The sequence below is a fragment of the Diadema antillarum genome, unplaced genomic scaffold, assembly GCF_040938485.1.
Source record: "Diadema antillarum isolate AM-2024a unplaced genomic scaffold, OU_Dant_1.0 seq00001811_RagTag, whole genome shotgun sequence".
Lineage (NCBI taxonomy): Eukaryota > Metazoa > Echinodermata > Echinoidea > Diadematoida > Diadematidae > Diadema > Diadema antillarum.
This window is the reverse complement of record NW_027272486.1, coordinates 435,620-579,798: the sequence shown is the minus strand read 5'-3', so window position 1 is coordinate 579,798 and position 144,179 is coordinate 435,620. Positions and strand designations below refer to the sequence as shown.

General features: G+C 39.0%; 5 protein-coding genes across 5 annotated transcripts; 3 read left to right on the top strand and 2 right to left on the bottom strand.

The window, feature by feature from the left end:
* Positions 1-33,707: 33,707 nt before the first annotated feature.
* LOC139712486 (sugar transporter SWEET1-like) lies at positions 33,708-40,673 on the bottom strand. Its single transcript, XM_071624302.1, has 6 exons — positions 40,546-40,673; positions 38,695-38,772; positions 36,994-37,117; positions 35,616-35,777; positions 34,914-35,033; positions 33,708-34,246 (listed from the first exon to the last, which is right to left on the bottom strand). Exons 1-6 carry the CDS (start codon positions 40,611-40,613, stop codon positions 34,145-34,147), a joined length of 654 nt encoding a protein of 217 aa, XP_071480403.1. The 5' UTR covers positions 40,614-40,673; the 3' UTR covers positions 33,708-34,144.
* A 4,283-nt stretch (positions 40,674-44,956) lies between these two features.
* On the top strand, positions 44,957-53,096 carry LOC139712479 (uncharacterized). Its single transcript, XM_071624295.1, has 7 exons — positions 44,957-45,086; positions 46,633-47,661; positions 49,670-49,808; positions 50,446-50,613; positions 51,313-51,461; positions 52,119-52,210; positions 52,875-53,096. The coding sequence occupies exons 1-7, from the start codon at positions 44,957-44,959 to the stop codon at positions 53,094-53,096; spliced, it is 1,929 nt and encodes a 642-aa protein (XP_071480396.1).
* Positions 53,097-64,519: 11,423 nt separating this feature from the next.
* Positions 64,520-97,910, top strand: LOC139712488 (uncharacterized). The gene is made up of 32 exons (XM_071624304.1): positions 64,520-64,612; positions 66,164-66,329; positions 66,915-67,042; positions 68,085-68,286; positions 68,971-69,237; positions 69,752-69,957; positions 70,766-70,897; positions 71,466-71,558; positions 72,366-72,476; positions 73,388-73,612; positions 74,048-74,274; positions 75,070-75,229; positions 77,498-77,713; positions 78,810-78,991; positions 79,921-80,075; positions 80,854-81,122; positions 83,135-83,359; positions 84,329-84,433; positions 85,164-85,301; positions 86,032-86,214; positions 87,404-87,544; positions 88,362-88,493; positions 89,694-89,867; positions 91,441-91,539; positions 91,973-92,107; positions 92,918-93,081; positions 93,691-93,778; positions 94,456-94,594; positions 94,994-95,154; positions 95,653-95,855; positions 96,376-96,454; positions 97,821-97,910. The coding sequence occupies exons 2-32, from the start codon at positions 66,227-66,229 to the stop codon at positions 97,869-97,871; spliced, it is 4,893 nt and encodes a 1,630-aa protein (XP_071480405.1). The 5' UTR covers positions 64,520-64,612; positions 66,164-66,226; the 3' UTR covers positions 97,872-97,910.
* Positions 97,911-101,435: 3,525 nt separating this feature from the next.
* Positions 101,436-112,391, bottom strand: LOC139712474 (uncharacterized). The gene is made up of 7 exons (XM_071624289.1): positions 110,381-112,391; positions 109,635-109,773; positions 108,941-109,014; positions 108,232-108,324; positions 107,135-107,262; positions 103,573-103,765; positions 101,436-103,116 (listed from the first exon to the last, which is right to left on the bottom strand). The coding sequence occupies exons 2-7, from the start codon at positions 109,696-109,698 to the stop codon at positions 101,482-101,484; spliced, it is 2,187 nt and encodes a 728-aa protein (XP_071480390.1). The 5' UTR covers positions 109,699-109,773; positions 110,381-112,391; the 3' UTR covers positions 101,436-101,481.
* A 13,784-nt stretch (positions 112,392-126,175) lies between these two features.
* Positions 126,176-140,561, top strand: LOC139712473 (uncharacterized). Its single transcript, XM_071624288.1, has 4 exons — positions 126,176-126,719; positions 129,718-129,856; positions 135,378-135,516; positions 140,241-140,561. The coding sequence occupies exons 1-4, from the start codon at positions 126,223-126,225 to the stop codon at positions 140,360-140,362; spliced, it is 897 nt and encodes a 298-aa protein (XP_071480389.1). The 5' UTR covers positions 126,176-126,222; the 3' UTR covers positions 140,363-140,561.
* The last annotated feature ends 3,618 nt before the right edge of the window (positions 140,562-144,179 follow it).

Below are 144,179 nucleotides of genomic sequence, written 5' to 3'. Positions count from 1 at the left end.
GGTACAAGTTATTACGTTTCTTACACAAGTAAGGTTTTGTAACTACATACCATCTAACATCACAACAATTTATGAAGGAGGTTAGGGAGGAATGGCCAACGCTTAAACAAGTTCAATCACTAGCCCCCGAGGTAAATAGCAGTACATCCCCTGCATGCCAAACGACAGCCACCTAATCTCAAAAGTTTGCTAACACGATCACAAGTCCATACAATAAATCAGACCTACTGGAAACCAAAAATGTGGTAACAACCGATGTCAGATATGTGATCATCTAATCACAGATACAGAAAACAAAACTTGGATCCGACCACACCCTCCGTCCGACGTCAGGGGACTGCAACAGCAAGAACGTAGTGTACAGCCTAGAACCTAAAACTTCAGACAACGATTCAACAAGCACAAAAGTACCATAATAAGAAATCAAACACAACATCCAGTCGCACGACATTTCAACACAACAAACCACACACTAACTTATCTGCAATGTTGCATTCTATATTCAAGGACATGAAAGCCTTTGGAAGCCGGGCACATGAAAGAACTAAAGATAAACATCAGTACAAGGAGGTTCCAGGGACAGGGCATGAACTAGATCTGTCATGGCTCTTTTTATGGCTTTTTACAAAAATGATGCGTCGCTCACTGTTGTATGTTCCTCCGTATATCCCGCTGCAATGAGTACCAATCACTATAATCATAATAGAGTAATAGAACGCTGAATACTAAAACACGCTCTCTTTTTATTTTGTACTAGTGTTAGTATTTTTTTCACTCCGAGGCGCATTGTGACGTCTGTGTTTAATTTAAAAAAAAATCGAATGTTCACATTATACATAATCATGCTAATCTCAGATTATTTAAAGAGTTTCTATATATCAGAATGGAAGTTAATTGTGCCGAAATAAACTGTTGGTGAATACAGCATGAACTTTGTTTCAGTTTTGCTTTTGATGATATTATCACGCCAACACGGACAACTTACTCAGTATACATATGTTCAGAGACAGCAATGCCTCTGAACAAGAGTTGCAATGAAAACATCTCGACGGAAGAATTTCATGAATTTGTATATTTGTAAGTTCATGAAAATCCATGCAAAAGACCCGGGTTCGATTCCCGGCGGAGACCAATTTCTCAACTCTTGCGCTTTTCCGAAAAGGAGAAACAGTAAGAGGAATAATGAAGTCAACGCTACGCACCGATTTCTCTTTCCTTTGTCATATCTCACATATGTAAAATTATTCAGGAGAAGCCAAAAAGCTGTTGTAGCGGTGACTTCTTTCCCAAAGCATTATCCCAGTTCACCGCTACGTGAATCTCATTAGAAGATCCAGCTGAGGCACGCGGCTAGTTGTTATTCATAACTCTCTGCCCCAAAAAGGAACATGCGCATAAAGAGTTGAAAGGTTGGTCCGTCGGGTATTCGACCTTGGGTCTGCCTGAACCGCTATGAAGTCTCCGTGGCCGAGCGATTAAGGCGTTGGCGTTCCATGCCAAAGACCCGGGTTCAATTCCAGGCGGAGACCAATAATATTTTTCAACTCTTGCGCTTTTCCGAAAAGGAGGAACAGTACTAAGAGGAATAATGATGTCAAAGCTACTCACCATTTTCTCCTTCCTTTCTCATATCTCATGTATATATATATATATATATATATATATATATATATATATATATATATATATTGTAGTGGGGGTGTGTGTCCTCTTGGGGGATTATTGGGGGTGTGGGTGTGTGTGTGTGTGTTGAACTGGATGATGGACTAGATGTGTGAGGGGGTACTAGGTGTGTGGTTACGCCCTACTGGTTCACTGTTGCGGGGTTCTTATGGCGATCCAGTGGGTAGGGGGCGAACACGAGGCACCATGAAAGATGACCGAGTGGGAGACGGATCTGCCTGCATAAAGTAATGGGAGAGGTCTTTATTAATACGATTGTGCATGTTATGATAATATCATTACAAACAAACATCTTTGTCCAACACCAATACATGCCTTGAAATGCACTTGAAACACTAACTCTCGAAACACTGTAGTGTACGATATCATTAAGTCCGTATGTTTAACACCAAAAACAACTTAGTCATAGTAACAACAGTAACAGTAACACACAGATACCAAGTGAGTTATCATCCCTTAAGCCATGTAAATCCACAGTGGGGCATCAATAATAGTATCGTAACTAATGAAAGCATCTACCATCATCAGCTGTATGTGTCATAAATCTCTCTCTCTCTCCCTGTTGTTCCACTAATCATGACTTTTCAAAACCATTTTATATACATTAAACAGACTGTAAATGGCTGGGTACAAATGTTGTGGAACCATTTGGTACAATGTAAATGCGTGACCACACCAATCCTTAGATATATACAATACATATCTTATTCATTATATTTTTGAGATGAATAATACCTGTTTTGTTTTAGAATCCAACAGAGATTTGACTCAAACTATGCTATTTTGTTTGAATGATGATAAAAGCAAATGAGACAGCAGTTCTCTCTTCACTGATTTGAATTGCTGAACAGTTTTGCCCAAACCTAAATGCATCCCTATTAACACTTTCACATAACCTTTCTTAAATCACATTAACTCTTTAATAAAAGTCACGCGATATCATATGGATAAATCCTCTCTTCCACCAGCCATTCCAAACACATAAAGGACACTTCGTCACTGTCAAATCAGCTATTACTCAAAACAATTACAATCACACATCTGATCCATATAGGTCCCACTCCATCAAATCTAGAATGTCAGCAAGGTAGGACGGGGGTATAATAATGCTGAAAAATTACATTATACCAAACTACTGCGGACCTTAAGATTCTACATCACAGGTTACTGTACACCCACTATGAAAAACAAATGCAAACCTACACAATGTCTCAGCATGACAAACCTTTAATGATGGTAGTGCAATACACCTGTATTCTTAAATCCTCCATTGTGTGTGTCAAAACTGTTGTGATCGATCTACTCGGGTAGCTTCCTAAATCTCTTGCTAGACAACACGCTTACAAAATACCCTAGTCCCTCCTATCAATACAGAATCTTACTCTATTAGGGGAAGCAAAAGGAATAATATTCCCTCTTACAACTTCAGTGGTATTACATTATTAACCCACAACATTGTAGGGCCTAACTGTTACCTGTACCGTACATCTCTGACTTCATCTCTAGACTCTTCCACCAAAATCATATTACATAGTTGCACTAATTAAGCAACGATAGTCAATGAAAACCATCCATTCTTCCTATCACTCTAAGCATTCTTTCTTTACTCATAGCACACTGACTACGCTTATCCAACGCGTCCTGAATTGACCGTGTACTCCAACCCACTTAGGCCTACAGTCTTTGCATACTGCAGTATATCAATTATCATACGTATAGCCTACGACCGCAGTGACTCAATGCGCCTATACACAACACACATATCCGCAGGCTATAAATTCACACACAACATATTACGACTGTGGCATTGACGTGCGTACTATACATACTAGGTGTTGCATCAAGCCAAGTGTAAACCGTACTCCTAACACCAAATGATCCATCTTTAAAATAACATTATACAATCTAACAACAACACTTCCAAACCTGAAATATGTATGTACAATATGACATGATAGATACTGCATGACATTGTGCCATAGACTGGTATTTCATGAAAAATAACGGAGTTATTGAAATCTGCTACATATCTGGCCCTAGTGAGACCCATACTCGTCCGTCTGGGACCCTACAACTAAACACTCCATTAACTCTCTCGAGAGAATCCAACGGCAGGCAGCCAGATTCTGCACGAACACCTATACCAGGGAAGAGGGATCTGTTACAAGGGCTGGGAATCGCTCCAGACAAGGAGAAAGCATCAGAGGCTTTGCATGTTGTACAAAATGAAAAACGGTCTAGTCAACGTCCCCCTGTATAATTACGTTCAACGCAACGCACGTGACACCAGAGGTAATAATCAAAAATTCATTCAACAACGACACAGAGCTACAGTTTTCCGGGATCCCTTCTTCATAACGACCGTTAAAGACTGGAACCAACTCCCCAACGCAGTGGTTCAATGTCCATCATTGTCCCTGTTCAAGCAAAATTTGATGCAATTTCAATAGTCGCGCTCTATTCACACGTAGTGCTCCTCTACAAGTTAGCGTGGATGTGTCTTCCTGGACATTCTGCTGACTAAACCATACAGATACAGATACAGAGTTCCACATAACGGGCGCACTCACCTGCATAAAGTAATGGGAGAGGTGCCCCAACAAAATTGACAGAGGCCCTCTATAGTTCAATGACAGCATATTGTGATCCATCACATTATGTTGATTAGGTTTTCCACGTGTTGGCAAGATAGAGACGACGTGCATAGAGAGGACGTGCCGGAGGACGGACTTGCTGGAGCGACGTGCTGGAGCGGAGCTCCATCTTATGCTCTGCTTTCATTCAGCACCTCTTCATCTCATCAGAAGAACTTTTTTATAGGCTATGCCTAGATTGCATTCATCGCGCTGATTCCGCTGATGTCTGGCAGCCAACGGCCATGGTGTAAGAGACCATGTCGGACTCAACGACTCTTCAGGGCGCGCCACTCCATATTCAGTGGACAGCGGTCGAAGGTCACAGCTATAATTCATATATCAGGGGAGGTAGGCCTCTTCAGCCCAGTTAAGCAACCTGCATACGAGAAGGACACTCCGATGTAAAACCTACGACCCAAGGATCTCGCTGCTACGTCCTAGCTTGCTTGGCTACAGCACACAAACCTTGGGTGTAAAGAGTGGGGTCACTAAGTACTGCGCACACTTAGCACACTCCACTTAAAAGCTCCTTTGCGCAGGCCCGAGGACATGTCCACGTCCTCCTCCCCCTTAAAGTCCTGCAGCGATGGGAAAGGGGCGAAAACAGCAGGTGAAAGATGTCACTGGCAGCCGCAGTTCCAATCCTACATGCAGGCGGTTCAGGATACTGGTCGCTTAAAGTGAAAACTAAGTTTCGGTAAGTGCTTGAGAACCCGTCTAGCACCATTTCATTTTTTCTTGCAATATATCGAAAGAGTCCACTAAGAAACTTACCTGGCTGACGCGGTTTGCCGGAATGATGAGTCGGTTTGGAGTATTGGCTTGATGCCGGGCAAAGTCCTTGCTTGGATTAGATCTTTTTTACTTGGCAGACGCCAAAGGGTCGTGGTCAGTGGTCAGAAATCAGGTTGGTCAGCTGTCTCAAGTGGAGTACCACAAGGGAGTGTACTTGGCCCGATTCTGTTTGTAGTGTACATAAATGACCTCCCAACATGTGTTCGGTCTAGCTCAAAACTCTTTGCAGATGACACAAAGTTGTATGTGCGCTCAGATAAGCCAGGAGCTACTGAGCAGCTGCAAGAGGACTTATCAGTAGAGGCACTTGAGTCATGGGCAGATAGATGGCAGCTTCGTTTCCACCCTGACAAATGTGTTGTAATGAAAATTGGTCGGTCATGTTCAGGCTCCCAATATGTCATGAAGAAAGGGTCTGACACAATTGTCTTGGCTCAAACAAAAGCTGAGAAGGATTTGGGTGTTTTAGTGGACTCACAATTGACATTCAAGGACCATATTTCCCAAGCTGTTGCAAAGTCAAATAAGCTGTTAGCAATTATTAGGAGATCCTTTGTATATTTGGATGAGGATACTGTTAGGCTCTTGTTTAAAGGCATTGTGAGACCCATCTTGGAATATGGTCAAGCTGTGTGGTCACCTTTCAAGCTAGGTGAACAAAGAAGACTTGAAAGTGTTCAGACAAGGGCGACTAAAATGATTCCGGGGATTAGGCAATTTGCCCTACTCTAAACGTCTACGTCACCTTTCACTGCCATCTCTCAGTTACAGGCGAAAAAGAGGGGACATGATTGATGTGTACAAGTATCTACATGGACACTATCACACAAAGTTTGACATGTTCTCTCATAATAGTAATGGACGAACACGTGGTCATTCCATGAAACTGGGAAAACGGTTAGATGTCAGAAAGTATTTCTTTGCTAACAGAGTTGTTGGTATACACTGATGTGGAACTCTCTCCCAGAAGAAGTGGTCTCTGCTTGTTCCATAAATGCCTTTAAGAATAGGCTAGACAAGCACTGGAAAGATGTTGTGTTTGATTATGACTGATTATAGTCGTTACATGTATGTGTATTGATACATAATACATGCTCTTGGTCTCCAGTAGCTGTCAACTCCTGCCATAGACCATTTTTGGTAATAACGCAGATACGCAATAGAAGTTGAGCTGTTAATTGTATTAGAAGGGTAACAGCGCTGGACAATTGCTTGATTGGAAAGAGAGCATCAAGAAATAACTCTACCTGATCGATGAACAGGCTCTGTCCTACACCATCGTTCCGGAAAAGTAAAGTAAAGTAAAGTAAAATATTTTGAGAAAAATAATAATAGTAGGAAAACCGACTTTCATTCCAGAAGGCTCCAGACTAACTCGGTCTCGGGAAAAATTCGACCCTACTTCAGACAATTCACACGCAGTTCGTGATCGCCACATTCTACTGGCCACTGCATAATACCAAATGAGGCCTAACTGAATGGACAGGAAAGTGCGTGCTAACGTAATCCTGTACAAACAGAACAAAAATGACAGCGCGCGGTCCTCAGTTGCTGAGACGCGCGGTCTTTGGAGTTTTTGTTGTTGTTTATCAAGCGCTTTTGATTGTTTGAGGTGCTTAGGCGCACACTAATTTTGCATGCGCGCAAAAGAGGTTTTTGATGCGCGCGTTGTAACAACTAGGACCATTACTGCGAGTAGCCAGAACACGAAGCGCTAGTTTATACAGGCCGCTCCCATAGGACAACACTGTACAATCAGAGGGACAACCATTACAACTCATCCCGCCGTCAAAGCGAAGCCGAGTTATCCCCGAGTCCGAGTTTAGCCTGACCCCGTTCGGGTAAGTACTGAGACTGAACCTTTTTGGTTAATATTTCGCATTTTCGTCGTTACCCATCGAATATCTTGTTATAACATCGTTATCCTGCACATTTCCTAAGCATACGTTCACATTTGGGAGCGAAATTTGACAACTTTTGCAGGCGTACCAGAACTTTGTTTTGGCTTTACCGAAATAATGCTGACCTGGAGACGACAGCATCATTCGGCAGCACCTTGAACGACCAAGCAGCCCTTTTTAGGGAGAGCACTGCTTGCTCCGCATGTACATGGGCCTAGAAAAGGTGGCCTAACCAAAGCTCGTCTCCTCTGACCTAGTTGGCTAACCGCGGCCAAGGGGCATCTTCGAAGCGGTCGAACAAAATAGAACAAAAGGGTCACGCCTCCTTCAAAAGGTGTACACAACTTGAAGTTAGCAAGTTGGAACGTCAGAACAATGCTGGACACGGATGGCCAAAGACCCGAACGGCGGTCCGCCCTCATCGCTCATGAGCTCTCCAGACTTGACATAGACATAGCTGCTCTCAGCGAGGTCCGCCTTGCAGATGAGGGTAATCTCAAAGAGCATGACGCGGGCTACACACTCTATTGATCTGGCAAGCCTCGGTGTGAACGACGTCTATCAGCAGTTGGTTTTATGGTCAAGAATTCCATCGCCTCCAGGCTCTAAAACCTTCCAACAGGCCACTCTTACCGGATTATGTCCATGCGTCTCTCCCTTCGCAATGGTCAATATATCACTCTGTTCAGAGTCTATGCCCCAACCATTCAGGCGGAACCAGCCGAAAAGGATAAGTTCTACACTGATCTGCGCATCTTCTCCCAACAAGTTCGGGAAGACGACAAGGTTATCATCCTTGGTGACTTCAACACCCGCGTTGGGAAAGACTCAGAAACCTGGTAAGGAATCCTTGGTAAACATGACGTCGGAAAGTGCAACGACAACGGACGCCTCCTGCTGGAGTTCTGCACAGAACAACAACTAGTCATCACAAACTCCCTTTTCCAGCAGAGGGACAGTCTAAAGACTACCTGGATGCACCCCGGTCCAAGCACTGGCATCTATACTGGACTACATTCTGGTTCGCAGGAGAGACCAACGTGACGTGCTTCACACCAGAGTTAAGCCCAGTGCTGAATGCCACACTTATCATCGGCTTGTTCGCCGCAAGTTAAACCTTCATTTCAAGCCCAGGCTGAAATACAGAGGGGCCCATCAGAAGAAATTCAATGTTAGTTACCTGCAGTCAGCTGAAGTGACATGTAATTTTCAGACGAATCTCCAAACAAGGCTTGAAGATGAAAACCAATTCAAGGACATTTCTCCTGAAGTCTGTTGGGCTAGGATGAAATCAGCCATACAACAATCCATCAAAGAGGTACTGGGACTCTCCTCCAGGAAGAACAAGGATTGGTTTGACGAAAGCAATCAGGAAATAAAAAAGCTACTGAAGAAGCGATCTACCCACCAGGCTCATCTTACGAATCCATCCTGCCCAGTGAAAAAAAAAGTGCCTTCCATCTTGCATGCAGTCACCTTCAGCGCAAACTTCGAGAGATCAAGAATGAGTGGTGGACAAACCTTGCCAAACAAACTCAACTCTGTACCGACACTGGCGACCTGAAGGGTTTTTATGAGGCACTGAAGAATGTCTATGGTCCCTCACGCCAAGTTCAAAGTCTTCTTCGTAGCGCAGACGGCGAAGTTCTAAATGACAAGACCTCCATCCTCACCCGATGGTCAGAGCACTTTCAGTCTCTCTTCAGTGCCAACCGCATAGTACAGGAATCTGCCCTGCTCCAGATTCCCCGGCCAACAGCTCTTTAAACCTGAGCTGGATGAGTTCCCTACCTTCGAGGAGACACTTAAAGCCATTGAACAAATGAAAATCGGCAAAGCAGGTGTGGATGGAATCCCCCCAGAGATATGGAAGGCTGGTGGAAAAGCCCTACACACCAAGCTTCACGAGTTCTTCACGTTCAATTATCATCACCCTGTACAAAAACAGAGGAGAGAAATCAGAGTGCACCAACTGCAGAGGAATCACGCTGTTTTCCATCGCGGGCAAAATCCTTGCTCGAATTCTTCTCAATAGACTAACGCCTAGTGTCGCAGAAAGTGTTCTCCCAGAATCTCAGTGTGGTTTTCGCGCAAACAGAGGAACTGTTGACATGGTCTTTGCCCTAAGACAGCTCCAGGAAAAGTGCAAGGAACAAAACAAGGGACTTTGAATTACTCAGTCAGCCTAAAATACGGCTCTATGTCCACGAAAACAATGGCAGAGGAAGTAGGACAATTGTCCGTGACGCCACTGTTGTAGTAATGGTAGTACTTACCACTACTGGTAAGTTGCAAACTGTAACTTGTCTTGTAGCTCAGTCAGTATGTCTTTCAATCAGGTTCCAGGTCACAACTGAGGGATGCGCGCACGGGCAATCCCTTTTATACCTCCCCTATAATAGACAGGGGAGTTAGGGTGAAACCGCTAGGGGGCGCTTCTACTACAGCATCTTAAGCAGCTCTGGCTTAAGGGAAATCATTATTTACTTTGCGGAAACATGAAGGCAAGCGTAGTGCTACATGTAGTCATATAATGTGTAGTGTACGTTAATTTGGATTTTTTATACAAACTTTTGCAATTTATTGCATCACTTCACAGCTTTGGACAGGATAACAATCCGAATGCGTCCAGAAGGGTAACGCTTCTAGGCTTGGAAGATCACAAGTCTGTAAGTCTGGTATAGGGTTTTTACATGGATTGCAGCCTCTAAACTATTTTTTCTTGTTGACATTGCAACAGAAAATTGATATTGCAACAGTGTACAAAGTGCATCAACATTGCTATAGTGTAATGGCGGATGGATAATGACATTACAAAGCTGCTATTTCATGATGTGTAGTGAATACATGCATGGATACAAAATGTGTATGTATAATGATGCAGTACAAGACAGTGTACTATTGTTTGCTCAGAAGAAGCAAACCTTTGTGTGTGTTAATGGAGAATTATATACATATACATTCAACCTATATTGTGATCCAAGAAATGTATGTTTGATATATTCATACAGTGTATCATTCATTGTTTCACTTACAGTTTTACCGTTTCACATACATGCGCACACGCACTTGGGTTTGCGCATATTATAGACAGCAAGGAGGAGAATTGATTAAAGACAAGAGTGCAACGTTCGACTCGACTGTCTGCGATTTTATTCTTGTTGTGCATGTGTATACGGTTAGCTGACTGGATAGGATCTAGTGCTACCGGTACCTAGAAATCTGAGGCCAGCATAATGAGAATGGATGCTAAAGAAATAGATATTAAAGAACCTACCTAAATCAAGCTTTTCGAGCGTAGGTTCTGGGATGAGGAGCACGGGTACAACATTATGATCGAAACATAGAGGAAAACAAAAGAAAATAAAACAAGTACAAATATATTTGTTTGTGCTTCTTAATATGTAATACAAAATGGATATGCCTTAAGGCTTAAGGCTGTTAATATTCGAGTCATATATCTCTGAGCTCGCCATCTCGCACAGGCCTCCCTAGTACGATCAATGGTGATCGATCAACCCGTTCGTATCGATTCCAGACCTTGATGTTTCTGCATTCCCAAGAAGGGGCTCGAGATGTGCGTATCAGGACAACTCCCCCGGAGGACTACTCCCCCGGGGACTACTCCCACCTGACAACTCCCCGGAGGACCACTCCACCGGAGGACGTCTCCCCCGGAGGACTACTCCCCCGGAGGATGTCTCCCCCGGGGGACAACTCCCCCGGGGGACAACTTCCCCGGGGGACTACTCCCCCGGGGGGACTACTCCCCCGGGGGACTACTCCCCCGAGGACTACTCCCCCGGGGGACTACTCACCCGGGGGACTACTCCCCCGAGGACTACTCCCCCGGGGGACTACTCTCCCGGAGGACTACTCCCCCGAGGACTACTCCCCCGGAGGACTACTCCCCCGGACGACTACTCCCCCGGAGGACTACTCCCCCGGAGGACCACTCCCCCGGAGGACCACTCCCCCGGAGAACCACTCCCCCGGAGAACCACTCCCCCGGAGGACCACTTCCCCGGACGACAACTTCCAGGTTGACTAATCCCCTGGGTGACCACCCCCACCACTTTTTTTTTTTTAATGAAAGAATTCGATTTAAATTCCTGTGGACGCTGATCTTTCAAGAGTGACAGAGTTAACTTTAAGTTTGTATGAACGTAACCTAGTTCCTCTATTCTTTGTTTATTCCTTCATTTTTATAATGATAATTGAGCTTCGGCTAAGTACACGGAATTTTATTTCAGAAATAACGCAAAAATAGATGTTCGACATCATTATTCTGTAAAACTAAGGGGTCACCTTGTCCCTTAATTCCCAAATTCCCATCTACTGTCTATCTAATTAATGCGCTTTTTGGCAATCATATCTTATTTCTTATTATTTACAGACTGGAAAAAATTCATATAAATCCCATTAACAAAAACTGTCAACGTGAAAAAATATACCACACAATATAGGAACGTCACTGTAATGTTATATTTTTGAAATAAGTTTCTTCCTTCCTTTTACATCTAGAGGAAGGTTCCACAAACCATGCGTTCTTTTGAAGACTTTTACAATGTAGGTTTGAATGTGATCGCATATGTTTTTTCTGTGTTTTTGAGACACCTTGGGTCCTTAGTAATGGGTAAACTTTCCTTCTATTTATTATGATATTACGTTATGAAAAACTGATGGCCGGTAAGGAACCAAAGTCAACAAAATAAGAGTCATTGTGGGAGCGACGGAGCGAGCGTGTTTGAAAATTTTTGCATTTTTGCAGTCCAAACTTGCTCGTTGTCGCTTTATTATATCCGAGTTTATCTGTTTACTGCTCGCTTATTATTCCTTTCAAATTGGTGTAGAAAGAAAACAAGAGCTCGGGGGAAGGGGGGGGGGGGGGGGGGTGTGCTAGACGCCCACCCGAGTACCCAGTACACAGTCACCACATCTGACGCACATACCCAATAAAACTGTATTATAGCGATCTAAGGGACGTAACAGGTGTGTGTGTGTGGGGGGGGGGGGGTGGGGGCAAGACCAACATTTTTCCGGTCAGTGGCATGTACAGATTTTTTTTTCTTTTTTTGTGGGGGGGGGGGGGTGGAAGAAGTGATTTTCCCTGATTCTTAAGCATTGGTTGCTTTACAAAACACATTCCTTCAGCGTAAAACTTGTAGGTCGGGTGCAGAGTCTCCCTGCTGGGGGTCCGGGAGACGGAGCCTCTGGAAGCTCTCGAGATTTAGCCACTTTAAATTGAACATGTCAACTATGTTTTTTTTTTTTATGTGACGCGCGTATGTTTTTATTTACACAACACAATCAAGATGTATGTACATAGGGTGCAGGCTTCAGAGCCCCTTGCCCCTGTCGTGGCTCGGGGACCGAGCCCCCGGAAGCTCCCGAGATTTTAGACATTGTAAGCCTTGGAATTTGGCCCTGTTTCAATCGAAATTAAGCATGGGTGGCTTTACAGAACACATTGCTTCAGCGTAAAACTTAATGTGAGTGGGGTGCAGGGACAGAGCCCCGGGGGGGGGGGGGGGGGGGAGAGCGGAGCCACTTGAAATTCTCGAGATATATACATTATTTTAAACCATGAAGAAGGCTGCTATTTTGAATAAAAATGTGAAATGCCTATATGCTTTACAAAATAAATTGCGCCAGTTCTATGCGGGTAGGCTCCAGGGGCCCACCTTAGGATCCCTGGTGGGGTGCACCGTGCAGGGCAGAGCCCCTGCCGGGGATCTGGGGGAGCTCTAGAGATTTAGACATTTAAACCTTGAAGTTGGCAGCTATTAAAAAAAATAGCATGGCTGGCTTTACAAAACACATCGCTTCACCGTAAAACTTAGAGCCCATCCCGGGGGTCCGGGAGTGAAGCCCCCTCCCCCCGCCCCACCCCCCGAAGCTTTCGATATTGAAGCACTGTAAGGCTGTAAGATTTTTAATTAACAGTGACATGCCCATATACTTTACAAAAGATCATACGCACAGTTTTTCCTGCATGGAGGGGCACAATTCTCCTTAATGGTGCGAGGGTGCGAAGCGCCCGAGTTCGAAATTTTTGCATTTTCAGTACTGAAATTGAGTGATTAGATGCACATTTTGGGGGAATTTCGGGGGCGATTGCCCCCCCCCCCCGCCCTTGCTGCTCGTTAAGCAAACACTTTCGACAATATAAAACTTCTGTCTTTCTTCACTTTTAAAAGGTGTTTACAGTTCTGGTTGAGATGAGGATTTAGCTTTTAACGTTTTGCGAGATATTCAGAAACCACTCTATGAGATGTCAAAGAGCATGCAATTCTAAGGGATATCAAAAGTTTATTTGATGAAAATTGGTTTTGAAATGGCTGAGATATCCACAAATAAGGTGAAACAAAGAGATCCTAATATAAGGCGTGGCCTGCCGTGAGTGGTCCCCCGGGGGAGTAGTCCTCTGGGGGAGTGGTCCCGGGGGGAGTGGTCCCGGGGGGAGTGGTCCCCCGGGGGAGTAGTCCTTCCGGCCAGACGTCCGCCTCCGGGGGAGACGTCCTCCGGGGGAGACGTCCTCCGGGGAGTTGTCAGGTGGGAGTAGTCCCCGGGGGAGTTGTCCTCCGGGGGAGAAGTCCTAGAACCGGTAGTAGAGGTCTAAGTATAACCGTGAGAACAAGTTCTCCTTTGTTCACCAGAGGAGGTCAGAGTGGCGATCGATATGGTTTAACCGGAATTATACAGAGTGGCCCAGAAAGAACTATTGTTTTTACGGACTGCACGCTTATTCAGTCGACCGTTGCTCTGCTTTAATAGTAGGTCTACTGATTATGTAACAATAGGTACTATGCACATACTATGATCCTATATTCTCACTGTCTGTGAATACATGTCTTGAGATGATACGCTGACTTAACAAACAAAAAGTAATGCCACGACGATCTAGGGTTTCGTAAGGTTTAAAGTAGACGAGATCATAATAATGCGGTAACTAAAGAAGTTAATGGATCTGGAACATGTCGTGTGCACGGAAAACTTTCAGAAACAACTGTTCACTAAGGGGACTACAGTGGACAAGGAGTTAAATAATTAAAAGTTTGTTTTTTTTACTCTTCCTCACTGAAAGCAACTTGCGGAGGAGAATTTGCTTCATCAAGACACGCTCACCAAACACAACGTAAGTGGACTCTCTATACTTTATCGTTTATGACATTTTTGTCCATAATGTCTTAAACTTCCTTTATGACTATTTCCCCTTTGCCTTGCCAGCTCTTATCACTCTTGCTTCTATCATAATGCACGTTTATGTACATATTTCACCCTGATGTATAAACTTACTGTGGACGTATACTAATGTGATATCAACAACAATAGATCAAAATCATTGTTTATATATATCATTTATTTTTCTTTTACATAAAAGTTATCTGTCGTTACCATGAATCAGAAGGTAACGATGTCATAACCACACAAATCAATTAAATTGATAAGATAAATAAAAAAAAAAAATAGAACTCACGAGACTCCCACCTGTCTGTATGCGGTCCTCTCCGAAATTCCCTCCTCTGTTTTCAAATGGAATAAGTTCAATCAAGGAGATTCAAGAGAGGGGGCTCGAACTTGCTATAATTTTTCAAACAGTTGTCAGATTTCTATTTATACATATACGAATTCTACAGTTCCATTTGTGCCTTTGATAATTGGGGTTCGATTCTGCCATGTTTCTGAGCCATCCGTAGATTCACTCTTAATGCTAACGTGACATCGGGTGTATTTGTTTGTTTTAAGTATTGAATCAAATGAAACTTCGCCTGATGATGAAGCATTCAAAAAAAATGTCGATTCCATACACATGTGCAAAAATAAAAATCTGAGCTGTATGTTGTAAAAGCTGGGGGGGGGGGGGGGGGGTAGGGTGTGTGGCCGTGACATCCCGGGACGTGGCCAAGATAGGGATGTTCTTGATAGTGTTCTCTTTTGCTTTTATGTGCTCGAAGTTAGAGCAAATCCTGTTTTTTTTTCTACGTTATTTTGGATATACTTTCCTTCTCGAATGTGTTATGATTTTTAGTTACTTTTCAATGCATTTCCGGTACAACAATTAATAATTACCATAATCTTTATGTGTTAAGTGCTCTAAACAGTTCGATACAGTTTGATAGCAAATTATTGTTCATATATAGACCGGCTTTTGGAATACGCAAACTGAATCCTGTTTCTGAAAGAAGCCGCCTCAAGTCTCTATCAACTCATATAATGTCCAGAGTAGTCAATGTATAGCTCCGTGTGTCGAAACATTGATAATGACGCATCTCGCGCTTAGATTTGTTAAAATGCTTTTATGGTCGCTATTTCGTCATGACACAGATTGCCCACAGTGCCGTTTGCTTCATGGATTTTTCCAATACCTACAGCTCATCCTTTGATATTGTGTACTTGTTACTTGTACATAGTTCAGCAAGTTACATTGCATTCTTACCACTATCACATTTTCCTTCTTCATCCCATGCGAATGTTATTAGTTTTGGTACTGTTCACCGGCGGAATGTTATTTCCGAGAATAGCTTCCAGTTCCAAGTGACATATATATATAACAACCAAAGTCATGAGCATGCATTCCTAGTAAACAAGTCATTATGTTACCTGTGTTTGTCTATTTCTAAAAACGGCTAAACAAATTAACGTAAATTTTCTTCCCGTAATGATCAACGGAGTATGTGATTACCAGCCAACTGCGTTCAATTTTTCTTTCAAATTTTCTGACTGTGAAGAAGGTGACAGCACCGACTTTATTATATCCTTGAATACAGAAACCCAAGAATTAAAGCTTGATTTTAGATTCTAACGATGTTTCTGCCCAAAATTCATCCTATGATTATCATTTGGAAAAATATATCAACTCCTTACTTCATTCAAATCCTAAAGATCTTTTTGTTTCACATTTTAATATTGGAAGTCTAAACAAAAAAATTGACCAACTACTTTTATTTGTTAATGAGTTGCAATTCAAACACACTATTATTGACCTCAGTGAAACGTGGTTGTAAAAAGAATTGAATTAAAAGGAGTTAAATTTCTTACCAACAACAGGATTAGGAAAAGGGGTTGTGGAGTAGGTTTCTATATCACACGAACTTTAAATTGTCAGTTGTTACATAAATACTGCATTATTTCAGAATTTTTCGAGAGTATTTTCATTGAGGTTATAACTCCATACAAAGGTAACATTATTTTGGGGTAAATTAATAGACCACCTCATTCCAACCCTTTATTTATTGAGTTAGATCATGGACTTCTCTCTGACATACACTCAGCAAAAAAAGAAAGTAAACACTTTTTCGAATTCATAGTTTTCACAGAAGATTTTGATGAAAATCAATGTATTATATACCATATTAAAGGTAATCTAAATGGCTATCAACCTAGTAGGTCAATATTAAACGAAAATTTACACATAAGCGAACACATTTGTTTTTGTCCTCCAAAGCACAAAAGTAAAAATTGCAAAAATTGACATTTGTCTTTCATTTGCAAACGCCCTTTAAGATAACAATGATAACAAAAGACCAGTTTAATACAATGAGAGACATGAATGAAATAGCAAAAAATTAGTTTTCGTTCTCTTTATCTCTTTATATCCTCAAACAAAATCAAAGTGGGAAACTTAAAAGCGAAAATAAGAATTTTCTGTCAACTCAAACTTCAAATGATATAGGGAGTATAACGGCACAAAGATGATAAAATGAACAGATAATCTTTATTTCTTTCATTCAATTTAGCAGTTTAAGAATTTATGAGACAAATTCAAGAACGAAATATAATTTACAATTTTCCTAATGTGAGAAATTAATTCAAAGTGTTAATATTGCTTCTTCTCTCATTTCATTTGAATTTGGATTTGACAGAAAATTTTTCATTTTCCTCTATTATTTTCAACTTTTATTTGATTTTTTCGGCATCAAAGATATTATTAAGATCATAGATATATTTTCGCGACTGAATTTATGGTTTTTATTGTGCAAAATTTGTCTTTCGTTCTTATTGTAACATGGAGGAACATTTATGCATGACTGACAACTTGTTCATTTTTGCAATTTTTACTTTTGTGTCTTGGAAGAGGAAAACAAAGGTGTTCACTCACCTCAAAGCTTGTCCATGAGAGAACTCTTAGATTTCTTGTTAACTGTAATATTCTTTCGAATTTCCAGTTGGGATTCAGAAAACAACATAGCACTAATACCCACGCTTTATTGACTTTTATTGATAAAGTAGCACATGCTCTTGACGATGCTTCACACACCATCGGTGTCTTTATTAATTTTTCGAAGGCTTTTCACACGATAAGACTATGATATTCTCTTTTATAGTTTAAGCCATTACGGCATTCGCGGGACGGCTTTAGGTATTATGGTATAATGGTTTAGGGATTATCTAACCGATAGAAAGCAGTATGTTTATCTAAATGGGCCATGACGCGAGAAAAGGGCCCTTAGCACCGCTGGGCGCAAACGCCAGAAAACTGCGCGGAAGTTTGACAAAGAAATACGCGCAAAAAAGATCAACTGGCTATAACTACGCGCACACGCATAGACGTATTAAAAAGTGACAGGATTTGGGCAAAACATGCTTTTTTGAATGTCGTAATGGGGTCATTTAGGATTGGAATTTCAGAAAAAGGTTTGCATATCTAAATGCGTCAGAGTTTCTTCTACAATGTGGAGGTGAAACCTCATTTTCGGTATTTAATGCCCTAGGGGCCCTTTTCTCGCGTCACGGCCCAAATGGTCATGAGTCTTCCATGAAATCAGTTTCATGTGGTGTTCCCCTGGGTTCCCTACTCGGCCCGCTATTATTCATATTGTACATAAATGACCTCCAAAATGCTGATCGTCAGAGATCCTTTCTTTTATATGCTTTGCAGATGACACAAATTTATTTCTCTCACATCGTATAATTCTGATACGCTTATTTATATGTTAAACAATGAAATGAAACTTGTTCAGTCCTGGAGTCATGCCAGCAAGTTATCAATAAACATTGATAAAACATATTATACTCTGTTCAGTAACTCCTTGCAATCTATTCATGGTCATGTCCATATTAATGGCATTAACTTAAAGGTGCATGGTCCCCGTGTTTTAGTCAAATGCGTACGCGGGTGCACGGCGCAAGTTTCCTATAGAGACCTACGCTATCGACTTCTTTTGGCGCTTACGCTTTGGCCCACTTTCCCGAGTCCGAAGAAGTCCGATTCACTGTAGTCAGTGGTCCGATCACAGTTCGGCTCATGATTCGGCTGAGAGGGATGACAGATTTAGCAAACTTCTTTTGTGATGTCATAATAACAAGCACATATGCACGCACCCTGGCATTACTACAGACTGCGCGATGCGCAGAGAAGACAACAAAGGCAACGTTACTTAGCAACACCTACGCACTTTACTCTTGATGACAGCTCTACTTCGGTAATCTTCGGCAGTATCATCAACAGCGCCATCTACACTACCGGGACTATGCCCCTTTAACAAAGGTTGACAGTATTAGACTTTTAGGACTGCATATTGATAGCGATTTCTCTTGGAAATCTTACATCAACTTTCCAACCAAAATTTTATCTAGGAATACAGGATTTCTAAACAAACTTGAAGATTATTTCCCCACCAATATGACATTGCAAATTATATAGTCAAGTACATGTATGATTTGCCCTTACCTAAACTATGGAATTCTGGCATGGGGTAACACGTCCCAATCTTGCTTGACTCGCTTTTCCTTGTTCAAAAGCGCGCTATTAGAATAGTTAATAAGGCTGGGTATTTATCTCATACAGATGAATTTTTTCATGGGAACAAAATTTTGAAATTGTCAGATTTGTTTCATTACAATTTAGGGACATTCATATACAAATTGTCCAAAAATGATCTTCCTGATATATATATATATATATATATATATATATATATTGTAGTTGTTCCGCGTATTGGCAGTACTAGAAATAGCAATAATCATTGTGAATATTCGCACTGTTATCCCTGAAGACGAGGAAGGTTCCTCGAAAATTCGGATTATTCATTAAATCAAGATTGGCTATTAATGCATTCCCTGCATTCCTCTGTTGTGACTCTATTATTGCTATATATATATATATATATATATATATATATATATATATATTTGCATATGTTTAAAAGAGATTACTCTATCCATAATTATCCCACCCGCCGACGTGATGCTTATCACCTTCCACGTACCCGAACCATTTTTGCGAAAAAAAAATATGTATACAGGGCAGAAATACTGAAACGATCTCTTTGTAGAACTCTCAGGTTGTTTGTCGTTGTCGAATCATCCTCTGCATGAATTTATTTATTTAATCCCTTACCGTGAAACTGGCCATGCACAAAACTGACAAAGAAAAATGGATTACTATTCATAATCGATTATCATTCTTTTTTAAATCAATAAATTGATAACGTCATATTAACATTACAAGTGTACCTGTGCTTATTTGGACTTATTCCAAATTTGGTTTCGAGCATGAATCACTTGTCATTAAAGTTTACTTTTGTTGTCAAACCAATCACTAAAGCAGCATATCAAATATTTTTCCAAGCTTCGACAACCATCGTTGTTTGCAGTTTTAAAGGTGACTCTATATGCTATTTGAGTAGGGTAATACATAAATATTCAACCTCCCCCCCCAAAAAAAAAAAATGGGAAAGAATTAATTTCTTAATTTCATCTTTTCGGGTTACAATTATTGAGCCGTAAAGTCAATGGACAAAAGGGCGCATTGTATGAACGAATTATCTTGTATTACATCAGATAAATACATTTATAGATAGATAGACAGATAGATGAAGGGTAGAGAGGGGGTACGAAATAAGAAATATTGAATAATCTAAACATTGTCATGATAAGTAGAATAAGAACAACTTTGAATCACAAGTTGTATATATCTTATCCTTTCGGAGGAAATATATTTCCTTTAATCGAAGTGACAATATGCAAACAAGGTAATTTTAACTAATTGAAGTGATGCCATAGGATTTTGTGTGTGTATGTGTGTGAGAGCGGGGGGGGGTGGGGGTGGGGTGTTTGTATTGTAAGTCATTGGTCACAATTTCTATCAACTCATGTATAGTATTTGACCTGTAGTTTCACTGAAATTTTGATTTCAGGAATATACTCAAGCTGCGGTCTCCACAGCGCAGCAAAGGTTGCTTTGCTTGGAATCGCCACGACATTTTCACCACCGTTGCAACAGATCTCACAGTAAGAGACGTGTCAAAGTGTAGCCATGTTTTCTGCGACCAAGGAAAATGCGATATCTTTTCCCTCAAAACGGACACTAAGTGCCGTGTTTTCTGTGCTCCTCTTGGCCGTTATCCTGATTTCATCAAGCTTGGGTACGTGTTGTCTCTAAAGTCCTCTCTTTAACCATCGTGGCATTCATTTGCATTGTAGACAGTGTGCTACGCAAACATGTGACATTTGATAGATTGTACGCTTTCTTGTAAATCCACCAAAAATGTTTTACGTACCATCTTGTCGTAGCATCACAACGTCGAAAAAATAATATGTCGTAGAAGTTCAGTTGTATTTATGGTATTTGTTACATCATTTCAAAATTGCAGATTTTGATTTGTATCACGTGGGAATGTTTATGTTAAACGTTGAATTTTGACAATCCTTCCAGTATATTTACTTCAATGTTTGTTGAAAAGAGTGACATCTATACTAAGCCTATCAATTATACAAGACAAATTAAGTGGATGCCATTATTCATCCTCGTCTGTATACAGTTCTAGCTCGCAAGGTAATTACTTGCGATTGCTGTTATCAGCCCTCCATTCTGGCTTGAGTTAGATTATGTTTGTATGCAATTAAATTTCTAAGTTCTTTTGAGCAATATGTCAAAGCCAATATTGTGAAATCCTACCTTTGATTCTTCTACCGTGATCACTTAAAATATCTTTATGTGTTCACAATGAGCCTCACTCGGGTGACTACATTTTGTTTGACTATATATTGTGACTTTCTTTAGCATCGGCAACTTCAGTCCAATTATGAACATACGACAATTTTTCGTGTATCACATAAATTACGTCTTTATTTATCATTGGTATAAAGGTAAGTTTAACTGGGGTCATCCCACGAGACGGACACCCATGAATCATAAGGTCCATGAGACTGACACAAAAAATAGGTCCATGAGTCATAATCCAACGAGCAATATGGTTCACGAGTCATATGAGCCCATTAGCTCGACACTACGCAGAAAAGGCTCACGAGACCGACACTAAGATCGACACTAGGCAAAGAAAGCCCACGAGACCGACACTACCCAAAGAAGACTCACGAGACCGACACTAGGCAAAGAAGGCTCACTAGACCGACACTACGCAGAGAAGGCTCACGAGACCGGCAGGTGAACAGCGGCATCTACATGCCAATTACAAATATACCTGTACAGGGTGTTCCATGAAGGGGAAAATAATATACTGGCGGATGCAATTTCGTCACGCTATCGAGCAAAGATATCGTAACTAATTGAACAGCACCATCTACATATCAACGACATTTATGTATTTCTACACGTTTGGCTTTTAGGGGACAGGTCTGTCACGCTACGGGATGCGACATTGTTACCGATTGTTTTCTAAAGTAAAATTTTACTCTCCATTGAACCCCCCCCCCCCAAGAAAAAGACAACGAATAAATTAAAGAGGTCTCGTGAGCCTTTGTGCGTAGTGTCGAACTCATGCGCTATATAACTCGTGGGCTTATTTTACTTGATGTCGAACCCATGGGCTTTGCTTATTCAGTGCCGAACTAGTGGGCTGGGGCTGCATAACTAGTTGGCTAATGACTTGTGACCTGTATGACTTGTGGGCTGTATAAGTCTTGGGCTGTGTGACTCGTGGGTGTCGGTCTCGTGACGTGCACCCATTCAACTGTGATGTTTTGTGTATTACTTAAATCCCTACTTTATTTTGCATTGGTAAGTTAAGTTTAATTATGAACATTGTATCATATGTATGCATTACATAATTTCATCTATATTCTCGACATCATGTGTTATCGCAAGTTTCGTCATATTTCGTCATTGACACAGTGTACAAAATGTAACATTATTACTATGAGGTGTGCGTTCTACAAGTCTAAGCTTTTAGTACAGTCCTCATATTACACGTTTTTTAAATATATTTCCTTGATTTTTTTTTTCATTTGACCGTCTTGTGTTAGATTTATCCTCGAGACAAAATGGAGTGTAAAATTTTACGAAAATATGAATATAGGACAAAAATGCAAAAAAAGTGAACGCATATATCTCCCTATCTCTCTCTATTTTCAGTTTATTAGCGAATCACGAGACAGCAACTCACTGTAACATCTCATAAAGGAACGTGGTCTATCAAATCTAGGAAAATGAAGCTGAAAAGTTAGTTGGCGATCATTCCTTAAAATATTCAACGATTTCAAAATGAGTCTCAGTCAAAATGTATTTAGTCGTGATTTTTTTTTTCATGACTATCAATCGCGGCGATGATAATGATGGTAAATATTGATATGTATCTCAATGCTGATAAACAACGTAATTGATGCTGATGACTATTAAAGAAGAAAAGAGAACGGAGGTAGAGACACCAGTTGTAATGCTGAATCTTGAACCTTTTGCAGATTCCTGGTATCACAAACACGATCATTGGACGAGGGGTCTTGCGATCGCGCAAAAATCCAGTCGACCGCAGGTTAGTAATCAAAAAACGGAATCACTTGAGGTGCTTCTACGCCGACACTTAAACTATCGGCCCAATTCGCACTCCTAATAATTAATTGATATTTTGTTATCGTAAGCAAAAAAGGCGTTGAATTTTACCTTCATTAATAGAATGCACACAAACAAAATAGAACAGCAGAGAGATGGACAAAAAACCATAATTTTTCTACATTTGGAAAAGTTTTCACGAAATTATAGCGCCTGTCTCAGAATGATGATTATTTTCTATCAAATCTAATTATGTTTCCACACACATAAATTATAGCACAAGTTTTCACGAAATTATACCGCCTGTCTCAGAATGATACTTTCTATAAAATCTAATTATGTTTCCACACACATAAGTTATAACACAATACAGACTTTTTTTTTTCAATGTACCAGAGAGCACGTATAATACATCCCTTGAAAATCATTATTTGTAAACCATAGCAAATTTTCTAGAATTTGCAGGAGTAGATGCGATTGCAGTTGTAATTATTACTAGATATGATGGATCCAAATAACTTACAAAATGTAATGAGTAATATGAAGTAGGCTTATCTCAAAACCGCTTTTTTATCGGTCATCAATCTTTTTTTTTTACTTTTAAAGATAAAGAGTACCCGGGATTACCACTATGTCATTACGAACTACAGATATTACTCGTTCACCTAATGTTGTGCATGTTGCATGAATTGACACTAAAAATTGATATGACAGTACATAGAATATCTATGTCTCACCTGCAGTCAAACTTATACAAGAGTGTTCCCATCTAATAATGGATTTCTGTTCAATTGAACTAGCAATGATGTCTGCCCTCATAGTACTACGGAGAAGAAAAATATCTTAAATAATAGTATTGTATTTAATGAATCGCTCAATATCATTTGTATTACATCTTTAACACCGATCTGGAAGCTGTGATTGAATGATAATCATCAGTTCTTCTAATTTGTTTGTGAGCAAAATCAAAATTTTATGAAAACATTATGTGACACCTAAAAATACAAATCGATTTTTTAATGTTTATGAATTTGATGAAAACCCTACGATATATATTTTCTTCGAATTGTGTTTTGTCATTTAAAGTTATTTTGAGCATAAAATGATGCGGTAAGTTCAGCTTCTCTCTCTCTCTCTCTCTCCCTCTCTCTCATCAGCCTATGCCAGAGACGAAAGAAGGAACCATTACAGAACCGACTGATCTTCAGGCGAAAAGACGAGATCATTTGAGGAAGGCCTGTTCTCGTCTTGGATTCAATTCTCCAAAAAACTACACCACGATCAGCAACACACTACATCACCCCAAACAAATGTTAGTATTTCCTAAGTACAAGTTAATGTACTGTGTTGTTCCAAAGGCAAGCTGCACAAGCTGGAAGCGACTCTTTGCTGTTCTCCATGGGGTTGTTGATGACGTCGACGAACTCAAGCATCCACACACATTTTTCCGCAAACATTTCACATGGATGAGCCAGCTGTCACTTGCAAAGAGGAAAAAAGTATTAAGGACGTACACAAAGTTTCTTTTCGTTCGGAATCCCTACTCTAGGATTCTTTCAGCTTACAGAGACAAATTTACCGATTCAGTAAAGAAGCCCTCTTGGACTTTGACTGCTAGACAGTGGCTCAGGGAGAACACATCAGATCCTCCGCTAAATGGGTCCAAGGTGTCCTTCCCTCAGTTTGTCACATACTACCTGCAGGCTTTGCCAAAGAACATTCACTGGGAGGATATGAACAAGCTCTGCGATCCGTGTACCGTTGACTACGATTTCATCGGTTACTATGAAACTCTTAAACCTGATTCAGATTACATACTGAATTTGACAAGAGCGCCGAAGGGTACGAGCTTTCCGGATCCTCAAAAGGTGCCAACGCATAGTTCCAGTGACGACATTCTGGGGAGATTCTACTCACAGCTTTCCGATGAACAGCTCAAGTGGTTATCAGAGAGCGAAGGATTAGTAACTGACCTAGAACTATTCAATTATTTCATGCCGGAAGCAATAAAGAGGGAAATATAGAGCAAAGCATTAAATTTATCAGTAATTTAAAGGCCGTGTCACACCATAACGCGAGCTTGTGGCGAGGAGGTAGTTTCCAGCACGTAGAAGATTTTCAGCGGGCGAACAAGAATGTTTGCAATTTTCATTCATGCCTTGTCATACCGTACGGGGGAACTTCTGCGGCTTGACTTGCGGGGAAACAATTTACTCCAAGGAGCTCTCCGCAGTTGGTCCGCACCTGACAGTATCTAGCGCGTAGATGCCCGGAGGTGCTCACGCAAGTCCGATTTAACCGCAGCCAAGTTTTGAGCATGACCAAAACTTTTTCCGGGTGAGTCGCGGGAATGCCCGTAGAGGTCCACGCAGAACGCCAGTAGGAAACCCTTAGCGGCAGTACTTCCCAGGCAATTCCCACGCAGGTACTTCGCAGTCCCGTATGCAGCCAAGATAATGAAATTCTGTGAGATTTCAGCCATTCCATTAGAGGAATTCCTTCACTAAGTTGTCAGCCCCCACGCGACTGGTACAAAGGTCACACAGTATACTCGCAAGTATAACGCGTCCAGCAAGTAAGACACATGCGCTGACTCGCACAAATCCTTTTCCGCCCTCAGGAATGTCCGGTATGCTAGAAAATCTCTACACGTAACAAGCCCGAGTAGCTTGCCCGGAAAGGTGTGACAGGGCCTAAACACGGTTGCGGGTAAAAAAATATGCGTGCGCACCTCCGGGCGACTACTTTTGAGATACGTGCTAGGTACTGTCATGTACGGATATCTACTGGGACCTCCGGGTAGTCAAAAATTTTCTTTGCAAGTCGCACGCAAGGCTTGTGTGACACGGCCTTTAATAACATGTAGGCATGCAGTATGTCCCCTCCCCCCCCCCCCAAAAAAAAAAAAAACAATCAGGTTTTCGCATTGATAACTCCTTACATTATTAAACTGTCTAAATGCTACTTCACGGTCTTAAAATATAACATTTTAGCTCTATCTTGCTGAAAATCCCATTCGATTTGGTTAAGCGGTCACAAAGAAATGTGGATTGTTGTAAAGCGTATCATGAGTCTGATTCTTCCGAGTTTTGTGTGAATACAATAGTCAGAACTTGGAGGGAAGAGATTGCCGACATCCTTTACAAAATTCCTCATTTCTCTGACCACTGAAGCAAATCGATTGGGGTTTTCTGGAGGATGTGGGCAATGAGTTGTAGTTTCATTTCACACTCTGAATTTGTATTTAGATTGATTCAATATTTTTAAAGATATTATGGCGGAGGGTCCCGTCGTATTCTCTTTTCTTTTTTTTCTTTTTTGGACATACGGTATATGTTATCTTAGTACTGATCCAGGAAGGCGAAGTTGCTGGAGGATACTCTGCATCTCGGCAGCGTTACTTAGTCGCTTCGTCACACTGATTGTGTGTGTGTGTGTGTGTGTGTGTGTGTGTGTGTGTGTGTGTGTGTAATATATTATGGGCAGTACTTGTAAATAATGGGTGTTTTGTGAATGGATAGTTAGGCTATCTGTTTGTGTTGTTTTCGCTCGATCAGTTCCAAGAGAAAATAGTCGTAAAATGTGTACATAACTTGGCTGTGAAGATAAAAGTCTATTCACATTCTCAACACATGGTGCTTCTGCCCACTCTCTTCCCTAGCTGTCTTCCATTCGTTCTCCTGTCTGCATCATAAATCCGTGTACCAGTCGTATTCTCCCTCATGGAACAGTCTTAGTGTTGCCACATATTAAAGGACACTGTGATTCACAGTGTAAAACACAGTGTATTCTGTCACACTATGGTTACCTGTGAAATTGGGACATGGGTAATGCTGTGTTGTTATCATACTGTGGAAATCACAGGGTGGATACTGTGGTAGGTAGGTTGACACAGTATGTCAAACTGAGGCATCCCATACTGTGTTATCTACCACAGTCGCTTACACTGTGTTATCTACCACAGTCGCTCACACTGTGTTATCTACCACAGTCGCTTACACTGTGCTATCTACCACAGTCGCTCACACTGTGTTATCTACCACAGTTTTTCGCTCTGTGTTATCAACCACAGTCGGAAAAAAAAAATCTGGGACAATCAGCTCCCTTGAAGGAAACCAAAACTCAAAGAGCAATGTGAAATGAGTGAAAGCAGCAACATTCGCAGAACACATCAGTGAAAGTGTGAGGAAAATTGGACAATTGATGCAAAAGTTATGAATTTTTCAAATTTTGGTTTTGGAACCTCTGGATGAGGAGACTACTAGAGGTTATGACGCCATGTGTGGACAACAATATAAAGAAAACATAAAGGGAATTCCACAAAAATTAATTTTTTCATGAAAATTACACATTCCGTCAACTTGATACAGACATACGTTTTGTGTAGTAATTATTCCCCCTGCTTTCTGAAAGCGATTAGTCAAGTGCTCTTTCATTATGGTAGAAAAGTGAAAGACTCACTCAATCCACATTTCTCTTTTGGTTTTGGATTCCTTTAAGCATGCTAAGTATATCATGAACATGAATCTAAACATTTCACAAAAGTTTGTTGTTCAAAGAAACACCGAGGAATTTAGTGGAAGTATCTTTTGTAATGGGAATATCATTCAATATATATAGGATGGAACTTTAGAACACAACCTTGAAGAGAAACCTTGAAAAAAAAATGTGTCGTCGTTTTTAAGATGACATTTTGTAACGCTGTACTCGTATCACACGAGATCATTTTGCATGCCATTATCAGCCAATTTTCAATTCAATTTTATCTAAGTCAACGGCTTGTTATATAAAGAGGCTGTATGAACGACGACTATAAGTTTACATTTCAAGAGTACAGTCTGGAATAGTTCATGATAGAGAGCGTATACCATAATTAGAGCACATTAATGTAAGATACGACTTCTCTGTGATGATAAATTTCACATTGTGCTTAATCAATCAAAAAGTAGCAATCGGATATTAAAGTACTAATATTCTCTGTCTCATTCCTTCAGAATGTAGTGAGACCTGTTCGTAATAATCTGCGCACTAAACTTGATTGCTTTAAATCGTCTTATGTCTCGTTTACACCAGATATACAAGAAATGAGGTTTTTTTTAAAAGTATGATTTAATTCCATCACCGACATCATTTTGTTCTATCATGTATACTTATAATATATGCGTAATATAATGCACGATAGCGTACATACATATACATTCAACATGACTTCAATGTAACTTTTACATAACAAAAGCAACACTTATTATGTGAATAGACATCATTGCAACTAAGTATAATCATGTGCATAATGTATGTGTCTAGGTATATACGAGTTGATCTGGCAAGACTAATATCGGGAGGTTTTTATCATCTCCTCCCCTTCACTTCTTCTCTCTCTCTCTAACCCTTATTCCATGAGCATCATGTTGGACCCTCTTGTTTTTCTGCATTGTAATGTTATTCGTTAACGGTTGCCAAAAGGTCAAGCTCTGTGCTTATTCTTGGCAATCGTTATGTATGCAAATTAAGATGTAACTCATGTAATTATATTATAGATGTATTGTATAATTGACAAAAATGATGATAATTGCTGAAAGTATTTACACTTCTGTTCTTTTGAACTATGTTAATGAAATAGCAGAAAATTGATGCATCTGAAAAAAAAAATGGTACACAAAGAATAAATCAAATCAAACAAATCAAATCGAATAATGTATATACAGTACAGTACATACATATTATATGCGTATATAAACTTTTATAAAGTTTGGAAATCTGACTTCAGTTGTAAATTTCTCCAGTTTGTAAGCACTATTCAATACATGCTTGATATCAATGGAAAAATGATTAAATACTCTTTGAAATGATATCCTACTCATTATGATTATGCTATCAAGTAAAGGGCTGTACTCAAAAGTGTCTGATAAGGTCTGCATTGAAAAGCTGCAAAATGAACAAGAACGGTCTTTATGAATGAGAATGGTCGTGAAGAGTGAATAGAGAACATGTTCGTTTGTGTTATGTCTTTTGTTCGCAACTGGTCAGCCACGAAGGCAAATTTCAATAGACATCTTAACTTCACATTCAAGTTTTCAGTGGTGCAATGCCAGGCAATTTTGATAGCTCATCAAGTTTTATGGTTGTACATCATGCCACGTGTAAGCAATGTTCAAAAAGCCCGCGCCATAGGGCAAATTGAAGCTGAGATGCTTCAAAAAGATGACAACGCAAGACCACATAGAACAAGACTTGTGCGCAACTTTCTCGAGAGAGAGGGCATCACTAGAATGGACTGGCCTGCATGCAGCCCCGACCTCAACCCCATAGAACATCTTTGGGATCAACTTGACCGAGCTGTGGGGAAGAGGGTCACAAATGCAACGACATTGGCAGGACTCCTGCAGATACTTGTTGACGAGTGGAACGCCATTCCTCAGCAGCGGAATCACGAAGCTAATCAACAGCAGCATGAGGACACGGTGCCAGGCGGTGGTGCAAGCACTTGGGTCGTCCACCAGATACTGAGTAAACATAAAGTATAGACAAAATAACGCAAAATGGAAAAAAAATAGAGATGAAAGTCCAATAAAACCAAGACCATGCCATTTCACTTCTTTATGTCTTTGTTGTGGTTAATGTGGTGAGGTTTTGTGAGATGGTTTAAGTCATGATCGTTTGTATTTGTGTGTGTGTGTGTATGTTTGCTTATCTGTTTGGTTGAACGCATACATGTTTCACTCCATAAAAATGCTGATGTTACAGCAAATGAACACCAAAGAAACAATGGGGAATTCACTCATAACGAGGAAACTCCATTAGGGACGTCAAAAATTGGGCCAATTTGCAGCTTTTAAATTCTGACTTTACCTCATATTTGTAAGCACTGCACCTCCATGTATGCGATAATCATAACAAGTATGGTATCATTTTAAAGAGAATTAAACAATCTTTGTGTGGTACTAAGCACAAATAAATCATTTCTAAGGAAAGATGAGAAATGATTAATCAAACTCAGATTTTTAAACTTTTTTGAGAGGTTTATATACAACCATGTATATTATATTATATCATATCGAGAGAGAGAGAGAGAGAGAGAGAGAGAGAGAGAGGTATAGACTAGTTTTATAGGTAGGTAGATGGAACAGTTTGCCAGAAGAAAATAAAGTCATTGACATAAACAAGAAGGAAATCCCTGAGAGCATCCAACTAGTAGAGCAAAAGGGTTGTAAGTAAAACCAGAAAAATATTTGCAGTCACGATACTGCAATGCGCTGGCGTGATGGAAATGGAACTATCATGTACCATGATGTGTCATTTTTGCTTGTGTTTCTTTGTTCGGCATCAAACGACGAAAAGAGACAAGAGCTTATAACCGCCAACGCTTTGATGTCGTAGCAAGCATAATTGATGTAATACATAGCGATAGGACACAAATACCAACGTATTTTTGTGCACAACATTGATGATATTGATTAGGAAGCAAAAGACGAAGAATCAGTGTGAAATCCCATACCGACTGAATGAGGATACATACAGGATGCCGAAAGGAGGATTATACTATCGTCGGAGAAGATTCCTCTCACATTCTCCCCTTACGTGCTGTAATTCTTCAGCAACAAAAAGGCAACCTAAAAAAGAACAGAATTAGAATAGATGAAGAACAAAAATGTTGAGTGTTCCAGAGAATGTATACCTAGATGTCATTACAAGTGGCAGCCTTAAGAGTTTGACCCCTTTCAGCAAATTGAATGCTCTTTCTCCCCTGCAATGCTGTGTATATTCATCCCTTAGCTTTCCGTTGTCTAATTTTCTGTTCTCCATTTGCCGACTTCTGATGTCTTCATTCCCCTGTGACACAAGAGATTATGGTACGCAGAAGCTGTCTTGGCTCTACTGACCCTCTCTCAAAAGGGGGCTTGCTATTAAATCCCCATGACTGCGGGATACAATTTACTCTGACAACTAATGTTGCTTTTCAGCGGATATTCACTCATTCTTTCTGTTCTGTTTGTCTGTTTGTCTGTTTTACACACACACACACACACACACACACACACACACACACACACACACACACACATACACTCTCACATACACAGAAACACACACACTCCTCCTTTCTTTCCTTGTCGCATGATGTTGATGTGATTTTCTGCACGTAAATAGAGCGTCTTAACCTTCTTGAGACCACCATTATATCAATATTCAACTGGGTTTGCGCTTGAGAAGTCTTACACCTCATGGCTATATCTACAAAAGGTCAAAGGTATTTCTCCCCTCCCCCCCCCCCCCCCCTCTCTCTCTCTCTCTCTTTATGGAGTAATCAGGAATTAGTCTATCTAGTCGTTACTTATACTTCAGAAGTTCCTCAATCGATTTTTTTGAGTTAACATACTTTCAAAATTTCGCTGCCATGTATACATATTAACTACATAAAAGAAACTCCATCTAAACGATACACTGTCGTTTGTTTCTTTTTGGGGGGTTTTTCGTAGAAAGGACAATATTTTGTTGGTCTAACTCCACACCAATGATAGTAAAGTTAAGTAACAGTTCAAAATGTTTTTAACGTCAATTTCGCTCTGGAAGCTCCTTCCGCTTTTCTTCCTATAACGTAAACGTAGATAGGAAGAAAGCTGCCTATAGGCTCTATTATTCCATAATCTCTCCGACCAGGAGCAGACGTATACCCTTGTGTGTATGTCTGCTTCAGAAACGGATTTTAATCTAACATCCTGGTCGCTGATGAAGAATGCGATGACTAACCTGTTTGGTGTCTGTTTCTAAATCATGCGCTTTCCTCGCCAGGATAAAGCGTTTTTAGATCTATTGCCATTTTAGGTTTTTATCACACACACACACACACATATATATATATATATATATATATATGTATATAATATATATATATATATACATATATATATGTGTATATATATATATAATATATACATATATGTATGTATATATATATATATATATATATATATATATATATGTATATATATATGCCTTGTCGCTGCTAATGTAAAGAATTCAACAAGCAGATGTGAGTTACACATACACAATGACAAACCGAATACAAACGAAAGAAAAGCATTTTCCCGTGCTTTCCCCCATATGAAATACAGCATGAACACAACAGTATATGAACACAGTGTGAACAAAGTGTGAAATCTTTTCACGCTGTAAAATACGAGCGTCTCAACGTTGTGAATACATTGTGGATAATCAATTCCAAGTGTGAAACAGAGCATCAATATGTAAACTCTCTGTGTAAAACCACAACACAGTCTAAAACCATCTTCACAATGTTAAAGTTTATTTATTTCCCAATACCTCGTCCAGATCCTATCGGTGTTGCTTAGAACAACGTACTATATCCGTCACCTAGAGTGGGCAGAATATCATTGAATACATCACTTCAATATAATAGAGAAATCTTTTTGAGCACAGTTATGTCATATACCGCTCAATTTGTAAAACCAACGCCGTTTTAAAAATGTCCGATGTAGCAATTTATTTGGAAAAGATTGGCACTTTGAGAATGGCATCACTTGTGGCCATGACAGAGTTAAATGTGTGGGATATTTTGATTAAATTGGAAAGCATCTTTGAATGTCTGGTTTACATAATTCCAGACAGTTTCTTTGCAAAACTACTGCATCTGAACTGTAATATTACGACGGGGTGTTTAAAAAATGATAAGAAGAGGAAAGTGTTGTTACAGCTAATCCCAATGTGCACGTCAAACTTTGTATAAAACAATTCTATCATACAAAAACACACATACATTATATATACATACGCCTCAAAGTCGCCCCTCAGGAGATTATAGTCACCCACTCCTACACGACTATAGACCAATTTCTGAGAATCGCTCTGCACCTTTCTTCATCAGACTGCATATTGTTCGTTTTCCATTTGTCCTAATTCAACGTATGTTTTCATTAATTTCTTGCCCATTTCATACATCATTTTCCTTTACCCCCCACCCTTCTCCATCACATGGCACACGATGTAAGTACGGTGCGATGAAAGGCGTATATATACCAGATGATCACCTTTCCGTCCAGCCTTACGCCCGTGCGAACAGCGTGCCGGCAACACGTATACGATGAAACCAGATCATTTGTCTACCAATGGCATTGAACTATTTGCCAAGGACGCTTAATGACATTGCATGTAAAGTCAACGAGCAGAAGATCGTTGTATCTGGTGCCTGTAAACATAGATATACTCATACGTATACACCGTACACATTATTAGTCGCTGAAGTTGCAAAACCTTTTATCTCATATGTTGGTGAAAAATCTCTTATTTTTTACTATCGTTATTACAATTGTCAGATAATTAGTTAAAGTAATATCCTGTCCAAATCCTAGTCCTCCTACCCACAAAATGAAGTCACTATGGCATGTACAAGGAAAGGTGATCCCACCCCCCCCCCCCAGTACTTTGGCTGCCATGTTGTTGTTTCCTTTTTTTTTCGCTCTCTCCTTTAGACATTTGCCATTTTTTCGATACGAGGTTTTGTCGCCCTGACAGCTGTAACAACATGAATATAAGGCTAGATTTGGGATTACCAACTGTAATCACCTGATTCTATCGCACATTATGCTTGCATATACAGTGTATGTTGAATGTATAACCCTTTACAAATTTATTTATTTATCTATTTATGTATGTATGTATGTATGTATGTATGTATGTATTTATTTATTTATTTATTTATTTATTTATTTATTTATCTATTTATTTATTTATTTATTTATTTATTCATTTATATAAGTGTTGCTGACAATGCAACAAATAGAAAGTGTAGAAAGCTACGTCTGTATCGTTGGAATACTATTTCACACGCCTATATAATCATATGATATATGTACACTATCGCATAATATTCCTCTCCATATCATCACACGCACACACCCACACATACACACACATACGCACACATCATATAAACACCCACACACAAACACACATCAACAAACATACATAAAAAAATCCATGAAAGCCAAACACACGGATAAAACAAGTGGACAATAAGTAATAATTCCAGCGAGACTGCGGTAGATCTACAACTCGACTTGTATTTTGACTTCAGAAACTGCAATACTGCCAGTCGAAGGTGGCGCTGTATAATGGTAGCAGACGGTCATGATTGCTGAACGTTTTCAAAAGAAATGAAATCGATTTCCAACTAAATTTTACAGCTGCTGAAGTTGATTATCCTCCTTCTGTTATCGGGCTGGTACCTTCCATCACGTTGCATCATCACAATAAATCATCATCATTGTTTCAATTAAGTACGGCGGTGTCAGAAAATATCACAAAGAATGTACGGGTTCCAGTTTTAGTGCCATTATGGAGCACTGTGAGCGCGAACCGACAAATTCTATCCATATCTCTCAGTCTGATTTGGCGCGTTTTCCCGGCGTACCGCTGGATGGGAAAGTCCAGAGAAGGGCCAACTGTGTGATGCCAGACACCATCCCCGGCACACTTGGTATCTTGGAAGTAGAGCGACGGAGAAAAATGAAATAGAGGGATATTATCATAATAATGTAGTATTATCTATAGTTGTGACGGAGGAATGACTGCAGCCTGCTCGCAGACGTTGCAGTATGTTCACTTTGCCTTTAATTCTCCCGAGCTTTCGACCGAGTTACAGGTCTTTTTCAAGGACTTGGGACGTAAACAAAAAAAGGAACCAATTTGCAAACATTTTAACAAAAATGTGAAAAATGTGGAAAAAATGTTGAAAAACATGTGACATATTTGGAGGGCTACACATTATATGAAGTGCAGGTTTATGCCAATGAAAAAAGCTTTTAACCAGAACGGTGAAGCCTAGCTTAAACGACAAAGAAATTAGAATAAAGTGTAGGCTTTTGAGCGTCATGACAATTGATTACTAACAAAATGAATACAAATGACGTAAGTATGTGCCATTATGTTTACCCATGACAAACAAAGAAAGAAAGGATAAAACAGAAGAAGCAGCGATCAAAAATACATTTGACGTTTAGGTTAACAGTTATCCTGGAGACATCCATTAACTCTTCAATTTGTTTACTTTCATTAACTCTATATTCTTTTCACCATATGAAGTCAGTACAAGGTATCATTGGGTGTCATAAGTAATCACTAGTAAAGAGCATTCTTTGGTCACTATACCTGTACGTAAATATCTTCGATGAGCGCTCCGTATAAAGTCCAGGCAAGTGACGTCACAAACATGGCGACGGCCATGAGAGCCGAGAAAGATTCACTGCTGCGTTCTCTGATAGCCGAGCCCTGTGATGGAAAGATTGTAAAATTGTACGCAGACGATCTCAATGCTGCAGTAAAGTTGTGTGTTGATTTTGAGAAGTGGACGTTTTTAAAGTACACACTTATAAAGCAAACTGGACTACCGTTATAAGTATGATAAGAGAACTCCTCACCATTGTCATGTTAATGGGATGAAATCACTTGGTAGTGCTGAGAGTAACCAGAACTTACGGAAAAACTGATATCATAGTCGTCTTAACTCTTACTTCCCGGAAGATGGTTTAGATTTTTGTTTTAATGTACAGATGGTTTGCCTCATTGTTCCATAGAATATTGTTGAGCTTTAAGTCAGTCGCATCAGCACATCACTGTTAATAGACAGATTCACTTAGCCAAATCTAAATAAATGAAAGTGAATCATACATAAGATGTATAATTTGTACCAACCATTGCATGGAACGTGCGTTTCATTTCGGCGATACCCGATCTGTGTTCTACAATCTTTTTAAACGTCGAAGACCAATATCGTGTTAAAGCACAAAATAGAACAAAATCATATAATATCACTGGTTAAGTCGAGTTTGAATCCCTAGGAGGAGAACTAACCAGTTCGGCAAGCGGGGAGACGTTGGTGGCTAGCACCATGATACAAGTGGTCAGTCCCAGCTGGTTCTCCACCAAGGCTTCGTCTTTGATCACGTGGTTGAAGTAGACGTAGAGACCCAATAGGAATGTGATGCCGTAAACGGCTTGTTGTCTAGCTCCAGCCTATATGATACACAATGAAAAAAAAAATAAAAAAATAGAGAGCAGAACCTATGCAGATATCTCATCTACGTAGTTCCTGCTCTGTAGAGGTCATGGTAAGCATAAACAGTAGTGACAATTATAGTAAATGTGTGTTTTCAGCCTGAATTTAAATGATTTGATAGTTGGGTATTTCCTAATTTCTAAAAGTATGCTATTCCATAGTTTTGGGGCCTCACATGCAATATAATTCCGTCTCCTCATGCTATTGCTGTTTTGCATGTTGGAATCTGTAGAAGAGAAGGGGATGCATTATTGATTACAAATTATTGAAAGACAATTTAGTTGGTAAAAGAGTAAAAAAACAACAACCTGCAATGAAATGCAGTTATAAACCAAGAGCAACGAATATCTTCTTGCCACAAGATCTCGCCACAAGTAAAGTTCGTCTAGATTATTAGTTACATCTCGTATCCTGTGGTATTCAGATTCCTTTTTGGATTTACGAAATTACACTGGAAAAAGAATTATCAAAATGTTAATACAAAAAAGTAAAATACTAAAAAGCTCTATACGATACAGATAATGAGATCTTTGTAATCCTTGTACCTGTTTTGTTTATTCGGATATTTCTGGCATTAATTTCTGAAAATCTGATGATGTAAACTTTAAAGCCCCTTGCTAACATTCGAAATTTTGCAGATGAGGAAAAAAAAGAAGCTTTAGTGCTTCAAAATAGTTTAAAATATGAGTTAGGGATAAAAATAACCAATCTGAAAATTTCAATCAACATAATAAATGTTAAATATCATACCAAAAACAATTTCTACAATAAACCGTCCTCGTGACCGTTTACTGAGAAAATTAGTGATATCTCCCTAAATATCATTCCCGCTTTCTTTTGCGAATTATTTGTACTTTAAGGAGTTTTGTGACACAACTGATAATTTGAACATTATTTACTCACTGTTCCCAATGTTGAATAGTGGCTTTTAAGCCCTACAGTTCTTGATTAAGACATTTCAAGCTGATCTTATACAGTCCATTGTTTGTGGTATATCTTTTAATGTTGTTCATTGATCCAAGAAACATTCCTGTTCAATACCTGTTGAATATGTTCATTTCCGATTAATAAGTGTATAGAGACTATTACAACTGAAGATTGAACGATGTTACGCAAATGGAGATACCAAGCTAAGGCTAGGACCTTTATTCCATCAATGTGTATTCTACTTACCTTGTCTTTGGCACATAGAAGATATGCCAGGACGTAGAATACGTGGAGTACAGATCCCACAACGTTGACAACTATCATTGTAAAATCATCTTTGAGGATACCATACCACAGGCAAGCGATGGCACTTTTAACGAGAGGTAAATGAAATGGTATAGAAGTCTCGTTACACTCTGTCATAATCTCAACGTCACTACTCCCCATCCCCCCCCCCCCATTGCTCTCTTTCTGCCCTAATGATTGATAGCAGCACGGAGAATGATTTCAAACGGTTATGTCCCTTCTTGCGACAGTACTTAGAGAATTTATTTAAAAGTCTTCAAACTCTATCAAACTTAATGCGTGTAATCATATCGACTGCAAATATTTCGACTCGTCACCGAAAGTGTAACTCGATCGCACTGTCAATAACATCGTTACCGTTTCTTTTATCTCATAGCCACATCTCCCCTCCCCTCCGACGGTCAGTTAGGCCCTACCCATTGCTTACAGAATACTCGATGACACTTACATTGGGGTCGTCCCACGAGACCGACGCCCATCAGTCATAGGGCCTACAGGCCACAACTTCGACATTGAAAAAAGGTCCATGAATTATTCATCCCACGAGTCATGCAGCCCATGAGTTCGACACTATAGGTAAAAACAGCCCACGAGGTCGACATTATACAGCACGGGGTTTAATGTGTCGGTCTCGTGGGCCTTGTTTGCAGGGGGTATCTCAGCGGGCTTGAAACTAGTTCGCGACTAGTTTGCTACTCCAGATTTTGCTAGTTGCAGAGACGTCTCCGCGACGTCTCCGAGACGTCTCCTGAAAATTACAGAGTCTCCGAGGAGTCGCAAGAAATTTAAACATGTTCGATTTTTCGCGAAGTCTCCACGACGTCTCCGAGACGTCTCCATCAGTTGCGGAGACGTCGCGGAGACTAATAATATCCGCGACTGTTGAGACGTCTCCGCGATGTCTCCGCGATGTCTCCGAGACATCTCCGAGACGTCGACGAGACATGCTGGAGACCAGAAAAACTGGTGAGAGGTTGGTGAAATACAGCCTTAGTGTCGAAGTCATCGGTTTCGATGGCCCATGGGCAGTCTACTCGTGGACTTTCAAATATTGAACATATTGCTGCACCCTATAAAGAATATTCATGCGTCCAGCCATGAATTCAGTTGAGATCTACTGGATTCCTTTACATTTATTACCAGGAAGTGATCAACCTGAAAGAGGTGGTTGACATCTTCATTACCCAAAATGCAAGAGAGATGATGCTGAACTTGGTATAGATAGTGGGATAGGACAATTCAGTTTGTATAGGCACGAAGAAGATCAGGGACTTTTTATTCATGGATGATGTTTGTGTCAAACCAACAATCGTTATTGTATCAGCGGTGGAAGATACATTGCTGTTTAAGTTCAAATAAATGTACCCCTCCGAGACCTTTCCACCCTCGGTTGCTTCATTCCCTAAGAAAGGTCCGCTCTTTCCAACTTTGACTTCCCCCATGCCCCCATAAACATGGGTAGGCCTATATGGATACGTGTATAGTTTCAAAACAGACTTTTATAAATACATACATCTGACTCATCGTTCATGAGCAAATCCCGCATCAATGCAAACAAACAAATGGAAACTCACTCACGACAACACACGGGTTTCAGGAAGAACTTTACGTGCTTCAACCATGTAGGAACAAATCACTTACTTCAGAAAACCAAGCAGGAACGGCAGAAATGGAGTGTTTCCCGTAGTACCAGACTTGATGATAGGAATAAAAACTGGTCTGAAGACGAAACAACAAGAAAAAACAAACTCAGTTCTTGTGTGCGAGTGAGTAAGTGTGTGTGTGTGTATGTGTGTGTGTGTGTGTGTGTGCGTACGCGTATACTTTGTATATGATTATGTGTGTTTATGGGATTATAATTTGGATATGATAATTGATAGTCTCTCAGTGGTTTCTTATAGTTTTTATCTAAACAAACATAAACAACAACTCAAAAGCAATCGGAAAAAAAAAAAAACTTAGTCGAGGTCGTGAAAAACAATGGTAGGCCTAATGATACTGCGCACAGATCGACATAAAAACGAGAGAATCCTCTAACCCGGGTTCACGGCCAGTAATCATGGTAATGTCGGAAATGGATAGGGTTGCAGTGAGAGGAACTGAATATCAACTGTTTTCGTTCTAAAAATATGGAGTGGTACTATGTTGCATTTCACACGGGAGAATATAATAGCAATATCAGATTTTATCTTCATAAAGGCTGTACAGCTTCGACGCCCTCTTCACGCTCTTAGTGATTCTATCGAGAAGTATTGTTCACGTAAATTGTATGAACTTTACAGTTTATCACAGTTATGTTGAATGTCACGAGCTGAGGGTCTATGATATCATATTTGGCCATAATAATTATGAGGTGAAGGCTGACAGTGCTTTGAAGGCTTTCAGAAGTCTTGAAACACGACCGGAGGTAGAAAAACAGAAGAGAATGCAAACACTGATTAATGAATGTTCGTTATTCTCATATTCGATCGAACCAACAATGACTTGATGTAAAGCCCCACATTCTTACCTATCGATATTGTAAGTAAATCAGAATTAGGTATTGCAAATCTCTATCACAACAACATCAATGCAAATCTTATTGTGGTTCTATGTATTTCATACGCGTATACACGTTAATGGTAACATGGTAACTTGTGACAATATCATTACGGTTTCCAATTTTAAGATCTCACCCCCTCCCGTAAGCACCATTGATGATCAGAAGCTAAGACTAGATATCTAAACTGTTACGTTATTTGCAGATTTGTCTATTTTTTCATTTTTTCATTTGTAGAAACACAGGAAAATACACGTGTGTATAAGTTTGGATCTCCATCACAACATCAATGTAGTTTTCATTGTGGTTCTGCGTATCAGATTGTGGTAACTTTTGACCCTATCATTCTACGGTCACAAAATGAAAAATACGCAAACCCATTGTTGATTTAGGCTCCTATCTGGGTATCAGACTGCCTATTGTGCCCGGTTCCTGAGTTTGTTTTTGTGAGACAAAAACAAACTAACAACTATACGCTCTCCACCGAACAACAAATAAACCCTGAAACGAATGCATTTGAGCTTTGGCCATGCTTTCCTTTTATTCATTCAGCATAGGCTCATTTCCAATCGCGTTTGCATTGATCAAAAGCTAAGATTATCTACGGAACTGTTACACTATTTGCAGAAGTACGTATACTTCCTTTCAGAGGGTTTCATGGGTAAAAAAATAATACCTTGTTACTAGTAGTGTTTTCTCACAAACTGAAAGATGATAATCGAAATTATATTAGCATTATATCAAAATGGTGATTTCAATTGAATCATATGTCAAAAAAGACATACATCATCATTTTTCTTTTGACGTGATATAACTGGACTCAACAAGATCAGAAACATTTTGAAATATGTTTTGAAGTTGTGGCACTATTTATCCTCTGGATTTGGTCATCGATCTAAAACGATTAAGTGAATGAACAGTTTAGTTGCAATGGAAATTATAAGCAGACTCACATCCCCGACAAGAAGAAGCCGATGGTTGTAACTATGCAAATCCACGATAAGATAGCAAGAGAATCCATGGTCGTCTACACACGATTTATCGTATGCTTGGTGATGTGAGGCAAGGACTGCAAGGAACAAGAACGACACCGCTGTGTAATTAAATGAATGGTGCAACCAGAGGTGTAGTGGCAGACGACGCTCCTTTGCGATCACTACGGAGAGCTTCCGATACGATAGTGTATCACATCAGCAAACAGCAGTTTAACCTGCACGTCATACAAACCGGACGTGTAAATAAAATAAATCTGTGTGATAAGGGGCCACGTTCATGAAAGATACGTGATCACTTATTTGGAGCATGGTCTAAAGTCCAAAGTGTGAAACACTTCTTATCTACCTGTTTTCATTTTTTCCTCGTCTTCTCTGATACTGTGGATTTTTCTTGGTTGATCGCATGCATGACACGTTATTGTAGAAGTCATAAATGAAAAGCTATAAATGATGACTGTAATGCTGAGTCATGAAAAAAAGTTGTTTCTATGATACTGGGTATGACAGAGCTTCAGGAACACTGCAGAACGAGGAAGACAAGGAAGATGAGAAGAAATACGATTTTCACAATTTCTTTCTTTTCTCTTTGGGGAAGTGCTTCCAATTTCGGTCCGAGTGATACTGTGTTTGGGTTTTGAAGTGGTGACCTTTTGATATCTTAACCCAAATAACAGCGACTTGAAAATGATAGAGCTCAGTTTCCCCCTCTTACACAGCTGTGCGACAGAGCAATAAACCCGAAACAGTGGCATGTAAAAATTATTCTCGCTCTGTAACCACAGCAAGCGGGAAGGGAATTTCTGTCAAGACGATGTACATTCTTATTACACTGCCAATCCCCTTCTGAATGCTTCTGACATGCTTGGGACAAATCTGTCACAAATAGAGGTTAGAATTGGCAATGTTAGTTGTTGATTTCAAGTTGCCTTCAATTCAAGTATTCATCCCCTAACCTAAGAATATGCCTGCTAGAATTAAATCCACAAGTAATGGCGGTTGTCGCTTTATTTCCTACAGGGATGGCATGGTATTAGTTGAGGTGAGGATTCACTTTTTAAGTTTTTGCGAGATACTTAGAAACCACTTTCTGAAATACTAAAAAATTGTAAAATTCTAATATGAATTCAAAGTTTATTTCACGAAAATTTGTTTTGAAATACATAAGATATCAAAACACAAAGTGAGACAAAACAATCCTAATAAAAGCAATCCTAATAAATGCAATCCTAATAAAAGGTGGGTTTCACCTTTTATTTGGATCACTTTGTTATGGATATATCATGCAACAATTTCAAAGCCAATTTTATAAGATAAACTTCGGATTTCTCTCAGAACTATTAATATTATGCTCTTTCATATTTATTTCACTGCACTTGCTATTCTTTGTCCTTGTACTTTTTGAAATTTGTATTCAAATTGTATCTGATTGAATGCAGAAATAAAAGCAAACCAACAGACAAACAAACGAGATTTCTTACTATCTCAAAAAATCATCATCAATAAATGTTGGAAACCTGAAGTCCCATCTCAACCGAAACTGTACCATCTCTTTAAGCCAAGTTTTAAAACCAAAATGGTTGTACATTGTACCCAGCTAAGAATTGGACGTTTTTTTTTAATGTTCTTGGAACATTCTAAATTCGTTATTTGAGCATTTCGTCTAAACACTTTTCAGAACTTCCTTTTGTGGAAGGCATTCGACTTATTCAAAACGTTTCAAATGGAAGTTAAATAAGCATTTTAAAGTAAAAAAAATAACAAATAACAATAAAAACCTTTCAATATTTATAAGGACCAGTTGATAACCTGTTTTGAATTACTGAGATACGTCAGAAAAAAAAAACTTTTATGAATATTCAAAACGTTCTGTAGACGTTCTGAGGACGTCCAGAAAACACATTGAATAATGTCTAAAAAAAGTCTTGTGACCCTTCCAGAACGTTTAGTGAAATTGTCACATTCTTGTAGAGCGTCCAGAAATATTCTGATGAACGTCTGTGTAAAAAGATAATAAAATAAATACTTCTTAAGAACTTGCAAAACAAAACTGTCTTAGAACTTTTAAGGAATGTCTATAATTTTCTATAAAGTTTATAAGAAAGCTCAAGGAACATTCAAAAGGTGACAAGGGGCCAAGTGCTAAGACCATATGTATTATGAAAAAAAAAAAAGGCAGCCTGGCCCCGCCCCCCCCCCCCCGTTTTTCCAAAATAAATCACACAGTCATAATGGATTGGACAAAAATAAATACAGTATTTATCATCATGTACCAATCACAAAATATGATATACGTTTAATAGGCATACACGAACAAATGATTCGTTCGTTATTCGATCAAATTATCAGAAACAAAATGCGGAATACCGCAAACTTAAGCAGAGACCTTACTTTGTTGACGCCGCCCAAAATACGTATATGGTTTATAACTGATCATTACGGGGTGGGGTGAATAAAAGATGCACCAGTGCAAGGATGAGTTAGAGTACGTGTATGAAGTTGCAGGTTTTTTTTTTTTTAATTTTATAATTCTATTATTATTATTATTATTATTATCATTATCATTATTATTATCATTATTATTATTATTATTAGTATTATTATTATCATCATTATCATTACAATCCAGTATGGTAATGTTATTATATTTATTATCATCATTATCATAATTTTCCTAATTATTTCTGTGTGGGTTTATTCAAATATGAATCTTATGTTTGTAAATAATATGTCAAAATACATGTGTATGTAGCCTAAGTGCCTGTCAACGTGCGTGTGTAGATGACAGTTCGATGATGGTTTTCATTTGAAATGTAAATCTTAACTAGAAGTAAATGGATTTAATGGTGATTGTATTTGAGTGTGGATTATAAAATAATGTGGAAGAATGAGAAAATATATAGTTGTCAAGGAGAATAATGTTTTGGAAGAACGTAGAATTGCTTCGGTGTTGTTTCAAATAGAGTTTTGCTCCGGGACTGAAGTCTGTTCATTGAAGAAAGGTGGAGTCAACCGAATCCGCCCAAATAACTGGGACCTACAATGGCCATTAAGCTGTCATCACTCGGATCAACGTCGTAGCGTCGCTCCTCATCGTTGGGGCCCTAACCGCGAACAGTTACTCTAGAGTATGCTTAGTATATCTGAGGTTTTCGTGTGTTGAGTACCTGCGAAAGTGTATCGGTCCGTGGGAGCATAGTAAGTACCTATCATGACATTTATAGACCCTGGATATTCATAATTTGCTTTCGGTCTGGAGGTAATAACCGATTGCAACTATTGTACATTTATGTTCCACTCTGCACGAGCGCTGTTGCTGTTATGGAAAAAATGACGAAGTAAACAATTTGCAACCTCACTTTCAGTATGCAACAATACTTTTGTTCTCCTGATTATCCGTAGCATCAGTTTTCTTTATTCAAATTAATGTCGACCCTCACCAGGGCGGTGACGAGAATGTTTATTAATAACTGATGATCTAGTACCTTCGTATTATCAGTCCGATCAATTACGGAGTACCGGCACGCGAGCTGTTGGATGGGAGGGGGAGTTCAGTTGCGTTATAACGTTGAAATGTCGAAACGTTTTACGGCATTCAACACGTAGGTCTATGCGATAATAGTTATAACCTAACCCTAACCTTCCTGTCATTTCACCAGTGTGGGTCGACAGGTTAAAGGGATGGTGTAGTTATGGCTGAGGTGGGGATTCCGATTTATTGAATTTTGTGAGATAATAGAAATCACTTTAATGAAATGTTAAAGAGCATATGATTCTTAAAGGAATTCAAAGTTTATTCGATGAGAATCGGCTCGATAAAAAACGGCTGAGATATCCAAAACAAAGTGAAAGAAAATGGCCCTAAGAAAAGTCGGGTTTCATCTTTTTATAAGAACCTTTTTATTCTTCGATACCTCAGCCATTTCACAACCAGTTTTCATCAATGTTAACCTTTTAGAATTGTATCCTTTTACATATTTTCAAAGAGGTTTCTCATTATTTCACAAAAAAAGTTGGAAGCCTGAAACGCCCCATCTCAACCAAAACAATATAACATATAGTTTTGGTTAAGATGGGGCTTTTTAGGTTTCAGGTTATCAGGTTATCGGGTTATCAGGATATTATCATCCCTTTAAGTACACATGGAGTGTAGATTTTTATCCCGAGTAGATTTTTAACCTTTATTGGCCCCGCTCCAACTTGCACGTAGTCATTCTTCGCGAGGTACAGAAAGAAGCCATGTCCCCGAGCCAACGGCACGAGCAATAGAAGAAACTATTTCACCGTGGAGTAAAACCGTTGTTTCTGGAGTCCTTACGAAAAGAAGCTAGATGGATTAGACATGTCTGTGAAATTGTTTCAGTACTCCAACATGGCAGTTAGTAAACTGTACGTGCAGTTGGCCGCATGCTCTACAGCGCTGCTTGTAGCGGCCTTGTTTGCGTTGCGTAACGCGTGTGGATCCGCGGCCGGCTCGTCTTGTTGGAAGTGTATCGGCTGGGGTAAGGAGAGATACTCGATCGCAACTGTTACATTCGAAGTTGAACGCTCATAAGCATGGCAATCAGGGCTGATGAGCTACTTCAAATCATCACCATGATCACGCATATCATACCAAGCATAACCACTGTCACCCCCGTTAAGTCATTGTTTCTGAAACGAAATGCATACAGCGAACCTATACTTATTGTTCAATAATTATGTGATGCATGCATGCTGATGGAATATGTGAATGGTTCATTTTTTTGCCTGTTCTTAGAATTACCATCGATGTAAAATTTTGAAAAAAAACCCAAACAAACAAACAAACAAACCACAGATTGTTTAAATTTGTTACATTGATGTAATTCATTTTTTATTTGATTTGATTTGAGAAGCAAAATAAATATGGACGAACGAACGAAATAACAACATGATTCAATGGCCCCCTGAGATGCCTGACATACAATTTTGGTCCTGTGAAATCCCATTCCTATAGATGACTTCTGCTGATGTGACAATGGTCTTCTCATCACAATTTCCTAGAGATTGTTTTGATGAAAGAACTCGTATACTTAAACTAATATTTCCATATTTCACTGTAATCAATAAAAGAAACAAAAATCCCTCGTTCCTTTCATCGACATCTATCAAAGTAAAATCATCTGGCAAATCCCAATTTATGCACCGTACGTACTCAACCCTGAAACGTTTCTCACGTAGGAATGACAGATTGCGGTTCTGAGGTGTTAACCTATTCTATTCTAGATGCCCTTGTTATTGTATAGGAGCTGACTTCATGGTCGAAGGTATTACGAACTTGAGACAAAGGATTGTGTTTAAATGGAGAGTGTTTAGTGACTTCATAAAAAAGGAGAAGAGGAAAATGAATAAAAATCACGTACAGGCCTACATATTTTTGATTAAATCATTCGACTTTATGCATTTTGTAGACCTTGTCACATCGTCAAAAGTTCATGGGACTTGATGTCACGGGATCTAGGACCTATATACATATATAATATATACACATGATTATAAGCACTGTTGAGAAATTACCTCTTAGCATTATAGTTTTAACTATTATGAAACTTACTTAAACTATATATTGAAACTTACGATAATGATACTTACTGAAACTTACTGAAAAAGTATAATTTCAGTATTAAATAGTAAAAAAAAAAAAACTACAACTCGAAGCAGTCCATGTTTTGTAAACAGTTTGCCTCACTTAAGTCGAGTCCAAAGAGACTTTAAAAGAGACCAAAGAGATCGTAGAAAATCCTCCGACATTCCGTCACATTCGACTTGGAAAGTAGCATAAAAAATGTGTTTATATCCACCCAGGGTACAATTTTCCTTCGACTTAGCCATTTTCAGCTTGTATCCAGCCGACTTAAGCAAGGTTGACGAACGATCCACATTCCGAATGAACGTTTAAGGGTTACTATTGGTATCAACATGAGCTTTTGAAAATATTGCTATATCTCCTTGTCCCATCAAATTGTTCTTATTCAACTGTGTTTCAGAGCCAATAACAGTTGCCATCAATATTTTCTGTTTTCTCAGGAATGCTGGGCCTTGGGTTGCTCGGGCTGTCCCTAGTGTATCTATGGATCCTTAGTCAGCGGCCATCCAGGCGGCACACCTTTAAGACTGTGAGCCAGTTTGGGTTACTAGTCCTGGTCATTAAATGCCTTCACAATCTGAGGAGCTACCCAATGGCAAAAGCTTCTTGGCAAAAGCCTAGAGAGCACCAAGAGCGTTTGTTGATCGAAGTCATCAAGAAGAACGGCAACACCGAATACGGGAGGCGATTTGGTCTGCAGGAGGTGAAGTCGCTGGATGACTTACGCAGACGGCATCCGTTGACAACTTATGAGCACTATCAAGGGTACGTGGAAAGGATGATGGACGGCGAAACTAATATTCTCACTGCCAAAACGCCTGCTAGCTTCGTTCGTACAAGCGGAACCACTGGACCGTCGAAGTACATCCCACTCACCTCTAAGAGTAACTTGTTCGATAGGATTGGAACAACGTTAAATCTTACACTAATGGAGAATTATCCGGATGTCAGTCTGCTGCAAAAACACTTGAACTTGTACGTGTCACCACGGGTATTTAGAGCCAAGAGTGGTGCCCTCATCGAACCGATAAGTCGGTTTCCGGATGAGTATAAAACTCTTCTTTTGGGCTACACTTCTCCACCGGAAGGATTCCAACTCGGATCAATCTTCGAGGCCAATTACATTCACCTCCTCTTTGGGCTACTCGACAGGGATGTTGGCATGATTTACGTGAGCTTTATGCACTTCTTACGGAGCGCCCTCCGACAGTTGAGTCGGTGTTGGCCAGAAATCGTCGACGACATTGAACACGGGACTATCAAGAGCTCCCTCGATCTTCCTCCACATATCCGTGCCTCGTTGACGACAGCTTTGGGAGGTGGTGATCCCGTGAGAGCCGCTGAATTACGCACAGAATTCGAGAAAGGTTTTTCAGGTCTGATGAAAAGAGTTTGGCCCCGCTTGAGAGTCATCCACTCCATTGATCACACGGGAATCTGGCCCCAAATAGAAGAAAGATGGGCCAAAAGTACGTCCCATACTGTTACTGCTTAGGGGGTGTTACAAGAAAGTCGAGTTGCAATCAATTGCAAATACCTATTGCAAACTTTGCAGTAGACAGATCTGATTTGCAACTTGCAATCAATCGTAAGTTGCAGTTGATTAGCAATCAATTGCGAAGTTGCAATTGCATCTTTCGTGCAACAGAATCGTTTGCAACTTGCAATTTATTGCAGGATTTCGCGACTGATTTTTGGGAGTGGCAATTGATTGCAAATTTCTTACAACAACGCCTTAGCCTGTCAAACCTGTCTTGAACATGGTGATTGACATTGTCAAAGCATGGTATTGCTAGGAATAATTAATCTATTCCCCATTCTCCATTCGCACCCTCTCACCATAATTCGTAGAAGGACCTGGAGACAAAGTCGTGATCACTTTTGTCACATTCTCGGATAATTTAAAAAAAAATCAGATCGGACACATCATTTTAGTGTATGCTGTCGATTAGCTTTAATTGTTAAATCCAAGCGAAAATTACATAAAGACATACTAGAAATAGGGGAAGTGTGGGAGAGTTGAGCCACTTTTTACATTTAGTGATATTGTTCAATAACTATACACAGTTTATGGATTATTCGTTCGCTGGTATATACTACAACTATTCAGGCATAATATGATAGCCCAATAAGACACCTAGCACAAACAACTTGGGGGTGACACTTCAACAAAAATATTTTGCAAAATGGCTCAAGTCTCCCTTGATGTGGTGAGAGTTGAGCCACGGGGTTGGGAGAGTTGAGCCACTATGCTATAGGCCCTACATATCATATTAAGAAGTTCAGGCTTATAAAAGAAAATGACTATGGAAACCTATCTAAGGAAAGATGGTGTAATGGTAGCAGAGGGGGCGGGGCATCTGTTTGACTTACGGGTCATTGGATGGATAATGTGGATGTTGTTGGGGTCCACCTACGATCACATGATCAGGATTTCTAGATGCATTCTGATTGGATTTGCGTAATAAGTCAACTGTTGGTGTTAGGAAGAAGAAACCGCCTGTAGGGCGTCACCCCTGGCAAGAACACCACATACCTTTCCAATATTCCTCACCTCATCCAATTGCAGACCAGTTTCTTTGACCAAAAAATGACACTCATTGAGCCACTTGAAGGGAGGGTTGAGCCACTTGAGGGCTGAGCCATTGGAATACAGGGTTTAGCCATGGCACAACTCTCCCTCGACACGTTGGCACAACTCTCCCCACAGTCGCCTTTTAAAGTAACCCGCAAAACCTATGAAAGTGACCACACCAAACATGTTGAAATTTGCTGAAAGAAACAAATGATATACAGACTATCTGCTAATCAAACTGATTCGCACTTATCCTCTACCATAGGTGTGAGAGAAAACCACATATCTGACAAGTGGACATTCACTTTTGGTGACCAAAAATGGTTTTTCTTTGACTATTTTGTCATGCTTCGTCCAATGTCGCTGCCTCATACACTGGTATATAGTTAATCATAGGCATGAACAAGAAATGGCATCAGCTGACTACTGCCAGTCACTATGAAGATGTGAGGTGGCCTGGATCAACTCTCCCAGTGGCTCAACTCTCCCACACTTCCCCTACTGAATAAAATACCCTTGAAATATGAAAGAAAGTACTCGACAAAGCGTTGCCGCTATCTAGTATTCCCTGCAATGTAATCTCTTGAAGGGAGGGTCCACTCGTCAGAATTACACGTCCCTCGTATCAGTAGTAAACAGAAAATGCATGAATTTGTAATGTATATAAATATATTGCTTGATTCACTCTCAAATTATATATTAATCGATCTGTGTAATTCATGTTTCATCCACATCTCTCTTATACTTTTATGACATATAAATAATTGTAAAACGGCTGGGGGGGGGGGGGGGGCCTTGGATAGTAGTTTTGTACAAATGAATAGGCCAGACCCGCAGCCTAAAATAAGGAAAGAAAATGATAAGAAGATGATTACGACCTTTTGCTTGTCTCGTCTATATAGGTGTTGATCATCTTCCATTAATATTTGCTTCGTCGGAAGCTTTCATCTGCCCTTACCTCGGTCTAAAGTCCATGGACGTACATGGCCATGTGCCGCTACCCTCCGTTGTGGTCACAGAGTTCATCAAAGTTGAGGACACGTGAGTTCAATATGGTATCTATCTGTCTATCAGTGTATCTAATGATATCTACTTGATATGTAACGTATTAATATAATATCAGGGCCGGGGGAGCGTTTTCAAAAGTGTATGTGTGTTGGGGGGGGGGGGAGGGCCCACTTCCGGGTTTCATGAGCTGACAAGGAAAAAAAAAACAGGTCTTCAGCTCATCTTTCTCCTTCCACTTCCAGGTTTCTTCAGGTGACAAGTAAAAAAAAAAAAAAAAAAAAAGGTCTTCAGTGCAAAAACATAACCTTACCGCTTTACCGATTTATTATTATTATTATCATTATATATACGTATAATAATAATTATAGCCAGCGAACAACAATTACTGTATGAAACACATTAGAATTAGAAAATACATCATAAAAACAAATGTGCTTAATGTGAACAAACTTTGTTAGTCTTTTATGATGGGTTTGTAATAGTCATAAGAAGGAAACTACTGTTTTGTACTTTTGTGTACCAAACTCTTATATAGATATTGTATCTATTCCCTCTGAGTTATTACATAGGCATCATGATTTTGTATAGTTACATGAATTTGTTGCCAATGATAGATAAAGCACAATCTGATTTGTCGAGACATTTTGATATCGTATTTGATATTTGTCAGGGATCAGAGTCAACCTAAAACATATTTCATGGATGAAGTAGAAGTCGGACAGTGCTACGAAACCGCTCTAACCCACGAATGGTCCGGATTCTACCGTTATCGGATGGGTGACATCTTTCGAGTTGTCGGTTTCCATGAGAATTGCCCAATCTTACAGTTTCAATACAGGTTTGTGGATCCAACCTCATTTTCCTTTTATTTAAACTGTGCCTCTATAGGAATGTTACAACTCTGTTCTGCTTCAAGTAAATGATTCTAACATAACGGATGAAATAAATCAATCCAAATATAAACCCCCTCAAAATGGGAATATGCATTTCTTGAAGAGTTCTAGTTATCTGATTATCTTCAGGATATAGATTTCGGGTAATATAATCAAATAGGAATGTAAGGCAAGGTGGTGAGCTCGTGGCCTTGAAAACATCGACTTGGTTTGCATGCTATCTTTTCATGGCCATAATGTAAGAGAAGAATATTGTTATCATTTCATCTCGGGAAAGATTATTAGGGATGGCATAATGATGAATTGATTGATTAAATAATTCAAAGCAGATTTGTGGTTTTAATAACCGACTAATACGTTGTTAAATAAGTGGGCGTATTTTCGTTGCAAACTTATCAATTCGTTGGCTATCTTCACTTCACTATGCTTATGGATCCATTTCACATTTTTTTAGTAGTGAGTTTCATTTTTTGTTTGTTTTAATGTTTTTGTTCTTTCACCCAAATAAATAGCCTATAGGGAACCAGGTATAGTGCCATGGGTGCAGGTATTTCCGAATCTCATAGTGATTGTGTCAATTCTCAGTTGCCATACATAATATGAACCCTCTCCCATTCATCTGTATAATGTTTGGCTAACTATAGAACAGGCCTGGTTTTGAACCTGTGTTACGAGAAGCTGAATACACACGTGGTCGATGAGGCGATCAAGGCAGCAGTGGCCCGCTGGTCCGGCGTCAGTCTTACGGAGTACACCGTAGCGGAGAGTCCACTTGTTCCCGAAGATTCTCCAGGTGACAATGTGTTTTGATAGCTTACTATATAATCATTTGAACTACATGTACTGTATTATCATTTGCATTAAAATGACATGTAGGACGCCTGATAACATGAAAAACAGTTACGTAACGCAATGGTCCCACACATTCTCTGGTATTTTGAAATATTGTAATTTATATCATTTACAGATTAAAGGGTGTGTACAGTTCTGGTTGAGGTGAGGATTTAGCTTTTAACGTTTAACGTTTAACGTCTATAAGATGTCAAAGAGCATGCAATTCTAAGGCGTATCAAAAGTTTATTTGATGAAAATCGGTTGTGAAATGGCTGAGATATCCAAAAACAAGGTGAAACAAAGAGATCCTAATAAAAGGCGTGGCCTGTCGCCTTTTATTATTATCACTTTTTGGGATATCTCAGCCATTTGAAAACCAATTTTCATCAAAGAAACGTTGAACACTTCTTAAAATTACACGCTCTTTCATATTTCATAAGAGGTTTCTCATTATCTCACTTAGGAATGTTCAAAACATGAATCCCCACCTCAGCCAGTACTGTACAGTCCCTTTAAACTTTGTTCCATACAGCCATATATTATATGCCAACATACCATTCGTATTGTGTCAGTCACCATGTATTAATCCTGTATCATTGAATGTGTATTACTGCAGAGTACGAACCCAACGAAGACTTACCCTACTATTATGTCTTTCTGGAGCTAGCGTCATCTCAAAAATCTCTGACGGATGAAGAGAAAAAAGCGGTGAGATAGTTTTGTCTGTTCCCAACGGAATTGTAATTAGGAAGCTTTGACTATGGAAATGCATGCGAGCAGGTAAATCATTCTTTTGAACTCTTTTAGCGGATAATGGTTTTTGTTAACATGTTTGTTTTCTAAATATTAAGAAATCAGAAGAAAGTAGCCTACTGTTATTTAAGTTAAACATGTTCAGTCAAGTCAGTTGGAGGTTTTTCTTTTCTTATCTCTGCCACGAAATTCTTTACGTTATTTGCAAAAAGGTACTTTCGTTGTTGCTGATTCTAAAAGAGTATGTTTTTCGTTACTATAGAACCTGTGTATCAAGGGTTTTTATGTCATTTAGGGCCTACGGACCCTCAGAAACTGGTCTGTCTGTGCCATTACTTATAAAATGAGAAATCACTGCACTTGCGACCTTGATTGCGACATTGCGTAAATATAATTCGACCATGACGGAGGCAGTCTATGCTAGGCAGTGTATCAAAACGGTGTTACCGTATGAATATCTTGATCAAAAGGTCATTTAAAGCTTATCGTTGATGGTGCATAAAACTTCACTGTCGCAAGTCTGTTGCGCCATTTCCAGCTTTGGGTAAGAGAGAATAACAGCTTTAGCGATTATGTGAATCAGCAGTACAGTAATACCCCCCTCTGTCATCATCCCCAGGTCGACGAGGAGCTGCGTCTCCGTAACGGTGACTACGACCGCCTCCGTCGCGAAGGGAGCATATCTCACCCAAGGGTATACTCCGTCAGATCTGGGGGCTTCGAGGCGCTCCGAGACCACATACTGCTGAACACCAACGCCACGGCTGGCCAGTACAAGATCCCGCAGAAATTGCGCTCCTATTCCTTCTTTCAGATAATGGTGGCACAAAGTTGGCCTTGAATATGCACGGACACACACACAAACACACACAGGCACAAACACACACACAAGCACAAACAAAATAACAAACAAACAAACAAACAAACAAACAAACAAACAATTTCACAGTTGGTAATATTCATGAGATAGCAATTTGCCCGGAACATATTAAGCCTTTTGTCAACCCTCTTTGATGATGATGATAATAATAATAATAATAATAATAATAATAGTGGCTACTTGTATAGCGCACAGGTCCACTTTTCAGTGCTCATGGCGCTTCAAAAATGAAAAGATATCACATATTTACATGCATATACATATTCAAACATTTCAACAAAGAAGAAAATGGTAAACAAAAACAAACATATATACCAAATAAAGAATACAACATATACCAATTAAAAATACAATATTGATCCAATATTAATGACATACAGCAATTACAGTCCTCAGTATGAAAGGAACAGATAAGTTTTAAGTTTGGATTTGAATGACTCTGTAGATGACAGTTCCCTTAACTGAAGAGGTAACTGATTCCACAATTTTGGTCCCATAACGGAAAAAGCACGATCACCATACCCATGTTTTACTCTGGGTGTTTGGAGTAAGAATGCATCTGATGATGAACGTAGCCTTCGTGTCGGATTGTATTAATTTTTTGAACAGAATTACTTATGTATATTGGGGAAAAAGAATGAACTGAATGATGTACTAATTACAAAATCTTGAAAATAATCCATTTTTCTACAGGCAACCAATGTAAGGAACGGAGAACTGGTGACATGGAATCAAACTTATTAGTAAAAGTTAACAATCGGGCAGCAGAATTTTGCAACCGTTGAAGTTTTGTGACATCTTTTTTTGAAAGATTATACAACAATGAATTCGAAAAATCCAACCGAGAAGAAATCAAAGCATGAATAAGTATCTCAGCTGCAGGTTTAGACAAATATCTCCTTATGAAACTTAAATTACGCAACTGATATCGAACATTCCGCTGAATATGAGTTACATGACTTCGAAATGACATTTCCTGAACAAATATGACACTTAAATTATATACGGGCTGTTTTCGACGGAATAACGCAAGTGCTACCGATGTTGACATGACATGACTGATAATCAACTTTGCTTAACATATTATGCTTTGATCCCAATAACAGAAACTCAGATTTATCATCATTTAGTTTAAGGCCATTGGACGTAAGCCAGATTTTCAGGTCTTGCAAACATGCTTCGAGTTTTGCAATGGCGGATGACAATGAAGACAAAGTGGGTTTAAAAGACAAATAAAGTTGTATACTGCTAGTATCATCCGCATAACAATGATAACCAATACAATGTTTGCGAAATAGTTCACTAATTGGTTGCATATACAGAGAAAAAAGCAGCGGACCTCCAACAGAAAATTGAGGTACACCAAACTTTGTCATAGTTTTACAAGAGGTAGAATCAGCAATTCTGACATAATGAGATCGACCACATAAGTAGGATATAAACCAATCAAGAACAGTTCCTTTGACGCCCAAATATCTCAATCGTTGAATCAGAATAGTATGATCGACTGTGTCAAAAGCTGAGCTCATATCAAGCATGATAAGAGCAGTGATGTTACCACTATCTGATTCTCTGAACACAATATCTGATAAGTTGACTAACAGTGTTTCTACACTATGACCAGGCTTGTATGCAGATTGAAATGAATCAAGCAATTCATTATCTTGCAGATACATTGTCAGTTGTGAGAAAACAACCTTTTCAAGCAATTTACTTAAATAAGGTAAATTTGAAATTGGGCGGTAATTTTTTAGACACTCCTGATCTAAGCCTGCTTTTTTCAAAGTTGGATGAATACCTGTTTTTTTACACACCTGTGGAACTACACGTAATCTCTGGCTAGCATTTATGATTCTTGTGATAACGGGTGCTAAAACTCTGCCACACTTCTTAACCAAATCTGTTGGGATTGGATCAAGTTCACATGATTTGTTAGGTGAGTTCTTAATAAGCTTTTCTATCTAATTAACAGTGACAGACTGAAACTCACTCAATTCTGACTTGACTTCACATACAATGTCATTTGGCTGTTCACAACGAGTTGGGAAACTCCGTTGGATTGCCACAATTTTATCAATAAAATATTGATTAAAACAATTGGCTAACTCAACTTGATCACCATGGGTGAGGTGTTCTGGTAAAGGAGATCGCTGTTTTCGGTAAAGTAAAGCATTAGCAAATACTACGTGCTGGGTTTTTATTCGACATCGCGGACTTCATTGAGACTAGTTTACCACGATGGAGGAGGCCGCGAGGCAAAGGATGAATGCGCAAAACCACTCAGTCTTTTCGGACTAGGATTTGCTTTCCCCTCGCTATTAAAAAGAATACATTCTATGAGGCATGCATATACATCATGAAATATAGCAAAGTAGTCTCTTGGCTGTGCGTCAATTGCGCAGTCCAAGTGAGAGATCAGAAGTCCGAATCAAGAGTTTGTCTCCGAATCTTCCATTGTTTTACTAGGAGACGAACAGGTATTTACATGTATCTAGTTTCATAGTTTTTTTTAATGCAAACTTCGGTTGTGATAATTGATATGAATAAATTATCTGATGGTGTGATATATTACTTAATCTAAATAATTATGGCAACATCCTATAATATCGATGGCACCTGCCATGCTAGTATTTCTATATATAACACAGCAAGGCACAGGCCTCCGTTATCAAATCGCTCTCCTCTCGTACCCAGTGTGAAGACTCGTGTGTGTCGAGTCCGATGAAAACAGAATTGATCGTTGTCATTGTTTTTGCGTGTCTAGACCTGCACAGCGAACGTTGGCTTACGCTATATGAATGCTAAGCTCGCTGATTGACAGTTGCCATTCTGATATTTAGATAATTCGAGCAGAAAAAGAAAAAATCATAACCAAGTCGTAAAGGCTAGAAACACTACTATATAGCTTCGCGATTCGAAATGTTTGTGTATCATTTGTATAGGAATCCTTAGACGTGGTTAGAGGGAGCTCTACTTGTTTTCAAGGGCTAGAGTCTACATCACACAGAGAAAAAATAATGAAGAATTATTAATTGGTTTTTGCATCATCATCATATACACGAGGTCCTATGGCGAAGAAATTCCGAAGTCATGGAAGTCTAATCATTGAGGAACACTATCATGTCATGATTTGCCACATGTAGTAATATAAAAAAATTGTATATATCACAATCAGATTATACTATACAGTTCTTTGTATTTTTGTTCTCTCGATGAAGGAGATCATCATTGTATATGAGGAGCTTCATTTTTATCGTGGCTTATAGCCTAACAAAAGTAAATGTACGTGTATACTTTTTATCACAAAAATACATGTATTTGTATTACTCTCAGATAATATGAAAGTTTAAAGCATTTGTACCAAAGACACTCTTGCTGTGTTTCTTCATTATTATTATTTATGTGTATTTCAGAGAGTGCTCACAACGGGGTGTAGGTGCACTATGTTTTGTGTGTATTCATGTGTGTGTGTGTGTGTGTGTGTGTGTGTGCTGTTCAACAGTGTTAACAGTAATAACTTTATAGCAATTGATTGACAAATTGCCCTACATCGACGTAAATTTGTCAATCAGTTGCAATAAAAAACATCTCGACGGAAGAATTTCATGAATTTGGATAATTTCATATTCATGTCGTGTGTAAATACTATTCTGGTAAAAAAAAAATCCCCAATAATAAACAAAGACGTCTCTGTTTCGTAAAAGCATTTTGTGTGATATTTGAATATTACATTTCATGTACAAACTTTGAAAAAAAACTCCCACTAATATCTCTTTAAAAAGAAAAGAAAAGAACCATGCCGAAACTTGTACTATACCCAGCAATAATACATTTGTATGCAGCTCAAGTGAGAAATGATTTTTGCTACAAAGATTCACAAAAAAGTATAAGTCAGGTGAAGGAATTGAATATTGCTCGTGTGAACTAAAATTACCATCTATTGATTGTAATCAGAATTCACTACAGACACTGAATGCCAATGCCTCCTTAAAGTAATCCACTTTATTTTGATTGTAGTCAAAATAATGTAAAGAAAATACATGAGAATGTTGTTGTCATTCCATCTTACTTTTTAATTACATAATGATCAGCCTATTCCCTATAGGTATTTTTACGACTCACTTCAACATACTAGTAAACAACAAAAACGGACACACATGCCGACGACACACGATTTATGTTGTTTATTACATTAATAATGGTTAACGCTGAAACGCTAGAACTCAAATATGGCATTCTTCACATTTCAAAATATTCACATTTATCTAGTACATGACCGGTTGATTCAAGGTTTATGAAAGAGTTTGAAAAATTAGTGTTTTTCATATATATATATATACATATAATTATTTGTGTACATTTTTTTTTTGGGGGGGGTTGTATTGTATAGCAATGATGATAGTATCAAGTGCAGTAGACTATGAGACTTAAAAACCATTAGGCATTAAACTACTCTTAGAGAATGCAGTTTAATAAGTATAAAGATGAAGTTAGATTTCAATATTCTTTGCCTTCCTATCAGATGAAGATGTTAACTTCTTCTACACTGAGTCAATATATAGAAAAGAAAGGAAAACAAACACCTTTTCATTCGTTCTTAGGGGATAGGAACGCACTGACTTTCTTTTTCGTTCCTATTGTTGATGATGAAATTAAAGAAGTTGTTTGTAAAATGAATAATAAGAAGAGTACAGGTGATGATGGTATCTCAATTTTTCTTTTAAAAAATGTGATAAATGAAATAGTTTCTCCACTTGTCTATATTTTCAATCAATCTTTATTAAGCGGAAAATTTCCTGATAAAATGAAAGTCGCTAGAGTTGTTCCTATATACAAAAAGGGTCCTAAAGAACATGTCAATAATTATCGCCCGATATCTCTTTTAACTTCAATTTCAAAAATTTTGGAAAAGCTTGTTCATAAAAGAACTCTTAGATTTCTTATTAATTGTAATATTCTTTCGAATTTTCAGTTCGGTTTCAGAAAGCAACACAGCACAACCCACGCTTTATTGGCTTTTATTGATAAAGTGGCACATGCTCTTGACGATGCTTCACACACCATCGGTGTTTTTATTGATTTCTCGAAGGCTTCTGACACGATAGACCATGATATTCTCCTTTATAAGTTAAGCCATTACGGCATTCGCGGGACGGCTTTAGAATGGTTTAGAGATTATCTTACTGATAGAAAGCAGTATGTTTATCTTAATGGTCATGAGTCCTCAATGAAATCAATTACATGTGGTGTCCCCCAGGGTTCCCTACTCGGCCCGCTACTTTTCATCTTGTACATAAATGACCTCCAAAATTCATCAGATATTCTTTCTTTTATATGCTTTGCAGATGACACAAATTTATTTCTTTCACATCGTAATCCTAATACGCTTATTTATATGTTAAACAGCGAATTGAAACTTGTTCAATCCTGGATTCATGCCAACAAGTTATCACTAAACATTGATAAAACATATTATATGCTGTTCAGTAACTCTTTGCAATTTATTCCTGTCCAAATTAATGGCATTAATTTAACGAAGGTTGATAGTGTTAAGTTTCTAGGACTGTATATTGATAGCGATTTATCTTGGAAGTCTCACATCAACTTTTTAACCAAAGTTTTATCTAGGAATGCAGGAATTCTAAATAAACTGAAAGATTACTTCCCCACCAATATATTGCAAATTATATACTCGACTATGATTTCCCCTTACCTCAACTACGGAATACTGGCATGGGGTAACACGACCCAGTCTTTGCTTGACTCGCTCTTTCTCTTACAAAAGCGCGCTATTAGAATAATTAATAAGACTGGGTATCTATCTCATACAGATGAATTTTTCCATAAGAACAAAATTTTGAAATTGTCAGATTTGTTTTATTACAATTTAGGGATATTCATGTACAAATTATCCAAAAATGATCTTCCTGATATTTTTTTGCATATGTTTAAAAGAAATTACTCTATTCATAACTATCCCACCCGTCAACGTGACGATTATCACCTACCACGTACCCGAACCATTTTTGCGAAAAAAACAATTATGTATGCAGGGCCGAAGTACTGGAACGATCTCCCCATAGAACTCGCAGGTTGTTTGTCTTTGTCGACCTTCAAATACAAATTAAGACATAATTTATTGAATAATTACATTGCGTAAGTCCATTGAAATTTCCTTCTTTCTTGTTTATGTGCCTTTTCCTGCTGTGTTGGTTGTTGTTATTCAAATCAGCTAAGCCTCGCTGTTTGCGCTCTTAAATTCCTTCACACCAGTACCCCTTTTGATACCCTAAGACTTCGGAACGCGTGAACAGCTGGCTTGTTGTATTCCCCTTAGTGCTATACTGGCTGGTAATTCTAATTAATTCCAAATTTTCTTTGAATGTTAGTACTTGAATGTTCACTCTTTAGGTTTCCCGTATCTCCTCCGAGGACTCGCATGTCGAGTTGTTCTCTCTTCACCGTTATTCAAATCATACTACTACATTATTGTCAACATTGTTAAATCAACTGTCCTTACATCTGCAGAATGTGGTTGTCTGTATATCACTATTAATGTATTGAGAAGATTCTGTTAGTGCACCAGGTATTTTTGCCTTTCATTTTTGTTTCTCTTTATTTTGGTCCTACGTTGCATCCGTGCTCCTCATCTTTACACTCTGTTCAGAATTTGGGACCTACGCTCAACAAGCTCGCTTTTAAGTAGGTTCCGTCATATTTCTTTAGCGTTATACATAGAACCAAACGTACGATGATTGACCACTATATGTTTTTATGTTCTTACATTAATTTACTGTACATCCAAGCCGGATATTATGATTCACTATGTTTTTATTATATTTGCTGTACATTCCTTCATTGAGAAGTATGAAAATAAATTGAAATTGAAATTGAAAATTGAAAATTTCTATACTTTGGACTTGACTTGACAAAATGGAATCATTAAAACATTTTACAGAGTAGATAAAATAGACAATCTATTCTCCCCCCCCCCCCAACCCGAACAGATTTTAACCTTAGAAGCATGGGTAGGCCTACTGCGTGAGTTCCCAGCGTCAAACAACCAGTCTCGGTTTAGAACCCCCACCCCTAACTCTCCCGGCCCCTCTTCGTGCGTTTGTTTCTTTCTCCCTGTTCTCTGTACGGTAGGACGTGACTTCAGGTCACAGGTGACTTTGCAATTAATCTTCAAGTCGTCGATCTTCACGTTGAAATTTAAGTTCAGCTATATGTTCTTCCAACCAGGGGCCAAATGTGAAAGAATAGAGATGTGTAGTTACTAGCAGTGTCCCAATTATAGGCCTACGCAGTGCACTGTACCTGTAATGCTTTGCCGCAGACTCCTTTACGACCGACAAGGGCTTGTGGCTGCAAACTAAGTTATGCGCTGGGCTGATAACCGCCAGAAGCAGAAGGGGCCACGTAGTTCCAAGACCTCTGGACAAAATTCGATAACTGTGAAACAAAATATATATCATGTACTTAAAATAAACATAAATTCCTACGATTTTGAGTGTTTTTTTTTTTTTTTTTTTTTGGTAAGGCAAGTGACAGACAATGACATTATTCCGTGCAATCACCACTCACGGTAGTATGTTGTGATATACACAAATCCATTTTCACTGACTACATTCAGACATTATTTTCCTGGCTTTTAAAAAATGTTAATTCATTTATCTTTTTGTCTATCTTTTTACCTCGAATTCTTCATCTTTCTATATCAAAATTTTCATCAGAATCTTTATCAAAAATGAAATAAGTACCATTCAGTCACCATGAAAACTAACAAGTAACCTTCTGGAAAAAGAAAAAGAAAGTCAAGTGTCAGATTATTGTGAATATACATGCAATTTACGAACTCTGTAAGAAGATTTGTACATTTAATTTCGAGGGCGTTTGATGACAAGAACAATGACATAAATGTAGACCATGGTACTAACCTAATAGGATGAATGGAGGAAAAGGGTTCCCATCGGATGCTGCATGGCTGAACTCACAACCCCCGTGTCATATGGCTCCTAGAGAACTGGTATGGAGAACCTGCCCTCTATCGAGGATCGAGACCTACGAAGCTTGCCGTCGAGTGACTATATTATTATCAATGCTTCTTAAGATCTCTGCCATAGACGGCCTCCTCAAATGGCTCTCTCGGGTGCAAAGTTCTCCCAGCTTGTGAAGCTCTTGAAGGCAGGATTGTACATCGCCAATTTTCTTCAAAAGCCTACGCAGCTGAAAAATATCACTCTGAATCGATTTAGAAAATTATGCCGTCAATTGAGTTATACGTTTTAAATAAATATTGATTATGGTATAATGGTTATTTATTGAATGTTTTAACAATTTTGTATTTTTTTTTACTGTTTGTATTGGTTTTTTTTTTAATGATTTCTTCTTTGGTTCCATTAACCCCTATTATGGTATTTTAAACTCAGTTTTATATTTTTGGTGTGTCATTACAGTAATTTCTATTACACAGGTTTTTTTTTTAAATAATACATTTTGTTTATGCCGAATTCAGAATATATTTTAAGTCAGTCTCCATGGTCTAAAGTATCTCTTAAAGCTTGTATTGTTTTGTGTATATGTGTTATACTTGTATATTTTTTTTAATGAAGTCTATTGTAATCCAATGTTTTTATCATGTATATTATGTACACAGGGCTCCCCTGGAAAGCAGTTGTGAAACTGAGGGGACTACCCTGTTTAAATATGACGGAATAAATAAATAAATAAATTCAATAAGGAATGCACTCTGCTGTACTCAGAAAAATGACACATAAACACATGCACATTTTTGTTTTAAGCTTTATTGCACCAACGTTCATACATAGACAATAACCAAAATAACTGGAATGATTATACGTGTATGATTTTTTTTTGTCGCAGATTGATTACGCATAACTTATTACAACTCAAATCTTAAGAATGAACATTTGAAAGTGTCAACAGTGATAAGGGCAGATTCTCAGTATCAAATGTATTGCCATACATAGGCCATACTCAGAATTCCTTAATTGAATCTCATTTCGCTCAGTTAACGCAACATCTTTATTTCGTATAATATGCCATATTACCAGCTCCTGCAGAATGATTAAGCAATTCTTCACCAACAAATTCACTTTTAGGGCCTATAGAGAGCATAAAGAAAGTGAATTTTCTTTTAACGATAATTGAAAAGAGATCTGGTGAATTATGTGCTTCATAAAGGCAGAGTGCATTTTACAGCTGAACGTGTGTCCACAGTATTAGAGTGAAAGGGTATATAATTGTCATGACTACATCGATGGCTATATTATTATACAGTATATCCCCCCCCCCCAAAAAAAAAATGGCATTGATAACACCCGATATGATTAAACTGTCTTAACCCTAACCAGGCCGGGCTTTTGCGTGTCCTGCATGTGGCCGGGGGATTCAGCCCCCCCCCCCCCCAGATCTCGGCTTTCGATCGCGCAATCGCCACGACAATTGGCACATGCATACCTGGCGTAATCTACCAAACTATACAAAAAGAAATGGAAATTTTCGTCATGATAATTAATTATGCTGATATATGCATAAAATCATACATTTTGCTCTAAATCTGAAAGTAAAGCTCCTAGAATCCTAATTTTTGGTGATAACATTCTTTGTAGCATTCCTAATAATGTACTAAAAAATAGTTTATCGAAATTAATTTGTTATGTATTTTATCGTGTTATGAATTTCTTATGTATTTCGTTGTTTTTCGACCTTTTGTTTTTCATTTTTCGCAAAATTTATGATCGACAGAACCTATTTCAAGCGTAATTATGCTAAAATTAATTGAGTTCAGCATATGAAAGTGAAAATAATAATTTATGAATAAGAAGAGGAAACTCCATTTGCATAGACTTTATGCACAAAGTCGCGTTTTTGAGCCATTTTCGGTCTGACAGGCGTGTATGAAAGGTCGTGCAGCGTAGTAACGGTTTATATGCGCGATTTTCGCGAAAATGGTGTCAAAACATGTGCCAGACTTGAAAGCAAAAAGTCAGCGAACAGCGCGGTCAAAAAAATTAGTCGCGTAAAATGTCGAAGGGTGTGTGTGTGTGTGTGTGTGGGGGGGGGGGTGATTCAACCCTTCCCCCCCCCCCGGCTCTTTTAGGGTTAATGCTAGTTCAGGGTCTAATAAAATATCGCAGCTCTATTTTGCAGAAAACCCCATTCAATTTGGTTAAGTGGTCACAGAGAAATGTGGATTATTGTAAAGCATGTCATGACTGTATGATTCTTCCAAGTTTATTGTCCTGATAATAACGTGGGCTCGGAAAAAAAAGTGATCTAAGAGCCATGAAGAGAGAGAGGGAAAGAGAGAGAGAGAGAGAGGGAGAGAGAGAGAGGGGGGGGGGGGGGGAGAGGGAGAGAGGAAGAGAAGGGGGTGGAGGAATCTCACCATAATTGCACTTGGGAAGATGAAGATATGCAAGAATACGACGGGATGGTATAGTTCTGGTTGAGACCGTCAGGGTTCTTGTTCCTATTTTTTTTTTTTTTTGGGGGGGGGGGTGTTTGATGAGATAATGAAAAACCTCTTATGGAATATGAAAGAGCATGTTGGAGGGGAATTCACGGTTGTCCGATTTTAAACTGGTTTTGAAATGGGAGATATCCAAAACAAAGCGTTCCTAATAAAAGGTAGGACCCACCTTCTAGCATTTGGATATCTTTGTTTTTATACTTTGTTTTTATGGACATCTCTATCAGTCATTTCAAAACTAATTTTCATATAGTACATTTTTAATTCCTCTTAGAATGGTATGCTCTGAAACATTTCATATGGTTTCTCAGTATCTCGTACAAAAATGTTAAAAACTCAATCCTCATCTCCTCTATATACACCACCCGTTCAATGAATTGAGATAGACCCCTTTACATATAATCATAGAGGTAAAGCTGAGTAGATCTGCATGCATATAAATATCCGACAGATGGACCATATTAAATTAAGAGTTTGGGAGAAAGGGAGATCGAGGAGGAAGATCGAGCGCGGATAAGATGACAAATAAAATGGTGTGCGTTATCCTTTCTCCCCTTTTCAAAGTAAGTTGAATAGAAAGAGAAATGATATATTATGCTCATAACACAGGGTGGATGTTATACTTATACAAGAAAAGAAAAACAAAACAACAGAGAAGCCACACACACGTCGGACCCTCGACTAGGTCCTATCCTTTGTTCACTTCGCAGGGACAGTGCATGTATTTTTATCTGTCTGACATTGTGTGCCCATCCGTGCGATTGAAGAGAACCATACCTCATTAGCATAACAAACAGGCGAGTGACGTCGCACCGTAAATAAAGACAGTTTTGCCAGGCAACTGGTACACGCTGAACCAATATGGCCGTGTGCTTCCTGGTACGAGTGATTCCTTATCATGGGTTTTGAACTGTAGATCCGTGATACTGGGGGATGGTTTGCTAAGCATTTCTGCGATTACTTTGAGAAGGAGTTAACGGTGAGTACCTAGAACATTTTCCTCCAAAATACCAGTGAATAGTGAGATTGTGATGGAGATACCGTAGTGGCTGTGAGTGTAAAATTATTGGTTCTTACATCCTCCTGCCTACCGTGTAGTTCCATATAGGTTCTAGTCACCTTTGTACGGGCCCTTGTAAATAGCACATCATCATCAGGGCCCTGATCCTGTGACACACACTGAATTATATAAATCATCATCTACCCAGTTCTGTGAGAATTGTAAGTTCAAGTTTCAACGAAGCAGACTATTGTCTAATCTATGAACCGGCGGTACTGAAGAAGAAGAAGAAGAAGAAGAAGAAGAAAGGGGGTTGCAAAATCATCTAGATCTACCCAAGTTCTCACTAGATTAGACACCGAGACAGCATGCAGTGTTAACCTTTGCTTTTGGCTAGTATGGTAGGTGTTCAACCCACCGACCGGGTCCATAACGACCGACCGCGCATTATAATGGCATTGCGCGTACAGAAAGAAAATGTACGCATGGGACTGCGCGCAACGGTGTTCGATTCTTCACTGGGCTACGCTACCGAGTAAAATGTGGCGAAAACAACTAGACAGTATTCCCTCTAAATTACCGAAATTTAGCAAAATCGAATAAGGTTTATCGTGTAACTACATATAACTAGGCCTACCTTTGCTGACTCGTTGTTAGATGTAGAGTATCCTTCCGTAATAAATTTGACGATTTTGACCGCAAAATTGGCACCGCCGCTTGTACGATCGTGCACACACGTTACACATACACATGACATAAACATTTTGTCGCCCGCTACGACCGTACGAGTTGATGCAGAAACGAGAAATGAATGTTGAAAAAACAAACCGACTCATCTAATTTACTTCAATTACGATGAAAAGTTTCCTAATGAAAATCAAGTCAAATTCATCAAACAGTCCTTCAAAAGTAATATCGAAGGATTCAAAATATATTCAAATATTATTGGGGAAAAAATGACGGCTAGAAAAAAACAGCGGCCTGTCGAAAAAACGCATTTAAGTGCCCTTTATACGTATTGTCAGGGTGGCCGGTTGAAATGAACAGGGCAACTGAGTGCGGAAAAAATGACACCCCACGCGTTCGAAGCCGCCATCTAGAGCGCGTACCTCAGATCGCATTTTCAGTGCGCGCTTGTGAATTCGGAGTATTTTCTCCACACGTGAGTAAAATTTCAGGCAAATTGTGAGATTTTTCACGTTTCTGTTGATAGAAAAACGTTAGGTGTCCGGTATTATGAACACCCAACCATATATAGAGAATGGGGATACCGGTAACTGTACTTTGGAAGCAGTGGGGCAAGTTTTTTATATATATATTTTTTTTAATTCAGCTGTAACTTACATGTCTTATCCTCATGGTTTAGAAATAATTTAAATGAAATAAAGAAGATTTTATTACATATTGAGAAGATTCAGTCTGTTTTGTATTCCATCTATTCTGAATATAGGGATCTACTGTAGACAATAACAGCATACTGTTTGATGTATTGAAACTTTTAATACTTTTATTCTTTATCTCTCTCTGCAGATTAACACTTGGCACTCTGCATACATGAACACTTTTGCTGGATAGCATTTTTTTTTTTAAACCATGGCGACGGTCCAGAGACCAGCGAAACCAAAGAAGAGAACAACGCCTAAAGTCACCCCATCAACAGAATTGGAGCGGCCGCCTTCAGCTGCTTCACACAACTGTAAGTGTTCAACTTTTCCACGATGGTTTGGTAATGTACCGTAACATTTGTCATACACCGAGAGAATTTAAGGCTAAAATTTTACCAGCATATTCAATTGAATATTTCACAAGATCTTACCGGTGAAATTTTCTGAATTTTGTCATTGCGCAAATCATACATGTAGACTAGCACAATTTATGACTTGATTACTCTGTGGGAATCAAGAAATCAGTGGAAACAAAATACATACATGTATGACAACCTCATGTCACCAATTCTCTGTGTGACTCATGCTTTTCAAAAGCAATTTATTTCATCAGACAGTATACATATGAGGATGGTAAATACATTCCAATTAAAAGCTTTATTTGTAGAGAGTACTCAGTTTCATTTTGCCACAGGTTTTTATTCCCGCAGTTCAATTTTGGACAGTGAACATGCGCATGGTTTTGATACAGAAAACTTTCATCAATTGGGAATAATCATGCAATAGGAAGTTAAGGGTTGGTAGAAACCTTAACTTCCTATTCCATGCATGGTTGTTGATTATGAACTTTATCACATCATTTTATCTGTCCTGCATCTTCACCCTTTTCACCTCAGCATGGGTAGGAGAAGACCTCAACGGGGAAAGGGAACTTGAGCGGGTTACAACTCCCATCCAACACCTCACGCCTGGAGCAGGCAGCGTGATATCTGTCAGGGAACTTGACAATGGAGCAGATACTCAGGTAAGTACATCACAATGTACTGTAAACCAGACATTTTTGTGTGCATGAAACTTGTGAATTTCATGAGGAACCAAGATTCATGACAGTTTTATGCCACAAAAAGTGGCTGTCAGCTCCAATTTGTGAAAGTTTCTTGCCATAAATGTTTCTTGTTTTACAATATAGCGTATATGTCTCACTAACTTTAATAAGGATAGGATTTTGAAGATTGGGGCTCTCACTGTAGAGATCTGCTGCTGGGGCTGAAACAATCCCTATGAGTTCTCCACCTAGATAACAAACAAAAATGCACTGAAAAAAAAAATTACATTTAAACCATGAGTGTAGTTTACAATAACAAACTTTAGCTCACTATTCTAAATCCAACATGTAAATTTATGACATACTATAGAAAGATATAAAATCAAACATCCTTATGCAGTGAAAGATTCATATTGTTTCTCATAAGCATATTTTGAGATGTTATTATTTATTTATGTATTTTTTTTTTTTTTTGAGTAGCTCATATGCATGTAGGTATGGCGTTGATGATGTTGATTTTCTAGCCAAAATCGAGATTTATGAATGCTAAGTTCATTTTGAAAATGCTGTTGCTGCAGAACTGCATGGAACATGTTTGAGATGACCTTTAGGTCTATCATCATAGCCACCAGTCAGAGAAGCCTGCACCTTGGCATGGGATCACACATACACACAAAGACATGTGCTAAGACACAGACAGATATACAAAAAAGACACATACTCATAACACACACATATATACTCTTGTTCATTTTAATTTGAAATTCCCTAGCATAATGCAGTGCTCTGTGTAATTGTATCTGTATGGCAGAGTGGTAGCTCATACAAGTTTGTGGTGCTGCTGCTTCTTCTGACAGAGAAAAATGCTTTGACAATAGGTACTTCATACATTGTGTAATTACTCAAATCAACATGCAGCTCCAAAGTTTCTTGTCCTGTGACAAATTAAAGACAGGTCTTTCTCTGACCCTAACTCCTGCATCATGTTTAATGATCTCCTGTTTCCCTGCTGTATGCTCAGGATGATCGCCCTGTGTCACCGCGTGCCCCCAGTCCAGGCAACCTCCTGGAAAGACCTCTGACCCCTGGCAGCGGTCGACTGAGTCCGCTGGACGGCATCATGGGAAAGAAGAAGGCTAGAGTGATGCCCACAGATGAAGAGTTACCAAATGTTGATGTGAACGGTCCTGCTGTCCATTCACCGGTCGTAGAACCCGTTGAAGGTTAGTTTACTGTCCAAGGCTTACACAAGAAGTTCCATACAATACTTGAAGATCAGTGCTCTAGATAATTCTAACACAGATGTACTTCAAATTCAGAGTTGGCGATAAAGATTGTTCAATTTGATTATACATCTTTGCTCAGTTTATCGGTGAATCATTTGTATGAAACAAACCCAACATAATATTGGACTGTTTACAAATGCACTGCATTGATTGCACTTGTCATGCAAATGTCTTGGCATTACAACTTGAGACGTAGACTCCAGCAAATAATTGATCAGGATTCCTTTTTTCCTCACTGGATCTCACTCAAGGAATTTTGCCATTTGGCAAAAAAAAAAGAAAAAAAGAAAAAAAAGAAGAAATAAAGATAGAAAGGAAAGAGTGAATTATGAGCACATCACGGTCAGTTTGCAGTGTGTGCCAAACTTCTGTTTCATACTTGAAAGACCGATAATTTCTGAAATGATATGTGTTTATATTACTGAAACTGCTTAGTAACTGTTTGGAAATATGATTGGATCAGCAGTTATTATACAAGTACCTTGATGTTTTCTCAAATTATAACAAAATGAAATCATTGTGCTATTTTATTTCTTAAGATGAAACTGCTTCAAAGGCATTGTTACTGTGTAGAGCAAATCAAGTCTCAGTATATCACCTTCCTGTTCATTCCTCTTTCAGCCTGGAGTGATACAAGTCAGGTTGATCTCCATGATGATGCTGAGGGTCGGCCAAAGACAGCGGGCAAGACCCGCAGTGCGTCACGGACACGCACCCCTGGGGAAGGGGGACACACGGGCAGTGTTCCCAGCATGCGGTCTGTTATCAGCGTGAAAGAGGCCTCAGAGGAACACAGGATTGATGGACTGGTATCGGGTCCATCCAGGACAATGGATGGGAGGAAATCCCCTGCCATCATGCCTGCCACCAGCCCTAGACTAGAGCCAGGTATTAATAGACACTTCTTGCTCTGTATTCTCATGATTTAGCCAGCAGACACATTACCAGCCTCATTGGTACTGTGTGAAACTCAGTCTGGTATGCTTTATTTGTTTGTTTGTTTTTTTTTGAATTACTGGCACATCTTTTTTTCTTTCTTTAGTGTGCCAGTGTGCCAGTATGTGTACAGTGTATGTTTGTGTGTCTCTTCCTGGTGAAGGTCCAAAGCACGGGTTGCAACTTAAATGTATTCTTGGAATATTTACATGTGGATGTTTATAAAGACCAATGATTATCAGAGCCTATTGTAACATAGTCAACATGTTGAATAAGTTTGCTTGAATGATAACTCACTTATTTATTCACTGGTTTTGCTTTAAAACAAATACGTTTCTTGAATGTGCCAATTGTTGCAATGCTCCATGTGAAAATAATGAAACATAGATGCATTTTATTACAAAAAAAAGAAGAATTGTCCACAAGAATGTTATCATAAGAAAGGATTTCATAATTTACATTCCAGATAACCGAAGCATTGCTTCCAGGGGTTCCCGTGCTCAGATCCAACCTCCTCAGATGGAGCATGAGCAGCAGGCCTACGTCCCATTTGTCTATGCCCGGGACTGCATCGCCAGGGTGATGGAGGACATGAAGAAGATGAAATCCAACCACATCCGCATCGTCCACGAGATCCAGGATAACTACCGGCAGATCGAGGACCAGACACAGGTATGTCAACAGGAGGAGCTCTTCACAGGGTGTGGTAGCATATTAAACCCTTACTGCTGTTTCCATTGCAACTGATAGACAAATTGCCCTACATCAACATAAATAAGCACTGAATTGATCAGTGTTTTAGTAGTAGCAATGAAAACAACTCGACAGAAGAATTTCATGAATTTGAATTACTGCTGTTTGTTCACTGGTTGGTACGCATGTTGTAATGCCGTCTTTGCTGACTGGCACAGCTGTCTGCAAAGTAACTGTCAATGAATAGAGATGAATCCCTACCATGTCAACATAAAGTTAATGTTAGATGACTGAGGCACATTACTTCGCCTGAGTGGGCTTGCTGATATATTCAAAGTAGGTCAAGTTTGGATGAATTACTGAATGCTGATCAATGAAAAAGCTTAGTGTGACTTCTTAGCCAGTTGCCATAAATGTGCCCAACATCTTGCTTCCACTATTAAAGCTGGTGCTTCCACTTTGTTTCCTACTGCATCAAATATCTTTTTGGTTGCAAAGTTCATCTTTAATTTTATTGCTTCCTTGTTAACTCCAACTGAAAACTTGAGCAGGAACAGGAAAAGTAGTTAGTATTAGAAACTTAGAAACTTTTAGAAAAGACTTTGAGATTCTAATTTCTTTCTAACCTGAGAAAGGCTTTGAGATTTTAATGATTTACTAACAAAGGGTTACTGCCTTTTGAGAGGAAATTAATAGCAGCTCTGCTCAAGCATGTTGTCAGAATTGATAGTGATATGTCAGAAGAGATGGTGATATCCATTCTTTTTCTCGTGTATGTTAATTGCAGGACCAGTTCAATGTCTTTGTGTTGAGTCTGAGACAGCAGTACAAGGAGAAGGTTGTGACCTTCAGGCAGGTCATTGAGGTGCACCGTAAGGAGCTGGATAGCCACAAGTCATACTGGGAGCAGACTTTACTGGTAAGGATGATGACCAACAGAGAGGACAGATAGAGCATAATGAACACTATATTTGTCATGTTAGAATTACCTCTTTCATGAACATAAATCCAACTATTTAATCCATGTCTTCAAAATGTATATTTCTTCCAGACATGGCAACAAGTTTGCACATTTAGTTCCTTATCTGCAGAGTCTTTTTTTTTGATAGATATATATTTTGCGATATAGGTTTATTTTACAGAATAACTGAAGGTTCAAAAGTTATATTGCATTTGTACTGATTACTTTAATAATCTTTGCATCCTCTCCAGAAGAAGTGTGATTTGAGTGTATGTTCTGTTCTTGTGTGCTGGTACAACTTGTTAATTATGCCTATATTATGGTAATATGTAAAAGGGCTTTTCTTTTTCCACAGAACCTCTGAGCTTCCCTCGTGTTCTCAGTTCATTTCACTTACACAGAAGCTTACATGTAACTTCAGATTGTTAGAAAATGATGAAATATTGCGTCAGTGTTCTCATTGAAATATTCATAACCTGGATTTACAATGATTTTCTTCTATTTTTTTCCTTTCATCAATGTATAGAGTTTGAGCCAGCGTAACAAGGAGTTGATGAAGGAGAAGAAGAGACTTTTAATCATCAATAAAGTTGAAATTGAGAGACTGGAGAAAGAAAAGGTGAGAAAAATGAGAAGCAATCATCACTGTTCACCTGAGAACTTGTCAGCTGAGTATATGAGAATATGCAGTATGTGTTTTTCACTTTTGTGGACAGTTTGAACTCTGCAAGTGAAAAATACAGTGGTGAAAAGGGTTTATCAGAGTTCCATCTCACATGTCAATTTGATGCACTAACAAACATAAGTGACAAAATACTTTCATGAAGAAGATAATGTAACAGAGTAACATGTATTATATCAGGTCAGATGTATAGATACATGTACATACATGTACATTTATTTGTGATTTTTGTTAAGGATTGTTACATGCAAACATATCCACTTACCACAAGCCAACTTTATGTCGGTTGTTTGTTCTCTATCCTTTCACACACACACACTTGGTACAGAAATACAGTTGTATAATGTATCCCTGCATATATCAGATTGGCGCCCAAACCCCACCTTAGGAGAAAGAACTATCCTTGTGCTGTGCGTAGGCTTTGGTACTGTTTAATTAATATGCAGCCTTAGTCTACTACATTGATGCACTGGGCAAACCCATGACTGGTGCAACCTCAAACTTTCAGTTGCTACATGTGTAGCCTTCTCTTTAATCAAAGCTTGCTGCACCTATCAATTCTTTTTCTTAGAAGGGTAGTCATTAGAACATGCACCATGAAGCACTACCCATGTAATCCTGATGGGTAGTATTATCTACATCTCATCACCGAAGTGTGTAAATCCTGTTCAGTGCAAGAGGGAGAAGAGTAAGGGAACAAGTATCAGTGAAATTTAATGTTGACCTATTTATCAATCTTTCCAGGAGGAGCTGACGGGCACACTCACTCAGAAGATTGACCGGGAACACCAGCAGGTCACCAGCACCAAGAAAGAGCTGGAGGAACAATTAACTGCATCGAATGAGGAGAAAAAGGTCAGTTTATGAATAGATTTGGGCAAAAATGCTAGAATACACGGCTGCTTTGCTATCAATCTACTTGTTTTGAGCATGATTTAGAAACTGTGTGCCTTCCATGGTAAGTTGGACAAAATCGTGAGATGATGGAAAATTATGCTTGGCAGCCATGATACCCCACAAGATGATTATATGCACACTGGAAAAGGAAGTATCGTATCTGAGCTAAAGAGCTGCTGTGGTGTCAAATGCCTGGAGGTACATGTACAAGTGTATATTGTGTACATCAGGTTGGAGATCAAAACAATAGTTTTAAGTATTAAGTACATGGTGACTATGTGGACCTATCATTTTCACAGATAGCACATGGTGTTGCCTATACATACATTGTATTTTGGCCTAAAAGAAATCACATAGATATAATAGAGAAATTCAAAGGAATGCCTAAAGCCCGTTGAGGACGGGCTGATTTTGCTGTAATACGTATCTCCTATGGACGCCTGCCCGAGTATACTCAAGACTCATCCTCAATGGGTTAATATGGCATGTATGTCTGAAGTGTAATTAACTGATACAGGTAATATTACTTACAAGATTCAGAAATCTCTGTAGGCTTATACAGGACTCACTAGGTACCTGTAGGCAGTGGGCTGATATCCCCCAGCAGTAGAAGATTACACACCTCTCAGAACACTCTTGTTACGGTGGTATGCAGGGACAGACAGATGTAATCACGTTCATCCAGAAGTTTTTCTCCATACTCTTGGGTACAGAGAAAACTTTGTCAGAATTTATTTTCTAGCCAAAAGGCATAAATACCAAGCATTGACTGGGATTTGAACCCGCAGCCATCTGGTTGTGAATCAAGCATCAAAAACTTCTTGGCACATTCATGTCTGTCTTACGTATATGACTGATTACTGCATTAGATCCTTGAAGACCAACTCCAGTCAGAGAAGGATGAGGTGAACAAACTGAAGGAAGAGATAGCCGCCCTCAGATCAACCCCGCGTGCTCCAGCGGACTCCGGCGACGTAGTGGTACCGGTCGTGGCTTCTGTGGAGTCGTCAGCACCGGGCATGGGTGACGAGGAGAGAATACGCCTACAGGAAGAGAGAGATCGGATGCAGGACAAGTACATCAACTCAGAGAAGGTGAGGAAAAAGTCATTTTATTGCATGACATCAAGTATAGTCACACATATTTATGGCTAGAGAATACAGATTGCCACTGGAGGTACAATGTATACTGATTTTATGATTGAAATAATGTACTGAATGAAGGTCATTAATTTAGGGGAGATGACTGAGACACATCGCTCATTATCAGATTTGATCTCAGTGTGCAGTGATACAATTCCTTTACCTAAAGTCTATTCCAATTACTGAACTCTTACGTCTTGTTGTTTTTATTGTAACTAATTGTCACATTTCCCTTAAACAATGTACAACTGTAAATAAGGTCTAAATACTAATTATTTTAGAAGTAGCCATGATTGAAAAAATAAAAAAATCATTGGCATCCAGATCTTACATTTTCAACGTTTTTTTTAACTGAATTTCATTGGTTATGCATCTATATTTATTTAGGAGCTTGCAACTTGGCAGGCCAAGTATGCAGCCCTAGAGGCCCAGTTCCAGTTGGTTGCCGTGGCAGCGGCAGCAGGAGACGGGGAGAAGATGGAGGAGCAGATAGAGACCCTGAAGAAGGATCAAGACACCATGAAAGAGGAGGAGGCCGAGTTGACGGAGGAGATCAATAAGTGGGAGGAAGATTTCAAGGAGAAGAATGGGAGGGAGCCTGAGGAGGAAGACAGGTGAGTTTTACTTCCAGCTTCATCATCATACAGTATGTCCTCCTATAGCCTTTTTAAAATGTCTTTCTTTAGATATGGATATTATCTGGTTTTCTTATGTGAAGTACAGTGGCTTGATAGTTATTGAAGTGCTCATCCCTGCTGGGCTCTGTTGTACAGGAGACCTTGAGCAAATATTTCCAAAGTACAATGTATCAAACTCTGTAGCAAGAGCATAATTTCAGCTTGTTAAAATTCTCTGTGTTGCCTTGATAATTGCTATCATCATAATTAACTTTGTAATTTAGTTATGAAACTGCTGACAAAGTTTTACCTGGGTTCCTGCAATATAGAAACACATGTGAATGTGAAGTGAAGGATTCTGATTAGGAAAGTTTATTTTACAGGTGAGGAACAGTATTATCCTGAAAACACTTTCATCTTATGATTGGTAATTTGCATATAATACCCCAAATCACATTGGGAGAACAACCAATTTGGGTTTTTTTCAAAATGAATCTATTTAGTGTGGAATATATTGGAAACGCACGAATGTGTGTGGTACATTAACTTTTCATGCATATCGCCCTGTTGGCTAGTGCGAATTCTTAAACTGGTGAAAACATCTTCACAATTTTCTCTGCGCACTTTGAATGGGCTGACAATTGTGCAGCATGAATTCAAGAAGCTGCGAATATGTCTTTGAGCCGCTCCCTGCGACAAATTTTGATCAAGCAAAAATATTGACATTTACAGAACTGAGAATTGATATTAAGGTCAGCAGTAGTTAACTGTAACCTATCATGTCTCTTGCAGGCCAATGAGTGTCAGAGAGCTACAGACCCAGCTTGACGAGGTGCAGACGATGCAGTCTGACCTAGACACAAAGGTCACGACCCTAACAGCGATCAAAGAGGGCAACGTCCCTGAGCCAGAACCTGTCAAAGCACCCGAGCCCATCATCAAGACAGTTGAGGTGAGTATGGTCGACACAGAGGAACGCTGTCTCAAGCAATTTTCTTTATTTCAAGTCCAGCAGAAAAACCTAAGCTGAAATCATGTGCTTACACCCTTCTGCTGTGGTGTATGTCTTATAGCTCAGGACCATCAACTGACAAACAAAACAGTATACCTCCATGCTAACACCAGTCTACCAGCTATGTGACAATAGCATGGCCGGCGCAGCCGTGGGGCCCGTGGGGGCTCAGGGCCCCACAATTGTTGTGCACCATAGAAAGGAATACATAAGGTGTCATCACTTTAGGCCCCCACACTTTTTTTTTTTTGCTTGTCAGCTGAAGAAACCCAGAAGTGGACGGGTAGAAATGAGCTGAGGACCTTTTTTTTTTTTTTTTTTTTTTTTGCTTGTCAGCTGAAGAAACCCGGAAGTGGACGGGGAGAAGAGATGAGCCTTTTTTTTTTTTTTTTTTTTTTTTGCTTGTTAGCTCATGAAACCCGGAAGTGGGCCCCCACACTTTTGGAAACACTGCGCCGGCCCTGAATAGTACAGTGAAATTCAGTCCTACACTGTGGGTTTTGTTATAAGGAGATTGGAATGGATATCTTGACATGTTTCTACAATTGTACATATTCTATTTTTGTTCATTTCTGACATATAGATCAGAGAAAAAATGCAGCATGAAAGGATTTAAAAATTGTGAGATTGGCGTGGGAACAATTCATTTTAAAATTTTATTCTGGTCTCATGGAAACTAAGTTTAAGATCTGACATTCAAATGAGAGATAAAGTAGCTTATTATTTGTGCTACACTGCAGAGAAGTGTCATCTAAAGTGGTATGAAACCAGCACTAAGAAGGCATTATTTGATTGTGATAATTAATGCGTTTAAAGTGTTGCACTACTCATGTAAGTGCTAAAGGTAAACACCGATTCAAGACTGTAACCTGTAAAAAGAATGATCCTACTACTTTTCACTGTGATAATTCACTTTACTAGGAGATACTGTGCTACAATCCATGGAAGTCATGTGTTTGTATGGCTCTAGAATTACCAGTAACCAGATAGAAATAGACTTCATGTTTGCATTACTTTCATATTGGACTGGGAATTGCATTGTAGAGCTCTAATGGATATCATGAGAAGTTATTTGAAGTACAGATAATAGCACTGTTCACTGCAACAATAAAGTATGTTTGTGTGCAATCTGGTATGAACCCTATTTGAACCCTATTGTGGTCTTGTTTACAGCATATCTGTGCTTTCAAGCTTCAGTGAAAGAAAAATGAGATTTATTGATTAGCTCGTTCTCAAAAGAGAGAGTCAAATAAAAGCCCTGCTCTAGTGAATGCAGACAATAGCTGGCATAACAAATAGCTTGAGGGAAATAAAGGTCATACTGTAAAGTCAAGCCTGATTAGATTGTAGAGATTTAATACAAAAGAGCTTGAGTGCAGTAAATGATCTTCTTTACAAATAGTGATTAAAGATGAACTCTGCAAGCATGTTTATTTTGCAGTTGTAGTTGAGTGAAGATATAATGTAATATAATTGTAGGCATGCTCGGAGGGTCTTTAACTGTGCAGCAGCAGCCCTTTGATTCTTCCCCTACCCAGTCTCAACTCTCTATCCCAACTCATTATATATATAAAAACAATGATATTACTACTTATCAAAAAAGAGTGACAAAGTGACAGAGCGCAGAATAAGCTGGAGACCAGTCACTGACTCTTGTCATGAACTTGAAAAATATGTAGTGTTGATGATGTGATGTATAGTCACAGTAAATAAATAAATGAAAATGAATAAATAAATAAATAAATAAATGAATATATAGATAAGTAAATAAGTACATAGATTAATTAATTAATTATTAGATTATCAAATAAATAAATAAAAGAAATCTGAGATATTCAATGGCTTGAGACTACATGTATATTTACAGCTGCGACTGTGATATATGCAAAGTGAGTTTGTGGACATATGAAGGCTTGGTATAGCTCCCACAATGTGTGTCTGGACAAAAGCTTCACAAAGAGAGGTTCGAAGGATTGCTTGTACAATGTCCCGCTTACCTTGACATTATGGAAAACAGAATCTCAAGTAAAATCCATAAAAAATCTTTGCTGAAATCAATGTATGTTGTACACTAAAGATGTCAAATACATCTGAAAAGTGATTGTTACCTCTTTTTTTCTGTATGAAATCATGGTAATGTCTTGATTCATACAAACAGATTCATGTCAAGTGTGATTATATCTTTGTGCTTATTGTTGACCAATCTAGGTTACAGTTCCAGACCCTGCTACGGTGGCAGCCCTCGCTGCAGCCCAGAAGCGGATATCGGAGCTGGAAGAGCAGCTCCGGGGTCTGGAGAAGGAGAATAAGAAGCTGATGAGCAGCAAAAAGAAAGAGAAGGAGAAAGTGACAGTGACGAGGACCAAGAAGGATGAAAAGGAGGAGAGGAATCTTAGAATATTACTACAGGCTGTTCTCAAACAGGTAAACTTCTCCTTCACCTGAATGGAAACGAGTACCCATTATTATGAGCCCTCCAGTAGCTCCACAAAATTAGTGTACTGTGGCAGTGTGTTATAAGCTGTCTTTGAGTTTGATTGCATTGCTTGTAGTGGGAACGTCGTAATTCATCCATTTGAGAGCAGCAGTAAAGTTGTAGTTCAAACAGAATTTATCTATTGTGCAATGTCTACAGTTAGTACACAATATTACATGAATGCCCAGTTTATATCAAATTGCTGCCTCAAAGTTTAGGTATATAGGAATTAGATGTCTACAGAATAGATATAAAAATAATAGGGATACCATCATGAGTATATCAATGTAGATTTTGATAATAGTTATTGAAACCTTTCGAAAAAAAGAAAATCTAGTGACCCTGAAATGAAACTTAGGGCATTTAGCGATTAAAACAAACATTTTGTAGGATGCTGTGGTCATACAATGGGGTTTGTATGAAGAGACGTTTATTTGTGGTCTCTTATAAGAGACCACAAATAAATGTGTGATGATTAAAAGCTGTGTATTCACCAAATAAACCCATTACCTACACAAGGCTGTTGGATAGTTGCAAATCATGCAGGGAATGGCTTAATGGACATTAACCTCATCAAACTATGGGCTTTTATAGATCATGTACTATTCTTTGTCATGTGTATAAAAGTACTACAAAAGTATGTTACATACTTTCATAAATTTCACAAATCACTGTTGGGCCGTGTATTCAACATCACACAAAAATATTGCCACCTGATCATGATTGAATCGAATTTGTGGCATGAAAATATCAACATGCTCATTTTGTGGCACTAAGTTGCATACTAACTATATGTTCAGTAAATTGGCAGAGTGAACGGACAGGCATTGATGCACTTATGATGGCCTCGGTGTGAAATTGCGAAAGCATCTCATGAAAACGTCTGTGACCTCATACGCAAAAAAAAAAAAAAGGTATCTGTGCGTGAAAATAACAACTTTTGCAGTAGTTACCAAACATGCTGGAATTGGCTTGATAGACATTTTAAACCTCATCACACTTTGGTGTTCTGTTTTCCTTTCCTTCCATCTTCCCCACTCCCAGGTCCATGAAATCAATGAGGAGGAGATCACACCCAAGGAACGAGTGGCCACCAGACTGGAGGAGGCTGAGCTGGAGAAAGCCGGCCTGGGGAAGACCCAAGACCAGGCCCGGCAGGAGGTGGAGAAATGGGAGGAGAAGTACCGGGAGGAAAACAGTGGGGAGGCACCGTCACAGGATGAGAGGTAAGATCCGCTGGCTCAGTCCAGTGATGAGGGGTAAACTGTATGATGTATTGCACTTGTTTGTTTAATTTTCTTTGCACTCAGCTTAGGAAGGTTCAGTGTTCATCGTTTGTAATGACAATGTATTTTTGTTTTGTTTTTGTTTTTGTTTTTGCTTGGTTGATGCTTATTTTCTCCAGACTAGTGATTCTTGCATTGAGTTGTTTTTGTTTGCAACTTATTGACAAATTGCCCTTCATTGAAGTAAATAAACATATTACCAGTGGTTTTTGAGTAATGACCGTAATGAAAATCATGGGCATACAAACTTGAGTAGGATACGATGCCTGTCTGGCAATCAGGGGCTCATTGGTGGGTTTTCCACCTGAGTACACATGTGTGTCCATGTTTTTCTATCGTGGCTAATATTTAGAATCACTGAATAGTTCGTGTTTATTTATACTTTGTGCAGATATAGGGAATTTGTCAATCAAGTGCTTTCGTTTTTTTGTCTGTTCATTCAAATTCATGAAGAAATTGAAATTACATTAAATGCATAGAATAAGAGGAGAATGCATTGAGAAGTTGGAGACAGTTCCCCATGTTGTGAATGGATACATTTCATATCTGCAGCATGTGGTTCTGTAGAAATCACTTTATTTTCTATAGAACTGGGTAACGTTGAACTATTCAGAGGGAGATGGAAAAAAGATATGCTGCAAGTTTTTACCTCGAAATTTAACAGACTTTTAAATACTGCAGTGTATCTTCATTGCTCAGCACATAGTGGCAAAGTCATGTATTTGTAACAAAGAAGGGCTACATGCATGCCATTATGATGATATTTGTTTTGTTTGTTAAAGGGGTTGCATTATATAGAGTGTAAGAAAAAAAATTTTTTAGATTTTTGAGATGCTTATCACATTACACTCCATGTTGTTTCTTTCCAGGGATGAACAAGCTGGACAGATGTATGCTGCCCTCAGTGAGGCCAACCAGAAAGCTGTATCCTTGGAAACAGACATCTTGGCACTAACCATGATACAGACAGGGGTGATCCCTGAGGAACTTGGAGGGATGATCGCAGCATCAGTTATTGTGACAGGTAAGACTTGTGTAAAAGTCTCTTGCTGTTACAATCATTACAAATCAACTCCTTTCTTCGTAGTGACAACTGAAACCCAATAACAAGTGCTGCTACTACTACTACTACTACTACTACTACTGCTGCTGCTACTACTACTACTACTACTGCTACTACTACTACTACTACTGCTACTACTTCTACTACTACTCCTCTTCCTATTCCTCTTCTTCCTCCTCCAACACCACCTCCATAAGTCAAAGAGAAGGTTGGATTTTTTTTTTTGTCTGTGTGTGTGTTCTTATCATTGCTGGGATGATAAGACCCTGTATCTACAAAATGTCAAATGTTCAGGAGAGCCAAAAAAACTATGGCGGCCAAGCGCTGTAGCAAATGGGATAACCTTTCCTTTGACATGCCGTGGTGGCTTTGTTTTTGGGGTAAGGCAATTAGGATTTGATCAGGACGTCACTTAACCAATTATTTGACCATTAATCCAAACGAGTCATTTTCACCAAAATTTCAGATACAAGGTCTTGTCACCCCAGGGACATTATGTGAATCATGTAATACTGCACTATATCACAGAGGCAATCTAGATTGAAGAATGGCATTTAAGTTTCTCCATATGACATCTGCCATTTTCATGTGTGGTGCTGTAAATACTGGAAAGGCATACAGGTAATGCACATACATATGGGCAAGCCTGTCAAAACACATGATGCCTTGACAATTATAAAACTTGCTGCCATTGACCTGAGGGACATTAACCTCTGTCATCCTTGAAATCAAACTCCAGGTGGGAATGGCAGTGCTGCGGGTGGAGCCTCAGATGAGGAACTGGATGAGCTGAGGGCCCGCATTGAGGAGCTCGAAGAGAGAAACTCAGAGCTTGAGGACAGCAACAAGGAGTTGGAGGAGTCTAAGGAAGACCTTGAGGAGAAGATTGAGGAACTGGAAGCAAGGATCAAGGAACTTGAGGCAGAAGGTGGTGGGACAAGCATCGGAGGCTCTGCAGCAGCAGCTGTGGCCCTGGCTAGTCTGGATGTCGATGATGATGACATGGAGGTTAGTGACTGTGGTTTCCTAAAATGGTCTGCAATATCAATTCCTTTTCTCATATGCAGTGTATTCACACATCCTATGCTCATTTGCAAAGAAGGCTCCGAGAGCCCAATTTTCCCTTTGCAGAAATGGTCTTGTGACTGCTGTAAGATATTCCTAAAGTAGTTATGGTATGAAGTATGATTCAAGGGGCTTTTTCTGATTTTGTACTGGGATTCAATGTTGGTGAAAGAGAAGTGACAAAAGTGTGTTCCTTTTTGTTGTCTCGCCCACCGGAGGTGAAGGCAAGACTAAGGGATCCAAATGGCGTCCGTCCGTCGTCTGTCACAAATGTTAAAGTTTACCTGCAAGACTCTCTTATGATGCATAACTTGGCAACTGTTACAGCAATGGCAGCCACACTTGGGTGATAGAAGCACTAGGGGTATCTTCATGTTATGGTGTTGTCGGAGGTCATGTGATGATGTCAAAGGTCATTTGAGGTCATATATTAAAGAGTATGTGCAAGACTCTCTTTTCTATGTTAAAGTTTACCTGCAAGACTCTCTTTTGACAAATAACTTCACATAAGTTGCTTGGATTACAACCTAACTTGGGTCATAGATGCACTGGGGTTACCTTCATGTTATGGTGCCGTTGGAGGTCACAGGATAAGGTCAAAGGTCATTTGAGGTCATACGTTAAAGTTTACTTACAAGACTCTCTTATTACACGTAACTCGACACATGTTGCTACAATGGCAATCAAACCTGGGTGATGGATGCACTGGGGGTACCTTCATGTTATGGTGCCGTAAGAGGTCACATGATAAGGTCAAAGGTCATTTGAGGTCATACGGTATAAAATTTTTGCAAGACTGTCACAGACAGGGGTCAACGAACTTTTAGGGCCCAATGTTAAGTTTTTATGGCGCGTTTTGATTATGGTTCATAACTTTTGATCCCTTGGTCTGTCTGTAACCAAACTTGGATGGTAGATGTCCCTTGGGGAGGTGAAGGTCATCACAAGGTCAAAGGTCACAGAAAGGGGTCAACGAACTTTTAGGGCCCATTAAGTCTTTCTGGCGTGTTTCGATTATGGCTCATAATTCTTGATCCCTTTGTCTGTTTGTGACCAAACTTGGATGGTAAATGTCCCTTGGGGAGTTGAAGGTCACCACAAGGTCAAAGGTCATAGGCGGGTCAATGAACTTTTGGGAGTTAGAAAAATATTGATTTCTTGTACGCGAATGGGCGAGACACGATTTGGCACTTGCCTTGTCTAAAGAGTTTATCCTTCTTTTATATACAAGTAGAATGTCTTTTAGCTGTTTCAGGATATCGCATCAATTCATAGTTGGTCATAGGGTAGTAAATTTAAGCTCCTGCTAATATTGCTGTTATTACATGTCTCCCAAAGTGTCACTTTTCATCCAAGAATGTATAGATTCACAGTTGTATTGAGCTTTGTCCAGCAAAACATTGAAGTAAGAAAAAAAAAAAGAAACAACAAAAAGCATCTAGCAGGGAATGTTGTCTAGCGTATCCGGACAATTACCCCCAGAGGGCAATTACCCCCCGGCTAAATACTGGTTAGTGGTAAGCTTAGAGTAAAGATAAGGGTTAGGGTTAGGGTTAGGGTTAGGAGTATGACTTAGGGATAGGATTAGGTTCAGGATTAGGATTAGGGTTAGGGCCAGGGGAAGGATGTGGGGTAATTGCCCAGGGGGTAATTGCCCTAGACCCGTTGTCTAGCATCAATGCCATTCTGTACAGCTGATAGGTTGTATCCTACCTCATTCATTAGTGACAATAAATGCATTTAATTGTAATATTGGTTGCAAATGCTGCAATTTGTTCTTTAACCAAAGGGACCAGTTTCAAGACTTCTAGAATTCTATCAGCATTTATACCAAGATATTCTTTGCACATAACAAGATTCTGTAATGATGCTTAGTTGCCAAGAATATTGTTACCTGACTTTTGTGAAAGTGACAATTTAAAGTATATTTCCGCTGACCCATATCGATATTACAGGGTATGAGCAGCCAGCTGACGGCACTGCAGCTGAAGCTGGACGCCCTAGAGAAGGAGCTGAGGGAGGAGAAGGAGGCCCATGAGAAGACCAAGGAAGAGGTGGAAACTCTGGAGGAGGAGATTGAGAGGCTCCGTATGGAGAAAGCAGACAGCTCAGCTGGCAGCGATGCCAAGGTGGAGGCGGCTAATGCTGCCCTCACTGCCGAGATTGCCCTCCAGGCTAAGGTAAGAATTTGAGTTATCACCACCACCACCACCAACAGCAGCACACAACACCCAACACAAACACAAAGACAAACACCAATACCAACACTGACACCAACAAAATCACCAACACAATCACCAACACAATCACCAAGACCAAGACCAAGACCAAGACCAAGACCAAGACCAAGACCAAGACCAAGACCAAGACCAAGACCAAGACCAAGACCAAGACCAAGACCAAGACCAAGACCAAGACCAAGACCAAGACCAAGACCAAGACCAAGACCAAGACCAAGACCAAGACCAAGACCAAGACCAAGACCAAGACCAAGACCAAGACCAAGACCAAGACCAAGACCAAGACCAAGACCAAGACCAAGACCAAGACCAAGACCAAGACCAAGACCAAGACCAAGACCAAGACCAAGACTGACACTAGCACAGACACCAACACCAACAATGCCAACAAGAACAACAACAGCAACAACAACAAAGGAGATGTTGCACTAACTGTCTTTCTATTGTCACACAAATAGGTCTCACCATTTGTGATACTCATGTATACTTATTACCTTCATATCTATTTTACTGCTGCTGCATACATTGTACCCACAGGTGTCTGTTTTCTTTGTTTTGTGGTAAACAATGTGAAAGACTCCTTTGGAGTAATAACTATCTTAGCTTTGGCATCAACACAACACAGTAGGGTTTTGAATTTAAGTACATATTCTGCCCATACACATTTTAAATCCATGAGCCAGCTCAGACTAGATTTACACTATGTAAATTGTATTTCTTTGAAGGTGTTTGTATCCATTAATATTTCTAGATATACTGATGTTTTGTACTATGTAAAAAAACCTGTACAAATTCACCTTCTAGAAATAAGATATAGCTGCCCAGTATTGACCATTATACTAAACATGTTGTCAGGGTAGACTGATGCCATGTGATTTTGTTTTAACTTATTACATATAATCTTTGCAGAAACTGAAAGAAAATGAGGCGAAGATTGCCCAAATGGAGCAAGAGCGACTGAAGAATGTCCCTCCAGAAGCCGCCAAAGAAATCAACAGTCTCTACGACAGAGTGGTAAGCAAAAACTCTTGATTTTCTCTCGAATATTTCTGCAGAGACCGTGACAGTCTTATATTGCATCAAAGAGATATTGTTGGTGAAGCTGAATATTTCAGCTTTTAAGTTAGTGCTAATGTTTCAATCCTTCAATGATGAGGATGGTGTCTTCAAACAGTCTTGCGAGCTGACAAATATTTCTGAATTCCTGACTGTACTAATATAGGCTAATGTTGAACTTGCAACGTAGCCTACATATGATACAAATCTAGATGTCTCCAAGAGACATCTATCCCTGATGCCTTCTTTTTTTCTCTACAGAGTAATCACCTCTCTTTTTTGAAGCTGTTATTGATACTGTATACATTGTATTAAGAGTTTGATTGCAAAATGGGCTAAGTGCAGTTTTTAGACATTTTCCAGTAAGTCCATCATTCGATAAACCAAAATAAAACCTTTCCGGTGATACATGTACCTCACTTGTAACATTACAAAGAATATTCTTATGCTTAAAGTTGTGATAAGAAATATTGTGTATTTTTTTTTTTTAACAGCTTTAATGAAAAATGTCTCAGTTTAAAAGAAATGGAGTTAAGTTGTCTTGCTATCGAACTCTTCATATCACTTTGAATTACTCTTTTGGAGATTGGACATTTCTTGAACGAGAAGGCCCTAGGTATATGGAAAGAGTCACCAACCAATCTAAGTTGCTGTCACTTTGCCCTCTCTTTCTCTTTTTGAACAACAGAGGGAGCTAGAGAGGGAGCGTGATGCAGCCCAAAAAGAGGCAATTGCCAAAGCAGCTGAAGCCAACAAGATCAGTGTGGATTTTGCAAGCACGCAGAAGTTTCTTGAGAAGGAGCGTGAAATCAACAAGAACAATCAGGTAAGAATTTACACCCCCTGTCCATTTCTCGTGAAATACTATTCTTAACTCTTTTAAAGGACATTGGGATTTTCTTTGTGTTTATATAGTGTCATTAACACACCACAGCTTACTAGGTTTTTCAGTCAAAAAGAAAAAGAAGAAATATGATTCATTGGACAATCCTTTATGTTCTAAGTTTGTAAGTATTGTTTGAAATCGTAAATCTTACTCCTAACTGCTCAGTCATTTGAATTGTGATTCAAGCATTATTCATTGCCCTATATACTTAACTATGAATGTGTTACCATAAATCTGAAACAACGAAAATATAGGAGTGCAATGTTTAATCGAAAACATTTGATTCTATTTGTGATTATCTGTGTGTTTCAATTTTTGTATTTTCTATAGCCGTTTGAAGCTGGATATATTATGTAACAGGTGATATTGTATGATTTGTCAGTCCTACATTGTAGGTGATTTTGTCAGAAGTTTGACATCTTTGCCTCTTTTTGTGAAATACATATGAACAAAAAACAAAAACAAATGTGCACCGACAATAATGGGGTAACAAGGCAGCATTGCTGACGCTACTCATCAGCTTTTAACATTTCATTTGTAGTAGCTGCAATGATGGAAAGAGACCAAAATGACAACTGATTTATGTGTGTAAGAGGGTGTAGAGTTTACATGGTTCTGCTCATTTTTGGGGGATGGTCCTGAGGCATTCACTTCACTTTTTCTCTTTCAGGCAACACTGAAGAAGAAAATGGCAGAGAAAGACAAGCATGAGAAAGACATGATAGCGGCCACGGAGAAGAAATACAATGATCGACTGAACGAGAACAAGCAGCGGATAACAACGCTGGAGAAGAAGCTGAAAGAAATGGCAGCTGCCGGGGCAGTTGGTGCAAAAGCTGGCGGAGGAGCAAAGGTAAACCAATTTGATTTGGTGTAGAATGCAGGGATCATAAATTGTCAGGATTTTGGATGAAGGAAATACATGAATTCAAAAGTGGATAACTACAGCTTCACACAGCATCATATTTTGTGATAGAATATGCCAACACATGCAGATAAAACATGGTGTACTAAACTACAATATATGTACAGGTGTAAACATACAATATAGAATGAGTCAAACAAGTGCTATGTGGAATGGACCTCTCTGTATGATCAATGGGCTGCATTGATACACCTCATGAGTGGAAAGTATCAGCATTTTCCAATGTCATCAGAGTGTGTAATAGGTGTATTGTAAAGATGACTTTTACCTGTATGCAGTATCTTTAATCTACCATTGATTGTATGTGCAGAAAACATGTCAAGCATACTTCTGTCTTCAAAGTGTGCTAAAGGACATTTGATCGACAAACTTTATTTTTTGTTTTTATATTTTTTTTTTTTCGTTCTGCTTATCATACCATATTTTTTTTAAATATGTATGGATCAATAGACTTTCACTCAGTAAACAATTAAGCAATATGCAATCCAAAAGCATTTTTCAAAGGAAATCTGTAGCCTCCACTGCCAACATGTTCATACACTTTGGGGGGTTACCATGTACTGTATACGCTATAATTTTGCCGCTGATTGCCGCGAATTGCCGCTGTCACACATTTTCGCGAGTGGTTAAATTCGCGATTGGGGGACCAGAGAAAATATGAAGTGGCAAAGAAAGTGTGAATTTTCAACTTACTAGCAAATAAGAATGATACTAGTTATACACTGCATGAAAAAAAACTTACCAAACTCTGTGAACTATAAGTTAGAATTCAAAATTTTTGAAGTGGTTAAGTCCATCGCGCTAGATTTCTGACGAGTGGTCCCCTTGCGATAATGGATTGGCTCTCTACAGTATTCATATAGACGTGGACGTGTTATATGTACGTAAACAAGCTTAGCCAGTATATGTTGGTCTGTTCGGTAAGCCATGACATGGTATACTAGTACTGAAATGTTCGTATCATCAAGGCAAGGGATTCATTTTGGAAGGTAATATTTTCGCGTGTTGTTAATTTCGCGAATAGCTCCCGACTTGCGAAATTCGTGAAAATAAAACCCCCGCGAAATATATAGCGTATACAGTAAGTTCCATGTTTCTGCTTGTGGTATCCCACCAGACGGACGCCAAGACGGAGAAGAAGCTTCAGCTGCTGCAGGAACAGAACACAAACCTCAAGAAGCAGCTACAGGAAGAGGTGGCCAAGTACAAACAGCTTGAGAAAGACATGAAGGAGGCCAAGGCAGCGGGAGCTGGAGATGTGAGTTTGCTCCCAAAACTTTCAGTCTGAGAATGAAAACAGAATAACATATCGGAATAGCCCTAAAAGTATTCCCCACCCAGTGTGATCATTGATATGTACAAATGTGTTATGTGCATGTGTATGTATTTTATTGATTCATTTATTTTAGACCATCTTCTATTTTGCCAGCTCTTTGATACAAACCCTGTAACATCATAACTAAATTATATCCAATCAGTAATTACGGACAGAGGTTAATCAGCCATTTTCATAATTAGTTGCCCCTGCTGACTTTGCTCACACTTTTAGTAAAAATTGGCCCTTGCCACTAAATCTTTGCAGTATTAAAGAACTGTGTTTCCATGTTAATTGTGAGGTAATTTGCATGCTCACTGAAATTGTGCTGTCCCATTTGATTATTTCTGCAAGCTCATGTACTGTTAGATTTACTTGAATATTCTTTACTACAAATGTACATCTCACTCTGTTGTTTCCAGGTGCACGTGGAAATACCCTGTTATATCTGGACATTATGCTCAGTTATAGTTGGAAATACTCAATTATTGTTGGATTTAATCAGTAAGACTTGAATGTACATCATTCTAATTGTGGGAAATAACATAATGATAAGCATCAAAGGATGATTGATAACAGGTTTAGGAACTTTATGAGACATTGGAGATGTAACTAAAGAAAGGAAAGTGAAATTAAAAATGCAGATTCTCTAAAAATATTTGCGGAATCTGAGTGCAACTATTCTTGATTTTACTCAAGTGTGTAAACAATCTCTCAACGTGTGAATCAACTTGAATATGCAATGTCTTGGTTCCCATAGAAACAAGCTTCTAAAAAGATTGAGAAGCAGATCAAGGACCTAGAGAAGAAACTGGAGATGGAGACGAAGAAACACGAGAGGGAGGCGAAGAAAGCCACGGAGCTGGAAGCACAACTCAAAACCACCACAAAGGTACGTTGATCATTGCAGAGTCATTTCTATATACCATGGAAAAGATAACAGACATAGATGGAAACGCATGGCTCCTAAGTTAACACCCCTGTGCTTGCATTCATTCCATTGCATAGATATAGAATACTTAACATATGACAGTCTGGCATTCTTAGAGGAGTATATCCTGCTGATTGATTATGCTCTATACTTTGATGCAAAATTTGTCCTTTTGGTATAAAAACATCACCTCGATAGAACTGTATGCTATGTACCTGTGTTGAAAATTTAGATTTGAATTGATGTTATGTGTGTCAGGAGTCTGCCTGCATATGACAAAATATGTCCCTGCTGGCAAGAAAACTACACTGAAATTTAATAGAGTGACAATGATATATGAGACTTCAACATAAATATGTATTTCAAGCTCATGACACTACAGTATGTACATGTATGCAGCAACTTTGCTGTGAATGGCTTTATTCCTTTGTATATTGGGGGCAATGACATGGCCATTCAATCTTAACCCAGTGCAATGTGGAATTATTTCAAGAGTTTGATTGCAAAACAAGTTAAACTCCATGCTGGTTAAGATTACAATTAAAGCTGCCTAAAAACAAAGAAACTAACCAGAAAATATGGTATGTTTTTAATCATCACTTCAAGAATATTCCTTGTTATGTTACAATTGAGGTATCGCTGGAAAGATTTTATATTGCCCTATCTAATGATGGACTTCTTTAACTTGCTGAAGATTAGTCTCGGGTATACTCGGGCAGGTGTCTATAGTGCGTGTTGTAGCAAAATCAACCCATCCTCAACAGGTTAATATGTCTGAAAGTGGCACTTAGCCCATATTGCAATCAAACTCTTCATTTACTGTAAAAGTGGATATTTTCGCGCGACTAATTTTTCGCTCTTGGCCGGGTAAGAAGAGTTTCGCGTGTTTTTAATTCCGCGGAATCAAGACATTACGCACAGGAACATGTGGCAAGCAAAAATATTCGCGTGCTTTTATTTTCGCGCTAGTTTCTGATTACACAAAATGCGCGAAAATTTCAACACCGCGAAAATTTCCACTTTTACAGTATTGCTGTTATTTTGTAGTCATACTTAACTCTTTACCAAACAAAAGACAGAGAATCCTGATTTTCAAAAGACTTGCATCCTGGCCTTTCATTTTCTCTCATCTTATCTATTTTTCCCCTCTTTACCCCCAAGGATCGAGATGCTCAGAAGGAGGAGGTTGCCAAGCTGACGGCCCAGATCGCATCACTGGGCGTGGCTGCCCAGGAGGCTCTGGAGCTGAAGGAGAAGGTGACCACCCTGGAGAAGGAGCACAAGGAGCTACAGAAGGAGCTGAAGTCAGCTGTGGAGAACTACAACAGTGAGAGGGTGGGTGACTGAAGGGGTTGCTATGGGAATGGTTGCCTAGGTGATGGAGGCTGCATGATATTTCTGCAGATCAAGCCCACCTGTCAGCCAATCAAAATTAGTATAAAAAAAATAAAAAAAATAAATCTTTGTTATCAACATGCCTAGAACCTTATATGAGTGTGTAAATACCAGTCAGCGTAGTGCAGGTATGACAATGTGATGATGGACCATGTGTAATGTTTTCCTATGGGGAGAACATTTGTGACCCGCTACAACAAAAGGGTCCTAAAGTCGTGCACGGTCGAAGCCGTGAAAATCGAGTTTGAAGTCAGAGCATCAAAATTGGTCAAAACTTACGATTTTCTGATTTTGAAATATTATTGTAGTCTGACATATCTTCTATCATCTGTCGAAATTTTGAAGCAAAATGGTGAAAGGAAAGACCAAAATATAGCGTTTATTTGGGCCATGTTTTTTGGCGTTTCAACAAAGCAGAAACTGGTTCCAAAATTTGGATTGAGCACCACAGATAGGCTCTGCCCCTAACAACGACCAGAGTGATCTCATTGGTCAGTTTGCTGCTTGCCGCTATCCGAAGCGTGAAGCTCACACACTGCCCAGTCGACTGGTGCGTGCAGGCGGGGTGCGCTATGCCCAGCCGCTTCTCCTGGCATCCTGGTCACTGATTGGTCGGTGAGGAGACCGCCGACGCTGTGCTTGAATGAGCATTTCGGGAGTTGCTAGGGTTTGCCTTCTATTGTCCGGAGGTGAAAACAGACTTGCGTGTCCCTTGATCACGATTGCTTCGAAAGGAAGACTTTTAGTGTGCTTTTCTCGAAACAGTTATTTCCCAGACGGCTCGACATGCTCTCTTTTAAACATCGATATTTCCGCAGCCGATTATTTTTATAAGATGTGTTATATATCAATTGAAAGCAGAAAGATTAGGAAATTATGCCATGCAATTTTCAAGTAATTGACCTCGCCCGACTTTAGGATCATTTTGTTGTAGCGGGTCACATTTTTGTTTAAACGCATGACAAATGATCCCACATCATAGCAGAGGGATTTTGTTTGGAATATGCTGCACAATAGCTGCCAGTGAAAATCCAAGCAGAATTGTTCTCAAATTACTTTGGCATACCGTGCAAGACCTTTAGGATGAATCATTCTGTGAGATTCCCAATACATGCCCTGACTGTCTAGACCCCATTGAAGACTATTATCTTTGGTTTTGTATCAGTTTGCAATTATGCTGTGAGGCATTCTCATTATTTTGTTGAAATAATCTGCTCTTCTTGAAAAATGCATGTCAACCCCTTATCAAAAATGGGGAATGAGCATTTTTATTTTTCCTTCAAAGTTGAATATTTTCTTATTTTCATACATAAATTTATCTGCTTGTCTTTATTTCTGTGTCCCTGAAACCATTAGAATTTGTTTTGAAGCTTTGAGTGAAAGTATATGAGATGAATGGACATTTAGAGATGGTCATGCTATTTAGAGAGGGCATAGCTGCTGAGTGTATTTCTGCATGATGCATTATTGCAATGTCATGTCAATATAATTTGGTGTATGTACTTGTTTGCAGGTTTTGAGGAAGAAATACTACAACATGGTGGAGGACATGAAAGGAAAGATCCGTGTGTATTGCAGAGCCAGGCCTCTCAGTGGATCAGAGAAGGAGAGGGTGAGTTCAGTGCATACATCTTTATGGGAATTCTTTAAGCTCGGAAAATTTAGAGCTAAGAAATGGCTTGAGGAAACAATCTGATAAAAGAAAGACAACATCTTTCAATTTCAAGCTTCATTCTTTTCATGCAAATATGCTGGAAAACACCCCACAAGGGAAACAATTGTGTAAATTGTGTTTTGATGATAACGTCTATCATTAGTGAATGAAAAAACAAGGAATCATTTTAATCCCACACACCCACATTTGTGTTGGATGCTGCAGGACATGTGTTAATGCCACCTACATAATCAAATAATATTCGTAATCATGATAGGCAAATGTAAAGTCAGTTTATTACCTGATAGTCTGCACATGGGATGTTATGATTTTTTAATTCATTTATTTTTTTTTTTTATACATGTATCATCTTTTGCTTTTATTCATCTAGGGCAATTACTCAATCCTCAAAGCACCGGATGAATACAGTATTGAGGTTGCAGGTGGGCGCGGCACCAAAGAGTTCCAGTTTGATCACATCTTCATGCCAGAGAGTTCACAGGAAGATGTCTTTGAGGATACAGATGTGAGTTTTTGAGCCACTTTCCTTTGACTTGCATCCATTGCCGATAGTCGACATCAGAGACTGTATGTTGACTAACAGGCCTACTATCTGTTTGTGTCCTTGAAATCATAAAGGCAACTACAATTGTTTTTTTCTTCATCATTGCTCAATTTGTTCTTTTAAGTTCTTGACGTGTCCTTAGGAGAAAATCTAAAGTATATTTTTGCAAATTTGGACTAGCTATGTGAGACAATAACATAAATGGTTAAAGTCACAATTGAGAACTAGAATGAGGAATATCTGTTTTCCGTTTTTTTAGGAGAAAAGTTCATTATTTCTAACTTGTTGATTATACTTAACATTTTTAATAATGAGATGCAATATTGCACGTTTGAGAATGGCTCCTTTGTGAATAGTTTCAAATCCAAAAAAAAGGGAGAAGACTCCTATGTTTGCCCAATTATGTATTGCAGTAGCGCAAAAGAGAACAATAGGTATCAGAATAAAACTTGGCGTAAAATAACTTATCAACAAAGTGATTTTTTGAAAGCTGACAAAATAACACATACTCAAGACAAGTTCATTACCATGCCTGTATTTTGGTATTCTATGAAAATACTCTACATCAATTCAAAATAATTTCAGATGTTATTATTTTGTCTTCCTTTGCTTCCTACCACGAAAGATATGCAAAATATTTACATCAATCATGTAATGAAATCTTGAATCAAATTTCGAGAATATATTTCAAATTCAGTCACACTATTAACACATGTCAATGTGGACTGTGTTTGCGGCAATTATTGATACTTTTTTGTTTGTTTCTCACAGCGATTGATCCAGTCAGCTGTGGATGGCTACAACGTCTGCATCTTTGCCTATGGTCAGACTGGGTCTGGGAAGACCTTCACCATGATTGGTGACAAAGAGCAGAGATTCCCTGGTATCGCTCCAAGAGCCTTCCAGAGGATCTTTGAAGTGACGGAGGAGAACAAGTAAGAACAAAATCAGTCACTTTTTTTAAAATTTTCAATTATATATATCCATTACCAACAAGTCATTGGCGTTGATACACAGTTATGATCCAAAATACAAAATTAGTAGATTTAATAGAATTGTAGAAATACTTATGTAAGTCATTTCCGCAATTTACATTACTTCTTCAGTTACCCAATATTTTGAGATCAATTTCACTTTCAATTACTGTATATGCCGAATATTTCGGGAAGTTTTTATTTTTGCGAATTTCGCGAGTCAGGTGCTATTCGCGAAATTAAAGACACGCGAAAATATTGACTCTGATCCCGATGTGGATGTGACGTACGCGTGTACATTTCTCCATTCAGTACAGGACTCCATGATCACGAATTTAACCACTCGCAAAATCGGTGGGGATTCCCGATTGGCGAAAATTTAGACTCGCGAAATATGTGCCGTATACAGTATTCCTTCAATTTTTTGTTGTTGTTGCAAAAAAAGTGAATGTTCAAATGAAAATCAGCAATAATTCAGACATTTTAGTAAGATGTTTTTACAAGATTAAAGTTTCGATGTGAATGAGCAAATACTGACATTTTTTCCCCCATCGAATTCCTTTTTGCCAGGTCCAAGTTCTCTTTCCGGGTCTACACGTACATGCTGGAATTGTACAATGACAAACTCATCGACCTCTTTAACAAGAGCAAGGGAGAGGTGAGAACTATTGCTTTTGCATACATACAAGTTTTGCTGGTGTACTCTTTTGATATATGTTGGTCATTGTGTGACTATCTCTTTCAAATTATGCAAGATCATATTACATACAGTGCACTCCCATTATCATGAACACGGTTACAACTAAACTTCGTTACAACAAAGTAAACATTCAGGTCCCAAAATTGTTACCAATACATCTTTATAATTATCCTCTGTTTGTTTAGCTGTAAGCAAATTTTTATATAAGGAAAGTAAACTGCAGGTCCCAAGGACTTTGGTTTTTACGGGAGTTGCCTGTAGATCATTGTTCAAATATGTATGCACAAGTGTTATGAAGTGTGTAACACCTGTGTAAGCCCCTTGATGTCCCTGTGTCATTTTTGTTGCGTGAAGATGGCTGTATGTGTTCCCAGCATTAGATTTTGTTTGCCTATTAACTCATCCTCAATCCTGACTATGGTTGCCCATACTACGATGTGAAAGGCAGTTTTAGATAAAGTGAATTTGCAGAGAAAATCAAACCATTGTAAATTGCATTCCATGAGGCACAAAGTCTACAATGTTCCTGGCAAAATTTTGGATGGAAATGTAATTGCAGTGAATGTCTGTGAACGTGTAAGTATGCAACTTCAGAGTCTGTTCATCTAATATCATATCCTTTATTTCGACCACAGCCACCCAGACTGGACATCAAGAAAGACAACAAGGGACTGGTGTTTATAAATGGGTCAGTCGTCCAGCAAGCAGGAAATGCCAAAGAACTCATGGGTCTCTTTGAGCAGGGCTCGGCCAGCCGGCATGTGGCATCAACCAGTAAGTAATTAAGTATCAGTATTTTATTCATGATTGAATGAATTTTGATAACCAGTGCACATTATTGAAAGCATGCACATGCAATTTCACTTGCATCAGGCTTGGCTGAAAAGGTCCTTTTGTACCCATGTTTTGTTCCCCAACGAAGAATATAAGAAGGTGAATACTGTGGAACCAGGAACACTCAAGGCATGAAATGTATGTGAATTGTCAACTGGCATTCAATGCATTGTGTAGTCAAAAGCTTTCACATGCATTTTGCTTTCACATATATTGGCTCCTCACAAAATTCGCAAAAGTTTCATGCGTATGGAAATTTCATTTCTTTATTGTACCATGGTACTACAGTAATGAAAGGGCAATTAAATGATGTCTCCCTTACCCTTTCCCATCACCCAGAAATGAACTCTGAGAGCTCACGTTCCCATCTCATCATTGGAATCATCATCGAGAGCACCAACCTGGGCACTGGGACCGTCACCAAGGGCAAACTCAGCCTGGTGGATCTTGCGGGCAGCGAGCGTGCCGCCAAGACTGGCGCCACTGCTGAGCAGCTCAAGGTATAGCATTCCCAGGGTCTTTTGAACAAGCAAACAATAAACAAATAAATAAACAAACACGAAGACAGATGAAAGAGGAACATAGTGTTGCTTAGAAATAATAAAGAAAAAGGCCATAAACTCCGATATGTGAAATGTTGGAAAGGATGTCACTTATTCCACTTTACGAGTCCTGTAAATAGTGAAGATATTCCATATCTTCATGTGTGACACTCAATGCTTTGTAGTGATTGAGTTTCACTGCCTTTGATATGGACATTGAATACTACTCAACGTATTGCGGTTGGTAACATTGGTGGGTATAATTCATGTTTGTGCAAGTATGTGTTTGGGAAAGTTATTGTATTCCCATTGTATTACTTGTTATTCATGTCTAGGTGGAAAATCAGTACGCTCAAATGGAAAACCCAATTGGAAAGCTTGTTAACATGTATTAAATGTCAATCCATCTTCTAACCCTACATGTTTCCTCCCTTCCCCCTTGCATTGGACCAATAGGAAGCCAACTCCATTAACAAATCACTTAGCGCCCTGGGCGACGTGATCTCCGCCCTGTCCAGCGAGCAGTCCTTCATCCCCTACAGGAACAACAAACTGACCATGCTGATGCAGGACTCGCTGGGCGGCAATGCCAAGACCCTAATGTTTGTCAACATCTCACCAGCGGACTACAATGCAGAAGAAACGGTCATCTCGCTGACGTAAGTCCACTGGTTGCATGGAGTTTAAACTCCTACTAATACAGCGTAGGTTTATTGAACTTGGTGCACAGTGCTTCATATGTCAGCCGAATTTATAAATTGCCAGCGCGTGACTTTCGACTCTTTCAAAAGGAGAGCGTGGACTGGATTGACTTACAATATTTTGCTTGTTCCATTTGTGTTGTACTTATTAATATTTTATGTATAGTGCACAAGATTTGGCGAGTAACAACAGTGTTGATATACGAGACCAAAAGGGGTATCATAATCAAGACTTTGCAACAAAAAAATATGAATGTAGAGCTTTCACATTCTTAGAATCTCAAATGTTGCTACAAAAAATAAGAATTGCACCCCATTAATTTTCACAAAGAGCTCTCCCAGAGTAAAATTTTGAAATGACAATTTGAAGCACTAAGAATTTTATGCCATACAATGTATTTCTTTATTTCTTGTATTACTGCTCTGTTGCTCAGAATCTAATGCCATTTGTCATTATCTGTTGGTTTCATGTCCACAGATATGCATCTCGTGTGAAACTCATCACAAATGATGCCTCCAAGAATGCAGACAACAAAGAAATTGCACGACTCAAGGAGGTAATGATACATCTTGTTTACATCCATTTACGTACCGGTATATAAATATCTAGTAAGAAGGGCATGCCTAGTGCTTTCAACGGAGTATAAGAAGAGGAGGAGAAGGAATAGAAGGATAGACAGGTGAAAAATATACATTATATACTGTAGCATGGAAAAGAAGTACAAGATGATGATGTCTGAATTATTTCCCTGCGGAAGATTTTGTTTCTTCCTGTATGAAGCCATAGTGGCAGTAGTCTGATTTGTGTTGTTGTTTTAAATTCCTGCATGCAAAGTATTAAGTAAAAGACATCTCTGCTCTGAACGCAACCAGTTCTGCTTTTAGACATTTAGGGGTACCTGCAACAAATGTACTGTGTGTCTGCAACAAAACGCAAATATTAGGGACATTTCATCACTTGCACGGCAGAAGGGCACTAGCATCAAATGTCCACCTCGAAATCAAATTTTGCTTTTTGTTATAACTCAAGTTTTGAAAGCTCTTTCATTGTGATGTACAGGTGTGCAAGCCTTAGGCCCTTCTACCCAGCAGACAATGATTTACAGACTTGGTTTAGACTAATCAATTTAAAGGGGATGACTAGTAACTGATCGGTGGGAATCAGTAGGAATGCTAGGGGATGATTGTTCCAATCCTTGTGGGATTCATTTAAGAGTACATCATATATCTATTGTTGTGTGAAAATCATTTGCCTAAGAATGGGCTCATATTCAAGTAATGTGCAGTTTAAGGCCCCGTCACTGTACAGGCATGCTAACCTGGAAACATTAAACTGCACATTACTTGAATATGAGACCATTCTGAAGCAAAGAATTTTCACACAATAATTGATACAATGTACTCTCAAATGAATCCCACAAGGACTGGAACAATCATCCTCCAGCATTCCCACTGATTCCCATTGATCATTTACTAGCCATCCCCTTTAAGACATGCATTGCTTTTGCCCAACACACATTGTATTTAAAAGCTTTCATGTAGTTCTGTCTCTGCCATCCATGTGGAAGGAAAGATATAACATGGGGGAAAGGAGAAAATTTCTCAGTTTATCATTGTTTTGCTGATTTGACTGCAATAGTCAATTTTGCCAATTCAATAGCGGTATTTCAATCCGAGCCTACGCCACTAAAATAGCAACCACAACGTACTAATATTTCATGGCATCAAGTTAATGGGGTTTGGAAATCGAGTTGCTTTTTTCAAAAGATCTTAAAGCTTTGCCATTAGTGAGCATTGCAGTTATCAAGTTTGTTAGATTTAGATGCAAATTCTCTCTCTGAGGAAGATGTAATAAGCTTGTTGGGATTTTCTTGTTTGGCAAATTAAATGATCTTTTGTTGTATTTGTTTTTCTTTGTCTCAGATCATTGCCAAGCTCAAGCAAGGAGAGACAGTGGAAGAGGAAGACGCATAGAAGAATTCTGTGAATTGAAAAAAAAAAGAAGAAAGAAATGGTAGACAATCATATTGTTTTCATTGTTTGAAGAGCAGGGATGTATCCATGAGGAGCATGAAAGTTTTACTTTCATTTTGGATTAAACAGCTTGTGGCCAGCAGCATTACAGAGGGGAATCATCGCCCTGCAGTGACTGCCACCTAAAGTAGTGGTAGCCAACACACCTGTTTGCTATCCTGGTAGATGCTCTTCTTGTAATGCTCTATCATGAAGAGGTTTTAATGTGACATGTCGCTGGAGAATCGGGGGTAAATGTCTCCCTAGTATGTCTTTTCCCTTTCATGGCATGTAAATTGATTATTGCTCTCAGTGCGATGTGAGATAGATGGCTTTATTTAGAAATATTTCATGTCATTTTTTTTTTTGTGTGTGTGCTTATCTGCAGATTGTTTAAAATAAATGAAGAAGGAATTAATGTGTGTGTTGTATCTCATGTAATCTTGGACATAATATTGTAGTTTGCAAGTGGCTATGACCATTCCCAGTATGACTCAAGGATAAATAAATGGGGAGGTGGTTACTGGTAATAGAATCAAGAATGGATGGAGTTTACCTTTAGGTTATAGACCTAAGAACTCCTCATCCAGGAGCAGTGTCCATCTTTCTCTCTGATGATATGAAGGTCTCTTCGTGGAAGAAATGAACGGTAGGCTGTGGAAGGAACCACTCCAGCGAGTCTCTGGTTCTATGGTTGTGATAATTTGGGAGGGCGGGCATTATTTACAAATTCTTCTTGTGTTTGTTTACATGTCCATGCTTTTTACCATTATAGATTAACTTTAACCCAGAACTGATCATTGGAATACGCAATATGATGTACAGGTGTATATAATGCTTCCAGCTAGGAACACAGGTCATTAAGGAGAGCAGATGTTTTGTTGCAAGCCTTTTTCCAAGTGAGATAATGCATGTGCCAAATTTGTTCTTTTAGAAACTGATGTCATGTTTAGAGTTTGTGTGATTGATGACAACACACACGCACACACACACACACGCATATATTTGTACAGTGATCGACACTACCTTTTTTTCAAGGTGGCCTGTTCTGGCCGCTAATTTCTTTAAATTTCCAATTTTGGTGGCCTCAAATACAAATGTACATGTATGTAAAGTAAAAGGAAACGACAATATCATTTTGAATCTTAGTTGCCTAATCGAGCCACCAAAAGATATGCTTTTTGAAAGTTTGGTGGCGTGACATCATTTCTTAGTGGCCTCGAACCTCCAGGCCACTACTAATGTTGAGCCCTGCATATATGTATATATGTATATAATAGAGACATATGATGTGAATGAATTACACTGAAAAGAGACAATGTCAAATAGTAGTTTCAAAAGTTTTATATACACAATCATTAGATTCGAGATTTGATGACATCAAATGAATTGACCAATGCATATAAATATGAGCTGTACAAAATAGGAACTAAGTAGGGCTTGGAACCATGGCGCTGCATGTAGAAAGATATTCTTCAAATCACGCAAGTTTAAATCCGACATTTTGGAAGATTTATTCTGCAAAGTAGATGCATGTGCCTCTCGGTTCTTAAGGATTCAACACGACAAATCATGTGTGCTGTAACTCAGTTTGTTTATTTGTTTTGTTTTTCTAGATGATGACAAGTGTAAAGATTTAGCATTGCTGAAACTGTTCATGCATAGTACTGGTATAATGTGATTGGTCTTGTGCATTGTACACAATACACATACCTTGTAGAAATGAAATCCAAGTGTAATTAAGATTATGTAATTACATCATCTTTTATACAAAGTATTTTCCGCAAAATTGTTTGGATTATACGCATGCATACCTTATACACCACAAACATTTGTACAAAAATCTGTTGAATTATGTACATGAAAAACAAAATTATTATTTTTTTTATACTCATTTAATCATTTTTTATTTGATGAAGAATCACACACTCTGTACATTTGATCTTATTAACAAAATGTATTTACATAAATACATCTTCTAAGTGATATACAGTTTTACTTATATTTATACCATCATAAAGGCTATCGGAATGTAAATATTCAATCTTATTATTGCGTAAATTATTGAACAAATGTATTCTTGTCTTTCCGTCCATTCCATTCAAACCTTGATTTGTCACCATTTGCTAATATGCTAGAGCAGTGATGAATACGCTTGCATACTGTGCACTATGTCTCTCTTATTTCAATTGATTACTCTCATGCTGCTTCTAGAGAATTAATGTGCCTCGATTTGCACGAGACTTTTAGGTAACAATCATTCAGCAGGCTGTATTCACGTTGATCTGCATTTGACAATGCGCTTGTTTTTACGTTGGTCAGTGTGACGTAGAAAAAAAAAGAAAACTCAAATGAAAAATATGTATTTCTGTATTCACCGTCACTTTTTCACTTTGCAAAATAATTAGTCGATTAATCTCTACCTCTTAAGATAAAACAGTGTAAGAAGAATCAATTCTGCGAGCTTTGACTTTCCATTAACTTTCAAAAGGTATCGCTGCAGGTTCTGAAGCGTTAACTGGTATACACAGTATATAGAATCTATCCTTTGTGACTATGTGTGTGAACATAATCGTTGTAGAGCCTGTGAATAAAGGCAAGTTACGAATCATGATATTCAAAGTCCTTGTGTTCTTTTTTACACCTGTATGTTGTAGCGGAGATCATCCCTGATTAGAAAAGTTGTTTCAACAAACTTCTACAGGGGAAGGAAGAGATGTGTGGCAGAGAGAGAACATGTTCGATTTCTTGGCCAAAAGGGTCAACTTTCTGTTGAATTTGTGTAGTAATGTTCTTCACCCGCATGTAGGAACATGTGAATATGAAAGAAAATTTACAAAAGCTTGAAACTACCAAGGAAATCTAATTACCAAGTGTATGTACATGTATTACAGTACGGAATGAGCCTATAAACAGACGATAGTTACATAAACACGGCACGCACACAGAAGCACATACAAAGTAATAAGATAAAACACACCGGCTACACGTTTACACAGTCACCGTGCTTTTGATATGTACGTTTAGCTAATGCAATAATACGCGTGCTCTTCTGTACTGTAGGTCTTATAATCGAAGTACTCGAATTCCACCTGCAACTGTGCGTTTATTATGTACGTATGGCTATTTACAATATTACGCCATGAAAGACTGAAAAGAAAGGGCCAAATATTGAACCCCTCCCCTCTATTGAATATCTTAAACTCGAGGGCATCAAATGTGAAAGCCTAATAAGAAAAAGAGGGGGGGGGGGGGCAAATATCGGACCCCTCCCCTCTACCATCTAAAAATCAAAGTATCTCTGGGCAACTGTGCATTTGGTATCATGTACATATGGATATATGCAATATCACCCCGTGAAAGATCGAAAAGAAAGGGCCAAACTATCCTGTCGATCTACTGTAGATCTTAAAATCGAGGTATTCGAATTCTATGTTACAACTGTACGTTTTATGTGTGATTATGGCTGTATACATGTGTATTTCGCCATGAAAGACCGAAAAGAAAGAGCCAAATATAGGACCCCTCTCCTCTACTGTAGATCTTAAAATCGAAGCACAGTATTCAAATTTTAGGAGCAGCATGTATGTCGCTTGCCAGTGGTGTAGACTTGTTTGTCGCCTTCCTGATGAAAGCTTTCGTCTCCATCGCGAGATCGCTTTCTCCGAAGTCTTCGACTTCGTCGTGGCTTCTTCGCTTTTCGCTCTTTCTTTGGTTGGCGATGTCGTCGCTTCTCGCTCTTTTTCTTCTCGGCGGCGACAGTCTTCGCCAGTGGACGCGGCGATCTGAGGAGGCGAGATAGGAAAGAGCTTTCCTCGACCTGTGAAGGGCATTTCACCGTGTTGCATTCCGTACCTACGTGGACGCTGCGCTGACGAGAAGCCGTCTCCTGATTCGGAAACCGGGTTGGGTTATCACAGTTAGCAACAGTTCCGTCTTCAAGGAAAGCGCAAACGTCCATTTTTGAAGACATGGCTGCAACGGTTGCTGCAGTGGTGAAGGGAAAGTTTGGGTCGTATTTGCTCGGGGTGGTACCTGAGGAGCTGGATGAAAAATGTCCTAACGATCCTAACCTTGGTTCTGCTGTCGGCGTCAAGGATGATCCAGAATTTTCCTGCTGTGTATCATTATCTTCAGAAGAGACTGCGCAATGTGAACGCTGGTACACAGACAAATGAAGCGCCGGTGGGCGGGTCAATACGCGTACCTCTTTTTGCCCCTGGCTGTCAAAACGCATATTTTCACTGGTAGAGTCGCTGGCGTGGATTTCAACGGTATCGGAAGTCGTTCCGCTGCAATCATCAGTTAGAGGATCTTGAGAGTCTATCAGGCTGCAGACATCTACCGTGCTGCTCTCATCGCCTGAGACCGAGTCACTGACTGCAGTCAAATACTCAGAGGTCATCGGAGAGACGGCCTCGAAATCATCGACGGTGCCACCTTGCGACTTCCTCTTTAAATCCTGCGTCCCTTCATCCCCGCATGTGTCAGGATCAGTTGTCTTGCCTTTCTTGGTCTTGCCCTGTTTCCGTTTTTCTTGCTTGTCAAGCCACGCAGCCGCCCGGCAGAGCGCGGTCACTTTCACCATATTTGCGCGCCTTTTCCCAGCGGCATTCTTCTTCCGCTTCTTATGTCTCTCTTTGGATCGTTCATCATCGATGGCCAGCACCATTTCATCTTCATCTCCATCTCGACTCGTGCTTGGATTTCCATCCGATGTTTCATCTCCACTTTGTGTCTTATCGGTATTCTGTGTGGCGCCATTTCGTTCCTTTACACCAATCATTATGCAGTGACTCCCTACTTTTCGTAACAGCATGTCTTCTTCCCGCGCTCCGAGACGACGCACGCGTTTCCGTGTGCTTACTCCCTCTCTGTTCTCGGCGTGGAGGTCGCTGTTCACGTCAGAATCTTTCGCGCAATGTTTTGTCTCCTCGTTGTCATTCAGACGGGAGGTGATTAGGTCATCAGCGCTGTCGCTCTTGTTCGCCTGATCGAGCTTCCTTTCGCCGCCATCCGTCAGAGTCGAATGAGCTGGGCTAGTGCCGCCGCTGTTCTTCTCTTCTTCAACAGGCATCATCGCCACTTCTGAAGGATCTTCGATTTCGGGTGTCTTATCAGAAGTACCATAGGAATGAACTGTCTTCCGTGTATCTGCCTCCTCTTGGTTCGTTGCATGGAGCGAAGAGCGCAGTGATGCTGGAACCTGCAAAGGTAAATTAAACTTTCTCCTTTTAACTATTTAATGTAAGATGATGTGTATACGTTGACATGAATTGTTTTCACTTCAATCACACAGAATTGTTATATGTAATAGGCCCCTAATCGAATACACAAACTGACTTATATACATTGAACACAAGTCAAGAGTCGGCAAATTTCAACTTGCTGTCCTGTCCTACATAATTATAACTTTTTGCGTGCGTCACTTCAAACTGGAGATTCATTACTTCGGCTAGTTCATTATTTCGTCAAGATCATGATAATCAACCCCCTTGAGTCATGAGCTTCGTGAAAATACATGAGAAATTATTTTTTGCAGTGCTTTTTTTTTTTCTTATTTGATGTACATTTGTGATTTTGCACACGCGGAAAAACTGTAAGGGAAGTGGTGTCTTTGATGATACTTTGCAGAGCAACTCATCTCAATAACTTCTCTTACCGCAGGGTATAATTGTCTGCTCATCTCAAACTCCATTGACGTACTTCGACTGTCTTTGTATCTTGACCTTTCAGCTGACTCCTTCCCTTTCGTTTGGTTGGACGTTGGTCCGTGCTCAACGTCGAGTTCGCGGGCATCCACATTGTTGTTAGTACCGCTATCATGCTGATCTGGGCAGAGATCTGTTGGTTTCCTGTTGAGATAACCAATGAAGAGGGCAATGACTTGGATGTGTGGTTGAGTGATATGTATGTACGTATTATGAACCAGGTGTCGACACTAACTTTTCTCTCTGGTTGCCTCTTTGGGTCACTGAAGTCTTTAAATCTGAAATTTTGGTGGCCTGAAAAAGAAATCTGGTGACCCGAAAGAAGAGCAAACGTAAAATCAATTTGAATCTTATTTGCCCGATAGGGACACCAAAAGATCCGTTTTCGAAAAGTGGTGGTCCGACATCACTGTTTAGTGGCCCCAGGCCACCGGTAATGTCGAGCCCTGCATAAAGACACACATATCCAATGATATCTGTACACACACTTTCTCTCTCTCTCTAACGCACACGCACACACATACATACACAAACACATAAAATATTTTACACAAAGCAATTTCAGGGCGTCAATGACATCACTGCCGATGGCATTCGGTGACGCCAATGAAGATACAACGGAGAAGAAAAGGTTTGCAATTTCAACAGAAATCTTAACCTTTGTTGCTCATTGGGCAGAAGCCTTTTTTGAAGATTTTTTTTTCTCTGATCCGCAGAAATAAAAGGGGATTTGAAATATGCTATATCATACGACTGGATTAAACGTAAAGCAGCGTATTGGGAGGGGCTGGGGGAACTGACGTGACTTTGTTTGATAAATTGTTTTGTAAAATTGTTTTGGAGTGAAAAATTGGCAATAATGTCCATGATAAATGGAATGGTGTTCTGAATAAATAAAAATAAAAGAGCAAAAAGACTCTACATTTGATACCACACCAACTCTACAAGCAAAAGAAAAAACAACAAGTATTGATGGACGGAAATGTTTATTATTCATGATGAGGCGGGGAGTGGGATAAGAGCATCGTTGGTACTATTGCTCTTCATTCCCGCCATCAGGTAGGGGATGTTCAAATATCTTTTGTATCATGTTCAGGATCATGTATTACATTGTCATCTAGCTGCTTTTCCAATCAGAACGGGATGTGTCATTTTCTTGCAGCATTACGATTTTCTTTCTTTCCTCCTCCCTGGAAAAATAGTCGCCTCTGATCAATCATTAATATGCCAAGAATGCCACTTTAAAATATATCATCCGAAACACGAAATCTCGGTTGAATATGGCACACAAATATTTTATGAAGGATCGTTCCCCTCCCCTCCCCTCCCCCTTCCCCCTCCTCCCTCCCAGACAGAAGGTTTCCAGCTGTCCTAAGTCATTCTTCACGCAGACTTCGGGAGCTGGAGGCGAGATTCGCTGCCTTGAGCTCAGCAAGCTTCGCGCGAAGATGCTCACTTACGGGTGTTGGTCATATCGGATACGAAATGACCACTTAACGACTCTAACTCCAGCACCAGCGGGCATCACCCCCGTGGGTGTGCCGTCGCCATGGCATCACATCAGGGAAGGCAACGGCATTCTCGCCCAACCGCCCTCAACGAAGAATTGCACACTTCAATGAAAGCTGGTCACGCTACCTTATGGGTAATTGGAAAAAGTCCCCCCCCCCCCCCCCCCCATCCCCTCCTTCTTTTCTCTGTGCGCCACTGGTCTAGTCTGCGGAAAGAACTATGATAGCAAATCAGAGCAGTCAAGTCGAACGAGGGGAGCACAAACAATTACGGAAATTCACTTCTGTAGGAATGACGCTGATAACGCCTGCTGCCGACTTCTCCTGGTATCGACACGTATCTACGATTCCCGAAATCGGCTTTCACTTCTAACGTAAGTAAGGCCCAAAGAAATGCAAATGACGCAAATGCTTTTTAGACTGAGCTTAACAAATGGAACTTGCCAGCGTGCCAGCGATGCGTATCTAATTAGTATTCGGTGTCGAAGACGGGAAATTCTGAGGCCGGAGAGTAAGCATTTTGTGTTTACAGTCGATACAGCATTGTTTCTGCTGAAAATACCATTTGGTTCGTTCCAACACGTGACGTGCAATTTAGCCGTAATTGGAATTAAACAAAACAAGGTAAAAAGGTATAGGAAATTAGTAATGGATTAATGATTCATGCATTATAGAGAGAGAGAGGTATGTATTATAATTATTGTATGCGTCATGTTTTATTTCTTCATTTCGCAGATCACTGATCAGTTTAGGTGTCCCTCCGCCCCCCCCCCCCCCAAAAAAAAAACAACTTTACAATACTCATATCTTGCACATGCATTCGACGCATATAGGTAAACAATTCTTCTGCTGCTCGCTTGATGAAATGTTCCGATAGAAAAATTGATTATTCTGTTGTTACACTCAGTCTTAAAGTGACATATCCAATGCTTTAGTATGCGAGCACAAGGCCATGTTGTTCTAAATTCCACCGCGTATGTAGCTTCCTACACTGCTCTATGGACATTTGAGCCAAACGACATTTAAGTTAATTGCCTCTGCTATTATTAATAAACTCTTCTAAAATCTAAAACGAACATGAGGCCAGAGGCCATATGGCAGATTACTCGAGAAAGGGGCGCTGGAATGTAATGAGGAATCCAGTCCGTATCTCATTTTCTTTTCCTCTCTCTTTCTCTTACACTTTCCGACACGTATTCAGACAACCTTTGAATTTAAGATTCAAGTGATTGATATAGGATCAAGCATGTACAACATTCGTTCACCTTTCCAAATCTGCGGTAAAAGTACGAGATCTTTGTTCGTCTTTCAAATTCACGATAAATATTTTGTATAAACTTTGTAATTCTGCTTTTTCAGTTCACATGCTATCACGAGTTCAGTATAGACCCTCTGATGTTCCATTCAAAACCAATACTAAAACATGCAAAACAAAATTGAAAGTAATTTACGTTTGCGAAAAGAAAACATCAACAGCTTAGTTCAATTCCCTTTACTTACCGCAATCGTGAGCGATTGCATACAAAATAATGTGTTTAACTGTGCATAAGCGTTTAAAGTGAAGTTGTGGATTTGAGAGGTAAAATACAGAGAAGATTTTCAATTTAATTTTGATTCTGCGATTTAGATGTTGTGTTTCTGTTGTATTCTAGCACTGGTTTTCATATCTGTATATACGCATCCAGAACACTGCAGATGATGTCTGTCTTCAAACACGACGCGCAGACGCAAGCAGCGTGTAGCTGTGAAGGCCTGTTTATCATTTCTTTCTTGCATGCATACAAACACAATAACAGACGCGATCACGCAAGCACATACAATTACAAATTCTCTTTCTTGAGAGCAAAACCATGCCTATTTACATTTCCTATCCATTTCATTTCCAAACAGTTGTTCATCATTTTGTTCCTTTATTAACCATGTCCATTACTGATTAGTTTATGATCTATCTATCGATCCACAAATTGATTAATCCATTCAGTTATTCATTCTTGTAAGAAACCTTGTGTGTTCCAGCCAGTTGAGGTAGTGGTCCCTCTGGCGGGATGCATCATGTAAGAGTGATGTCAGCTCCAAGGCCAGATCAGGATAGTCTTGGAGCAAGTGGACAATCCTTGTCTCTATCAGCAACTTGGCGTTGGCATGGCAACAAAGAAAAAAAAAAGCACTACATTAATTCTTTAACATGAAGAGACAATTACTTCGATCTAAATGATTAAGAGCAAACTCACACAAACAGAACGCTAGAACGTTCGTTAAATCGGACAAAAATGTAAGGAAAGTAGAGGAGTTTGGCAGTGTCACTCACACATGTATATGTTGGTTCCGACCACTATATGAAATAATTGACACGTATCATTCGCATTAAAACAAGGAACCATAACTTGGAATAGTAGCTTCCAGGATTGAAGGATGAAGCCTTTAGATTGTTCCACTTTGTCTTTTTTGTACAAGCCGATGGGAGAATATTATGGTGAGACGATGACATCATCCTCCTATCTGATTGGCATACATTGTTGAAAGAGCTATTGTGATGTCAGAGCATGTGAATGTTTTCCTTTCTCACGTATCACACGTGTACGACCTTCCTAAAGCTTTGACTGTAATTCATGTCTTTGAAATCTTTCCAAATGTAAGGAAACCTATAATGACGGCAATGTTTATTTATACCAATGTATATAGGCCAATCATCTTTGAGTTAGCATCATAACTGTATTTCAAAGCGTGCGTATTTTTTTTAATCATTATATCAAACCTCGTTGATACAAACTACTCAAAAATTATTGACAAGACAAAACGATTATACAAGGCGATTTTAAGACCCTCTAGCATCGATAAAAATCGTCCCCTGTATAAAAAGGGGGTAAAATCAGACGCAATCATTAAAACAGGATTACACTAATTGTTTATCTCACATGACACCAGTCCGTTTGAACACACCATTCTAACTGCAAACTAAAAGAATTTGCCTTAATGGCGTATAGACTCGTTTAAACATTACTCTAAGATCTAACTGCACATGTAAACTCTTGAAGTTTTCAACACACGACACGAGCCCAAATGAACATGATTGTGGTTTTTGCTTGCTGCTGTACTTACGATGTCATATTTGTTCTCGAGTGGCACAGGGTCAAAGTCGATTTGTAGTAGCAAACTGACCAGGAGCCGAAATTTGTCGACTGGAAGCTCCTTCTATATGAATACACCAGGAAAATTCTGACACCGTGTGAGTGATGAATAATAATTTGTGGAAAATCACATGAAATAGAATAATGGCGTAATTCTCGCAAAGCTCAGTAACAAGGCATTCCTGCCGTTGTTTTTGTTTTCTCTGCAGTCTGAAAATTAAAGAATTGCACAGTACCCCGAGGGCACAAAGAAAATTGCGAAAGTATTAGTGTTATTCTGGATACCAGTTACTCATAATGTCATGAGTGAAATAAAAATATGTGACACCTTTCACTAGTACATGTATAAGTATTATTGTCAATTCTGTCCTTGACACTGAGGAGTATTTGAAGTGGTCTTAAGTTAGATTAGCAAAAACATCTAGCAGATACTTCAGCGTGTTCTTATCTACAACCTCCAAAATTTAAGTTTATGAAAATGATCGGTCGTGTCAGCACAAAGGAAATAAAGATATAGATATAATCTGAAGGAAATTGATTAAACAATCAATTACATACCTTTATTACATTTTGGAAATGAAATATTCAACTCTTTGGTGAGTTTACTTATAGAACTATTGACTTCACTGCCAAAAAGTTGTCGAATTACAATGTAATGGAAACAGAAACAATTAAGTTACCAAGTTACGCTGTACCTTGATTTTATTGAAGAGATCCACCACAGGTCGTATACTCTGCTCTGAAATGTTAAAGGCTGGGGAAAATAAAAAGGAGTGATCAGGGTCATTTAGTGTTTGGCATTTCATTCGCATCTTAATTTGCTGCTCGGAAGATTATCTGACCGGCCAAAATTTGGACGAAGAAATTTACGTAGGATGTGTAAAGAAATTCTTCAAAGACAAAGATTGACGTCATTCATATTGCTTTTCTCTTTTCCAGTCGTGAAGTGTTTTGATTTCATCAACGCAAAAAAAAAGAAAAAAAAAAAGAAGTATACACTACACCAACAAAAGGGTCATAAGAAATAGTTATAAAATACAAACAAATTGAGAAAGAGGCAAACGAATTCAAGGATGAAAATCGTTATCGTAACTTTGATTATTTCATGCCCTAGTACCTGGCTATTGAATATCAAAAAATGGGAAGAAAACAATACAGGTGATCGAAATGGAGAAAAAAAAAAATCTCGTCTTGATATATGCAGTCACGCGTGACAGCGAGTTGCCTATGTTGGAGTATTGAATTGTCAAAGTGACATGGATACAAATAATGTGTATGCTATGATAATTGTTACAACAGCATACATGTACATCATTCTGGCAGCTGTACTGGTACCTGTGCATGAAACGACATGTTTTATATACCACTTCGTACCTGGAGAGAAGACGGCACGTAGCACCGTCTGTGTGTCTTCGCTGAGGTACTGTGTGGCGAGCATTGTTCGCTCTAGAAGTGGCGTAACATTTGCCCAGTACTTCAATGGATGGGAAAACACCGCCCTTCAAGCTGTCGCCTGTTGGTACATGCACAGATGGAGAGGTCAATTTTTAGATAAACACAAGAGTGACGGAAGTTATTGGGGAACAGATATAGAGAGAAGAGAGAAGAAATATGGAGAATGGACGAGAAAGAGAGAGAGAGAGGAGGGGAGAGGACAGATAAAGAGACACGGAGAGAAGTAGAAAAATAGAGATAAGAGATAGGGAGAGAGAGAGACGGAAAGGGGTAAAGTGGGACTTTCACTTCTATACCGCTGCAATATACACATCACTGGAAACTATGATCAGGTACTTTCTGCTCAACTTGTGTTTTCTTGCTTTATTTAATTTTGCAGGGTTTGGCAATCAGTCTGAATAGGCCTAATCTTTAGTTCGTTTTGCTTCCGATTTTCAAATAATCATGACATCTGCATGATCTGAATTCAACTTTCACTGATATCGTATGATTATAAAGCAGAGCATGTTGAAAGCAATACACAGAGGATGACAGCAACGATAAACTTGCATAATATGCGAGGCTCTGTATGAATGATGGTTGGTGTTTATTTTGTGTGTCTGTGTGTGTGGGTGGGTGTCTGTGTCTGTGAATGTGCTGTACATCAAATATTTCGTTATACATACACTTCCTCCTTGTTTCAAAGCGTGATCTATAGTATTGCGTTGTGTGATGATCACTCCACCTTGACTGAATGCCATCATTCCATTTGAAGATAAATTATTCCTGCATTATGGAAGAACACATGGTCATTTCAGTCTTATTACCAGTCAATATATCATGTCTTTACGGGTCGTCAAGTGATAACAATCAAAATAAAAATGGATAGAACTCTACAACGTATATTGCACCCTCCTAACAGGACAACCTCTTTCAAAAAATAGGACTGTGAAAGAACAGGACAAATAGTGTGTGTGTGTGTGTGTGTGTGTGTGTGTGTGTGTTTCCAAGAAGAAGAATGGACAAAAATGGACAGATGTTAGGCCTACACTGCAAGTTTTTTTTTTTTTTTTTACTTTATTTTTCTCCCTTAAAGTGTCAGAACAATATTCAAAACACTTTAGTCTTCTGAAGCTTGACCGATGGAATGCCCTGACTGGAGCAGAAAGTGTAACTTCATCTTTGTAAAAGAAAAAAAAAAGAGAGAAGACACCAGGAGATTTAGCTACGGAATATTTCCTTTACCTTGCCTGTTCTTTTCATTTTTTTTTTTTTTTTTTACTTTTAATCATACAGGTGTATATTTCGTTTTATAGAAACAGGTCAGTTTCGGGGTTTCTTCAAATGTGAAATGCTAAACTTGCAATGATTGAAAAGCTTTTGCGAGATGATGATCACGACCTGTCAGTCGTTTTCAGTCGTCATCAATTGTAAACCAAACCACAGCTTGATTGGAGATGGATCGGAAGCGTGTTGTTTTACGTTTTTAAAGCTAGACCTCTAATTCGTTTCTGTCCCTTTTCACGTGATAAACATAGCTAGACAAACACACACGCTAGTACACAGTACATGTAGGTCCTACTGGTAAATGAAGTTGACATAGAATCTAGTTCTATAGCGTTAGTTCTAAAATATTGATTTTGCATGAAAATACTCAGAGTCAGAGTCAGAGTACTCTACTCTCTAATAGTACAGTAGTACCTAGTAGGTACCTAGTAGGCCCTAGTACCGGGTAATTATTAAAAATACTTTTTACTTTTCTCTGGGAGATCTAATAGTTACCAGAGGATTTAACATAACCTGTATAAGGCTGTAAAGTTTTGAACATTGCTATTTTTCTCAAATAAACATGAATTTTCATTTATTTAAATTGTCTGTCAATTGTGCATGGTAATCATAATGAATAACAACCGGAAACCATGAGTAAAGTTGAGAGATCTGCTTGAATTTGAAGCCCAAAATATTTTTTTTTCTTTTCAAATGTTGGAGACATTTATTTTTAATGCTCTATAGTCTTATAGAATCTAAAGTTAATCATTTTCTTTCTAAAAATGTTAGCTTTACTTTTGAGGATAATCTTTATGTGTGCCATATCGATGTCTGATTACTGAGGCCAAGGGGGTTGGACACCTCACGTGCAAAACACTAACGTTCTAAAAGAACTTCTAATTTAAGTGAAAGTTCAGTCAGTACACACACCACGGTCTATCTCCAGATTTGCAAATTTGATGTTTTAGTTTGCATGTTTTGCCACTTTTGGATACATGTAGAAGGTCCTAGATCTAGGTATTTTACTCTTATCACTCTTAAATCTTAGCACAGTTACATCTAACGGTTAACATTAAGATTGGCCACTTCTAACTTTTAGATCTATCGTTAGTAACATTAGAATTTACCAGTATGAAACGTTTCTAGAGGTCTTTTCTGTTAGTAGTAAACGCTATCTTACGAGTACGACCTTTACGTTAGAACTAACAATGGTAACATTAACGTTAAATCTAACGTTAACGTTAGGCCTAACTTAGGAAAATGTTCCATTCAAATTCTAAGATATGAGGTAGATTCTACTTTATCAAAACGTGGTCGATATGATGAGCAGACCCTGTTAGTGCCATAATAATCAACCTATTGATTGTGGGCATCTTCGGCAAGACAAGACAAAGCCTAGCTGCAGAGACTCCAACCCAAAGCACCTTCTGATCTCCTGCCCGAAACCCCTAGCAAACGGGAGACTCCAGCTTGATGTGTGCGAAGCGCAAAGTTCCTATGGTTCTAGATGTTCTCTGGTGCTATCTAAGGCTTATTTCTTTAACATACGATGGCAATAAGTAAGAAATCCTTTCCACCGGGAGACACAGAGCCAGGGCGGGAGAAATCGACTCTCAAGCGGGAGAACGGGAGATTTGCAAAAAATGGGCTTTCGGCGGGAGATCTCCCGTCGAAAACGGGAGAGTTGAAGTCTCTGTAGGGCCTAGCTGTAATTTTTCTAATCTACTCAACAGTTAGCAGGTAGGCCTACCACAGTGTAGGCGTAAAAAGCCCTATGTCAACTATGACAAACTCAAACGAATTTACCTTGTCAATCTAACGTTTAGACTGCATGCTCTTCATTACCGTAGTGCGTGCTGTGATGATCTTCTATAGACTATAGTAGCCTACCTCCGCTCCGGACCTCCGGCTAGCGCTAGCGTTAACGGTTCGTGAAATCATTAGGATATTAACAAAAAATCCTGCTTTGACATGACGGCGGGTTTGACGGCTTGACGGCTTGTTAGATTTCAACAAGCCAGTAGTTAGACGTAAGACACCATGGTTAGGCCAATCGCGTATCATCCATGATAATACCATGGGTATGTATATGTACGTACCCTGTAGGCGCGGCGAGTCTGTCGTGTATCGAGGAATGTAAACTGCGCGTGTATGAAGTGTGTGAGCGTGTTGAGGCCATAGAGATATATACTAAGAACACTAGAGGGTGGACTCCGTAAAATCCCAATAAAAGGAGGCGTTCGCCATTTTGGTGCGGGCAAATTTCGACTAGCGACCGTAGCGGAGGAGCATGTAGGGAGATCGACGACGGGATGCAACGGCAGTAGGCTAGCATCCTATGCCAAGGTCTCCATCGAAGTATGGAAATTGAAAGTGTTCTTAAATTCGTAAATTCTACTTAAAGTACCATAGATCTATGTTGCAAAATGCCTGAATCATGTGCTGCTTTTGGATGTAGAAACAGGAGAAAAGAAGGGGAGCGGAGTTTCCTTTCACAAGTAACTAAAATGACATTTATAGTGTGTGTTAAACAGATCGATTGAGATTCAAGACAAAAAAAACAAGAAAAAGAAAAGAAAAGGTCTTGCAAAATTCGTCAGGGGGCACTCCGCCCTCCCTCAGCCATTCTCGATCTAGTGCTACTAGATAGCTAATACAGTGCATAACTATATGCAAGGTCGGCGGAACGGGGGGGGGGGGGCATTTGCCCCCTTTCCAAAATGAAAAAAACCTCCCCCTTTTAAGTTTAAAAAGTGCTCTTTTCTAAGTGCCCTATTTGGCCCTTGAGCCCCCCCCCCAAAAAAAAAAAAATGATAATAATAAAAATGAAATAAAATAAAATAAAAATCGTTCCTCACCCTTTGCTATACCAGCAGTTAATTTTACTATGGTGATAGTGTGAGAAAAGCTAGAATACGTAATATATGCCTGGTGACAGGACATGTATGCTCCGGCAGTGATATCTTTCTGAAAATAGAGTAAGCATCATGGGTACGTCTGACTGGGCTTTTGGTTCAAGGCAGGGTGAGGATTAGGATTAGGGTTAGGTGTTATGATTTGGGTGAGGGTTTATGTAGGCTTCAACATTAGCATTTCGAGCTTGAACATAATGTCATGGGAACCAATATGCCTACACGTACTTATGAAAATGATTTATTTCATTTCCAAAAAAAAAAGAGAAATACAATGAAACACTCGTATACACAGATGTCAGGACTATAGAATGCAGTCCCCTCATACAGAAAACATAATTGCCCCCCCCCCCAAAAAAAAAAAGATACAAAGATTGACGCAGCTTAGGAAAGTTTAATGTAACTGCGGTAATTATTACATCACAAGGGGCACCCGGCTGTCTGGAGACCAAGAGAACCCTTTGTATTGCCTGGACCATGGTCGTGTTGGTCGGCTTGAAAGTATTACCTCGTGGAGAATAAGGTAAAATTTTGTTTAATTTTCATTTTTTTTACCACTCATAATAAGAGAATGCTAGCAGCTTAAATTTTTCAGTTGTTTCCTTCTCTCATCTCCGACCCCCTCATCTTCTTGCTCAAAAACAAGTAGGGCCTATATATGCATACAAAATGTACTATAATTATGCTAATTCGCGTGTTTGAGCGCTTTACGTGTCCACCACTACTGCGCTGCCCGGACGCGATACTGTATTTGTTTTTGCCCGGACGCGTTTTTTTTTTTTTTTAAGATGGCGCACGGCCTCTTCAACTCGGCACACGAGCACTGCGTACGCGCCACACGCAGTCCGCGCTCTAGTATATTATTAGTATGCATCTCTATGGTTGAGGCCAATGCACTACTGATTGATGCTGTTCGATGCGCGTATTGTATAGTGATGCGCTGTCCATCCCCTGGGGCCCGTTGCATAAAACTCCAACCGGATTTTTTTTTCCGGTTGGAATCACAAAATTCCGATTGGAAACTCCCAACCGGAATTTTACGATTGCATATAAGTCCGACCAGAGTTTTCTACGGTTAGCCGGACAAAACTCCGGTTGAGAATGAAATACTAGTATGAAAGATTCCGGTTGGTGTAACCCTTGCCCTCACACTAGCAGTTGCTACGCTAACAACTCCGGTTGGACTTCTTTGTTCCAAAATGGCTGCAATTCTGCAGGCAATTCAGGCTGGGGCAGCTCTTAGAAGAGAAAGAATATTCCGAGATCGCCTGCATCCCTTAGATGCATACGACGACCAACAATTAAGAAAATTATACCGATTCTCTAGAGCTGGGTGCATTGCCATCATTAACAGGCTTGCCCCGAGGATTGAGCATCCAACTCACAGAAATATGGCTCTTCCATCCAGCCTACAAGTGTTTGTGTCACTTCGATATTTTGCCAGTGGAAGTCTTCTTGACGACACCAGTTTCGTTCATGGGATACACACATCGACTGCATGCAGAACCATTCAGAGAGTTGCGCACGCACTCTTTGATATGAAGGATGAGGTAATTATAATATACCCCCACCAAACGAAGTTTGAAGGGGGTATATAGGAATCAGCGGACGGTCGGGCGGTCGGGCGGTCGGGCGGTCGGTCGGGCGGTCGGGCGGTCGGGCGGTCGGTCCGTTGCAAATCTTGCGTCGCGAACTACTTCCTCAGTTTTCAACCGATTCCCATAAAACTTGGCACAGATGTGTGCCTTGGGTTGTAGATGTGCAAGACGTATTTTTTGACAGTACCCATAAGTACGTTGCCATGGTAACGGCATATTATGGGCAAAAATGGGTAGGCCTACAAATCTTGCGTCGCGAACTCCTCCCACAGTTTTTGATCAATTTTTATGAAATTAGGTACAGATGTTCATCTGAATATGTTAATGTGCAAGACACATATTTCAGCAGTGGCAAAAAGTGCGTTGCCATGGTAACGGCATGTTATTGGTAAAATATAGGGCAAAATGCTTCATGGCAAAACTGCTTCATCAGTGTTCTTCCAATTCTCATGGAATTCATATTGAATGTTTGTCTTAGGATATAGGTCAGCATGACACATTTCTTGACAGTGACAAAAAGTATGTTGCCATGGTAACAGCTCACATATTATGAGCCAAAATGATGGAAAATTTTGTGTTGCAAACTACTTCCTCAGTTTTTGCCCAATTTCCATGAAACTTGGTACAGATGTGTGCCTTTGGTTGTAGATGTGCAAGACGCATTTTTTGACAGTACCCGAAAGTAGGTTGCCATGGTAACGGCATATTAATGGCAGAAGATCAAGGAAAGATCTTGCGGATTTAACTACTTCCTCAGTTTTTTGACCAAAGCTTATGAAATGTGGCACACACCTTGATCTTGGTGGGAAGATGTGGAAGACATATTTTTCGGACGTGTCGGAAGCTGCGTTGCCATGGTAACGGCATATAAATGGCAGAAGATCAAGGAAAGATCTTGTGGATTGAACTACTTCCTCTGTATTCGACTGAAGCTCATGAAATGTGGCACACACATTGGTCTTGGTGGGAAGATGTGCAAGACATATTTTTTGGACATGTCGGAAGCTGCGTTGCCATGGTAACGGCATATTAATGGTGGAAGATCAAGGAAAGATCTTGTGGATTGAACTACTTCCTCAGTTTTTGACAAAAGCTTATGAAATGTGGCACACACAATAGTCTTGGTGGGAAAATGTGCAAGACATATTTTTCAGACGTGTCGGAAGCTGCGTTGCCATGGTAACGGCATTTAAATGGCAGAAGATCAAGGAAAGATCATTCCTTGGATAAGACTGTCGTCACGGGGCGGGGGTATTAATCACCTTAAGTGATATTTCTAGTTGATTTCATTTTGGTTCCCTTGATGAGAAATGATTGCAAAGCTAAAGCTGAACCAGTGTAAACCTTGTATGGCCTTGCCCTTGGATTTGATTGCTCAGCCTGATTAGAGGCTGAGCTGAGGGGTAGACTAACAATTAGACTATAAACACTGTTATTCTGCCAGGATTCTTCAACTCCCTAAACTAAAGCCTAAAGGCTACAGTTAGGCCTAGCAGAGTCTAGAGCAGCTTTCCAAGATGTGCTGTGATGTAGCAGACTATATGCTTTGTATCAAGTAAAATCATACTGTCGCAGTCAGCTGGGAGTAGCTCGCGCTCGCTACAGCTACCCTGTGCCAAGGCTGAGCTAGCCTGAGCCCGAAGGCCGAAGGCCAAGGAGCTAGCTACACTGCCTGCTATAACCATTATTTTTTTGTTACTTTGAATCAATAAAAAAAAAAAAATCCTTTCACTAAAAAAAAATGTCACTCAGAATGACAGGACACTTTTCAGACGTAATAGAATCATTATTCATTCCGAATAATAGCCTAAATAATCTTTAACAAGTTACCGTAAAACAATTCGACCACCACCAACGGAAGTCACCAGTCAGTCCCACACACACTAAATAATGTAGTGTACAAAGTAACCCCAAGCCAGCTAACGCCGCTGCCTATAAACGTTAGAAAGCTGCATCGTAATAAATTTTAGGTTAGCACTGCAACTTTTTGCAGTCGTGGTGTATTCTGCAACTGTTCCAAACCTAAACCATAAACGAGTATAAACAGGCGAGCCGCCGTAGTATAGTACGGACACGCAGTGGTGGTTTGGCCTATTTCATGAGTATGCCCATTATATCTTTAATTTCGGTAAGTTATTAAATAAATTATCTTATGAACGGAAATTAACAATAATTACCTCATTTGCCATCTCGGACTCGACGTGGATGTGCGTGTAAGCAGGGAGATGAGAGGAAGTACGATCGCTAACGGTAGTTTGTAGTGCACACCGTGCGCAAATTGCTTAGTGCATATCGCATGCAGACGACAGCGGTAAAAGTGAAACTTCCCTTTTTTTCAGTGCGCATCCTCATACAAGTGTACACTTTGTATTTACAAATAAAAATAACTAATGATTTTACGCTTACAACCATAGAAAATTAAGGTTGGGATTTTGGCAACCCAATTTTTTTTAGGGTTACCAACCAGAGTTTTTATGCAACGGATTTTACGTTTTTAGGTTAGCAACCTTAAAAAACTTAGGTTGGGCAAATCCCAACCTAAGTTTTTTTAAGGTTGCTAAAAAAGTTTTATGCAACGGGCCCCAGGGCCCCGTCTTATAAAGACTTGTGATTGATTCAAATCAATCACAACTTTACGATTGAATGCAAATCCATCTTATTACCTCCGCCAAGGGAGGAGGTTATGTTTTCGTTACCGTTGGTTTGTTAGTTTGTCCGTGCGCAAAATAACTCAATAAGTAGTGGACGGATTGGGATGAAACTTGCAGGAAAGGTTAAGAGTGACACAAGTACCAAACAATTAACTTTTGGTAGTGATCTGAGAATTTTGGGGGAATTTATGAAGGATTTTTGATATTTTAGCAGGTAGGGTCAATGAACTTGGAGTTCAGGCTGCGTGTATTTGAGGTTTGCCTGCGCGCACTAAAGTGCGTGCTCTAGTTTATGCTGGGGTGAGGCGCGCCGTGCAGATGAGGGTTTATGACGTAACAAAGGCTTCTATATTGGGAAATCTGGCAACTTTCAGCACACAATGCTATAAGTACGTATGGGTGGAAATAAGATCAGTGGTGAAAATGATTTGCATGATTGGCGGAGGTCTGCGCTCTCAGAGTGCTTTTATACTAATCTAGTTAAAAAAGTTATGATTGAAATTAAGATGGAGAACTGAAATCAATCAATCAGAGGTTGCGATTGATTGCAGCTTTCAAGAGATTTGTAATTGATTGATTTCTATCACAAGTTTTATAAGACAGGGCCTAAGACAGGTAGAGGGGTATTTGAATCCAGTCAGCGTGTGGTCGGGCAGTAACAGAATATCCTGGGGTGGTATTGTGACTGAATGAATGGATGGACTTTTTATTAACAAATGAATAAATTTTATTACCAAATTTCAATGATACATACTTTGATTAGAAATCACAATGATACATATTATGCCTATATACATCTTGGTAAAGGGTGCTAACAATTAGCGTAGGTCCTATGCAAATCGAGGTTAGCCCCATAAGGTTGATTACCAGAAGCAATATCAGCAAATTGACTGAAAGTATACATCTCTCATGACAACACTTACAATATTTACAATAAGAATAACAGTAATTCTGAGGTCGTAATTAAGTGTGTAATTAACTGTTTTCAAGCGATTCAATCGAAATTTGGCAGTCATGTTGATGTGAAGTTTAGTGTAAAGTTGTGCAAGACACACGTTTGTTTGTTTTTTTCAACAGTAGGCTTATATAACAGAAAGGGTGTTGTCATGGTAATGCGGCACTGGTATACACAGACGGCCTCAAATTAAGCAATGTTAAGGTAAAAGGCCTGCGTATCGAACTACTCCAGTTCATCAATGTTTCACAATATTATAGATACATTTTATAATGAGAAACGCGCGTCGATGTACTAAAACTTGTGCAACACTGGAAAGTGCGTTGTCATGGTAACAGCTAATTATGACTCCCAAATCAAGAAAAGGGAGTTGCAAATTGAAATTCTTCTCCCAAGTAAATAGTTGAAGTGCATTGAGATAGTCGCAGTGCATTATGACCACAAATTGGGAAAAAGCCTTTCAGAGGAATTTTCCCTCCACTTTTTGAGCCGTTCAAATCAAATTTGGCACACTCTATAGTTGATGAACTTTAATGAAAAGTTGTGCAGCACATATTTATGAAAGTAGAGGAAAGTGCGTTGCCATGGTAACACTGAATTATTGGCCCCCAAATTAGGAATAAAATCTGACGGAATGAAATTCTTTTCCACTTTGTGAACGAACCAGAAGAATTTTACACTCAGCCCGCATAACATGCTCTGTTTGACTGTGATTTCTATTCTGCAAGATAAGCCTATATATTATTTTTCAAGACTATAGTAAATGATGTTGCCATAGTAGCAATAGCACGTACAAGGTTACTTTGCACTTCACAGTGTTCTCGTCAGTGTACCACTTAATACCATAAGTGTTAGACGGGGGTAGACCGTATATTATACAGTAAATTATATACCTGTACCTGGTATTTCTACAGTTGAATTAATTGTGCAAAAAAAAAAAACCCACACGAAATAATAGCAACTCGTATCCGATCCATACTATACTGCATCTAATAAATGGATCATTATAAATAGTCTTGTACTCCTATTGAATATACACATATGTCCAAAAAGGTCGCAAAGTTATTGCTACCATTTTCACGTTACTCTAGATTGGATCATCCTTATCATCATGTTCCATCGAAATGATGAAATGATCCCCTTCTGTAGACTTTGAGAGTTCTAAACTGCCCTCCTCTGTAATATGAGGTATATAAGGGTGACTGTTATGGAGATGAAATTTTACTTTTCTCTCTCTTTTTTTTTAAAACTTGGAACAGATTATCACTCGTGAATCATGTACAGTGCTAGATATCTTGTGTACTATTCATGTAACTTCTGGGAAAGTATTTTCTTTATTTTCAGTTTTTTATTTTTTTTTCAAAACGGTACGTGAGCATGAAATTGCATAGGGAAACTTATATCGATATATATATGGACAATATAGCTATTTTCCTTATTATGACATTTTCTCTTTATGTTTCTTATCGTTGTTATGGACAGTGAATGGCCGTTTGTTTTTGCGACAATCTTTCCTCAATGATTCTTAGTGAATGGCACTGTCGTTGTTTGATGTTCATAATAAGTATCATTTTTTTTCCAGTTACGACGAACTGAATGGATGTAAATTAAGATTTCCTTCTTATTTTCCATATTTAAAATAATACAAAATCATTACATGGTGACAATAATCGTTTTTCAAGCAGGGGAAGAGCCACATCGGGTACAAAGTTAAACAAAATACGTACGGAATATAAATAATAATGAATAGGGCCTTAATGCGCGCATATACACGTGCACCTGAACAAACATGCTATACATACGCATAATTACGCAAATATTGTTTTGACTTTCATGAAACCAATGCGGATTAAAACATTATGTCAATTAAAGTGTATAAGGAATATAAATGGAAGTTGCGAAAAAAGCAAACTCAAAATAAAGATTGCATAATTAAATATAAGTAGCAAGTTCCCTTATACGAGCAAGGAGGGGTGGACTTAAGTACTCTTTTTTTTCTTGTATGGAGAAAGTTATGAAGTAAAAAGTATGCTTAAATAAATAAAGAATTGAACACTCTAATTCAGAAGCAGTGAAAGCAAGAGGACGAAATGACAAACACAATAAATATACAAGCACAAATACAGGATCATCCACACAAACCTGAGGAAATAAGCCAACAACGAAGGACAAATGGGCCATGTGAATCGACAACCGACGTGGAATTCAACATGTCAGTACGGCACACAGATTATCTATTAAGATTAAAGATGCAAAAGAAGAATAAAGGTAATCACTGAACTTGAAAGCAAAGTGCTCTGTTTTATAATCGATGTTTCAATATCGACTGAGTAAAAACTCTTTCAAACTGAATTCATGTGCCGAAAAAACTGAATGATTCATTTCAGCCGGAAGGGAGTTCCACAGGTTTGGTTCACGGTTTATACTGCCAAAAAGTTTAGTTTTTTTTTCAAAAATCAATACATAAATACACAAACCCCAAAAAAAAAAGAATAAGATTGTAATAACAATAATGTCCGCTGTTAAGGTAGATGGGTTCAACTGGACTATCTAGTGGGGTATCTTTGTAGGCTTATTGAATTGTTTAAAACAAGCATTGAGTTAGAACTGATGATGGAAGATTATTGTTATGAAAGTTGTACATGGATTGACCAATTTACATCTGGTATTTTTCAGTAATCTCGAGGTTTTTGTTCTGAATTTAACAAAATCATTACTGTGTGCATAAGTGATAGTAGGCCTATTAATGGTTTACCATCCTAAGAACTTTTTAAAAGTAAAAAATAATGCTAATGTCGACATGTAGATAACTATAATTGAAACATGCAGAGATTAACAAAGAATACAATGTTTGTGTCGGTAAAACATATTGAGTTTGACTCTCACTAATATATTACGGGAGATTGTCTTATGATAATAATGATTATAATTGTAATAACAATCCACATTAAGTACAGGACATAATGATCTAGAAGATTCTCTGTGCAGCGTGATGCACATAACTTTTGTGTTATACATCAAAAAAAAAATGCTAATTCTTTAATGTTTCAAATTTTACACAATTCTTTTTGCTGCAGGTATAAGCAATGCGATTCAACATGGGCACAAGTTATTGGATCCCATACCCGCGTTGCACGTTCTACCGGTTGAGCGGCACTGTTTTGGACTATCTGCAATATTTTCCCATTTCTCTTTCAGGGAGGCCATACAGAAGAACATTACATGAATCAAATCTAGATGAAACATATATGTATGAATCAATTTCTTATATTCTTTTTACCCAAGAAACTGCGAAATTGTGCCACTTTGTAAGAGCAGACATAACACACATTTTCACCTGATCTTGAACATGTTGAAGTTGCAGTTGCTGTTCCATGTGAATGTTTCCTGTTTCATTTACCGTGAAACCAACAACAACTACAACGTCTGGCGAAGTGGATGGATTGAGCCTCGGTGAGAAATGCTATATTAAATCTCATTGGTTTTTAAGGCATTGACTTCAAGCATGTTTTTCTTAGCCCATGCAACAACGTCAGCAAGACATCTATTTATCGAACCATGGATCTGCCACACATGTACATACATCGCTTGTTTATTAATTCAAACACCTGTTTCTGTGAAAAGCGTCACAATAACATTTTAAAGATGCTTTCCTGCTTTGATCTAATCGTGCATTTACCGACAGGAAGTCTAGAGTAAAAACAAGACGGCGCTTTGAGATATCTAAAGTTTACATGCGCAGAAGATAACAACTCTCTTAAATCAAGAAAAAAAAATGCATGTGCAGTTGTAGTGTACATTGGGAAATCATCGCTCAGTTAATTTCCTTTGCAAATCGCACGTACTTTATGAGAGAAAGCAAGTATTTCGGCTGGTTGGTTGTAATTTGTAATCTAATTTTCCCCATTTTTCGCACATTGTTCTCAAGTAAACATGGACAGTAATGTTAGACGACTTGTATGTCTCATTTATTTGAAAGGAACAAGGTTATGTGAGACGAAGTCACCACCTTTGCCGAAGGCACAGACCTTCGCAGGACAAAACCACCTTAAGCTATACTAGTTTTCGACGTTGAGGACGTTAATATCCTAAATAGCGAAATGGTACGGGCAGAGGGTCTGGAAGCCAGACTAAATTTGGTACCGCATTTGGCCCAGTTTGCGTTTACAGTGAGGAAAGGCCGGGCTCGGCCGCGGCTCGAGACTACCTCCAGAGCTTGGCCAAATACGCGGCCGATTTTGTACCGCATTTGGCTTTTTGCGCGTTAACAGTGAAGTGAAGGCCGGGCTCGACCGAGGCCGAGCCCGGCCTTTTCACTCACTGTGAACGGGGTCCATGTGTAATAAGTACATTGTTTCATTGCCATCTGAGAAGATAGTTGGATAGCCCGTATTCAGGTGCAATAGCTGGTCTTCCATGGGGTCCAGTTGGATATAAGGCGGGACCACTTCACCGGGTTAAACACCCTGCTCTATGCGATGAAATGAAGTGGGATCTTTTTACGTGCGTGAGTTGTGACTCTCTCACACACGGGACCTTCATTTATGTTCTATCCGAGGGACAGTGTTTTGCCTTTTTACTGTAGGGGACGGTATGATTACACACAACATTGCTCAATGGGACCCGGGAATCGAACCAAGGTCCTTTTGATCGTGAGGCAGACTGAGCTAACTCACCGTCCATCCATTGCATGCGAAAGTCTATCCCTCTTCCTGATGTAACGCTGTGTCGAATGAGCCCACCCCCTTTTTTGAGCTCTTTGAACCGTTTGCATTAAAAGTCGGTTAAGACATTTCCTAGGCTATTACAAGCCTACGCTGGTCTGACGGAACGGTGGCACTGCGGCAAGACGGCTACACACAGAGTGATATCGAGGATGTCCTCGCGGCATCCTAGAATACAGACTGTAAGATTGTTAATTTCTGTAGGAGAAACGGGAAAATATATCTTCGAATCATCTTCGTCGCTAGTGGATCATGGGATCGACGTTTCTTGGTCAGCCGGTAGGAGCCCGCCTAACCGGACATTGCTCGGATGCTACATGGTTACCAAGCACAACGGTTGACGGTTCAGATGTCCACGCCTGGTTTATCGCCAGGAGAACAGCCTCGCCTCCGCTGGTCTAAGGAGCACAGAATACTTCAATTTGGACACTGGCGACATGTTTTCTTCGAGGACAAGAACCACCACTTGACCGAACCGATGGGAGACAAGGAGTTCATCGATTAGCCTGGGAGAACCTTCTTGCTGACTGCATCGAAATAGAGACGACTCGTGGCAGCTCAGTGATGACATGGACCGGCATCAATTACGGTGGAAAAACGCCACCGGTAGGAAATGTCAACACCGTTGTGTACAGCCCTGCATCTCAACTGGTGGGCAGCGATGTCAGCCAAAAAGAAAAGAAACTGATAAAGAATGGGCGGGGTTGTTTTGCTTGTATTGGTTGTATCACTTGTTGTTCAGGTAGAAAAGTGGTGAAGTGTGGAAGTCACGTACAACATGGCTTGGACTCCATGTATTAGCAAATAGACCATGGTAGAAATGAAAAGAAGAAGAAGAAGAAGAAGAAGAAGAAGAAAGAAAAAAACTTCCCACAGTAATTCCGGGATGGCGTTGAAGTTTTTGTGTAAACTGAAATCCTAGCTCCACGATAGACAACAGAAATAGACCTACGTCTTAGTAGGAAGTAAGAGAAAATTGAGGGGATACCTGTCAAGCACACACTCAGGAAAGATTTGTTCTACAAATTCCACGAATTCTATCAATATGAACATTCCAAGAAAGTTTATTGTCTAAAAAGACAAAGTGAAATTTAGTGGCAGTAACTATAGTTAGGCCTATAAGAATCTCATCTAATTATATTGAATTTGGAAGATATAAGTATAGACCAAGAAACATATAATTAGTGTTTTCCAAATTAAGGGAAAAAACTTGTTAGCTCTCATCCAGTCAACTTCATGAAAAGCTTAATTGTTTAAGTTGGAAACAAGTTCAGAAGGGCTGGAATGAGAGTAACCTATGTTGAAATCATCTGCGAATAGTGTAAATTGCAATATTTTAGAATTTTTGAAAATCATGCATATAGACGAGGGGTAGTAGTGGCCGAAGCTATCTTGTTGGACACCGCAAGAGATCAACCGCCATGAAAGAAGAGGAACCATTCACGTTCACATTTTGCCTTTGGTTTGATAAGTAACTTCCGAATTACTCCAGACCTTTACTAGAATTCCGAAAAGATTCTAATAGTATGATGGAGAGACAAGACAATGGATTTAGAATTAAAGATTTTGGTTCATGACTGTCAGAAGGGCGTGCGATATGAAGGTGTTTCTAATGAAAGCCAAATTGTTTGTGGGTTAAAATGCTGTGTTTGCTTAAGAATGATTGTTTAGAACAGTAGAAAAACAAATTATGTTAATTGAAGTGATGAATAAAGGCATTTTTTGTAATCTGGTTTTCTTCTTTCCAGGTCGGAATGACAACTCCGAAATGGGTCGATATCGTCAAAAGATCGCTCTTCTCTTCTCGATCGCCTGCTTCGTCATGCTCTGCCAAATATTCCTCGCTCTCTTCCACTCGGATAAGATTGAGCGAAGTTTGCTGGACGTCGCTGACAGTCAATCAGGCAACCGAGGTGGTGACGAGGTCCGCGAGAATTTTCACGGGAACAGTTCCAACACCGCTCACCGCTACCGCTATCGCACCGACAGTGGTCTCACTCACAACAGGAAAAACATGGCAGACGATCATGGTTCCCATCAGGCTGCCGATAGTGGCAAGGATAATGATGACACCAAAACCAAAGACAGAATACCAAGAGAGGAACAAGATGTTGTTCAAAACATCAGTAAGAAAGAACACAAGGACATACAAGACCATCACATGAGACAGCCGAGTCAACACACTCAAGATAGACCACAAAATTCGAAACCAGACCCCGCGGTAAAGTATGTCTTACCATTATTACTAGGTAATCAGGGGATGAATAATCAGATGCAGGCTTTTAAGTTGATCTGTATCATCGCCTTGAAGAGGAATTTAACGGTTGTTCTGCCCCCGTTCTTCGACCACTCTCCGTCACCAGAAACCCAAATGCTGCGGACGTTTGACGAAAGCTATGACGCCAAAAGCTTGTCAGAAATGGTTCCGGTCGTTTCTTTGCAGGAGTTTAAGCGCAAGTGCAATAACAAAGTTGACGCCAGTTTTCTAGGCACCAACATGGTGGAAAATCAGACTGAAGCCGATAGTCAGCGCATCAACGAATTCGTCGAACGAACTCTAAAAGTCTTCACCAACCACACAGGAGTTCATGTACCTAGCGTGCTGGACAACTTGAATAACTCGGACGTAATTATTAAAATAGCTGATGACCTCCCATATTTGGTAGCGGTTGATGACTTTCTTGACATGTATCCACACTCCCTGGTAACGAAGAAGCAATGCAACGCATTCCTCTATGGCTACGGTTACTTGGGTAGATTGCGGTACATGGATCACATCATGCGCTACGCACAGTATTTCGTGAAATCTCGGAATGTCCAGACGATGACCTACACAATCGTCCAGCAGGGTATGATGGCCAACCAGCCATATCTGTGTATTCACTGGAGATACAACGATGAATGGTCAAAATCCTGGTAGGTAGGCCTACTATACACCTAAACAGCACCGGCAGGGCACCTGATAGCATGCGGGCTTAGTTTTGATGTAAAATTTCAAATGAAAACAAAAGGGAGAGGATGGATATGGATTGAAAGATTAAAAGGAACATTCGTTGTGACATTTTATCTTAGTCATAAGGAGCAGAGTATAGTAATAGCAGAAAGGTGTAAAAGTCTCCGAGTTTCAAACACTTTTTGGTACAAGTCCTAGGCAATCTACTCTCTAAAAAAAATCGAGTGAAAATATTCACTCTTAAAGGAGTGAATACAAAAAAAGAGTGAATTTAGAGTGAAATTGGAGTGAATTTTGAGTGTTAATGTTCATTTTCACTCATTTTGGAGTGACCTCAGGGATCACTCGAAGATTTTGGAGTGATCCCTGAGGTCACTCCAAAACGAGTGAAAATGAACAATTTCACTCAAAATTCACTCGAAATTCACTCTAAATTCGCTCTTTTTTGTATTCACTCCTTTAAGAGTGAATATTTTCACTCGATTTTTTTTAGAGAGTAGGGACTTTTTGTTGTTGCAATTATTACCAATATCTTCTGCTTATACATTGAATATAATTTCTTTGTTTACTGTATTTGATAGAAATGAAAATAAATTCGAATCTTGAATCTTGACGTTCAATGAACTCTTAGCCCCCAAATGCATATCACAGAACTATCGGGCATTTATAAAAAGACGCACTGGCGTTGTCACGGTGTACTAGGAATGCGAAAATGAGCAAAAAATGAAGATACATTATTCCCGATGATGTGACCAATAATAAACACATCGTGACTGGGCAACTTGATGAGAAGGAAATTAACACACAGCTTGATGCATAACCGCAGAAGAAAATAATTAAAGGATGACATAAATGGAAGAGAGCGAGGGACACACACACACTGTACAAGGGAAAGAGAAAAGATATTCAACCAGGATATATGACACATTGGCAATATTGAATTTAAGCATTGTTCTATTTTCGGCAAGGACTTGACGAACAAGGGAAGAGGGGCTTCATAATGTATCGGATACATACATACATGCATGCATACATACACTGTACATACATACATATTAGTTGACATACAGACGTCCCTTCAGATAGGGAATTAAAAGGATAATCAATTTAGTTTAGTAAATTCCCATAACAGATCTAATTCCACCGTCAATAGATCAATATTAGGTAACACTGATTAATCATGTTGTTACAACCGAAATCAAGGCCTATTATTTTCTAATGCCTATAGGTGCGTTGAATGCTATGGGTTGGGGTATTTCAGTTACTGTGAATCGCTCCATTGCATCCACACGCACATACGTACACCCACACAGACACGTATACACAGAAACAAAGGCTAAAAAAAAAATCATGGGATGTATTATTATTAACAATGTGGGGTTTGTTCTTCTGAGAATAGTATATCATTTAGCCTTATTTTCGAAACAACATCAACTAGATACTGAAGCATTGTCGTAATCCTATATACAGAAATACTTGCTCCAACCTCGTCCTGTGAGTGTCGTAATCAAAGATAGGTCACGCATATATGATTTGCATCTCCATCAACATCCAGAACAATTTAGGACAGTCATTACCCTGAAGTAAACACCATCTCCTGCATAATATTGAACAGCGCAGAAAAAAAGAGTGTATATACTATGCCTCTTGCAACGGCATTACACGGAGCTTGCGTGGTCGAGTCATAAGTCATGGGCACATGGGCAATTAAGTCCGTGCATTAGTTTCTTCATAATGCCTACAGTCATATCACAGTGTTGTAGAAAAATCGCGGAAAAGGGTCTGATAACCATGAAATGATGTCATTACGTCATTTGACAATTGTCCCTGAACCAAACCTGTTAACATTACCTTTTTTGTTGTTTTTGTTCGTTATGTGGTTTTAACGAAGCGCTTTCCCCAGAAGTAATGAGAAAACATAATTTTGAACGACAGGGAGAGAGAGGGAGAGAGAGAGAGAGAGAGAGGGGGGGGGGGCATCGACCTGCAAGGAAGAACTAATAACTAATGCACGCACAACGTACAGAAGATTTGTGAGAATCTACAATGGGATTATTTCCAGCCCTAATTTTCATGACGTGACATCTGGATGGGAAACAGCCTATGCTTAGTCGAGGAAATACGTATATGGTAGACACTTAGCACATAAACACCATAAATGCAGCCATGCAAAGAAAATAATTGTGTCGCTGAACATCGATTATTTGATAATTGGCATGTTTACATTTTCCAGAGACTAAGCGTCCAAACAAACATTATTTTTCAAAATTAATTCTGCCCAGCCAAAATGAATGACTTTATGTTTAGAAGGCGGTCAAACAGAGCAGGAGATCAGATATTATAATATGATATCTGATAGCGTACTAATTAATATTAATATTTGATAGCTTCCTGGGAATAGGAAGAAGCGATACCAACATTTCACTGTACCACCGACAGTTTTGTAATTAAAAGCATTCTCAAAAGTCTTTTGAAAGTCTCGAAATTAAACTAAAACGTTGCTAAGTTATCAAACTTTGATTTTACATCAAAATCATCCTGTTTTGCATTTCTTGGCATCAATAATAATTCATGTAAAATCCACGATGCGTCCATATCTTTGTAATCATGTTTATAAAGACGTAATTACTTAATGTATCTAATAAAACATATATGTTATTGATATCTATCTATCTATATATATATATATGTATACATATACACATGATTTATTTTTTGCATGCGTGTGATATTATAAAAAGATCCGAACTAGCTATAATTAATGGTAATCTACATCTAGATTCCTGTTCATTCTCTTTTCGCCCTGCCAGGTCATGTTCTCTCATCTTGTGGCATTTAAGAAAGACGATTAGTGATTATTAAAAGATACCTAAACTTCTGTATGTCAACGTGTATAAATTTTGTTCATGTTAGTACAAAGAGGTTCATATTTTTCTTTTCCTTTGTAATTTGCATTTACAGGTGTAAGCATGATTACGTACAATATATTTGTAAAGTGCTTGATCAGATTTCTCCTACTGCCCTGGCGAAAAACATCACAAACTTCGCAACGCAGAGACATTTGGAAGCCGTTTACTTCGCCTCCGAGTTGTATGAAAATGTAAGTTATCAGCTATCTAACCACCACATTCTGTTGCCCGAAACAGTTTCACCATTTTAATGCGCCATTGAAATGATGAGTCTGTGTTTTTCTTTGCATTTCATTTATATGATTGGGGGGGGGGGGGGGCACTGTCAAAAGTCATATGCATTCTTGTTTGTTTTGTCGGAAAAAACAAAAACAGAACTGACGACCCGGGGAGCGAACGTTTATATTTGCCTAAAACCTGAATAAAACTGTCGAGTTTCAATAATCTTTACCCCTTAGGAGGGTTTTCCGAATGCGGCTTTTCGCCCAAATATCGGTTTGTTGAGCAACTTCCGACGAAAAAAACGGGAAAAAAATACGGCCTTTCTTTGTGGCAGTGCAGTTGACCCTTATGACATTCCAGCTCAGTTTAAAGGAACTTTCAGTGGTTTTCCTGGCTCTGTCATTTTCAAGAGGGAGAAATAGAATCCTTGAAATTAGATAAGCCTTTCCGTCATTTTCTTATCACCTAGAAAGAGCAAAAACTTAAAGCTCCGATCGCCTTTTAAACATTGCTGTTTTGAAAATAGAACTAACGATTCTTCGTTGAAAGAAGAACAAATTTGATTTCACTCACTGTTGAGTGACGCAGTAAAATGCCACAAAATTCTTAATGCAATACGGATGATTATATTTACATTGTAAAACAAAGATAAATGATAAATGCCAGGTATAATTCTTTGACTGTTTGAAATTCGATTTCACTTTGTGAGTTTTGCGTCTTAGCAAACCAATCGTCTTGAATAAAAGATTTGTCGATAACATATTCTTGTTTTGTTTCTGAATTTTGAAAATTCTCGAATTTGCGCAATTCCTTTGTCTTTTTCATGCATATCTTAAAAGGAGTTTAAAGGTTCAAAAACAAGTTTTTGGCTTCTTACTTATTCATTTTATATAAAAAACATTTGAGAAAATCTAACTTAAAATCAAACAAAAGTTCTGCGATCTTACGAGAAGCTGTTGTATGCAGCCATTTTGTTTTGGGGTTTCCAGGAAAATGTGACGTTTTTGCGTTGAGCGTGTGATTGGCTACTGGGGCCTGCACTTAATACTAAAAGCCACGATAAATATTAACACTTAAGAATGGTCTGTTGTAATTCAAACTTTTTAAAAAAATCGTACTAAATATTTGTATTACCTTTAAACTCTGTAAATTCTACCGTTTTTTTTCTTGTTTAATAGTATAAATTACATCAAAAATTTTACATCATCAACATTGATTGATCATCGAGCTCCAACGTAAATTATCCACAGCAGAAGAGGATCATGTGTTTTTGATACTGTTTACTACAGCAAATGCTATTTCTGTCACTTCATTCGTCGATCGTGCTATTTTTTGTTTTGGTAAAAAGTTTCAGTGTTTATCGTCATAATTTACGATCTGTAATCTCCCGATTTGTTACCTTTGTGTATATTATAATGGCTGGCCCAGGGGCTTACGCGTCTGAAGAACGAATGTTGAATTTCTAAAGCGTTAATTGGAGCGCGGCAGCGACGGTTTGATGTAGTTGCAGTATAATAGGAGCAGCCGGGAGCAGCACAAACAGCGATGATGATCGCCCAGCTTTCCTTATCCCTCCGGACCGGTTGGCGAACAATCAGTGGTGCTCCTATAGCAACTGAGAGCCACTGAGAGCCACTAGACTCGGCTTTGCATCGCCGATGTTTCCATAAAGTGACGAACTGTAAGAGATTTGTTTTTCTCTGGGTTTGGGAGGGGATGAAACGGTTTCCCACTCGACCGTCTTTCCACTTTTGTTTGTACATCGATCCGAAGGCCTGACAGCACGGTAGCGGTGAAGAACTAGCGCACTCATTCTTCTTCGCTGTACAGCAGCGGCGTCGACAGGTCTTCAGACCGGGGGTATGATTTACAACCAAAAGAAGCAATCACAATATTTGTTCAAATAACCAACACGCGCAAAAATAAGCAAAATTAATATTCCAGGAGAGTGAATGGCTAAATTGTGGTATGTTTAACCTCTTTTTCCGCCTGTGCGTCTTTTACTGTGTACTATGTATTTTTGAGACGGACAGGGAGGGTGTGGTTATGACACTTCCCGCGCGGCATAGAAGAAAATTGCCAGGGAGCAGAGATAAGGAAATAAAGACAACGTAACGATACCGAGGATGGCGATAAGGATCATTAGGATAAAAAATTATCACAGTGATAATGTCAATGGTAACAACAAAAACAAGAACAACAACAACAACATAAACAACAACGACAACAATATCAATAATAATAATAATAATAATAATAATAATAATAATGAAATAGTGAATGGATGACTATAATGAAAAGAAGAAGAAGAGTGATAAGCATAACACACAATAAAAAGAATGCCACTAATAATAATATCTTTCCCTTGTGAGCTGGGGGGGGGGGGGATGCATACCCCCCCCCCTGTAATATACGCCCCTTTGCAGCCTTTCACAGTACAGCGCAAGGGTACGGAATTCCTGGATCCGCCCCTGTGACGCGTTATGACATTTGCAGTAGATTTGGAAATTTTGACATTTGTGGTCGACGTGTTGTGACATTTGTGGTTAATCCGATTTTGACATTTGTCGTCGACGTGTTATGACATTAGTGGTCATTATGACATTTGTCGTCGACGTGTTATGACATTAGTAGTTGTTATGACATTTGTCGTCGACGTGTTATGACATTAGTGGCTGTTATGACATTAGTGGTCGATTTTGACATTAGTGGGCTCTACAGGGGCCTCTGCATTCCAATAGACGAAATGGCGCTCCGCTAAAGACCGAATGCAGGTCTCGTAGCAGACGATGATTGCATTATAAAAGTGTAATAACTTTGTTATTTGGGGGCCTACAGACTTGCCATAGCAGATATATCAGACTGATGGCGCTGTGGCATCGTGGATAAGACTCCCGACTCCCGCTCGGAGGACCCGAGTTCGAATCCCGGCCAGTGCTTACGTCCTTGGACAAGATGTTTTTACCCATTGTGTCCCTTTCGACCCAGGTGTATAAATGGGTACCTGGCAACGCTAGGGTAATAATGATAACAGGGCCCTCTGGTAGAGCAGTGGCAACACTGAAGAGGCTGCCCTGGGTAAACAAGACCTTATTATTATTATTATAGGTTTTCCCGCCCCATTTCATCAGATTTGCATTCGATTTAACGATGTTGTCATTCAAGTTCGGGTGAATTTGAATGATCATCGAGATCGACATTCAAAAAGGTAACTACAGTGTGTTCCTAAAAAAAGGTAACACAAGTTCAAAGGTCAGGCACTTGAAAAATGAAAAGTTTGAAATCATTATGGTTACTTGGGATAAGAGAGCAACTCTCTGGCTTTCATTTGACACCAAGCGTGTAAAAGTACTACCATCGGTCACTGAATTAGATGCTTCTGAAGGTAATACACTGCAAAAAGTCCGGTGTTAAATAGTGAACACCGAGCTGGTGTTAAATTTTCGGTGCTCATTTATGGTGTTAAATCAACACCTCCGGGTGTCATTTCCAAATTTTAAACTGTTTTTTGAAGAGTTTCTTAGTAACTGCACTTCTTATTGATTTTTAATTTAAACAAGACGATCATGAATTTTACACTAAAATACTAGATTTTTGAAAAAATGTGAAAATAAATTTACACCAAAGTAACACCAGCTGGTGTGGTCTCTTATTGAAGCTGGACGGGTGTTAAACCATTGATATTGACACCAACACATATCGAATCAACACCATGTGGTGTCATTTTTGAATTAACACCAGTACAGTGTCAAAATAACACCAGGTACAGTGTCAAGTGAACACTTTTCAAAACCATTACAGTGCATTTTTAACACATGTGGGTGTGGTCCTTTATTGAAGTTTGATCGGTGTTAGATTTAACACCCGTGGTGTTAAATCTAACACTGATGTTTTTACAGTGTAGGTATACAATATCCATTTTTTCCAAGTTTTTAAAAATCAGAACCCGGAATAACGTTTTAAGAAATAATCAAATCGTAGTTTCTTTTCTATTTGAAATCTTAAAAATGTGTGATATCAGGGCATTCCCCCCGTTTCTTGACAATCAAGCAGTGTCAGTCATTCCGAAGAATACGGGGTTATGCATACCTGACATTGCAACAGGGCAATTTCCCCGATACATGACAATAAAGCAAGTTTAATCATTCAGAAGAGTGGAAGATTATCCATGTAAATGAACATTGAAGCAGGGCAATTACCCTGAAAATGTAGCAATTAATTTCAGTCATCTCTTATTTCGTTCATTGAGAAGAATGGATGGAAGGATGCGGTTACTGGAGATAGCAGTTAGACACTGATTATGTCACATTACATACACTCACTAAAAGCTAGCAGAGGGGAAAGCAGAAGGAGAACATTTCATTGAAACTTGCTATGAAAAAATAATGCAAAAAAAAAAGATAGGTTTTGTATCCGACAAACCAAAAACTTGGAAAAAGTAGGTTTTGTACCCTTCTCCTTCGATGGACCCTACCTCAGTGACCCGTGACAATGTTGACGCAAATAAGGTGTCAAATGAAAGCTGATTAGTTACTTTATACTTTAATAAACAAATCACAAGAATAAAACAAATATTCTTTATATGGCTGACCTTTGAACTCGTGTTACCTTTTTTAGGAACACACTGTAGTTCATTCAATTTAATTTCATCAGCATGCCATTTCATGAGTTTCTCACACAAGGGTGTAAAAAGGGCATTCAAATTAAAAGTGCAAGTTTTCAATGTGCACCGAGAGCGTTAAGGAATTCAAATTCACGATAACACAAACAATTACAAAGTATGGGCAGTCTTTTTCTTTGCTGCTTTTATTCTTTGTAGTTACTCAGCTGTTTGAATATGGAGACTTAATATACATTGAAATGTGATTTTTCACTCATACTATATATAGCTAATAACTGTATATAACCCCATATTCAATCACATACATTTACACTTTAATCATACACCATTTTAGCCGCTGCTACATTACAGAGTATGCGTGAACATCCCGAATACGGACAGAATTAGTGGATGCATGAAGCATGATCATGAATTCTATCTAAATTGAATGAAATAAAATCTAAAAGGAATGACATGAAATGAAATTGAATACTCAAAGAATCAAAATGAACCCTGAGAGGAGAGCAGTGGACAAAATCGCTTGAATTTGAACGCCTTTTCATGAATTCGAATGCAAATCTGATGAAATTTGGCCCTAGTACTGTTCTCTTTATAGAATAGGTGTTACGCAATACCTTTATTCTCCTTTAATCTGGTGTCCAGCAATAATAGTGTGAAGGGAAATCCATTACAAGCTTCCTCTTGAAAGGTAAACTCGTCACAATTACTTTCTCGTAACTAAAATGATAATTGTAAATGTCCACAATTAGTAGACTTCTACCAAGTGAATGGATAATGAATAAGTCGACTGCATTAATTGGAACACTTGTTGAAAAAGACGCAAGATATAAGGCTTTAAATGTCAGATTTGCAATGACTTCTCTCTTCAGACAACACTCATCAGTGGTCTACGCCGGAACCTCGGCCTGACGAAATTCTTTACTTCAGCCGACCTCTTCCATGCGGGCGCCCGATTCCTGAAAGACGACAACTTCTTGACGTCCCTGGTCGAACAGGAGATCTGCAAAAGTGAGTACATCAATCCATGATATGCCTTATTCATACAGGGACAATATCAAGACCCATCAAATAACCCTCCCTGTCCTTGAATTTACATCTCAGTAGGCCTATAAATTATGTTTAGACCGGTTACAGTAACTATTTCGAATGTTCGTTAATGGCGTATTCTGAAGTTTCATTATTCCGAAAGTTTGTTATTCCGAATGTTTTCCTTATCCCGAGGGTTCGTTGATACAAAAAAAAAAAAAAAAGATGTTCGTAGTTCTGAAGGTTCGCTAAAGTGTTAACCTTTCTTTTCATCTTTGGAATAACGAACCTTTCAGAATAACGGACATCACCGTCAGCCAATAAGAACGTTGTGTAATTTCTTTTTACAACGAATTAGACAATAGCTAAATTATGCACTTAAGTGCTGGCAATCACTGTCAAAGAGCTGTGTATACTTGACGACCGATACACAAACAAAAGCTTGACACAGATAAGATGCTCTAGGTAAACAGTGTTTACAACCCTCTATAAACATGTCCACTAATCGAGACTTAACGAATAAATAGCACGAAAATATGAGGGATAATTTCCTTAAAGGGAACGCAAACACAAAGAGCAATGTGGATTGAGTGGAAGCAGCAACATTTGTAGAACACATCAGTAGTGAAAGTTTGAGAATAATCGGACAATCGATGCAAAAGTTATGAATCGCAAAGTTTTGGTGTTGGAACCGCTGAATGAGGAGACTACTAGAGGTTATGACGTATGAGTGGACAACAATACAAAGAAAATATAAAGGAAATTCAACAAAAACTCACTTTTCTAGCATTATGAAAGACCACTTGACAAACCGATTTCAGAAAGCATGGGGGATAATTCCTACCCTTAACATATGTCAGTATCAAGTTATGGAATTTGTAATTTTGTAAAGAAAGCACTGTGGACCCTTGGTTGCCATTGCTTGATGGTTTATTTCTGCCCGCAGGCAATGCTTGAATGTGTCTCACATAGTATACACAAATTGTCATGTTTGACAATAAACGCTAACAATATGTTTGAACACATAAATTGGACTAAACAATATGCTCACTAAACAATGTTTGAGCACTAACCCATATGCTCATTGCTCACTCAATAATATGCTGCAATGATCAACATTTTATCTTTGGCTCACTGCTGATAACACGGCCAGTTAGATTTAAAACATCATCTATGGACGAGCATTTCAAGCTCAGCACTAATGTCACAATTTTGCACTTCTCATAGTTATCAAAACTACCATAGGTAGAGCTTAAACCAGTTGGAGCATTTGAATAAATGAATACTTGTTGACACCATAGTAAAACGTATTTGTCTCGGTTTTGGGTTGTGTAGTCACTTGCTGGGCGATCGTACCTCGTCCCAGCACGCAATTACGCCAACGGGATGGTGCTAGCTTTTATTCTTTATCTGCTCAAGTAAATGAGCAAGCTGCCCAATCCAGCCCAACCTCCCTCCATAGTGAAACTTAATGGGCTAGCCCAGCACCAAAAGAGACAGAACAAACGACCAAACAGACAGACGCACAACATAAGGACAAAAGATGCTCATGGAAATGAGCGGCAGCCCAATCCGGCCCAACCTCCCACCATTACATCAGCCAGCGGGCTAGCCCGGGTGCCCCATAAATGTGCTCATGGCAATGAGCAAGCTCCCTAATCCAGCCCAACCTCCCACCATAACGAAAGCTGGCGGCTAGCCCGGGTACCACCAAGATGGACTGGCAATGGTACAACATAATGCGTTGTGAGTGCGAGCAAGCCAACTGCCCCAACTTCTCACCCTGTATTAGAGTATTGGCTGGCCATAGTGGCCTAATACAAGTAGCCAAAACATGAGCGAGTAGCACCATCCTGCCCGAAAACTTGGGCCCTGGCACTCAAGTGTAATGCACCTCTTTGCCAGTTGCTTGCTAAGACACATCATATAATTTGCTTTATGCTGACATGATTATTATTCAACACATATTGCATAAGAATGCTCTCTATGCTTCCCAATGGGTTGGGTGGGGGGGGGGGGGGACTTAACACGTTGTTGCCTGGGCAAAGTGCATCGAACAATGGCGGTAGAAGGCTAACGTGGCCCAGTTGCTATAGTAACTTGCCGGGAGGCGGTTTTTTTTTTTTAAGACGGCACAGATTGGGGCATGGCGCGTGTTAAACCTATATGGGAAAAACGTTGGGTTAGGGTTTTTGGTTAGGGTTAGGGTTAGGGTTGGGGTTAGGGTTAGGGTTGGGGTTAGGGTTAGGGTTAGGGTTAGGGTTTGATGGTTAGGGTTAGGATTAGGATTAGGGTTAGGTTTAGGGATAGGGTCCCCAATCTGCGCCGTCTAAAAAAACACGCTGCCGGGGGCCGGGCATATCATCAAAACTTGCCAATTTGGCGTGTAAACGCCTTACAAATTGAATGATAGAGCTTAAACCAGTTGGAGCATTTGAATAAATGAATAATTGTTGACACCATAGTAAAACGTATTTGTCTCGGTTTTGGGTTGTGTAGTCACTTGCTGGGCGATCGTACCTCGTCCCAGCACGCAATTACGCCAACGGGATGGTGCTAGCTTTTATTCTTTACAAGTATAGGGGCCCAGAGAAGTTTAATGCCACCTTCCACCCAATTTTTTTTTTTTTTTTGCCTTCCTTAATGGGGCAGTTTTCCTTTATATTTAAATACCTTAACATCTTGAAAACCAACCATTGATTCCTAAACAAATAAGTTGAGGAGCACCAGTCTCTCTCTGGGCCACCATGCATTGAGTTTGTCCATTATTAAAGCCAAAATATAGTTTTCTCCACCTTTTTAAACTGAAAGATCCACATTCCAAATAAGTTTCCAGAACCGGAAAATAAAATTAAACACCTATAGTGACTTTAAATAACAGAGTTTGAATAATCCCTAAATGGCCACTAAAGGGAGCTCTATATATAATCCTTTAGGAAGAGTCTCGAGGTCCCCCCCCCCCCGAGATATTACATTTTATGAACCTTAAATAATCACGTATTCACCGGACTATTAGAACTCATACAGCTCTATACACTAGAACCAATTAGGGATTTTGTTTTTAAAAAGTCCCAAAACTATGCTTTGGCTTTAAGTTATTCTACGAATAAAGTTGGGCTGAAAATTGCCATCGGTGGAACAGCGGTGATAGGGGCGAAAAACCAGCAAGTTGCAATGGCGTTTATAGCTAATTATTGTGTGTGTATACTACGCTGGGAAAAATTCTCCTATGGCCCACTATAATGCGCTTGTGCGACCGAGTTTCCTCTCCACCACTATGCCCCCAGTGGCAATGTCCCCAGGAAGGTTATCCTTTATCGGGTGTTTGATGTTCATGTGACAACGCCTTAAATATACACACAGTGTATATAAAATTACGATATAATATGATGTAAATATATCATGCATGCTTCAAGGCTGTATTGCCACGTATTGTGGCATGACCGAATGTCCAGGCGGCCCTGGCCCCTCTATTTGTGTATCATTCTCATAAGCAACTGCGTACTGAACGAGGGGGGGGGGGGGGGGGGGCAGCGGTGTACCTTTGGTCTATCCCAGTCTGGCTTATTATTGGAATAGTTCTTTCTTTCAGCGTCCACATAATGATACTTAATGATAACGATAATTAGTAACACTTATATGGCGCTTAATACTGATGTTTCTAAGCGCATTAATCCGAAAAAAAAAAATTGAGGTAAGATACAGCATTATGTACATATGATATAACAACAGCAACAACGACAGCAAGATTAGGATTGAGTAAACAGATAAGTTTTTCAACAATGATTTGAACTTATCAACACTTTCAGCATAACGAAAGTCAGATAATCAGTGTAATGTAATTAGTTGATGCCAACTCGAGATCTCTTGCTTGTCTCTCATCCTTTGCATCAGGTAAATATAAAGAGTTCCTTTCCAAGAGGTGCTAAATCAATTTTTCATCACATTTGACTTTCTTAACGGAAATAAATTTATTTTTTAGTAAAGTTTGATAGAGGAAACTCTTCAAAGTCTTTTAAAATCGGGAGATGAAAATGTGTTTTATTCCGAAAGCTGCTAAATCCAGAGGGATCAAGGTCAGAAACCCGTATGCATGCCTGACTGCACTTTGACCCCTGAGTAATACCAGGCTGGCTAGCTGTCCTTACAGTGTAGCTTCCCAGATTGCCCACATTATTGCGTGATTATCAACAGTGAAACAGTTTTTCATCTTCTATTCATACAAACTCATTGGAGAGAACAGAAAGAGATAATGTATAGATAACAAATCATTCTAGAAAATTCACAATGTCACACAAACTACTCGCTAAAACAACGTTTTCAATGCTGTACATCGCCGTATGATCACCGTACTAAAAGTTTTGTTCCAAAAGGTGCCAGGCAAAAGAATGCTATCACAAATCCCCCCCCCCCAATATTAATTCTTTAAAGATCAGTTAAGATTTTTTTCCTAGGCACATTTTCTTTAACTCATTATTAGGACTATGATGCAACGTATAGTCATTGCATGAAAACGTTTAGACGCTTGTGAAATAAAACTCCAATTTTTCTCCTTATCATCTCCTTAGCATGGATTAAGTATACCTTTAGGAAAGGAACTCTTCACTTTATAAACATTTGAGAATCACTAATAAACATTGTCTTCACTTCGTCTTTGTTATGCATGAGAATTGATTGTGTTTTACCTTTTTCCAAAACACGACTAGGGTCTGCATTCTTCCTCGCTAGTTCTTTCTCCTCCTGGTCGGATATGGTAATCGAAGATCGACTGGGTAGGGACTACGACATGATTGCTGGCGCCCTCTTCGGCGTGGAAGCTATTGGATAGAGACGGCAGCCCGCTTGTGGTCCCATAGGTTTCATAACGGCTAGTGAAAAATTGAAGTATAGGTCTGTATGCCAGTTGTATACGAAGTCCGAACTGCTGATTAATATCACTTGACTTTCAGAAGTTTAAAGGATTAAAAAAAAAAAGCAAACACCTTTTTTTAAGATTATATTTCTCATAGAATATTTGGCTGAAAACCAATGTATTATAAAAAAAAAGAATATAGGTTTTCCCGGCCAATTTCGCACTTTTGTCAGTCCATTTGATAAAAGGTTCATTCAATTGAGCAGAAATCCTCGTCACTGCACATTCTGACATTCAAAATTGCAACTTGTTCGTTCAATTTAGCTTTTCAATCAATGAAATTCGCACATGTGCCTTTCGAATTCGTAAAACGGGCATTCAAATTGGCACGTGGTCTTCAGTCATTCAAATTCGCCAGCACTGGCGGAAAATGGTATTTCAGTCATTCAATTTCGCGTATGGGCAGTCAAATTCCAAACATGTTCATGCAAATTGGCGTAATGTTATTTCTATTTTGAAAAGGTGAGAACCGTGATTAATACGTATTTAAATGTTAATTTTTGTTTCATCCACACACTGCTAAGTATTATGGTAAAGGTATCTTTGACCCCAAATAACTCAAGTCTGTTGTTCTGCAACGCCCCTCTTCTTTCATACATGTTATCAGAACTATACATGCACCATTACCGATTACCTTACCGATTACCATATATTCACTTCATTTTCTTATGTCCATTTATGGCAGCACGAGTTAGATACAGGCTTATCTCTCAAGAAGACAGGGAAAGAATCAGAGAAGCATTTGAGGGTAATAACCTTGACAAATTGATGGCTAGAGCTGATCCAAGAACTTTATTCCTAATGATGATTAACGCAATATAGCACCCACCAAATGAAAATAATGAAACATGCAGATGAAAGAAATAATCACGATGTAAATTGAAACCTCCTTCTCCCAATTAATGTCAAAACAAACTTAAGATTAATGTATCTGTGAATGAAATAATGCTATCGAACATTATAAACACATACACATATTTTGAATGTACTCTTGCAAAGATGATATCAGAGTAAAGAATGAATACGAAAATATGAAATGTTATGATGCTTGGAAGCAATAACTATGATGAATGAAAATGAAAAAAAAAGGAATAAAAGCATAAACGTGTCTGCTAAATTGACTGCAGTAAATGCGAAATTGGATGACCAAGAATGAATTCGAATGAACGAGCGCAGCGTATACGTGATCACGTGACTATATCATGCTAAATTGAATGAACGATTTGCATGGTATATTCGAATGATGTTAAAGTGAATTTGAATGCTCCAAAATGAATTTGAATGAAAAGATTATAAAATTGAAATACCGTCCATGCCATTTGGGCTAAATTGTGCTAAATTCAATAAAGCAATTAGGAATTGGACTGAAAAAAGTGCGAAATTGGCCGGGAAAACCTATATCAAAGGTAATTAAATTGGCTATCAACCTGGTAGGTCAATAGATATTAGGGGAACTTTACGTATTAGTGAAGATAGTTTTTCTCTTCCAAGACACAAAAATAAAAATTGAAAGTAGTTTTCATTTATGCGTAAGTGCTCGTCCATAAACAATGAGAACAAAAGACAAAGGCACTCGTAATAAGAAACGTGGATCAATTTGCACAAATCTAACGTGTGATATAATATGTCTTTGTAGACCGAAAGATAAAGAAAAGAAGAAAATAATAGACGAAAATGAAGAATCTTCCGTCAAATCCAAATTCAAATGACATTATAGCAAAACCATTATTAACAAAATATGGAGAAATTCGGATTGTTATTTCTAAATAGAAAAAGTTGAAAGTTATATTTAGTTTTTAACTTTGTCTCATGAATGTTAAATTCTTAAAGTAAAATAAATTCTCTCCATTTCATCATCTTTGTGGCTTTACTCCCTTTGTATTGTGAAGTTTAACTGACAGCAATTTTTTCCCATTTAGTTTCCCTCTTTGTTTATGTTTGAGGCTATAAAGAAAAACAAGAGAACAAAACTTGTTTGTGCTTCTTCATTCGTACCTCTTATTGTGTTAAATAACATGGGTCTTTTGGCGTCATTTGAAGGGCGTTTGCAAATGGATGACAACACTATTTGCCATTTTCACTTTGCCTTCAAGGATACACACGAATGTGTTCACTTATGGATAAAGTTTTCCTTTGTATTGACCTACCAGATTGATAGCCATTAAATCACCTTTAATATAGTACATAATGCATTTATCTTATAACAATCTTCTATGACAAATATGAACTGGAAAAAGTGTTCACTTTCTTTCTTTCTTTCTTTTTTTTTTTTTTTGCTGAATGTATAGCATAATATATGCTAAATGCTAAATACAAACTGTAAGGACCCAAATCTTATGAATGGTCTCATTAAAAGGATATTTATGTATCATGTATGTGATATATTATTCTATTCATATAATGTCTGGATCCAGCTTTACGAAGACATTGTATAGATATTAGATGAGCAATGTTAGTAGTAAAGCAAGCGATTTGATAGAACGTAATATACTTAAAATGATAAGGAGACACAATCTCCCAAAGACCATGTATCATGAGCATAATAAAGTATCCCTTTAAGTTAGATAGACAGATTTATTATGTACCTTATATTATGTACAAACATCTTTTCACGGGACCATGAAAAAGAATGTGTTCTTAAAGTTTGTATCAGCGAGCAGGTGGTCACAATGAAAAGCAATGTTTTAAACATTAAAACGGCACAACTGCAGATAGTGAGGATAATGATGATGATTCCAATTCACTTCTATTACTAGTATTTGACGTCATTGCATCATCTATGAGAAAATCATTGCCAGGATCAGATGTATAGTGTTTGGTCATTTGCCTTGACAATCAAAAGATGAATTTAAAAATTCTGTTGATATGTGTATTGTTATTATTTAAGGACTGAAGAGATGCTGTAAATTGTGCCAGAGTTATTTCCCTGTGTTTGTTAATTTTAATTAGGCAATTTGATCCGATTGCAGTGTAATATAGCAGTATAATAGAATGAAAACATGTGTTGAAATTAATGGATTCTTGTGTCGAATTTTTATATTTACTTGCAATCGAATGCCCAATTGCTCTTCGTCGAGGTTAATAAACGCGGGTTGGTCACTGTCTTTACATAGTACTTGCCATTATATAAAGCATGGACAATCATACTCGGGTTGGACTCGATAGTATAATCATCCACTATAAGATTAGACCCAACACGAGCTGTCGAGGCGAAGCTCGGTAGTCTATAGTGGATACGACGGCTGTCTAGTAATCAGGAAATCGTTGGTTCATCCCGATGTTTTTGTTTGTTTGTTTCATTTTCTATCTTGGGAAGATGTCTGGATAGCTAATATTAAACTGTCTTCCATGGGGTCCAGTTGAATGTAAGGGTGGGACGACTTCACCGGTTTATGCGCCCTGCTCTTCGCGATAAATGAATGAAGCGTGAGGGATCTTTCACGTGCATGAGTTATGAATCTCTGACATCACGGGACCTCCATTTAAATATGTCCTATCAGCGGGACAGAGTGTTTTGCCTGTTATACTACGAAAGAGGAGGGGATGATAGCACACGTCATTGCTCAGTTAGACTCGGGAATCGAACCCGGGTCCTTTGGATCTGGTGGCAGACGCGCTTCCGACTGATCCAAATCATCGCCCATTATTATATATATATCTAAATCATGATTACTACTAAAACACTTGATAAGTAGTGCTTATTCACGTCGACGAAGGGCAATTTGTCAATCAT

Bases quoted from the DNA above. Each gene is read 5' to 3' on its own strand.
- LOC139712486 (XM_071624302.1), bottom strand. From the start codon at position 40,613: ATGGATTCTCTTGCTATCTTATCGTGGATTTGCATAGTTACAACCATC. The intron at 37,118-38,694 runs GTAAGTGATTTG...TCTCGTTAAAAG, and splicing joins TTCCTGCTTGGTTTTCTGAA to TGCCATCGCTTGCCTGTGGT. The intron at 35,778-36,993 runs GTAAGTAGAATA...TGTATCATATAG, and splicing joins TTCTATGTGCCAAAGACAAG to GCTGGAGCTAGACAACAAGC.
- LOC139712479 (XM_071624295.1), top strand. From the start codon at position 44,957: ATGGCAGTTAGTAAACTGTACGTGCAGTTGGCCGCATGCTCTACAGCG. The intron at 47,662-49,669 runs GTACGTCCCATA...TCGTCTATATAG, and splicing joins AGAAGAAAGATGGGCCAAAA to GTGTTGATCATCTTCCATTA. The intron at 52,211-52,874 runs GTGAGATAGTTT...CATCATCCCCAG, and splicing joins CGGATGAAGAGAAAAAAGCG to GTCGACGAGGAGCTGCGTCT.
- LOC139712488 (XM_071624304.1), top strand. From the start codon at position 66,227: ATGGCGACGGTCCAGAGACCAGCGAAACCAAAGAAGAGAACAACGCCT. The intron at 75,230-77,497 runs GTGAGTATGGTC...TGACCAATCTAG, and splicing joins CCATCATCAAGACAGTTGAG to GTTACAGTTCCAGACCCTGC. The intron at 83,360-84,328 runs GTAAGAATTTGA...TAATCTTTGCAG, and splicing joins AGATTGCCCTCCAGGCTAAG to AAACTGAAAGAAAATGAGGC.
- LOC139712474 (XM_071624289.1), bottom strand. From the start codon at position 109,698: ATGCTCGCCACACAGTACCTCAGCGAAGACACACAGACGGTGCTACGT. The intron at 108,325-108,940 runs GTAACTTAATTG...GTATTCATATAG, and splicing joins TCAAGGTACAGCGTAACTTG to AAGGAGCTTCCAGTCGACAA. The intron at 103,766-107,134 runs GTTTCTTACAAG...TTATCTCAACAG, and splicing joins AACTGGCTGGAACACACAAG to GAAACCAACAGATCTCTGCC.
- LOC139712473 (XM_071624288.1), top strand. From the start codon at position 126,223: ATGGTTCCGGTCGTTTCTTTGCAGGAGTTTAAGCGCAAGTGCAATAAC. The intron at 129,857-135,377 runs GTAAGTTATCAG...TTCTCTCTTCAG, and splicing joins CCTCCGAGTTGTATGAAAAT to ACAACACTCATCAGTGGTCT. The intron at 135,517-140,240 runs GTGAGTACATCA...AAACACGACTAG, and splicing joins CGAACAGGAGATCTGCAAAA to GGTCTGCATTCTTCCTCGCT.